This window comes from Diabrotica undecimpunctata, chromosome 1 (assembly GCF_040954645.1).
Source record: "Diabrotica undecimpunctata isolate CICGRU chromosome 1, icDiaUnde3, whole genome shotgun sequence".
Taxonomy (NCBI): Eukaryota; Metazoa; Arthropoda; class Insecta; order Coleoptera; family Chrysomelidae; genus Diabrotica; species Diabrotica undecimpunctata.
In genome coordinates this window covers 155,859,569-155,981,464 of record NC_092803.1, presented here as the reverse complement: position 1 = coordinate 155,981,464, position 121,896 = coordinate 155,859,569, and the positions used below count along the sequence as shown (strand labels likewise).

At 33.0% G+C, this 121,896-nt stretch overlaps 6 protein-coding genes across 13 annotated transcripts in view; 3 read left to right on the top strand and 3 right to left on the bottom strand.

The window, feature by feature from the left end:
• Positions 1 to 6,828: 6,828 nt before the first annotated feature.
• Positions 6,829 to 37,715, bottom strand: snz (sorting nexin snazarus). The gene is made up of 13 exons (XM_072520305.1): positions 37,358 to 37,715; positions 36,836 to 37,011; positions 36,399 to 36,533; positions 34,477 to 34,649; positions 34,145 to 34,322; positions 29,533 to 29,779; positions 22,880 to 23,123; positions 19,781 to 20,064; positions 16,280 to 16,453; positions 12,097 to 12,363; positions 11,693 to 11,826; positions 9,268 to 9,808; positions 6,829 to 7,151 (listed from the first exon to the last, which is right to left on the bottom strand). The coding sequence occupies exons 1-13, from the start codon at positions 37,586 to 37,588 to the stop codon at positions 7,104 to 7,106; spliced, it is 2,832 nt and encodes a 943-aa protein (XP_072376406.1). The 5' UTR covers positions 37,589 to 37,715; the 3' UTR covers positions 6,829 to 7,103.
• A 77-nt stretch (positions 37,716 to 37,792) lies between these two features.
• On the top strand, positions 37,793 to 52,467 carry ZnT49B (solute carrier family 30 member 9). The gene is made up of 11 exons (XM_072531367.1): positions 37,793 to 37,934; positions 38,218 to 38,553; positions 38,632 to 38,916; positions 39,090 to 39,216; positions 39,276 to 39,414; positions 39,557 to 39,712; positions 42,937 to 43,048; positions 45,451 to 45,661; positions 45,788 to 45,980; positions 48,866 to 48,979; positions 52,197 to 52,467. The coding sequence occupies exons 1-11, from the start codon at positions 37,847 to 37,849 to the stop codon at positions 52,239 to 52,241; spliced, it is 1,806 nt and encodes a 601-aa protein (XP_072387468.1). The 5' UTR covers positions 37,793 to 37,846; the 3' UTR covers positions 52,242 to 52,467.
• Positions 52,468 to 56,771: 4,304 nt separating this feature from the next.
• Positions 56,772 to 75,091, bottom strand: bsf (bicoid stability factor). Its single transcript, XM_072520304.1, has 6 exons — positions 74,886 to 75,091; positions 74,750 to 74,827; positions 74,373 to 74,608; positions 72,170 to 72,386; positions 66,296 to 69,195; positions 56,772 to 57,418 (listed from the first exon to the last, which is right to left on the bottom strand). Exons 1-6 carry the CDS (start codon positions 75,020 to 75,022, stop codon positions 56,952 to 56,954), a joined length of 4,035 nt encoding a protein of 1,344 aa, XP_072376405.1. The 5' UTR covers positions 75,023 to 75,091; the 3' UTR covers positions 56,772 to 56,951.
• Positions 75,092 to 76,887: 1,796 nt separating this feature from the next.
• Positions 76,888 to 77,590, top strand: Grx5 (Glutaredoxin 5). Its single transcript, XM_072531354.1, has 2 exons — positions 76,888 to 77,208; positions 77,344 to 77,590. Exons 1-2 carry the CDS (start codon positions 76,965 to 76,967, stop codon positions 77,520 to 77,522), a joined length of 423 nt encoding a protein of 140 aa, XP_072387455.1. The 5' UTR covers positions 76,888 to 76,964; the 3' UTR covers positions 77,523 to 77,590.
• A 7,976-nt stretch (positions 77,591 to 85,566) lies between these two features.
• Positions 85,567 to 117,516, bottom strand: LOC140432414 (transmembrane protein 272-like). Of its 2 annotated transcripts, XM_072520303.1 has the most exons (6): positions 117,195 to 117,516; positions 115,220 to 115,330; positions 111,840 to 111,962; positions 110,922 to 111,062; positions 109,313 to 109,363; positions 85,567 to 99,718 (listed from the first exon to the last, which is right to left on the bottom strand). In XM_072520303.1, the coding sequence occupies exons 1-6, from the start codon at positions 117,256 to 117,258 to the stop codon at positions 99,687 to 99,689; spliced, it is 522 nt and encodes a 173-aa protein (XP_072376404.1). In that variant the 5' UTR covers positions 117,259 to 117,516; the 3' UTR covers positions 85,567 to 99,686. The 2 variants fall into 2 exon arrangements, with proteins under 2 accessions (XP_072376404.1, XP_072376403.1); XM_072520302.1 differs by lacking the exon at positions 85,567 to 99,718 and having other exon boundaries at positions 108,017 to 109,363.
• Positions 117,517 to 117,685: 169 nt separating this feature from the next.
• Positions 117,686 to 121,896, top strand: part of LOC140432413 (uncharacterized) — a 66,797-nt gene continuing 62,586 nt past the window's right edge. For all 7 annotated transcript variants that reach the window (XM_072520297.1, XM_072520298.1, XM_072520301.1 and 4 more), the window contains exons 1-2: positions 117,686 to 117,825; positions 117,898 to 117,937. The gene's annotated coding sequence lies outside the window, so the exon portion shown is untranslated. The remainder of the gene's footprint in view (positions 117,826 to 117,897; positions 117,938 to 121,896) is intronic.

The window sequence follows — 121,896 nt, the reverse complement described above, 5'->3', positions numbered from 1 at the left end:
TTTTCTATTATTTTTTAATTGAGTAAAACAAAAATTTTATCCTTGGTGTGAATTGAACCTCAATATTCTTGTCGCTAGACCACGTCTCTAACTATTACACCAATTCCACATACAATAATTGTTTTCGGATAGAACATACCTACCTTTAGTTTAATCAAATATTTCAGTTAAGTTATTTTTATTATTAAATAAACTTAAAGATTTATAATTTAAAATCGCTAATAATTAATGTTTTTTACTATAATATATCTTAATTTATTCAATCATTTATTTTAACATCAGAAATTATTAAAATAAAATATTTTCAAGGTCATCCTTTCCGCTATTTTGCCGGGTGGTAAGACACTCATCACTGTATACATGCCGGATTTAGTTCATGGACCGCCGGGGGCTAAGTCATACTACACCGCCACTCTCCAGTAGGTATAGATGCGTCTTAGGTTAACAATTCATTAAAACTATTTTATTATTATTAGGTAATTTATTACAAATATACAAAAAAGCCACAAAGACACAAACTCACAACTTATATAGTAATTTAACATAATTATTTACAAACAAATTTTCCTGGACTTCCCACTTGCAAACAGGTCGATGATTTTATTAAAATCTAATTTTGTAAGCAGATCATTATTAATATTTAAAACAGCGAACGAATTTAATGTTTTTTCCGTCATCACATTTCTCAAATAATTTTTGACCCGTTTTAAAGTGGAAAATAATCTTTCACCAGTTGCGTTAGTAACCATCAACGATAAGAAGATTCTTAATGCTAAAAAAAATTATTAAAAATCCTTTATAAAAGGTATATAGTTAAAAAACCCAATCGGGCTATGTCATAAAGACAGAACGTTTTCGGAATCCATATTCCATCATTGGGTTTTTTAACTATATACCATTTATAATAGTGATTTAACCAACAAGTGTATTAATAAGGGCGATTAACAATTGAGATATATTAACGCGCGAGCGAAGCGAGTTCTTTAATGTTCGATATTGTTAATCGCCATTTTAATTCACGAGTTCGTTACAAAACTTTTCCGTCGACCATACTTTTCAGAAATAAAAATATCTTAGTTTAAATTTTTATTTACTTCACGATAAATAATGACATACAATGACAGACAGTACTTACAGCGGCTACTTCATTTTAAATAATTTTTTAGTGGGAATATAAATAGGTATGTTTGGTTGCCTACACCACAGGTAACTGCCAATCACAGAGCGTTAAATGTGGATAAATTAATTTATACAAGTAATGTATGTTGTATTGCCTATAATGAAATCGTTCATTAATAGAAAATCATTCATTAATAGGGGTCATTAATCAATGATTTTGAGGGTGTTAAAATTAATCATAAATGGACGGTCGACGGAAAAGGATTTTTAATAAATTGTTTGTGATACATGGTATACAGCCAGCTACAGGAATTTAGTTTTCGTGTGGATTCTTAATGCTATTTCTACGTTTGGGAAGGTTGCACTTATATTATTTTTATGCAAAAGCTTCATCACAAAAGTAGCACTGTGAGTTGTTAGATTGTTATACTCAACTTGGCGTAGTAGTGACATTATAAAATGTTTTAATTGAATACACTCACTTGCTAGAGATGTATCCAAGCCATTCGAATAAATATTCACTAATACCGACGCTTTGTCTGAAATCACGTTATCCTCTGAAAGAGGTAGAAAAAATAAAACTGAGAAAGTGATGACAAGACCTTCATAAGCTTTTCCTATAGATTTCAGATTATTTGCCAAATAATCAATTATTTTATACAGCTCTTGGGTTCTAATCTTATTTTGCGATGTAAGGATCTCTTCTGTATCTGCTTCTAAGAGCTGTCCCTTTTGTTCAAATAAATTACATTTATCACGAAGAGACTCGTAAAAATGTTGTAATAAGCTATACAAGGATGAACATGTATGTAAGTCCATATTTGCGCTTTGTAAAGATTTACTCGCTAGGTCAGTTATTTCCAGTACTTCGAACCAAAAGGCAACATAAATACCAAATTCTAATGTAGCCATCTTTTCGTGTAAATTGTTTACGAACTGGTATCTTCTCGTCGTCGTTAGAGGATAATTCTAAAAGTGCTTGATCTGCTTAAAAAAAACAAATCGTTTTTGATAAATAAGATACTGAACCACAGCGTTTTGAAGCATATTTTTTAATATGTTCTTTTAATAGAGGATCATACTCCGCCAACATATCTAGTAATCCAAGGTAGTTGCCATTGCTAGTTGAAACAAAGTTTTCGTCGGTCCCTCTAAAAGGTAGTCCTCTACTAGCTAAGAATTTTATGACACTAATGACTCTTTGTAATATGTTTCGTCAATATGTGGTCTCATGTTCAGTCTGTTGCCGAAGAGAATCATCGATATTTCTCATACTCAATGAATTTCTTGAAATTAAACTTTTAGATGTTCTAAATAAACGACTGGCCTTTCATGACTGTCACATTTTTCTTTGGCCTTTTTTCTGTCGTCAAATTCAGTAAAAAAGAAAAAAGTGCAATTTTCGCTTGAAAAGAGTCGTCAATATAAGCAAAATAAAGAGCCTGTGCTTTTGGAATAAACTAACCAGTCACGCCGAATTTTTTCACCATTCTTTAAAACTTCATAGAATAGTGATTTAGTGCAATACCTGTTTTGTTTTCCTATTTTTCTTTTTGAAGATTCAAAGTCTAAAGAATTAAGATACTGTGTTTTGAATTCTTTCAGCACTTCATCTACACAATTTCTTGACCAGAATTTTGGATCTTGTAAATCAACTTGATTAACACCACTTTCGACTAGAATTTGACGTTCAGGAGAACTCGTTTCAGGATGTAACTCGATATCACAAAGTGTGTCTGAATTTGCTGTGGATGAATCATCTCGACGTGATGAAGATCCTGCTGCAAATTTTATTTTATTAAAAAGGTAACTAAAACAGTCAAATAAACTCACCTTATAAAACATCTGAAACTGTTGCAATTGGATCGTCTTGAAAAGAAGTGCTCGTTGACATACTATCTTGCCTGGATTTGGTAAAAAAATCTGAATCTTGGGGGTTTTTTTAATACATTTAATTTTTGTTGTTTTTCTAACTTTTATCGTTTCCAAAATGCACCTCCTTCCTTTCCGCTCATTTTTTAGAAACGTCACGAAAACACTTCACTAATAAATAAGTAAAATTTGAGACTAGTCTCGAAAACTGCTCTAACACGACTGACGACATGGCATGTTGGAGCCGGACACGCTGCCGCCAGGCGCAGTGGTGCTGGCCGATTTCCCGGAAACATGAAACGTGTTTTTGTGCGACCTGCTACCGCAGACACGGATCTTATCTGTGACGAGACGAAGTTTTATTACCATGCTATTTCAGAAAATCAACCCCATAAATTTGAAATATCCACATATAGAATTAAGACGAGATGGGAGCGACGTACCACCTCTCAAAATTTACGGCCGGGGGCTAATAGTCCCATGGCCCCCCCTTAATCCGGCACTGTGTATATATAATAAAGAACCTACTACTTTGATATGAATTTATTTAATACAAGTATTTTATTAATAATTATAAAAAAATTACGAAGAAACTGAAATGTATTTAAACTTCATTCAGAATCCATATTATTGCACTCCATAATGCACTTGTTGATTATTGATACAAAGTTATTGAAAAATGCCCAATATTGTTGAGGAATTGCATTAGTCATAAATACATCTACTGGATCTTTCTTTTTTCATTAGATATCTTTGGACAGGTGGTGTATGCTTTTTTTATTTGAGGAAGAATGGTTCCACAACTAAATGGAACCTCTGCTATTATATCTGATATCAATATTCATAAATTCTTTACCAGCGTATGAGTTTTTATAAAAAACAGTAGAAGGTTCAGCTTTAGTAACTGTGACCATACAAACTTCGTTCCCGATGACTTTTTTATGGTATGTGTTTGTTGTAAAATTCTTATCTAACTCTGTTTGTAAAAGTTTTAGATCATAGAAACGGTCGAATTGTTGTTCGAATGAACTTTGTAAGGATTTCCTTTCTTTTTCGCTAGCTGTATTATAGGAATTAACTGTGCAGGGATATACAGAGGCCCACTTTTAAGGCACCTCTTCTGTTCCTTTTCAATTAAAGCATGCATTGCATCACCTTCATTTTGTGTGTGACCCACAACCAAGAATTTAAGAGTTATTTCTTCAATTGTCTCTACTGTTAAAATGCTGTGTAAAAGAACGGATACAACAAATTTATTATTTTGTCCTGCACAATTATCGCTGTAAAAGATAATTTTTTTCCAGTTACATGGTACTGAAGGTAATGTAGCAAACAGCTGCCGATTTCGTTAGCTCCCCTTTTTCCTTGTCCTTCATGCTATACATAAGAATAACCTTGTTTCTCAGATTGTGTAGATAGAGCAATTGTAACTAGACAAGCGCCTCTTATAAAAAAATGAACGGAGATCAGTTACTACGAACTGGCTAGGTTCATTCTTAGTCTTTTCTTTATGACTTGGTTTAGTTTGGATACATAATATATTGTCCATATTTGCAATTTGATCATTGTTGGTATAGGTAAAATGAACTGTAATATTATCTACCTTGTAGGAACCTAGTTTATCTGCCACTAATTTTTGCAAAGTCTGATTATATTGTAATTCGTCAGATAATATTTGAGTGTAATATATAGCATATTCAACAAACGTGCGTTCTGTATGAATTTTAGTCTTAGAGTTCATAAAGAAATTACTAGAAGTGTTGCTGTATGTATCTAGTAAAATACCGAAATGAGACATTATCGTAAGGAAAAATATATTTTTGTTAATGTAAAATTAATTATTTTTGACATTTTTCTATAGGGTATCGATAAAACAAGACGTAATGAACATTTCCTTATAATTAACTCGAAATACGAAATTTTGGAGTTGTTTCCCTATAGAACTGAGATATCGATATGAGGTTTTATGGGCCTAATTTTAAAGCTGTAAGCTTAGTGTAAGTACCTTTAGGGATTGGGTTTTTAAGGTAATAAAAATGTAAAGTCGTACCAGAGATCTAAGAGAGTCATTAATATTTATTATCGATAAGTGTCTACCGCAAGGCTGCCCTTTTGGACAGGATCGTACTTTTATTTTCGATTTGCGTTACCTATTCGATTGTTAAGTGTGTTTAAAAGCCGATCTTTATCATTGTCTACTAAAGTTATAATAGTTGCAAAAATATTTACATACAGTACATTCACATATTTACAAAACTTTATCATTTCCAAATAGAGTGCAAAACGAACAGAGGCAAAAATATTTTAGAGAATTATTTTCAAAATTGAGGTGTGTCCAAAAGCTGGTTTTATACCATTATTAACTAAATTTAAAAATATTTACATAAATTACGTATACACTTAAACGTACTTACATTTAAAAAAAAATACATGGACAAATCAGTTTCACTATCACTGTCGTTATCTAGATCTATAATAATTGTTTCTTTGAGCAAAGATCTTTCCATCTTAAGAACATGGGCAACACTATTTTTCCAGCTGTCATTGGCTATTTTCACCATTTCTAGCGAAACATTACTTCCCCTTACCGATGCTTTTAGCTTATGATCCATTTCTTTCGCAAAACTGTCGCAATAATTTTGTTCAAACCAAAGAAATTAAGACACGTATTGAAATAGCACGTGCATCATTCATTTGTATGTGATCGTCTCCTCCAAACGTCTACATAGTCTTTTACTCCCCCGAAGATCTTTCTTAAAACACTCCGTTCCCAGATTTTCAGCATATTTTCTTGATTTTTGTTCACAACCCATGTTTCGCTTCCGTACAGGACCGTGGGTTGGACCACTGTTCGGTATAGTCTCAATTTTGCCTCTCTTGGGATGTTTTTTGCGCTTAGTAGTTTGTTTATGGCTTCTACCACCTTCGTTCCTCTCGAAATCCGCTTCTCAGTATTTTGGCTTTCTTCCCCTTTAATTCCTAGATACTCAAACTCTGACACCTTTTTGAAGCAATAATCTTTACTCTAGTTGTTTGTGGAAGTCTTCAGTTGTCTGCCTTCATATACTTTGTTTTTTGCTCATTAATAAAATCAGTACATACTGTTAAGCCTTTGTTTCAAAGAGTTTGAAAATCCTCCTAACACCACATCGTCCGCAAAGGCCAGGACCTGGCTTTTGTTGTCATAAATCATAAAAAACTTTTTTATTACATGGTATACAGCCAACTACAGGAACTTAGTTTCCTTGTGGATTATAAATCATAACTTTCGTTCGTATTCCACTCTCTCTCTCTCTCTCATTATTGCCTCCAGCAAGAAATTAAAGAGTATTGTGGACAGCGGATCTCCCTGTTTTAGTCCCCTTCTTACTTCAAATTTTCCTGATGAGCTTCCTTCTATCCTTACTATATTGTCGGTCATTTTTATTAGTCTAATCATCTTTTCCATTACTCTTAGGGCATGGTACAAACGCCTTCTTATCACAGAATCGTAAGCTTGTTTGAAGAGGAGGTTTAGCTTTAACTGTTGCTCGTATGTACTGCTCTGAATCATTTTTAACTCGAATATTTGATCTGGATCTGCCCTTTTTAAATCCTCTATGGTATTCACCAACCTGCTCGTTTAAGTACCTTTCCGATGTGACCACAGAAGTACAAAAATATATGTTTACCGTTTCATTGTTCGTTACCTTAACAGAAGCTTAGGACCTTAATATATGTTAAGTCAGGAACGATGAAATCGATCGTGGTTGTACATAGTGACCAAGTTCGAGGAGGTTTACGTATTTTTATTGCTACGTTTAATGCCAATTATCCGTAAGAAATAAATAAATCAAACAAGTTTATATACATTTATTTAAAATATTTGTTTACTACATGAATAATAAAAGAATTTTAGACGGAATTTATAAAATACTGTTCAGTGGTAATAAATCATAGTAATTAATACTTATTGCATAAAATATAACCTGTCATAGACGCGCAAATGTAGAAAATAAAATATCACAGTTAAACATCAAGATACAATCATTAGAGACAAATATTTTTTTAGAACTTAATTCAAAGTATAGTAATTTGACTAGACCATTATTGAAAAAAGCTGTGTGTAAAATTCAGCCTAATTCTGGAAAGACCGCATCCAAGACAACCTCTATTACTTCCTGAAAAATAAAAATTCAAAAATTAAACAGTTTTTCTAAAATTGCTTAAAAAGTAACTTCTTTGCTATTGAAAAAGAAAGGTTTAATTTTACATTGAGTTGCGTAATAAAGACACAAAATACGCTTGAGTCCGTCCAAAGCTAAGATAAACGAAATGTAAACAAAAGCTAATAAAAATGAAAAATTAAGGAAAATTAAATAAAGAAGAATATAAGGAACTTTAAGAAGGCAAAATGGCAAGAACAAAATTAAAAAAAAAAAACTCAGAAAAATTTACAGAATCTACATAAAAAGGTAAAAAAAGAAAAGATATACACTACGTTAAGTTTTGGATTAGAAATTGCACACATAAAGCGCTAAAATCGGCAGTATTGCTTCGAACTACAACGTTCTCGTATCAGGTAATTGTAATTCTGCGATCCCCTCGGACACCACGACAGAAAATCATTTAGTAACTCACAACGCATATGATGTATATTTTTATCATTCGATGTTTAATTTCCTAAAGTAATTCCGAAAATAAAAAATAATTCCTAATAAAATAAGAAATCATTCTTTATGTTCTCCAGAATGTCTCCAATCTGTCATAAAAACTTCTGCGCACAGATGAAAGAGTTTCTGCTGTAACAGAATTGGATACTTCTCTTATTCGATTTTTTAATATGCTCAGGCCACTTAATATCGCCTGTTCCACTGATAACTGGACTCGGGATAGTATTGTTTAAATACTCCCTAAATATTCGAGCGATTTGAACTGAACAGTCCGTCTTGATGAAACCAAACATTCTCCAGATTTACATCAGGAAGATTGAAAATAGCGGGAAGAACATGATTCTGTAACAAATCGAGGAATACTCTACTATTCAAGTTGTCCTCAATAAAAAATGAACCTGTTATGTGATATCATAAAATGCCAGGTCGGACGTTAACATTTTGAGGGCGTTGAGTTCGGTAAACAACACTTCTGTGCCGGTTTTGCCACGTCCAATACCTCGTAATGGAAGGATTGTGTCTCCCTGATAAAGTAAGTGCTGAAATACTAAATTTTTTGGAAGAAAATGAGATTAAAACACGGTTTGGTCTCTTCAACAGAATTTATGACACTGAGATATTACTAACTATTAGCTTCAGTACAGGACATTAGAGGATAGAGTTAGTAATACTCAATTGGGATTTAGGAGTGACTTAAGTACGAGAGAGGTCTTGTTCAGTATTCAAATACTGATACAGAGATGCAGAGATACATATCAAAATGTATACAGCCGAGCAATTGATTTTAAAAAGGCTTTTGACAAGATCCGACATAAAAAAAATACTATGAGTTACCATAACGAACATCCCTTTTTCTTGTGGCTCCGGCAGTGGAAACCCCGAATTTAAAAATAAAGAAATATATAAGAAATTCTAGGTAAATATGTCTGTGCTCGTTTTCTTATTAAGTGGACGGTTTCACTACGCAGTTGGAGTGGAAAACATACAAATCAGCGGACAGCCGCACCACAAATAACTCTTCACATGGTAAGATTTATACTGCGTTACCTAGTTCCGAGGTATAAACACCATCGTGTCTAGGGGATGCATGCCACAGAGAAAAAGTATTGCCTAAACAATGCCTCAGCACTGGAGAACTCTGGCATGGTATGGGCATGGTCGTGCTTGGGAAAGAAGTGGTCGAGAAGAGGACTCATAAATGAAGATTTTTCTGAATTTATAAATAAAATGCATAGATATCGAACAAAGGGAATACCACTATCGTGGACACTGTACCTACACCAAATAGGTCTCGATGACCCCCGACGATCTCCAATAAGGGGATACAGTGTCCGAACAGAGGTCAATCTTCAGAGGGGTAAAGCAGCATTCGCAAAACACTACTGCTATGGTAGAATTCGATGCCGGCTTGATACAAGAGCCCTGTATACCAGGGACAAATAAAAAGTCCATCGGTTGTTGGCGGAGTACTTATATACAGTAGATCTGCCTAAGTCTCTGGAAGTGCATAATAGTTCATGAAAGATGTAAAATAAGTTAACTGTCGGAAGTACGACCGGTGTAGAAATGACGGTTTCCAGATAAAAAAAATTATGCGAGTAGACAAATAATGAAATAGACTTACGTAAATCAAGTGCTTATTCATATTTTTCTCCTGGAATGCGTCAAACACTTTTTTCGCCCCAAGTCTACCGGCATTATTTCCCACCAATGTCGTCAAAAGTTCCGGGACATTGTTGACAAACATTTCTTGGGCCTTCTGAGCAGTTTGCAGCTTCTCCTCCTTCGATCTGATGGGTCCCATCTCTGCCAAAGTACCACCGGGCCAGAAATTCTTCAGGATAACAGTCAAGTAGTAGTGAAGCATTTCTTCGGAAAACCACCACGAAATCGTATCATAAATCTGTCGGTTAATGTTGCGGCCATACGTAACTTGTACGAAACCTATAAGAGTTTTTCTGACGTACTTGAATACGCCTCTCATGTCAAATATTTCGCTTAGGAGCGCGTATAAAGGTTCAGCAATTGTATCATCAGCCATTTTTAAGGAATTTCCGTTACTTTTAGTAAAATCTACTGTGTCTACAGTGTCTAAACACTGAGATATGTCGTCCTCCTCGCTTTCTTTAAGAATTGAATACGTATCTTTACTTTGGTCGCTACCGCTAAAAAATAAATACAGAAGATTAGAAATTATAACAAAATTATACTCTATTATAAAATAAATAATTTGTTGCAAAATTTTGATTAACAAGATTCCTTAAAGGGAAATAATAAAAAAATTAAACTATAAAAAACTATTGGATTATTTTGATGGGACCATACTAGGCTAAAGCCAAAGCTAGAAAAAAGAATTCAGACGTTTAGAAAGAAAAATAATTTGAAAAATTGTCGGACCTCATCACGATGTATCTATAAACAAACCAATATAGAATGAGAAATAAAACAACTTTATAATAATAATAATATTGTACAAGAGATTAAATCTATGCATCTCATAAGCATATGGGATGGGCAGGACACGTACATAGACTTAATGATGAAAAGGCTATAAAACTAGATTGGGAGGAGGAGGTTTCTACAGGAAAAATACCAATTGGGCATCCCATAATACGATAGAGAGACGACATCCACTCAGATCTCCAAAAAATGAATAATTCGCTGGTCAACAGATTGATGTACGACCGAGGCGTTTGGAAAAAAGTAGTACAGTCAGTCAAGACCCACCCAGGGTTGTAGCGCTACATGATGATGATAATGATGATGAATTTGTTATTCCCAGAAAAATTTTCGTTATACAAACTGCATAATATCTCTGTTTTGGAAATTATACAGTTACAAATAATCATTTTACTACTACTACTACTAAGGATTTCCACAGTTTTCACTGTCTTCCTTCACTCAACCGTTTTCTCCAATTTTCCCTGTCATTCCAGTCTCCATCTCGCAGGGTTCTTTTCTCCATAGCCTCGTCGATTTCATCTCTGAATGACCTTCGGGGTCTTCCTCTCTTTCTTCTTCCAGTCGGGCTCCATTCTGTGATTTTGTTTATCCAGCGTCCTCTGTCCGCTCTTCTGACGTGGCCGTACCAGGATAGTCTCTTCTCCTCTATATAGTCGATTATGTCTGATTGCACTCCCATTCTCCGCTTAATCTCTGCGTTTTCAATTCTGTCTCTTTTTGTAAGTCTACAGCTTCTCCTCAGGAACTCCATTTCTACTGCTCTTATTCTACCTCTATTTCTCTTGTTTATTGTCCAGTTTTCGGACCCATATGTCAGGATACTTCTTGTCAGGGTATTATATATTCTCTTTTTTGTCTTTATCGTAATGTTCTTATCCCACAACACTGAGTTTAGTTGTCTTATACAGTTTCTTGTTTGTCTCAGTCTGTTGTTTATATCTTCTTCTGTTGTTCCCTGGTTCGATATTATGGTTCCTAAATACTTGAATTTATCTGTTCCATTTATTTGTCTTCCCTCGTCTATCTCTAGGTTTCTCATATCCTTGTTTTCTGTTGTTAGGTATTCGGTTTTCTCTAAGTTTATTTCCATTCCTTATATGCTTCTTCTAGTTTTCTGAGCATAAAGCTGAGATCTTCTTCATCTTGTGCGATGACTACTTGATCGTCGGCAAAACTTAAGGTGTATAGGTATTCGTCTCTTACTGGTATGCCCATTCCTTCGCACTTTCTCCTCCATGGTTTGAGTGTCTTTTCCAAGAATATTTTAAACAGAGTAGGGGACGTAGCACAGCCTTGTAGAAGTCCTTTTGTCGTCTTAAATGGATAGTAGGCTTTATTTCCACATTTAATAGCTACTTTGTTTTCTTTGTATAGTGCTTTAACTGCTTTTATTAGTGTTTGTAGGATTCCGAGATCATTCGTTGCTTCCCATAATTTGACTCTAGGTATTGAGTCATATGCTTTCTTTAGATCAACAAAGGCCAGATGGACCGGTCTACCTTTTGCCATTTTCTTCTCTATCAGTTGTTCTAATGTGTACGTATGATTAGAAATAATCATTTTCTACAAATAATAGCTGTACTTACCTCTTAAAAAGTGTTGAAAAAGAAAATCTTGACTTCTTGGTATTCGGTGTAGAATGCTTCAAATTTTCTGAGCTGGGGCTCAGAAATGCGTATATGGCTTCGCTTTGATTCAACCTGTCATCCTTTAAGACAAACTAAAAGCAAAGAAACAAAATTGCTCTGATAATTATTTATTTAAAACTACAATACCTATGCAAAAAAATAGCAACTAAATCTAAAATTAAGTTAGGTAATAAAACTACAATTACGTGTATGAAAAAAGAAAAACTAATAAAGTCAAGAAAAACTAAGAGAAATTAAGAAATATGAACAAACGAAAGAGCCGATAATATAAACTAAAACACCAGTAAAAGCTCAGAACATTTAAAAAAAAATTTAAAATTTAAGAAAAACTAATAACTTACATTCAAATACTTTTGTATTTGTTGTTTCGCCTTTTCCAGAGTTACTTTATCATTTTTTCCGAAAAGAAATTTGAAAGTATTCGTAGGCAAATCCAAATTACGGACATCTGAACACAGAGGGCGCAATTTTTTGTGTAACTCCTGAAATTGAGTTAGATTTCTACATACGACCCACCCTGTGCAAATCGCTTCTTCTCCTTCGGGAGAATCGTCTTCGGCCATCTGCACTACCAACACGAACTGAGGGGGTTCTTTTTCATCTGAGACCTAAAGCAGTTCATAATAAATATTAATATGCATATTATGTCGTCACTCGACACTGAGGAGTAGGCAGATTGAGACCTCAATGCCGTTTGACGGTTCTTGTATTTATACAGAACACGATACTGGTACGTCACGAGTAGGGGAAGAAGGCAGATTGAGACCCCGAACTCGAACGGAAACGTATCCATCTTGAAAATAGCTCCAAAATGGGTGCCGAAACGTCGAGCATTAAATTCTCAACGCGGTTCTTCCCAAGAACTTAGTTATTTTCATATATATATATATATATATATATATATATATATATATATATATATATATATATATATATATATATATATATATATATATATATATATATATATATACAAAAATTTAAATATATAATGTTTCTTATATTTTTTAAGACATCTAGCGAATATCAGTAGACTCTTCGAATATTAGTGCTGCGTGATTTTCAATAATTACTAATTAGTTAATTTATAATACAACTACAAGAATCATGAGTTCAAATCTGAGCAAAGAAAGCTTTTATTTATTTATTATACTACACCATTTCCAGGGAATAATTTAAAATAAATATTAAAGTAATTAATAAATATTTTATTTATGTGATAGTTGAAGATACGAAACAAAGTCAATATATCGAAGAGAATTACAAAAAAAATAATATGCATTAAAATCGAAGAGAAATGAGTTGAAAGACGAAAGGCAGGGCTAAATTAATTTGAAGAAATATTACTAGAAGACATAAGTCAAAAAAAAATACGGGGTGTCCGGAAGACGTGAAACATAGTCATGATGTTCGTTGAAAACGATATTGGTGTGAAGAAAGTTACTGTGTATAAAATCTACCAACCCGTCAATAATTATACTATAGTTAAATAAAAAGACACACACAGTACACACACTTGCACGGGAGATGAGGAGGCATTACGGATTAAAAGCGTTCAATTTCACGGCTTATAATTAAGTCTAATGTCCAAGACATCAAATTAGATGTTTTACGGCAAAAACAAAGGAAAAATCTACATAACGAGTCATATGAAAATAGATCTAGCGAAGATCTTAAAAATCATATAAGTGTGATGTTGGGAGACGGTGTAAGTTGGTGGAACTCCTCTTTACGTTTCTCAGAGACAAAGTTAACTCAATTTTTGCAAAAGACGTTAATGTTGACAATATTCTAACGTCAACAGACACCGACAATTCTAATAATAATCCTCGTGAATCAATGGTATCAAAGTTATATACAAGTACGTGTTTATTAAACTAACTCACGAACGGCGCGAGTTTTTACCTTGCAGTTTTAAATTATGTATTCCGGCCATTATCTATTGCGCGTGTATAAAAAAATTATTTTTGTAACAATGGGTTATTTAAAATTCCTTGTCCCGATTCAAGAGAGACACGTGGTGTTCCACTACATAAGGTTGCAAAATGGAACAAGGGCGGTATCATATCAAGGAATATACAGCCAGTATGGAGGTTTTAATGGGGTTGAGATGCATTTTACGTTTGTGAACCCTGATATCACAAACGAGTCTCTGACGGCCGAGTATCAGCGGAATAACTGTAACAACTGGAATCAAGAAAATTTAATGAGACCACTGATAGAGAGGGCAAAATGAGTACCAACTACCCGTATTTCTTACCTTCGTAGACTATGAAAAGGCATTTGATAATATCGAGATGTTTGTATAACAAGCTATTAATAATTGTAGAATAGATTCGAGATATAGGCATCTAATACATAATATACATATATATATATATATATATATATATATATATATATATATATATATATATATATATATATATATATATATATATATATATATATATATATATATATATATATATATATATGAAAACATAACTATGATAGTACAACTAGACGAAAATACAAATTATATCCCCATTAAGAAGAGATGAGTTAGACAAGGCGACGTAATATAATATCACCAAAGCTCTTTAATCTAGACCTAGAAGAGGTCTTCAAAACTACAAATTTTTGAAGAGAAAGAACAAGTCCAGGAATATATCTACCTAGGCCAAATTCTGAAACTTGACAAAAAGAACCAAAGTGTGGAAAGTGAAGAGGTCTTCAAAACTACAAATCGGTCAACATATGGCATCAACATTAATGACAACAAGTTAAACCACCTCAGATTCGCCGACATCGTGATTATAGCGAGCAAATTCGAGGAATTACAAATTATGATGAAGGAACTCGCAGACAGCTCCCAATGCGGCCTTAAACTGAATATGACAAAAACAAAAACAATGACAAACGTAAATCAAAAAACGTAATCCCAAACATGTAACTATAAATGGCAGTGAGAAAGAACAAGTCCAGGAATATATCTACCTAGGCCAAATTCTGAAACTTGACAAAAAGAACCAAAGTGTGGAAATTACTAGAAGAGCAAGATTGGCATGGGCAGGATTTGGAAAACTGAACTGTAACTATAAATGGCAGTGAGATAGAACAAGTCCAGGAATATATCTACCTATGCCAAATTCTGAAACTTGACAAAGATAACCAACTACTACTACTAAGGATTTCCACAGTTTTCACTGTCTTCCTTCACTCAACCGTTTTCTCCAATTTTCCCTGTCATTCCAGTCTCCATCTCGCAGGGTTCTTTTCTCCATAGCCTCGTCGATTTCATCTCTGAATGACCTTCGGGGTCTTCCTCTCTTTCTTCTTCCAATCGGGCTCCATTCTGTGATTTTGTTTATCCAGCGTCCTCTGTCCGCTCTTCTGACGTGGCCGTACCAGGATAGTCTCTTCTCCTCTATATAGTCTATACTATACAAAGATAACCAAAATGTGGAAATCACTAGAAGAGCAAGATTGGCATGGGCAGGATTTGGAAAACTGAATTAGATATTGAAGAACCACAAAATACCTCAATACTTGAGGAGCAAAGTGTTCAACCAATGCATCGCTTCTATCATGACATATGGATGTCAAACCTGGACCATAACCAAGGAAAATATGAATAAACTAGCCACAACCGAAAGGGCAATGGAAAGAGCAATTTTAGGTACATAACTGTCAGATAAAAAGAAGGACTGGGTAAGATTAAAAACAAAAGTTGGGGATATCACAAAAAAAATTGCCAAATTCAAATGGAGCTTCGGAGGTCACACTACTAGACAAAAAGACCAACGTTGGAACGCCACAATACAACATTGGAAACCTTACAAAGGTAGACGACCAAGAGGAAGACATAACAAGAATAACCGGAACAAATTGGAAGTATGTTGCTCAGGACAGAGATCGATGGAAGGAGTTGGGAGAGGCATATGTCCAAAAATGAACGGTAATGACGATAGTTTCGTAGTAAGAGCTGATAAGTTCATCGATATATTTGGCATCTGAAAATCAATTACGGCGCTGTTGCCAAGTTTAGAACAAAATTTTAAAAATGGTTATATATCATATTCCTTATTAAGAATGGTTACTAATATTGTTGTTTCTCTTAAATAAACAGTGCGTTCTCTTTATTTGTAATTTTTATACTTGTTAGGTTTAGTGGACAATCTTAGGAAGCATTGAAAGTCGTGCAACACAGCAATAAGCGCCAGTGGAAAATATTTTGTTTTGTTTTATAGGAACTCAATCGACAACTAGTTCAATTCTTAAATATGAAATTGGAGGTACGAGAGCGTGGTGTTGCCGCTGTTACAATTTGTTCGTATTAACCATACAGTTTTTAAATATAATATACACTAGTTATAACAAATCAAAAAAAAAATATCAGAAATTAGTCCTATATTTGTATATCTTTCAAGAATAAAATATTCAATAAAAATCATGTCTTTGTAGTTGCAAATAGTTTTATTATATTATAAATATTAAAAGTATTCTAAAAACAAAAAAATAGAAATTTTTTAGTATAAATACCTCTGCAGACTGTACATAAGCTCTCCATCTACCCAAATTATCCGCCCATATTTCTGTTCGAGATATATGAGCTTCCAGCTGCCTCTTTTCACCTTCTAACCATTCCACCTCTTTTTCCAGTTTACTTAAAACTTTAGATTCAGGTCTCATCGATGATTTCAGTGCAGCCAAAGCCTGGAAGGAGAATTAAAAAATAAAATATGCATTGCAGAATACTTTTTCCAATTATTATCTATATCATTCTTTCACTTTTTAATGTAACTTCATCTATTTCTATTTCTACCGCTATACTGAAAGATGTTGTAGTTTTTACTGTGTATCGGAAGCTTTCTAAAAATATTATTGTAATAACACAGTTGAAATCATCAATATTTACAAGTTCAATCATCACAATAATATCGTCAAATAAAATTGTCAACTAAAAACTGAATCTTGGCCGGTTATAAAGTCCACCTCCAAGATGGCGGGTAACTTATTTCATTTTAACATATGCACGTATGTATATACATAGCAAATCCAAAGGATGTATGTGCTAACTGCTGCATGTTAAACACAGTCACAAGAACTGGTATGTCGTCGGCAAATTGAATAACTTCATTTGAATTGCTAAGGACGACCAGAAAAGCGTATACATATAGAAGGAACATATGAGCCCTATTATCGATCCCTGCGAAACACCTTGCTTAATTAACTTCTGTTCTGATATGTAAGTTTAACCATTATGTGAAATATACACAGACTATCGTCAATTGTCCAAGTAGGATCTTTTCAAATTCAACGGTCCTCGAATTGTCCTCAGAAAACCAAAATCCTACAGCTTTTGAAAATCAATTTGTGATTGACTATTTCAAATGCTTCGAACTTCAAATGCTTTAAACAGTCAGTTTCTTGTTATCCAGGCTTGTTATTGCCAACTCAGTGAACCGACCTTTTCGAAAACCATACAGTTGATTCGTAAATAAATAATATTTTATCTGCAAATGAAATAATTCTATTATAAATAACTTTCTCAGAAATGTTTGAAATAGCTAGTAACAGTGCCTATATTTATATATAGGGCTTTAGTTGTTAACAACCATTGGAGACAGTGTAGAACCATATTGGAAGTGAGATATAAGATATAAGAAAAAATCAAGCATATATCAGACTTCATGGGTGAAGAACAAAACAAGTAGTGGTAGAGTATAGGCAGCTGAGACAACTGAAATAGCTAGAGAACTACAACACACAAATAGTAGAGCGAAAATTCTACAAAATGGTTAACCAGAACAGACAGGAATTCAAGATTAGATTATCAACCGTTAGAATCAAAACAGGATTGATCGTGGGTGATCAGGACCATATACTAGAAAGATAGGCAGGAATCTTTGAGAAGAGACTAAAGCTGGATTTATAGTTTGACGGACTGTAAACGTAGACGCACTGGAAAAAGATCAACATACAATTTTGTGTACTCTTATTTATAAATGAACGCAAACGCATGACGGAACGTAAGTGAAACGCACTGCAACGGAAGAGTTCGCCAACTTTCATCTTTTACAGTGCGTTACTTGCGTCTGGCCAATCAAAAGGAAGAATTTTGTGCTGTCAATCAAAGTGAACTGTCTGGCACGCCCACCATTTTGTAAAGTTGTTTATCAATATAATCGAATTTTGATTTTGTTGATTATTTGTTACAATGAACGTTAAGAATTGATAAAATAATAATAATAAATAATAAAAGGATATTATAGTATCATGGGCACCAACTCTAGCCACTGTTTCTACTCATGCGAAAAAATTCCACTCGGTCGATTTATAAATTGAAATAATCTTTACAGTCCGTTTGTTACGTCTGCAGTGCGTCTACGTCTACAGTCCGTCAAACTATAAATCCAGCTTTAATGTAAGAAGTGAGAAACGGTTGCAAAAAGCAGAAGTCCAGCTAGAGGAAGACGAAAGAGAGAAATATAACAGCCAATAGAAGAAAGCAGCAAAGCAATAAAAAAAATTGAAGAAAATGGAGCTGATGCCATTCCTTCTGAGCTTTAAAAACATGGTGCAAACAATCTGACGTTAGGTATATGTAAGTTGGTAGAACTGATTTGGAAGCAGGTAAAACTACCAGAAGACTGGAAAGTAGATACCTATTCACAAGAAAGGAGATCAAGCAATATGTGACAACTACAGACGAATTAACGTCCTAAACGTAACCTACAAAATATTGGTTTATATGCTTTATCGACTAGCGGGATATTGTGAAAACATAATAAGAAAATATCAGTTTTTGTTTCTTAAAGAAAAATCAACGATCCATGAAATATTCCTGTTAAGACAAATTTTTGGTTTTTGCTCACCATCTGTTTGTAGATTTTAGATGTGCCTATAATAGACTACAAATAAATGCACTGAAAAATGACATGGTAGCATTCAATATCCCAGTACACTTTGTAAAATTGGTGAAAGTAACCCATTTAACAGTCGAGTATAAGGTTAGAGTGCAAAACGGAGTATCAAGAATTTTCCATACACAGATAGGAGTTCGAGAAGGGGATAGCGTATCATGCCTTCTATTCAACATTGCTCTAGAAATAGATATTCGAGAATCTGGAATAAAAACAAGAGGAACCATTATTAATAGGAGTATAAATGGATATATTGCTATGAGTCCGAAATGAAGAACCAATCAACGGTGTGGATGCGTCACGACGAGCCAAAGACGACAAAAGTAGTCCGAGCTGGTATCAATAGCAAACAAATTGCCGCAAGTTTTTTTTTTGGAAAAAAACTTACACATTGCCACGATTTCGTTAGAAAATGGTAGAATCGTCAGTGCTGAATGGTATACAACCATTTGAAGCGATTGATGAACTCCACAAAAACAACGTCAAAAAATCGTCGCATTCTCTTGCATAAGGACAATGCGATCTGTCACACAGCTAGTACAACATCCTAGTATTTCAAGGCGAAAAAATATCAATTTGCAGGTCCATCCTGCAAACAGTTCTGACTTGGTACCGTGAAATTTCTTTTGAGTTCCCGTTTCCTACGCGGTAAACGTTTTAGGACGCCAGACGAGGCGGTCGAAGCATATAAAAATCTCATTTCTAAGATAGCTTATTGATCTTAAAGGCGAATACTTTCATAACCAATAAAGCTGATTTTCCCAAAAATATGTTTTTTTCTATTATTTGTGCAAAGTTGTTAGTGTACGTCTCGTAATAAGACTCTAATTGACATTGACATTGACATTGACAGTCTCTGACTGTCTTCTATATAACATATTTAATAATTATTATTATTTACACCTCTTTTTGGTGTATCAATTGTGCAAGCGTTCATCAAAACATGTTTCTTTGTTTAAATGTATACAATAACTATTATGTTTTTGTATAAACATAAATTCACATGTTATGTAAAAAAATGTATAGTATCTCGTCAGATATTAATAATGCAAGCATAAAGATGTATTATCGGTCCTGTAAGTAAATATCCTAACAACAACATTAAATAAATACTAACCTGTGTCTTGTTATTTAACTTCTCCTCCAACTGATCCAACTTCCTTCTAGCGTAGTTTGAATGATCTCCAACGTTTAAGGTGTTTTCGACACCCTCTGCAGAATCTGTCGAAATCTGGCGTTCTTCCATAGATCCACTTTCGTCAGTTATGCTTTCTTCGTTGTCAATTGCATTCACCATTTCTTTGTAGTAATCGCTGATCAAAAACGGTTGGTAGTACTTGTCTTCGATGGTTTGAACGACTTGGCTTTGGACTTCGTAGAAAACTTCAGGCCCTTTGTCTCCTATAAAACCGAATTTATTTTGTATATTTACAAATGGAAGAAACTTCTCTGTGGGACATACTCATAGACATAATATAATACTTAGACTGAGCGCTACAATTTAGACCTGTTCACCCAGTGCGACAGAGAAAAATGAGGTAAAGCAGTCCCTGCATCTCTTTTTAATGAGCGGAGTCCATGTGACCTTCCCACTATTAAACACAAGTGAGGTAGTAACTTAAATATAACTTCCATATTTTACGTAACAGGATAAACAGGGTTCGAATCTTTCACTGAAGAAATCCACATCTTCCACATTAATAAAAAGAAAACTAGAAACTCTACGTAGTTTGTTTTTATTTGTCAAAAATAAAGGCACTTATTCAAATCCAACGAATATATTTCTACTCACAGGTTGATTGGTCTAAATTTTAATCTCCCATATACAAGCTGGTAATATGAACTTAATACACGTTGTAACAAACCAACCCTGACGATACGTCTCTGGAAGGCGAGGCGTAATATTATTTTCAAACTACAACATGTCCTTTTCAGTGTCCTAAATTGTCTCGTTTTGTATAGATTTTAGTTTACAGATGTGAACAGAACACAAAAAGACAGTACTCGAATTATATTTAGGGAGTTAACGTTTAGCTTTTGTAAAAGAAACACGATTATACAGCTTTATAAAATCATGGTAATTTTCATTATAAAATAAACCCTGAGATCAATATTATTAATATAACAACGTATTATATGTTCGACTTCTCTATAACTTGTTCGCTTATTAAGAATTACGTTCGGTTCGAAAAACCAGCAGATCGTGTCTACCGCAAATTATTTGCCGAAGAGCAAGACGGAAAAACAACAGTGGACGTTTTCTTTTGCCGATGTAGGGCTGCTGTCGCTTAATTAGGATCAGGCAGCCTTACAGAAACAATCCAGCTAGATATGGTGTATGGTTTACTACATAAAGCGATTAGAGAAAAGATTTCTCGAGAAGCAGTTTCCAATTTTACGGAGCTACTTACAGAAGCAAGAAAAATGGAAGATGTGTTCTATAAACCTAGTTCGAAGGAAGATAAAGCCCCTCATAGTAGACAATCGTATGAAAAACGACCGCATTGTAATTATTATCGTATTCTCGGTCATTCTAAGGATGAATGTAGAAAATTACGTAATCAACAATCTAAAGATCGACCACCGACAGTAATTGCAAGTTCTTCGCGTACGGTTAGTGCTACCGTCGGAACAACTATTTGAAATTCGTCGCGCAATAGTCTAAACAACCCGTTAACTTGTTACGGTTGTGGTAAACCGGGTTTCATTCGAGCAAATTCAATAGATTTCTCTTCTGTAGATATACTTATTTCACCTCAACCTAGACCGGTTTTACGTATTAATATATTTGGGCACGAAGGTCAAGGGTTAATAGATACAAGTGCCAAACAAAGTGTAGCTGGTACAAGGTTGTACAACCTTTTAGAAAACAAAGGACAAACTTTTAAGTCCGAACAAATTTCTGTAAAATTCGCTGATCGTGTTGGTAGAAGCGAACGAGTGTTGACAACTTTAGTTGTTGTACACATAAGAGATAAAATGGTGCCCACAAAGTTTATAGTTTTTCCAGATGCACCTAACAAAACTCTTCTAGGTATTGATTTTTTGATAAATGCTCAAATAGCTCTAGATTTTCACAATAAGGAATTGTATTTTGCGAATGAAAGCACACGACAGCCGTAGCTTTTTAAAGAAAAAGGTACAGAACCTATTTAAATTCAATGTTGTGAAAATTTGAGACAAGATGAAGGAATGATGCTAGTCGATTATGAACGAGCTCGACTCGATGAATTTTTGAAAAGTAGGAAGAATACCTTCTCAGCAAAAAAAACCTCTCAGCCTACAGCCTATACAGAGGGTGTAGGCTAAGAGGTTTTTTGATCAAATAAAAGGCAGATATCGAGCAGAGTTTATTAATTAAATCTTGCCCAAGTACTTTCGCGTCCTAGAGCATCTTCAGGGGAATTTCGTCAATTTTGGCCTATCCAACAATCACTTCCTGATGCCAACTATATTGTAGCTTCGCCTATTTTTTTTTAATTTTAAACTATTTGTCCTTGTGTAGTGTAGTGTAATGTACAATTTTATGTTTATATCATTCTTTGACTGTTGAATAGGCCAAAATTATTAAAATTATTAAATTATTCCCATACTTTGGCAAGATTTAATTAATAAACTGTGTCGATATCTGCCTTTTATTTGATCAAAGTGCATTTATTCGAGCATTCAACCTTATATCAATTTAGAGAGGTTTTGTTTACTTTGGTTTAAAATGCCAGACCTTAGCAAATTTTTATCTGAACTTACAATTAAAGAAAGAAAGCTACAGTATCTCGGACATGTGATGCGGGGCGAGAAGTATGGCATCCTGCGACTCATAATGCAAGGAAAGATAGATGGCAGAAGAAGCATCGGAAGAAGACGAATTTGATGGCTTAAGAACGTGAGAGAATGGTTTGGATGCAGCTCAAAACAACTATTTAGAGCTACTGCCTTAAAAATTAAAATAGCTATGATGATTGCCAACCTCCGTAGCGGAGATGGCACCTGAAGAAGTGTCTGTAAAAGGTCTGTTGGGCATGGGCATTTTTTGATTAAAAAAATATGTTCTCGTGTTTATAGGAACGGCATAGCCAAGTTACTGCATTCGTTCCAATACAATAAACGACACTTTGTAAACACAATGCAGCCGACTTTACTTAGTAACATGGCATGTACTCAACAGACAATATACAAAATTATTACTCAGCTAATAGCCTTGAAACATCAAACTTACCTAATAAAAAAGCTTCCATACGCTTTTTCGTGTTCTTGTCAACTTTAATTTCAGAAACAGGATTTCGAATGAAGGTATAAAATATTTCAGCTCCGATTTGATGCCAATTTGTCTTCTGAGATGTGCGCAATTCTTCCACTGCTGACCAAAAACGGATCAGATCGTTACTGGCTACCGTTTGTAAGAACTGGGATAGATATTTTCTGCCTAATACGTGTTCCAAAATTGTTTGAAGTGATAAAACCTAAAAAAAAGTAAATTGAAAAGTGTTAATCTACACATATCTTCTTATTACGAATATATATTGTTGCATGGTCAAGAAACCTCTTCACATAATATGGCGTTTTAAAACTAAAACTTGTATTCTACACGGGTAGTAGTTTTAATGACCATTCCAATATCGTGAAAGCAAAATATCGAGTACAAATCAAAAAAGTCAATTTAGCTCAAAAGATCAATAATATATAATATTACACCGTTCAAATGTGGGATGCGGCTTCGTTGAGTGGAACGTATCCGAAATGTCCAATTTTCCATGACTCTGACGCATTAATCAGGCTGAATTTGACCGATGGCATGGGTTATGTTGCCTTTGAGGTTCGGTGTGGTTTGTGGCTTAATCGCATAGACTTGCTACTTAAGAAAACTCCACAAGAAAAAGTCTAAAGGTGGCCAGTTCACATCACCTTTACATAAGGTAACTATGCCCTCAAATCGCTCATGCAGAATTTCCAATGTGACATGAGCTTTGTGGCACGTAGCGCCGTCATGTTGAAATCACGTGTCGTTGCTGTCCATATAATCCAATTCAGAGCAAAAGAAGTTGGTGATCATCGACCTATAGCGCTCACCGTTGACGGTGATGGCCTGGTCAACGTCATTCTCAAAGAAAAATGGAAAGATGGCGTCGCCCAAAATTCACACCAAGCAGTGACTTTTTCGGATGCATTGGATGTTCTTGGATCTCATCTGGATTGGTATCATAACAAAATTTAACAATCCTGTTTGTTGAGGTGCCTATTCGTCTAAAAATGGGCATCATCGCTGAAGATGAAATTAGGGGCAGTTTCCAATTGCTCGAGAGCCTAGATTCATCGAGCACGTCGGTGTCTATGGTCGTTTATGTTCAGATCCTGGATTAGTTGAATTGTATACAGGTGTAGATCCATGTGACGACGCAAAATTTGCCAACTTGTGGAATGTGAAAGGACTAGTTCTTGTGAGCTACGTGAAATGCACTTCACATATGGACACACAGCAAATATTCCTCTTGTCTTGGTAGAACGATTATGGCACGTTTTGGGCAAGGAATGGTCTAGAGAAACTTACACAGGGAAAAGTCGAATATACAGGATACAATATGAAAAACATATTTTAACAGTTTTAGTAATATATCAGCTAATTAATACATTATAAGATTTTATATTTTGCGAAATAATGGAAAATTATCAAGTTAACGAATTAAACAATGGTTCAATAAAGTAATTCTATATCCACATGTTATATTGCTTAAATATTACTTATCGATGGCCTTAAATACTTTAGTTGCAATGTGTTGCAGATTCAGATGTAATGTACGAATATTTTTAAAGCAATGATGGCGACTTAACACAGGAACAAGGCGTCTTTACCAAACACAAAGTATTTCGATAGATCCAGGTAGAGAAAAGCTGCAATATAGCCTGACCACCTTATACTACAATCTGCTTACGACTTACACCAATATAGCTAGTTAGAGGAAATGGATTTTCTAAATGTAATAAAGTTAATTAAAGGAAATAAATTGTACTAATCATCCTAAAAGTTTCAGCCATTAAATTTCATTCTTTGGCAGTTCAGTGTTCAGGTTGTTTCTACTCCAAATATTTTAATAGTGCAGTAAAATTTGTTTCTTTTTTTTTAATTAATTATTATAGTTTTTAGTTTTAATTGGTAATTTAATGACTTTTATAGACAACAATTTTTGAAAATATTTTGTGTTGTGAAATAATTTATTAGAAAGTAAGATATGTATTTATTTTATTACATTTTTAATAAGTTACAATTTAATTTACTGTATTTTGTTAACTTTTATACAGGAGCGGACTAAGGCCTAGGCAATCTACGCACGTGCCTAGGGCCCTTAATTTTTGGGGTCCGAAAATTAGGTTTTTAATTTTAATTCTTATACTTCATTTTTGTTTTTATTTAACAAGAAAACGTAATATTCATAATTATTGATGAAAAACGTGTTCAAATTATACCGAATCGTTGATTGATAAAGTCGACAAGGTTGGACGAACGTTCCCGTGCTTATCCATCCATACCGGCGAGTGTCGATGCCTGTAAATACGATCCAGCTTCGCGAATATGGGGCTTTTACAATACACGTGTTTAAAAGTCAAAAGACTACATATTTAAAATCAGTGTCTCCTGAACGTTAAGTATTGCACCTTACGTCAGTTTTGATTGAAAATTGTGAAATTAAGACTGAAGTACCTAGACTTGATTGCATGTAAGTTTGGTATAAAAGTATTACATTATTTAATTAAAATAATATATACATCGAAGGAAAAAGCGGACCTTCGAAAACCAGATTATGCAAGAGCTTCAATCATTAAAGGGGCAAAATGAAACTAGAAAGTTCTATAATATCCTAAATAAGACAAGAAAAGAATTTAAACCACGGCTGACGATGTGTAGAGGCAAAACTGGACATATAGTCAGTACCGCTGACGCAGTACAAAGCAGATGGGTTGAGCACTTCAAAGAACTACTTGGTACCGAAGTGGAAAATGATGCGTCACCCCAAAAACCAAGAAATAACACTCACGTAGAACCTCCTTCAATATTTGAAGTGAAAGACGCAATCACACGACTCAAAAATAGCAAGTCCCCAGGAGTGGATTGTATCCCCGCAGAGCTCATCAAACATGGAGGTAACAGCATTATGCACCAAATTCACAACATAATAGTCAAAGTCTGGGAAGAAGAACAAATGCCAGAGGAATGGTGCACTGGAATCATATGTCCACTGCACAAAAAGGGAGATTTGTTGGAATGTAAAAATTATAGGGGTATAACTCTTCTGAATACAATGTACAAAATATTCTCCAACACCCTGTACAGCCGTTTAAGTACGTACGTGAAAGAAATCCTTGGTGAGTATCAAAGCGGTTTTAGGCCAGGTAGGTCAACAATTGACCAGATTTTTGTGCTACGTCAAATCTTAGAAAAAACCAATGAATTTAATATTGACACGTTCCATCTCTTTGTGGACTTTAAGTCAGCGTATGATAGCGTCCTAACAGGTAAATTATACGAAGCCATGAATGAACTTAACATTCCCCATAAATTAATAAGGCTCGTAAAAACAACTATGAGTAAAGTGATCTGCAGAGTGCAAATACAAGGCGATATGTCACAAGCGTTTGAAACATATGCAGGGTTAAGGCAGGGAGACGCGCTGGCGTGCCTTCTCTTTAATATAGCGTTAGAAAAGACTATAAGAGATGCTGAGTTACACAATAGGGGAACAATCTTTAATAAATCAACGCAGATTATGGCTTACGCTGACGATCTGGATTTGATCGCACGTACTACACGAGGACTTAAAGAGATGACTTCCACCTTCTTGACAGCCGCACAAAATATGGGCCTTAAAATAAACGAGGAAAAAACCAAAATGTTAGCATCTATTCCAAATAACAGAGATAGAGCTAGAAACGCCGAAGAAAACTTCAGTATAGACCAATATAATTTTGAGGTAGTAAATAAGTTTACATATTTGGGTTGTCTCATAACAAACGATAATGACACATCTGAAGAAGTAAAACGGAGGGTACTGCTAGCAAACAAATGTTATTTTGGACTAAGCAAGCAGCTAAAAAACAGAAACTTAAGCCAGAAAACCAAACTAATAATATATAGAACACTCATCCTACCAGTGCTGAAGCACTGGTAGGATGAGTGGGCTCAAGAAGCGCGCTTGACGTTCGCACCACGGAGTGTGCCGATACGTCCCGACACGACAGGTCACCGCGACTATAAATAGAGCGGTAGCGGAGTAATCGTCGGATTCACTCCCCGCCTCTCGACGCGTTAGTGTTCTGAGCTGTTGGACGTGAATCCCTGTCCTGGCATTTGGTTTTCACCTCTGGCTGCGTTAAGTAGTTGAGTTACTGTGACCATATGCCCATCTTGGTAGTTAGTATTCGCCTCTGGTTGCGTTGAGTAACTGAGTTACCGTTGCTAACTACCCATCTTTCTGTCTTTTGTTTTCTTTTTGTTCTCCTGAAGAAGCTACATACAATTGTAGCGAAACGTCGAGATGAACCCACTTTTGGGTCACTCACAAATGACACGGTCCAAACCCGGAAGACGAATAAACTATAATTCTGACTCTGGCCGTGGAAGCCTACGATCCCAAAAATTGATATGTTACATTTCATTCCCATTCCGTTTCAAAAACTTGGCAACTTGGGAATTTGTAAAGCATCGTAGCGGTAATACCACTGCCCCTGCCGAAGCAAAAAAACGTTCATTTACATAGGCGGTGCTGGCGGGAGTGCTTCTGTTGCCTTTTGTGATTATATTTTTTGCGGTTGAAGTTTGTGGTGATAATCCTAGTGTTATTGGAGTTTGTCGTTTTATAGTAAATTTTTAATTAAATTCTGTGATTATTAAAATATAATGGACGAACAACCGAGTTGTTCCTAAAGAAGACAGCAAAATGTTAACGTCAGAAGAGAAGGTAGTGATACGATATGAAGGAATTGCATGATGCAGAAAATGGCATCAAATATTAGCCAAGCGGTCGATATTTGTAGCAGTTTAACAAAAGTATCCATTAGCTGTATTTATCATGTGCCTAAAAATACATCGGAAAATAAAAAGCAAGTAAAACGTAAAACTAGAGGTAGAAAAAACATTGTTTTGGATGACGAGACAAAACATTTTATTTTCGGAGTAAAATTCCAACACTGAAAAAATTTCTCAAGGGCTCGAAAACAATTACTTTTTACCCAAGATATCTGGTAGAGTATTAATCAGAACTATGCACGAAATGGACTTTCGATATGTAAAAACAGAAAAAGTGTATTATTAGAAAAAAAAAAGAAATTATTGTGTGGAGAAGAAAATATTGTAAAGAAATACGCACACTTCGCAGCATTGAACGGACAACATATTATTTGTATGAAACCTGGATTAACGAAGTTGGAAAAGATTGGAAAAATTTAAACGTCAAAGGTAAACGCGAAGCATTTATAGAAGGCTGCTTTACAGGATTAAAACCTCTATCACGAAAGGGACGACGTTTAATCATTATCCATATAGGAAGTGATACAGGGTTCCTTGATGATGGTTTGTTTCAATATGAGTCAAGAAAAACAGGAGATTATCATGAAGAAATGACTTCCGAAGTATTTGAGCGCTGGTTTAAGAGAATCTTAACAAAATTAGAACCTGGTCAGGTCACGCCAATAGACGTTTTAGCGTGACTTCCACGACAGCCGGGTAGCATCAATAAGCTTTCTGCAAATTTATTTGTTTTTTATAGCTTTTTGTAGCAATAAAACACTGAAAACTTTTTTTTGGAAACTTCCACAAAATTTATTATAAAATCGTATCACTACATCTGTTTCGGCAGAGTACCTTTCTCAAGTGATCTATTTTTGGTATTCATTTACATTGTCAGAGTATGAAAACTCCAATGACAATTTAATGCAAGGACTACTTCGCAAACTTCAAATTGATAAGTTGTGTAATGCTTCATCTTATCTACATCATTTTAGCTGTGACATCGAAATCATATACAGTATACTCCCTCTATAACGAACACGGTTATTACGAGGTTTCGCTTATAACGAGATACATTAGATGTCCCGTCAAATTTCTATTGAACTATAACCGTCTATAGCGAGGCAAATTTGGTTATAACGAGAGAAAATAAGATCCGAAGTGTTTTTTACGTTTTTGGTCGGGTCGTGGCTATAAATAAATACCTTTTCAAACAGCCCCTCAATAAACTTAACTGCAGCCCGCAATAAACTTCTTTACAATGAATAAATACAAAAGCAATAGTTTATGTTATCCTTGAAAATACGCTTTATACATTATGTAGTTGGAAAAAAATATAAGTACAGATTTTTTGTTTTAACGTATCTCATTGATAATAAAAGTAAACAACTCTTTTATGTTTTAATATATTTCATTGACAATAAAAGTAAATAACTTTTTTTCAAAAACGCCATTCAAACAATATTTATTAGCATCTTATATTGCTCCGAATGGCTTCACTATAGAAAGTTAATGGTTTATAAAACTACAGATTCATATGTATGCACAGTATTATTATTGTCTGATATAACGAGATCGGTTTATAATGAGGTAATTAGTCTGTCATTTCAGTTCTCGTTATAAAGGGAATCTACTGTATAAAATAATTAAATATTTATTGTTAAGTATGGTTTATTTGAAACCCAAAAAATAGCTTATACTATTTTAAAAGACTTGTAAAAATTTAATTTCAAAATGTAATTTTTTTCTAAAAAATATTGAGCCACTAACACAAGCTAGATTTATTTAGTAGCTACTGCATCATTTAAGCTGTGAGTCATCGTATATGGTAATATGTATATGTAGATTGGAAGAAGGAAACATAGTTTACTTACTCTTTTCATCTCTTCGCCGTACTGGTACCCAGAATCCCAACCTAAACTGATTAATTTCTTCTCGCAATTCTTTTTCGCTAACGTTAACTGATTGATGTGTTTTTTAAGCTTCTTCGCTGCATTTATATCGGACTTCGGTATACCAGCTGATGATAATATGTTCTTATCATTGTCGAGATCAACGCCTTTGGCTCTGTTTAAGTTTTGCAGGGTGGTAGCTTGCATGAGTTTCGTGACAATGGTGTATCTACAGAAATAATTAGGATAATATGGAACTTTGAGTATTCAAGTTATGTAATTAAAATTTATAGTAAATATAATAATAAAAACGAATTTGTCTTATCGAATTAAGTATTCTGTATGTTTTATGCAATTATCCTGTAGCATTTTTATACCCTATGTATATCATCAAAATTTCATATTGGTTTTACTCAATACATTCATAAAAGCATTCACGATTTTAAACAAGAATAAACAAGATCTGAGTGTTTGTCTAAATAATGCCAGATGCCTATAACAAAAGAAAGCACTATCGTTTTTTATTCTGCACTTCCTTGTTCATCTCACGAAAATTTAAAACAGTATCTTAGTTATTCGACCAGAAGAACGCGTTAGTAAAATCGAAAATCGATGACTATTGCGCATCAAATAGATAAAACGAACGGGCTTTGGTCCCAGCCAATGCCGACTGACTGCCAAATATATACTGACAATGGATATAGTTATCAAGGTGACATGAAGGAGCTAGATTTAGTTGTGAGTTCTTAGTATTATCTTCTAATTGGCCATCAGAGATCCCAGTTAGAATATGCCGGTAAGAAGTGTTTGGCTGCAGTCTATTATAGTACGAGAGATCCACTGCAAGATCACTACGTTTATAACGTAATTAATCAAACTCGCATTTTTACATACATTTATGAATAGGTTAATTGATAACAGGTTGCCATTCAAAAAGTGGCCGCAAATAGTTTTAATTCAACTAATGGTAATTATATGCATGTTTTTATATCAAATTAAAGCTAATTTTTTATATTTGATAATATAAGGTTTTCTGAAAAAAATGGTCGCAAATTAGGATTGCCAGCTGTGAAAAACCCGAGGTATCAAAGATAAAGTAAGAGAGCTAGCGCCCAACGCCACTGGTTTGACATGGCTAGTGTCAGTTGTGTGAGTTTTTAAAGAATGCGTGGATAAATAGTGTTAATAATATTATCACTTGTCAAATCAGTGTCGTTGCGCGACTCTATTTTACATAGCTCGCGTTAAGAGCTGGCAATCCTAATTTGTGACTATTTGTTTTTCAGCATCCTTATTTCATCATATTAAGAGGTTGGCTGTAAACGTCCAGTATACTGGACGCAAGGGTTTCCACTTAACTGGACGCCCATTTAATGTTAAATATAAGTGTTCCTTTAAACGGTGTAATCTAGCACTGTATTACAGATTTCGAAACGGGCCCTGACTTACGATTTGCGCTAGAAATATTTTAGGTAACTGATATTTTCGGCCTTGAGTTTTCAATATGCACCGTCAAGTTTTTCAAGCACTTGAAAATTGCTTGCAGACTGTATTGTGCCGCATGTACATTATAAATCAATGAAAATCAGTATGAATTTTGTCGTTTGCGAGTAGTGATCTATTTTTTTGCGATAAGTGCTAACAGAGACGATTTGAACATACCAGGGTAAGTACTTTTATTCGGTTTATTAGGTTTTGAATTGGTTTCAGGGATTATGTAGATTAGAGGTGGTTTCGTGACTTTATCAGAGTACGACAAAATTTTATTTATAAGAGTAATTTGTAGCATATATTGTTTTAGGTGGAAATATTTATGAATTTAGTTCTAATGTTTCTTTTGGGTGTAAATTTGTGTGAAATGGAGTAAAATAGAAATATCTTTTTGTGTGCTTGTTTCTTTGCAGTAGTATTGTCCCACTAAGTAGATTCTATCAGTATATTATGTGATGTTGACAGATTATTCTATTTTTCTACAAATTCGCTTAGTCTGTTTTTTATCAAAAATATTATTTGTTTTCAGGCCAAGCTGTCTACTAAAAAAAAAGAAAGCGTGAAACTAGGGATGACAGAAAGAAACCTTTGACACAGGCAGAATTAAAAAATTATTGAGATAACTCTAGTGGAGGTGAATGGGATTTTTCTAGTAATGATGACGTAGCTAACAAGAACTACTGTCCCTCAAATGCATCCAGTAGAAGCAGTTGGAACTCGAACAATGCAGCAGAAAATGAACCTCTACCTTTATCTGACTCTGATACCTACCATGAAGATCTAGTAGCAGATAATTCTTTAAGAGTATCGCCTCCACCCAATAATGATAACAATGATGATTGGATGGATACGGAAGAAGACCCTGTTGATATGTTTCCCTTTTACTGGAAATCCTCGAATCAATGACAATTTGACGCCTGAAGCGCAACCTGTTGACTACTTCTATCAATTTTTTGATGACAACTTTTTTCAACTAATTACTAATGAAACACATAGAAGAGGTAATAAGGTAATTCGGTGTCGTCGTAATAGTAGGTCGCTAAGAGAAAAACAATGGAAAAGCATACCTATCGAGGAAATGAAAAACTTTATTGGACTTTGCTGTATCAGCGGCACAGTAGTTTTCCCACAACTCTCGAAATAGTGGAGTAAATGCAATCATCCAATTTTTGGACATATGATGTCCAGAAACACATTACAGATGATTCTAAAAATGTTTATTCTCTTGATCATACTGATAAAATTTTTAAAATTCGTCCAGTTTTAAACATGATATTGGCAAATATCAAAAAACTTTTCTATCCCGGACCACATTTATCAATAGATGAGTCTATGATAAACTGGCAGGGGCGCTTATCTTTTAAGCAGTATTTAGCCAACAAAAGCCATAAGTATGGTATAAAATTATATGTGCTAACTACTAGTGATGGGTTTATTATCAACATTCTTGTAGGGTACAATAAAAGAAAGTGGCATTTCCTATACTCATTCTGTAGTTATGACATTACTTTCTGACTATTTAGAAAATGGTCACACAGTATATATGGATAACTACTATAGCAGCATGAGTTTGGCTGAACAGTTATTCAAGAAAAAAACAAATTGTGTGGAAACAGTTAGGGAGAACAGAAAAGGAAATCCCAAAGAGGTGATGAAGAAAAAGCTAAAAAAAGGAGAGGTGGTCTGGAAAAGAAAAGGGCCAGTTTTAATTACAAATTGAAAAGATAAAAGAAAGGTTAGCATGATCAACACAAAACATAAACATGAAATTAAGGAAATTCAAGGTAAAAGAGGCACCAAAAAAATAAAACCATGTTAGCTTATTATTTACCCCCCGAAAAACAATACATTGGTATCGGAAAATATTTTTTCATTTAGTGGATTTGGCCATATGGAATGGATGTTACATAAATGAAAAAATTACAAATACAAATATCCCACTTCTAAAGTTTAGAGAAAAAGTTATAATGGCTTTGATTGGTGAAACCGAAATCAATCATGTAAAACAGCCCTATGTTTCGGAGAACTGCCATTATTTTGAAGCAAATCCTCTGACATCAAAGACAAAGACCTGATGTTGAGATATCTTCAGTGTAAAAAAAGAGAACAAGATATTTTTGTCCAGTATGCAGTGCACGACCGGGCTTTTGTGTCACTAAATGTTTTAAAGATTACCATCTGAATAAATAAAATAAATATGTTTTTATTTAGTGATACTTTATATATTTTTTACTCTATTTAGAATGTTATTTTTAATGTTTTTTTTTTTTAACTAATTTCCGTAGTTTGTTTTGTTTCTTGATTAGTTGAAGTTTTTTGCAAGTTCAAATAGTTGTTTTTACTTCTTGTTATATTCTAAATACTAATGAAAAAATCAGTTTTTCTGTGTGTCCAGTTAACTGGACGCTGGTAACTGGAATGAATATTGACAAAATATACTGACATCCAGTTAACTGGACAGTTGTCTAAAGCTGTCAGTTTGACAGATATCTTCCAAACATGTCAAAACTAAGTCAGAGGTGACTTATTTTATACATCTATTGCAATAATAACTATTGTGTTCTGGGTAGACATTTCTGTAACCAAGTTGGCAGCGAACCTGTTAAAAAAATTAGCTTTAATTTGATATAAAAAAGAACATATATGTGACGAGCAGCATATTTTATTTAAAAAATAAATGAACAAAATAAAATTTTAGTTCAAAAATTAATTAACATTAATTAAACTATTTGTGGCCACTTTTTGACTGGCAATCTGTTATTAATGGATTATGTTAATCTTAGATGTATATAAAAATGTCAGTTTGTATAACTAAATTATGAATGTAGTAATCTTGCAGTGGAATCTTAGACTATTAGGTTTAAGTTTGTGATGGGTAGGAGCAGAAAGATTAAACTACTAGAACTAGCTGTAAGTTAACTTATTATTTTGTTCCACTTTTTCTGATGAAATAAGCAAAAACTTACAAAATTGAAATATTGCTTTGAAAGTATGAGACATTATAATTGTTTGTATATTGAAATATTTTCAAAAAAACAAATTTACTATAATAAAAATCTAATTCTAATTGTGATAAAACAAAATAATTAATGTAGTGACTTACCTAATTGATCTTAAAACCTGTACATCATCAATTTTATCAATAAGTTCTTCAAAATTGTTTGCATTTTCCAAAACTTTCTTAGGTAAATTCACTTGCATCTGCGTGGCTTCAATATAATTAATAATATTTCTATTGAAGAAATCAGGGTCGGTTAGAGTGTCTATCAATGGTTTGAATACTACAATAAATATATAAATGCAAGTCACATATGCCAACTTTGAAAAAAAATCCCTATGTTTTACAAAACTTACAGATTACTTTCTGGACACACACAGTCATTCACATACAAAATTGTTTATAAAATCATTTAATAGTTATTAAAATGTACTTACCTTTACAGCATAATACTTCACGTAGAAAATATTTAGTAGGTGATAGGGAGTATGTTCTTGGTAATAGAAACATTATCATTAATTCACTAACTGTTCGCAAGTATTCTATTTCCTTTTCAGATGACATCACATGTGGAGATAAATGAAAAACTGGAGGTAGGTCAGAATCCTCTCTAAAAATATAGATATGAAATTAACTTCAATAAAGACATTGGGAAAAAATATTTTATACAAAATTTTAGGGCAAAAAAATATAGATAAATGAATAACTTGAGTAATGACAGTATAAAAATATTTTATATAAAACTGTTTAGTATCTTTATCTTTTCTGATTTCTGATTTTTTATAATTTACAGATATTTTTTTATTTGTCTTTCTTCCTTCTGAGGCAGTTCTTATTTAGTTTTTACTCTTTCTTACTGGTTGTTCACCTGTTGATCTATGTCAAGATATAATATAGACCAACTAAATTATTTTCTATTTTTAAAAGCCATTCATATTTTCTTTATTTGTTTGTCCACTTATACTTATATGAGCTGTCATAATTTGGTATGACAATAAGTCTGTTCCTTTTCTTTCTAGTGTAGCACTTTTGAGTGTAGTTGAGTGTATGTTAAACTCGCTACTGTTAAATGAAAATCATGGCTGTAACACTAAACAAAGAAACATTCTAGTGTAGTTAAATTAAAAAAAATATATAAAAATGTGTGATAAAATACAATTATCAACCCAATTTAAAAGACACAACAAAATAAAAAATTAAATTAAAATAAAATTTGAAGATATTTTAGTTTTTAAAATTACTAAAAGGTTTTTAAATTTAAATTAAACTGAAAAGAAAAAAATATTTTTTGTTAACAAACACATCTGGCAGCTAAGCAGTTGTCAAACACACCCTCTCAGAAGCAGGTGTAGATTTATCAACACTGGTGTTACTTTTTTTGTTATGCTTTTCAATTAAACAAAGTGGTGTAGCACTACAGCTTGCAAAGGAACAACTTAGTACAGCACTTCTATACTTGTTAGAACTAGGGCTACACTAGAAAACAAAGGAACAGACCTAATATGATGAAAGGTAATTGTTTGGGAAAGTATGTACTTACTATTTCTTTCTTATTTTTACATTTAATATTTTTCTGTTAAGGTACTGTAATGTAAGCTTATTCAATCCTGTATTCTAACGACTTTGTTAAAATATATTGTTTCCTGTTATTTCGTAAAATTGCTAAACTGTCTATCTCATCTATTATGTTTTAAGTACGGAGAATTTGACTTCCTTTGTATTCTGTGTCACAAATATGCACACAAGTGTACGGTTTAGTATTACGGTCTCAATTAACTTAAATTATCGCATTCAAAATCACAATACAATAGGGTGATTTATTGATGTACCCTCTTCCACCCAACGGCCAAAAGGTTCTTTTCTGACCTGCAATCTCAAGACACTTCATCCCCAGACAGCGATCCAAATGGACCTAGTGTGTTATAGGTTCTCGCCATCGAGCGTCGGCGGGCGCCCCGACGCGGTATCAACGAGATTTCCCTGGCTAAGAACACATCAATATTTCAAGGGGTAAGTCTATATTCTTTGTAGAAACATCAATAATGAGTAATACCAGTTATTTTCCTAATTTATTGACAGTTATATTTGCTATTTTTCGCTAACTGATTTACAAACAAAATATTACATTTTTATCTTTATAATTATTTATCTATTATCATTTAACCAGCGACCTCTTAAGTTTTATACAAAACAGTAATATACCTAACTGTAATCAGGGCTATACTGATATATTTTATCATATTTAAGGCAACTTGTTCAAAAACTCTTTCCAATCCATTAGAGTACATTGCTTAGTCATGGAAATAAATAAAAAATTTACTAAAGAATAAACGAAATATATTTAAAGATAGGTACTTACACAAGGGCCTTAGCTTCTCTTATTTTTTCAAAATGTGTTGTAACTTTTAGTACAATATCACTTGCTATTAATTTTGCCTGATCAACAGAAGATAACTTTTCGTGAAGATTATTTATGGCTCCCCAGAAATCATCCCTAAAACAGCGTAAGGGAAAAAGTGAAAAAATTAATAATTTTTTTATGTTGTGTACATAAGGTCATCACATTTTAAAATACCAATGCCTAATGGATATAACCGCTTTCAGATTGCAAAATTTTTAAAATAAATAATATTTTGACAAAACCTTCTAACCTGAAAGTCAAGGTGTGAAAAACATTTTATACACAATACCAATATATTTTTTTATCAAAGAATCATATATCTTATCACATTTTTATTATGAAAATTTCATTTTTACTGTGAAATCTTGATTATAAGTGAAAAAAGACCAACATACTTAATATTATTTCCTAAATTATCTGTTTCAAATGCATAATCCTTGATATAAACCAAAATATAATCCCTTAATACAAAGTCCAACAGTTGCTGGAGCAAACTGTCTACAGTTTTTCCAAAAATTTGGGGTAGCTGTGGATTCACATTCTTTACTGCAGGAGAGGACTCATAGTCCATCTAAAAAATATATAATAAAAACATTATTGAGTTGTCATTCTAATAAATGGTGAAATAAGGTCTGGTAGGACTTCATTTTAAATGTTAATACTTGAAAAATTAAATAGTGTAGGTGCAATCAGAAAAAATAACTTCAAGCAACTGCGTATAATAATAATAATAGATAATTTATTAATATTAGATTTATTTTGTGTTCATAGGAAAAACAGTTGTTAAAACAATGTTTTATATATTATAAGACCTGATATCTCAGGGAATAATATGGAAAATATATAAATGCTAAAAGAAGAAATGATTTCATAAAAACCAACCTCCTATAAAAGAAAATTAAAAGGAATATACTTACAACAATGCTGCTCCTAAAATTTTCTGCCTGCTTTAAATGGTGTTCAGCTCCTACAGTAGTCTTATGAGGTAGAGATAGATATACATTTAACCAAAAAGCTGTGAAAATTCCCAGAACAATACTGACAATAAGTAATAGACCAAATAAAATATATGAAAAACATGATGGACATGAAAATGTTATTCCTAGTAGGACAGATACTAGTACTCCTAAATAAAGCTTAGTATGCATAGTTCCACTGCTTGAGAACGTTTACTTTCACATAATATAGATATTTCCTCTTGAAAAGATAAAAATTGATCTCTGAGATATAAAAACTCCTGTTTGTGTTTGGTATAAAAACCATAAAAACACAAATATTTAACCTTAACCTCTCAAAACAATTCAGTTTTACGAATTGTCAATGTCAAAATCTTCTTTCAAAAGAATAGTTTTATTAAATATTGTCAACAAATGGATAACCTTAAAGTTTGATTAATTTTTTTTAATATGTTAAGCCGAAACTGTGTAATTCTTTCAAGACATGTTTTAAATCAGACGGTAAATTTATACGAAAAGAATTGTTTTCATCAAAATGGTAACTACTTTATTTTTTTTGTTAGTTGTGTCACAAAAGTTCTCCTTGTAAAGGGACTTTCATAGCGGGTCTATTCTTAATTGTTTTGGACTTACATTTATTTATAATCATTTGTTAGCTAATTACAATATATTTCATACATAAACTAGCAATATTATTAAATTTTTAACAATACCAATGTATATATTTGTATGACAAAAATTTCCAGTTTGATAGTTGTAAAGCTGTCTAATTCAGCCAGTATAAAGCACTATTTTGTTTTAATGACCTAAGATATTTTTAGCTAAGCATAGAATCTATCTTCACAAATTTGATGGTAAAAATGGTTGGCGTTCTATATCTTGGACAAAAGTATTTTTTGATGACCAATCTCCTAAGGACCTAAAAAGCAATATCAAAAACATTCAGAATAAAAGTGATAAGAAGGCAAAGCCAGTATTGGAAGTAATTTCATCTGAACTGAATGCAGTTAAAAAAGAAACAGCAGTTGTCCTGGAAAATGTCAAAGAAAAGAGTCTTCAACCTGAAAATGAAGAAAATCCCAAAATACTTTCTGCAGATTCAATTAAGAAGTTGAAAGATAAAATTATTGGGAAAGGGGAAAAAGAAACAGAGAAAGGTAAGTTTAAAATTGTGTTTTCCATAGTTTTGATTAGGAAACTCTATTTTAAAGGTATCATTTTTTTTGTATTTTTAGCAAAAACTCCACCTAAGAAAAGAAAGAGGATTGATCTATCGGCTCAATCGTTGGAAAGAAACTTCATAACACCTGTGAAGGCTATGTCTGATTTTCTCCTAAAGCCATCTGATCTAGAAGTATTACCAAAAACCAAAAGAAGATCCCCTTATGAGTCTGAACCTCCAATAACAGTCTATTGGAGAAAAGATGTGGAAGCCAAAGCATTAGAAATATGGGGAACACATGAAAATCTTCATAGGGAACTTTTAAAAAGGGATATTGAGAAGAAGAAATATCAGCAAAGTTAGTATTATACAGTTTCATTAGATAATTTAGAAGAATATATAAAAATTTTCTATGTAGGGTGTAGAAAACATAATTTTTGTATTTTACAGTGCTCCTATATACTAAAAACATTGAGAATCCATATCTAACTGACTGGTTGTTAACAACCATTAATAAACTTATTTTTGTAGATATTTTTACTGTTAAACGAAGACTTAGAGATTTCAGAAGAGAAATGGGCAAATCTGCAGATATAATAGAAGATGATGGTGGATTGATGGGAAGATCTGGAAAAGTTGTTCTTACAGCAGTAGTTATGTATGTTAGAAATACTCATTAAAATCAATTTTTATTGGTTGTCATTGTTATTTTTACAGAAATGGAACAAATTTTTTATTTAAGTTATGTGCATGGGTGTACACTGGTTCCCACAGTATGTTCTCAGAATGTATTCATTCTTTAGCAGATACAATCAACCAGCTTATTTTAGCATATGGAATTCACAAGTCTGTTCAGGTAAATATAGTTATTTTTTTAGATAGAATAAACCATTAGGACAATATTTAAATTTTAACATAAATGTCCATGTTCTTGTAATTTATTTTTTTTTAAGCTGAAACTTTATTTTAATTTTTTTTTTCTACTTTATCTTTATTAGATTGCAGATTCCTACCATCCATATGGCTACTCCAATATGAAGTATGTAGCATCACTGATTTCAGGTGTTGGAATCTTTTGTGTAGGCACAGGATTGTCAGTTTACCATGGCATATCTGGCCTGATTCATCCAACTCCATTGGAAGACTTCTTTTGGGTAATTATTTTTTAAGTTTACTTAATGAATTGTGTTAGAAGAGTCTACCAGGGCAAGATCAAAAGTTCCTGGCCTATTGGTGAAAAAATGTGTAAAATATTTCAATGGTTGCTACATAGTTACTTTCCTTGAGCTGTTGTTAGAACATTCCAGATCTACATCCTTCTTTTATAATTACTTGGCCAGCTTATATTAGGCATAATTTACATTAAGGCTGTTGTTCTCATTTCTGCATTCTGAACTACATTCACCAAGTATTTAGCAGCATTATTTATGCCAAAGTATTTAGCACAATTCTTTGGCACTATAATCATACTACAAAATTGGAAAGATATGTTTGCTGGCGCTCTAGATGCTTAGAATGATGACAGGGATATAATGGAAAGATAGAGAAAACATTTCGAATAAATGTTAAATGGGGAGCAAGATGTCTCTCTGTTTGATGCCAACTATAAGTCTCCATCCACCTATGAACTTTTTAGGAACATTATATTAATTTTATTTATAATTTCTAAATGTATGTCACCTTATACTAATAGTAAGAAAGTTGTATGTGTCATTAATTGTATAATTTGTTCTATAACATTGGACCTAATATTCCCTGCAGTATTCAGCTGAGAGTTTTGTTTTCTCTGAGTTTGTCACTGATGTCTGTCTGTCAGAGAGGTAATTTTTCAGTATCTCTATCATTTTATGTCTTATGTTGTTCCAAAAAATGACCTCTGGGATAAACAATTTGAATTACTTTTAAACCAATTAATGAACCGAACTGAAGTTTTGGAGGTTTTTTAAGCACTATAAGACTCCCTTTGTGAGCAATCACAAAAGTGTAAGTTAATTTTTACAAAAGTTATAAACCACTATTGATTGTGCCTTAGTTTACTGATTTGGAGCAACAAATTAATTTATAAAATTTTAGAATACACCATTTTGAAAGTTTTTTTATCTCTTAACATATAAGATGTTTATATTTAAGTATAAATAGATAATTTTTAATGGTAAGCGAAAATTCTAAAAAATCACATTTTTTACACTAAATTGGTAATAATTAAAAAACAATGCCGACACATTTCTGCAGAAAACTTATAGGTTTTTTTACTAGAGGTACATATTAGTAAATAGGCTGCAAGAGTTGTGCATATTTCTCCATGTAAAATCATATCAGAGAACGCTAAGGTTCATTCTACTCATTTTTCGATCTTTTTCTGCTGTCTCATCTGTGACATATGAAACCTGTTCTAGACCTGTTTCACACCGGTTCAATATCTATTGCAGACTAGTTTAAGACCTGTTCAGAGGCTATCAGTCATAATTAGAACAGCCTCTGATCAGGTCTAGAATAGATCTTGAACAGATTTTCAATTGGTCTAGGACAGGTCTAGAACAATTCTCGAACAACTCTTAAACGGGTCTGGAATAAGTATTAAACAGATCTCATATGGCACGATCAGACAACCCGTTGTACTCCCATCAAAAATAGATCAAAAGATAGGTACAATAAACCTTAGCATTTTTTATGGGATTTTACATGGAGAAATATGCAGAACTCTTGCAGCCTTTTTACTTATATTAACTGAAAAATTTATCAGATATTTGGCTATTATTAGTTCTGAGAAATGCCTATTTTTTCTAATACCCACCTAAAAATTTTTGATGGAAAAGCTCAGGGAAATTGTAGATTACCCAATAAATTGTGGTATCTGTCAGACTAAAATTTAATAAATTTCAAAAAAATCGTAGATTAGTAAAATTTGGAAAGAACAAATTAAAGACAAACAAGGCTTGCTCACAATATTTGGTACTGTACATAAACCTTACCAAAGAATCAATTGAATGTTGTTTTTGCATACAGTAGCCCATAATCCACGGTTAAACCCCAACAGTGCTTTTCAGAGACAATAATCCTGAATACCGTGAAGCTAACATTACTAGGCTCTAGCAGAACACTTAGTGGAACTATGGTTGGATGTCTGTCAGTGGGAAGACCAAGGAAGAGGTGGTTAGACGTAGTGTGCACCGATTTTAGAAAGATGTTGGTGGTTAACTGAAAACAGCAGCTGAATAAAGAAATGAATAAGAATAAAGAAATAGATTTAGCATTTATGTCACCAGCGGCTGTAAAATTATTTTCTACATGACATATATGGGTGACTGATTTAGTGTGATAAAGCACAGTAGATCCGCTATAATAATAGATAGCAATATAAGTTAGTAATAAAAGTTATATGCAATTTTGAGGTTCATATTACAAAATGATGGTACAGAGTGTTCAATAACTTAGTGGCAGACCAAACCTATGTTTTTTTTAAATAGAACACCCTGTATTTTAGTTAGAACCGTTATAACCAATTTTCTATGAAAATCTTAACATTTTCACCTCCCTGTATAATTAAAAAGAAGCACAATAACAATAATCCATTACTGCTAAATTTCAAATGAAATCGTAGGCTTCCACAGCCAGAGTCAGAATTATAGTTTATTCGTCTTCCGGGTTTGGACCGTGTCATTTGTGAGTGACCCAAAAGTGGGTTCATCTCGACGTTTCGCTACAATTGTATGTAGCTTCTTCAGGAGAACAAAAAAAGAAAAAGAAAACAAAAGACAGGAAGATGGGTAGTTAGCAACGGTAACTCAGTTACTCAACGCAACCAGAGGCGAATACTAACTACCAAGATGGGCGTTTGGTCACAGTAACTCAACTACTTAACGCAGCCAGAGGTGAAAACCAAATGCCAGGACAGGGATTCACGTGGCATTCCTGGCATTTAAAATTAAATTTTTAGAAGAATTTTTCACCAAGTAACAAAAAAACAAAATTTGTTTACTTTACTAATGTTTGTATTTTGAGAACGATTTCCGAAGTGGAAATTGAAACGTCAATAAACTTACTTCAACCTTTAATTGTGGCTTATTCCCATTTAAATAGTAATTACTCTAAGATGCCACAAGAACATAGCTTCAGAACAAAATATGTTTTTGGAATGTTGGCATTGTAGATGTTTTTGTTTAAGTTTTTATTTTTATTATCTGTTTCATGGTCATTACACACAAAGTATGCATAAAGATATTTTCTTTATGAATTTCATTAGAAAAGCTGACGTTCATTTGTTGATAACACAGTAGGTACTTGACGTTCATGATTTATATTGTTGAAAGTTGTATATTTTAATTGTTTTTCCTAGTACAGCTGCGATAATGGCTAAAGTTAATATTTATTATTTCAGGCCTACTTCATCTTAGGTGGTTCTCTAGTATCGGAGGGTGCCACTTGGTTAGTTGCATTTAATTCAATAAGAAAGGGTGCAAGGGAAGTCAATATGACTGTAAAGGAATACAGTAAGTATACTCGTTTTCATCCTTCTTGGCGTGTGCCTGAAATAAGCTACTACGGAATTTTTAATATTCGTCTCTCTCTGATACACAGATGCGTAATTCAATTGTGCGAGTCACGTTCGTCATGGTAAAGTGCGATGAGAATGAATGAAGAGACCACTCACGTCTCCCAGTATTGTAGCAATAACACCGATGCGTTTGGCCGATACGGCGTCGGTGATATGTTCGGCCTCTTTACGAATACAGATAGCTGGCAGTGACGTGTTTTTTTTTTATTATAACATGTTACCCTGATCTGTGCAGGTTTGAAGAAGCTGATGAAATAGTTTGTATAAGTAAACAGTTTTTAATTAATTAATAGTTTGAGCTCTTACTGTGTGGAATTCCATTACATAAAATAATACTCTCGACACCTTAAAAATTCCAGTTTATTATAAATTAACTCTCTCTCTCTTCCGATACCCATTGCAATAATGACTTGTGGCATTGTTCTTGAATGAGCTGGCTAATAGGTTTGCTATGGTAGCAATTACCATTGATATTTTATGTTGTTTTAGTCGATTTTAGTCAGTCATTGTTGGAATTTGTTCCGAACAGTTTTACTTATTATTTTTTGTTGTGAATAACTAATTGTTCTATTTAATAAAAAATGCCGGGAAAAACGATAACAGGATAAATGCATTCATTTATTGGAGTATTTTAAAAAAGAAAAAGAAAACAACGGACCTTTGCTTTCGTTATCATCGGTACATGAACTAGTAGCGGACGCTTTGAAAATCAGTCTTCGCACAGTGACAAGAATAAAGAGTGAATACAAGACAGGGGCAGCTCTTACTACACCAGGAGATTCACGTAATGTACAAAAAAAAAGACTAATGTCAGCGATACTATAAAAGGAGAGATTAGAAATCTACTATATGGCATGAAAGCAAAAGGAGAGCACGTTACAATTAAAGTTCTAAATACACAATTAAGAAACAAGCATCTCTATGACGGTTCTGATACAAGTTTGTGGCGTCTTATGAAAAATTGTGGGTTTTTATACAAACTAGAAAATAGTAGACGAGTGCTATGTGAGAAACCATGTATTGTCTTCAAAAGACTGTATTTTTTGAGGCATTATATGAGAAATTTTTTAAGTCCAAGCCCACTTCAGTTCGTTTTTTTAGATGAAACATGGATATTCCTAAAAGGGGCATATAAACGTACTTGGCAAGATGACTGTGTGAAAAGCATCAGAAAAGGACACGAAAATACAGGTAAACGCTTTGTTGTTTTACATGCCGGAAGTAGGCAAGGATTTGTTAAAGATGCTGGATTACTGTTTTCTACGAAATCGAAGAGTGCAGACTATCATGATTCTATGGATAAAGAGTCTTTTAAAAAGTGGGTCTCCGAAAAGCTGATACCAATGTTGGAGGAACCATCTCTAATTATTATGGATAATTCCTGATACCATAGCTCTTTAATAGAAAAGTTACCGAATGCCAGTTGGAAAAAATCGGACTTACAAGAATGGTTACGAGCGAAAAAAATAATTTTTGACGACGATTCGGGCAAGACAGAGCTATTGAGTCTTTGTCACCAGAATAAACCACAAAATACCAGGTACGTTATAGACGAGCTACTCCAAGAACATGGGCATCAGGTTTTGAGATTGCCTCCATATCACTGTCAATATAATCCAATTGAGTTGGTCTGGGGCATTTCTAAATAATACTATGATCGTCATATTGGAGAACATGGACGTGGAGATGAAACAGTGAAAAAAGTTTGGGGCGATGCATTAGCTGAGGCAACACCTGCAGTGTGGGTGAGTTGTGTTAACCATACTGAAAAATTAATTCAGGACGACTGGGCAAATATGGTCACATATGATGAAAATGAAAGTAGGATTATCATCGATTTGGCGGAAGATTCCAATGATGAAGACAGTTCCAGTGAAGACGCTGACTGATTAGCTAATTAATCAAGGTCAGTACGTTGTAACAGTTCAGAATTCGCTACAGTTCTTTAAAATTAAAAAAATCTGTATCATTTTTTAATTAAAGTGGGTTAAATAATTAACACTTTTTTGGGTATATTTCAAAATCCTTTTAAAATGTACTTTTCGGTCTATCCTGTCCTATTGTACTGCAAGCTAGAAAAATACTTCTTCGCAATTTATACGTATATTCCGTTATTAGAAATTTAATGAAAAATAATTTATAATTTTCTTTTATAACTATTATATCGTTTGACATGCTACATTTTGCTCCGCCACTGGAGGAGGTAAACGAATCGAGCTTAGACAAGGACAGACAGATGAAACAACTTATTGCAAGTGTTTTTACACGCACACGCCAAGAAAGATGAAAACGATTATAGATACATTTATTTTCATGCATCTGCTAACATTCTGTTAGTTTTTAGAGGCCAAGATCCTAGTGTAAATGTTGTCTTGTTAGAAGACTTTGCAGCTGTGATTGGAGTTATAGTGGCTGCTGGTTGTATGGGGGTGTCTTCTCTAACAAATAGTCCTGTACCTGATGCTCTAGGATCACTACTTGTTGGGTGTATTTTGGGCTCTGTAGCATCTTTTATAATATACACCAATGTTGCAGCACTTGTAGGCAGGTAAACAGTTTGTTTATGTATGTTTTTAACACATGCCACTCATTTACAAGTAATATTTGCATGAAAAGGTTATCCTCGTAATAAAAAAAAATATTAGAAAACTAGATTCAAATGTTTATGTTCCAGATCAATACCAGAAGAGAATTTAGAAAAAATAAATAACGAATTGGAGAAGGATATTATGATTAGAGCAATTCATGACGTAAAAGGAATTGATATGGGTAGTTACTTGGTGCGATACAAAGCAGAGCTAGATTTTGATGGAAGGGAATTGACAAGAGCGTACTTAGATAAGCTTGAACTAAATGAACTATTAGAGGTAAGTTTGTTACACAATCATAAAGACATGATAATTATGTTTCTCTTAGAGACAAGGAAAACTCGAGGATTCTAGATATTAAAGTATTGGTAAAAAAAATTTAAAATGTAAAAAAATAAATAGGTTTGGTCTTTATGTATATATATATATATATATATATATATATATATATATATATATACATATATATACATATATATACATATATATACCGGCAAAATTAACGGAACACCTTAAAAATGGGACATGTTAGATGTCTCGAATTTCCTAAACCTGTTGTCCGATTTTAGTGATTTTTAGTATGTTATAGTTATATTATTTAAGAATATCGATGTAATAATATTGTTGCTAGACAGGTCAATGTCATTTTATACCGGGTGTAACAATCATACTGTGTTTTTTCCTTAAAGTTCGGAACACCCTGTGGAATATTCTAGCATATATAAAATATTGAAATTAAAACTCAATTATAGCCTCAGGCTTTCTTAACAATTTCTTTTTTGATTCATTTGCTTGTATTTGATAATAAAAAAGTTAGGTACGTTAACAACTAGCCATGTTTTTCATCAATAAATTAATCAATTATTAAAGTAGGCTATGAGAAGTTAACAATTTAATATACACACCGGCAAATTTAAAGGAACAAGTTATTATTGCAATATTTCTTATCTTTGTATTTTATAGACTATATCTACATAGCTTTGAAAGCTCCTTGTCACAAGAAAGTCTTAAATGTCAAAATGTCAAATTAATTTGTTTATTTGTATTGTGTTTTACATTTTACAGTCGTCCTGTATGTTGATAACAAGTACAAACTTGTATTTAATTGATAAGTTAATTTGTTTGAGTTTGTTGGATGTGATTTTTCTTTTGATTTGTTCTAATCAGTGGTGTTCTTATTGCAAAGAGTAAGTAAAAATGGATGATTTAATACCGACTGATATTGCTAGGGCCATAACAATGGTCGAAAATGGTCGAACGTGCAGGGAAGTTGCTGGAATATTTGGTAAATCACCATCAACATCCATCGTTGTGTAAGTCGTTGGAGACAAACCGGGGAGTATGTATGAAGAAGGGGACAAGGTAGAAAACGTTTAACCACGGTTGTAGATGATCGATTTATAACGTTGCAAACATTACGTAGTAGACGTCAAACGGCAGTTCAAACCAAAAACCTGTTGCAAAATGTTCGTGGAACTACCATAAGTGAGCGCACAGCAAGAAGGAGACTTAAAGAAGCCGGTCTCAAGTCATATGTGCCATAAAAGCTCCCAGACTCCAGAGACACCATCGTTTAGCACGACTACAATTTGTTCGAGTACATCAAAATTGGAATGATAACCACTGGAGTCAAATTCTCTTTACGGGCGAGAGCCGTTTCTGTGTAAATGACATCGACGGTAGAGAAAGATTTTATCGACGCCAAGGAGAACGAAATGCCCCTTTCAATTTTACTACGTCCGTACCTTTTGGTGGAGGTTCAATTATGGTGTGGGGCGGTATATGTTTGGGAGCAAGAACAGAGTTAGTGGTGATTGATGATGGAGCATTAACAGCAGATAGGTATATCAGAGATATTCTCCAAGACCATGTGGTACCTTTTGCACCATATATTGGCGAAAATTTTATTGTAATGCAGGATAATGCGCGCCCACACGTCGCAGGCTGTGTAAGAGATTTCTTATTACAAGTGGATATAACAACGATGAATTGGCCAGCTTGTTCCCCAGACCTGAACCCGATAGAGCATGTGTGGGACATGCTATGCAGAAAACTTAGGGCACGGGTTCCTGCTATTCAAAACAGAGAGGAAGTCAGAATTGCTTTGATTGAGGAATGGGAGAAACTGCCTCAACAACTGATCGATAGCGTTATCAGAAGTATGAGAAGACGAATAACTGCAGTTGTAAGGGCTCGTGGGGGAAACACACGCTATTAAAGCCAAAAAAATGCATAAAAAAACCAATTTAAGTTCAAACTGTACACTAAAGTTAATGTGTTTAAAATCCGTATTTTGTTTGAGTCTGACATCTTTGTGTTTTATTTCTTCTTAAACAGGTTTCATATTGTACTACCATTGTAATATAAATTCAAAATACTTCACCAACATTCGTATTATGATATTATCTAAACAATATTAACAATATATAGACTAGAGAAAATACTCAGATTTTATGGTTGTTCCTTTAAATATGCCGGTGAAATTAAGCAGAAAATGAGCATTTATTGATGAAAAACATGGCTAGTTGTTAAAGTACCTAACTTTTTTATTATCCAACACAAGCAAATTAATCAAAAAAGAAAATGTTAAGAAAGCCTGAGACTATAATTGAGTTTTAATTTCAATATTTTATATATGCTAGAATATTCCACAGGGTGTTTCGAACTTTAAGGAAAAAACACAGTATGATTGTTACACCCGGTATAAAATGACACTGACCTGTCTAGTAACAATATTATTACATCGACATTCTTAAATAATATAACTATAACATACTAAAAAAATCACTCAAATCGGACAACAGGTTTAGGAAATTCGAGACATCTAACATGACCCATTCTAGGTTTAATATATATAAATATAAAGAAACCGAAACAGTCACACTTACCTTATATTATGGTCTTTAGTAAAAATTATTAATGTAAATAAACAATTATACGAATATTATTTTTATTCTCTTCAAAGATTTAAAGATGAAATTAGAAATGTTAAGTTCTTAGGAAATACAGGAGTATGCCCAAAAGTATTTCAGAAAAAAATACTTAACTAAGCCTAAGGGACGTGTATACAAAAAATTATTGTAATATATTCAGTATTACTGGGTGTTTTTTTTATGTCAGTATAAATATACAGTCTTGATAATTTTGTTGCATATTTTTTGCAGGAAATTAAAGCAATTGACAATATAGACAAACTAGAAGAATTTATGTTAAAACATGGTGAAAATATAGTAGATATGATGGGAGGTGAAATTGATCGAATAGAAATGAAACTGAGGGTAAGTTTATCGATATAGGAGTTATAAATTTAATGTCACAAAAACACCAAAACAAATATTTATATGTATATAAATATATATTCGTCATGGTTTTCTTTTGCGTGGTTATGGATTTCATGATGTTTTTCATAACGTGTGACCTATTTAGAAAGTTATTTTCATAGTGCAAAGTTTGTGAAGAGTCGATTGATGTTTTTAGCACCATGCGCCATGTGCGCAGCTGTACGATTGTTGTTTCCCTCGTTGGGTATTCCGTAGACAAAGCTTATTAGCTATCTTCATGTCGTGTCAGCATGATCTCGAATTTCAATGACTATGCGTCAGTGAGGATATTTTCAAAGTAATCTCATTGTCAATACTTTCTTTACTTTCTTACATCTTTAATAAGTGATCCGTCTTAGGGGGAATCGTTAAGATTGAGAATCGCGCCACACTGTGTACGTTACTGACTCATTCAGCATCTGCTACGTTTCTCCCCCATGAGACTAAGTGTCACTCCGTGCGTGACTGCGCCGTTATGTACGCACAGTTAGACACATTACTGGGCGTATTTTACTATAAATCTTTGATATGAAACAAATTAAACAGTTAGACATAAATAGAATAGAAATAGTTAGACAAAAGTTTCTGGTATTTATTTTTATTATAATTGGAACGTTTTTTTTTAAATCAAAAGATTAGTAACAAAAACTCCGTAAAATTGTAATTTTTGTCATTTTATTGCGCCAAATCTAGACAACTTACTAAACTAACATTCCTTCACACTTCTACGTCCGTTTCATGAACGTTTTATTTATATTAAATCATCGCACACTATATAGTTACTAAGAACTCAGAGGCGATTGTCAATGGTGTCAACAGCAATATCTATATAACTTCTAGTGTGGGAACGTAATAATTCTTACTCATTATAGTTCGCATTATTACGGCAATTATTTATGCAATATTTGTTTAAATCCATTTTCGTTATATTTTATACATAAATGGTGCTAAAAAACGTCTAATGTTTCCATATTGTGTGATAGTTGCTGTGGCTGTGATAGTTTCGCTTATCCTCTCCATAGTCATGCGCAGAGCGAATACGCTCCGTTAGCGGTTCCCAGTCTTCTAATGCTTCTAACTCTTTACGGTAGCTATACGATCTGTGTGCGAACTGACTAAGTTTTATGTATCACCATTGATTGTGTATCCTGTTTTCTCGAGGTAGTGAGTTGGAAGTTAAAAAATCTTTTTATGAACTCTACTTAAAACGCTGTCTTTTCACGGATGTTGGCAAATTGTGAGTTATTATTGTACGGGAACCACAGTTCTGTAAATACTTGCGGACATGTTTACAAGGGATCTGTATAGTAGATCCTCCAATCAATCAATCCAGAGTTTTGTTGTCGGCAAACTTACCTTTTCTTTTAAACGTTTCCTTAGATTATCAGGTATATATCATCATCAATCAGCCAATCCGTCCACTGCTGGACATAGGCCTCCCTCAGTTCTTTCCAGTGTTCTCTACACTGGGCCGCTTGTAGCCAGTTTCCCGCTACTCTTTTTATGTCGTCGGTCCATCTAGTCGGTGGTCGTCCTCGGCTTCTTTTATAATTTCTGGGCCTCCATTCCATAATTCGTCTTGTCCATCGTCCATCTTGTGTTCTGGCTAAGTGTCCTGCCCAGTTCCACTTAAGTCTCGTGGTTCTTTCGATGACGTCTTGAACTCCTGATCTTTGCCTGATTTGTCGGTTTGTTATGTGGTCTCGGAGGCTCACATTCAGCATTGCACGTTCCATGGCTCGTTGTGTAACTCTTAGTTTATTCGCAGATTTCTGCGTGAGTGTTAAAGTCTCTGCTCCATAAGTTTGTACAGGCAAAACACATTGGTTATAAACTTTTCGCTTGAGACACATGGGAATTGAACTTTTTAGAATATGGCCTAGTTTGCCAAATGCTGCCCATGTCAGGCCTATTCGCCTCTGTATTTCATTTGTTTGATTGTCTCTGTTTATTTTGATCTCGTGTCCCAGATATTTGTAAGTGTCTGTTTGTTGTATGGTATTATTGTCGATAGTTATATTTCAACTCATTACGAGATTTGTCATAAGTTTTGTTTTCTCAAAGTTTATCTTTAATCCTGCTCTTTCAGACAGACTTTTAAGCGAATGTAGCATAGAAACCGTATCCTGTAAGTTATCTGCGATTAATACGACATCATCTGCAAACCTCAGATGATTTAATCTTTCTCCATCTATATTGATGCCCATATCTTGCCATTGGGTGTTCTTAAATATTGACTCTAGAGCTGCCGTGAACAATTTTGGTGAAATATTGTCTCCTTGTCTTACTCCTCGACCTAAGCTGAATTTTTCTGTGTCTTCGTGTAGTCGTATACTTGATGTAGCGTTCTCGTAGATGTTTTTGATTAGTGACGTGTACCTGTAATCTATTCGGCTTTGATTTAGGGCTTCCAGTACGGTTTCAAACTCTACAGTATCAAAAGCCTTCTCGTAATCGACAAATGCAAGAACCAGTGGTATGTTGTACTCGATGCATTTTTCAATTAAGATCTTTATGGTGTGCAAATGGTCATTTGTGCCATATCCTCTCCTAAAGCCTGCCTGTAGGTAGGCATATATACGGTATATATACGGTATATTTATTATCTATTGAGTGAGAGTCCATCATGGACAGCAAGGATCACGAACAAGAAAGTTCTAGAAAAAATGAAGAAGGAACCAGAGATTGTGTTTACGATAAAACGCATAAAATTGCAATATCTGGGACACGTTATGAGAAATCAGCACCGTTACTCCCTGCTGCAGTCTATATTGCAAGGTAAAGTCAAAGGTAAGCGAGGACCCGGTAGAAGGAGAATATCATGGCTGCGGAATTTAAGAACATGGTTTAAGAAAACCTCAACGGAGCTGTTTCGAGCCGCAGCGAGCAAGGTCATGATTGCCAATATGATTTCCAACATCCGAAACGGATAGGAACCAGAAGAAGAAGAATTGAGTGAGAGTGAGATACAACGATAGCAACGCATCTAGAAAAGTATTTAAGGCTTACTGTTTGCGAAAAAATAGTGGCTTGACACTGTATTTAGTACACACAGTCTGTGAAAAGATAAAATTTACAGTGATTTTTAGAGATGAAAGATCACTGTGTAATGTAATTTTGGTCTTAGAGGTATATCAGAACCAATAAAGATTTTAATAGTTTTTTTTTGTTTCAGAAAAAGTATCCAGAAATTCGGCATTGTGATCTAGAAATACTTTAGTTAGAGCCAGGTTATAAACATCTTCATTTTACTACAGTATTTTTGAACTTACAATTTAAGCTTATGTCCTAACAGCTGTAGGTAGCTTCTATCCAAGCGTGTTTGTTCAATGTGGTAAAACTACAATGATTCTTTTCTGTAATATTTTTTTAAGTCATATTTATTGCTCTTTCGCCAATATTTAATAGATATTAAGAGAAAATATATGAATAAATTTTAAACACTTTTTTTTTGTTTTATTGCACTACTTACAGCATAAATTTACGTTTACGAAGTTTACTTTCCTTTTTCTTCTTCGAGTGCCTTCTCTTATCGAAGGTTGACAACAATTTGGACAAATTTTTCTCTGTCTTAGGTCTTCCTGAGCAAATCCTTTGAGCCCAAGCCCAGGAGCACCTTATACGTTCTGGACCGCATCTGCCACATTTGACGCTCTATTATTTATTTAAAACTGAATATATTTGATTTTAATTATATAGGAACTCATTTCGAACACCTACAATTAAAATAACAATTTCTATAATTAATTTTTTCTGTGTTGCTTTAAGATATTTGTAAATAGTAAAGTAAATAAAATTAAAAGAAAGGACAGTTAAGATTTGATTTCACGTATAGTACCTCTGTATATTCGCTTATACGTATTTCATCCTAGCAGGAATCATCAGAGCGACTGGTACAGAAGCTCTAAACGTGAAACAAATATTTTCCGTCAAAAGAAGCCACAATAAAATGGCTTTAATTTAGACACTATAGCGTGAAGCATGTTTAAAATTTCCTCAATTATTCCTCTCAGAAAATTACTTTCACGCCGCCTATGTCCACGAACTTTGCTAGATCCATTAGATATAACCCTTAAGCAACGAGCGATTTGTCACGCCTGCTCGCAACAACGAAACGTATCACAGTATGTGTTCCTTTCTCTTATCTTTCGTTAGCTAAATAGAAACTCTTCCTCTTAACAAAGAAGTTCGTTCCTATTATAGAACAACCCAGCTTATTTTCTAAGAAAAGCTGAAAAATAAGACCACACCGGACTTGTCAATTAAGTACCATTTTCGCTTGGCACTCTTCGGCAAATACTCCCACTCTTTTTTATCCCTAGCTGGTCTAAATATACAAAACCTAGTATTCATTCTATGTTAAAGTGGGATGGGTAATAAGCAATTTGGATTTAAAAACGGTCTAGGAACTAGAGAGGCACTGTTCTGTATGCGCGTTCTATTACAAACAAGTTGTGAATTCCGAAAGAATGTTTATGTTTGTTTCATCGACTTCGAGAAGGCGTTCGACAGAGTACAACACGATACACTTTTCGATTGCCTACGGGCAGCAGGACTTGACCACTATGATATAAGACTGCTGAAATACTTATATTACAATCAAGTAGCCTCTATCCAAATTGAAGACAGTCCGACTGAAAAAATATCCATCAAACGTGGAGTACGGCAGGGTTGTGTTTTGTCACCCACTCTTTTTAATCTGTACTCTGAAGAAATCTTTAGGGAGGCTTTGGATGACAGACAAGAGGGAGTAAGACTAGGTGGAGAAGTAATCAACAATATTAGATACGCTGACGATACAGCCATTCTTGCAGAAAATTTACAAGATCTCCAAACATTACTAAATCTAGTCAGTGAAGCAAGTTATCGGAGAGGCCTAAAAATCAACATTTCAAAGACAAAGTGGATGGCAGTTGGAAAGATCAATATAGATCAAGGTCTGATTTCTCTTAATGGAGAGGAGATCGAAAGGGTAAATCATTTCAAATACCTTGGCAGCTGGTTAAATGTAAATTGTGACTCTGATGAAGAGATAATAACCAGGATCGAAATATCACGTAAGGTTTTTATGACCTGGAAACCAGTTTTATGCAACAGAAACCTGTCGATGAATATTCGTAAGAAGGTCCTGAAATGTTATGTGTGGTCCATCCTATTGTATGGTTGTGAGACATGGACGTTAAAAAAAACCACAATGCTAAACAAGTTAGAAGCATTCGAATTGTGGTGCTATAGACGAATCCTAAAGATATCGTGGGTTTCGCACACTTCCAATGAAGATGTTCTTCAAATGATCAATTCAGAACGTCTGCTCATAAACACCATAAAGAGGAGAAAAACAGAATACTTCGGCCATATAATTAGAGGACCTAAATACCATCTACTTCGCCATATAATACAAGGAAAAGTGGAAGGTAAGAGATGGATTGGTCGAAAGAAACTTTCATGGCTGCGTAATATTAGACAATGGTGTGGTTCCACAGTAGAAGAATTATTTCGCGCAGCAGCCGACAGAGAAAGGTTTCAGGAAATTGTAAACATGATGACGGCCAACGTCTGAATACGGACACGGCACCCAAAGAAGATCTAAATATCGAAAATCGCATTCATTTTCGTTGTGGTTCCTGTTGCATGCGGTTGTGTTCATCAAACGGCGGTAAGTGTAATTTCAATTCACCATTATCCATCTATCTTACAGTGCTTCCTACAGTAAATTTTCTCTCTTGTCGTGCAGACGACCTCTAATTCGATGACACTGAGTCAATTCTGTTTGCTGTTCCTCCATCCATTCAGTTCAGTTTATTCTATTCCAGTCTAGTCTATTGTGAGGATTGATCTGATGTATTACCTGTACCTACATTGATTTGATGATTGATGTGCTGATTGAATCCACGGTAATTCGGTACTTTACACGCTGCTTGAGACGTCCCAATACACCTTTTGCGGGTGCAAGCTGTCAAGTGCCTTTGTCGACGACCGTTCTATGAAAGAACGTTATTACCTGTGACTACCTGACGCCGACTGTAAGTAGAATATCGTATTCTTCAATTGTGAGTAGCCGAGATTTTTATGATTCAACGATCATCTTTTCTCCGGTGCTACCTAAATCATTAGGAATTGATTTATGACTCGAGTTCAGTGCCTTTACTTTGACGTATGATCAGATTTGTTTTATATGTTCTTCTTCTGGTTCCTATCCGTTTCGGATGTTGGAAATCATATTGGCAATCATGACCTTGCTCGCTGCGGCTCGAAACAGCTCCGTTGAGGTTTTCTTAAACCATGTTCTTAAATTCCGCAGCCATGATATTCTCCTTCTACCGGGTCCTCGCTTACCTTTGACTTTACCTTGCAATATAGACTGCAGCAGGGAGTAACGGTGCTGATTTCTCATAACGTGTCCCAGATATTGCAATTTTATGCGTTTGATCGTAAACACAATCTCTGGTTCTGGATTTATTATAGATTTTACACACATAGTTGAGGTGATCACAATCAAACATTTCGTTAACTTCATGTTCACGTATTCTCAAGGCGTAAAAATCACTCATTTATTTTATTTCCAGTTATATCAAATATTGACGTAGATACAACTATAATATTCCTTGCCTTTTTCTTATTCTTGAGGATACTAAATTGCTCATAATTATTTTTCAGAAAATATTCGTTGTATTTAATAATTGTGCAGTAACTTATCTCGTGCTATTTAACTGTTCAATAAATTTTTTATAGAGCATTTACTTTAACTATAACTCAAAATAACCCTGTTGATGAACTATTTGCCTTTTATTTTTTTTATTATGTATATATTCATTTCATGTGCATGGTGTATCTCTTTCAAACATTGTTATTGATTGATATTACGATTTGATTTATTATATAAACAATGTATATGTGGCTAAATATTAAGTGTGTACCGCGTAACCATAATAACTTTTTTCTCAAGGTTTATTTTATTCTCGCGTGATTATCCTAACCGTACCTTACCTTTCTTGTTATCTTATTTTATATGTCGTAGGTTTCCCTGTTTCTTTAAAAATATGGTGGTACCCAATTAACTTCCCTTCTCTTTATCTTCTACTTCTCTTCTCTTTATCTTCACTACTCCACTAATTCTTTGTATTTGAGCTGCAAAGAACCCAGACCAAGAGACTAGTGCCGTTTCCTGGTAACCTCCACTCTGTCCATAAAGGAGGTACAAGCGACATCTGATAATAAATCTCGAAAGTAGAAATTCGAAGATTTCTATTGACGAAACCAAAATTCAGATTTTTGCTTTAATGTGTACCTTCTATAAATTTGCAAGGCCAAACAGACGATGCTAAAGATGTAAGAGAGATATGGAGGAACTAAAAATTGCATCCCACCCATGGGTTTATTGGATTGAATTTGTCTGTCAACAACAATTTTTTTCTTTAATGCTCACTGTGAATTCACACAATGAATTCCCTCCACCTCTTTGCTGAGGTGGAAGGAATTTCTCCTCTTGTATCCGCCACTGTTGGAAAATGGTAAAAATATACATCAAACTGGTCGAAACTATATGGACATTATTCTCAAACCATATTATACGACGAATTCTCTTTCTGATAAAAAATTGACTAGAAAACTCAGAAATATGTCTTTTTTGTTTATAGATATGGTTTTGTCCACTAAGATATCATATTTGCATAAAAACAAACTTGTACTTATTGACTGAAACGTACGGACCTTTCAGGAACATTTCAGGATAAAGGTAAATAAATCCACATTGTTGATAACAGTTTATTATAAAAAACAAATTGGCCTTTTCGAATTATCCAAAAGAAATTGATAAAACAACACCGAAAAAGAACAAATACTGCATCCGATAATGGAAAATACATCATTTTCTTTTGAAACATCCAAACTTAAAACTACATATATACATGTGAATAAAATATCTAACAATTTACGATAAATCCTCTATGGATACATTATTTTTATTTCTAGGTGGTATTTCATAATCAAAGGTTTTTCCTAATTTTTCAAAAGCTTCTTTGCTTCTAATAATCGCTGTCCTATTTAAGAAATTCAAAGATACGGCTTTTATCGCTTCTTCGAAGGTTTCGACGACATGTTTGTGGTTCTCTTTACTGAACAACACATCTAATAAGCAGCTGTACGCGTTGCCAAGAGCTCCTTCTGATACACTGCTGGCTTTTAAATGTTCAATCAGTTTTTTGGCTAAGTTTTCGTTTTGCTCTTCTCTAGCGGTATGTACTATCTTTTGGAACATTATTCTGTTTGAATCCTTTAAGTGTTCATTCCAGATTTGGTCGGCCTTTTCGTGGTTTTGGTTGATGAAGTATCGAGTCCAGAGAACGTTCAAGGGTCCTACTATTCCTCGCTTTGCGTATTTCAGGGCCAACTGTTCATCTAAAAAAAACATGCCATTTTTAGTCATTCATAAAAAAACTGAACCTGACGAACAAACTTTTGAAGAATGTTAATATTAATAGCTTTTTTTTGCAATAGGGCTTTTAAAACTGGAAGATATGTTTAATACAAAAGCATATTGAGAAATGATAAAAACTGTGTATACCAATGATCAACTCATTTACAAATATATAGGGTATTCCATAAAATGAAAGAACATTTGAAATTTTCTTTATGAAATATTTTTGTATATTACTGTAACTGAATTTTTCTCATTTTTTCATTTTAGTAATACATGATTTTATTGGAAGCATAGCTTTCTTATCGCAGGCTACAGACGGAATGCATTGATCGGTGCGGTGGATCGCGCAGAAGTATTGTAACGAAATAGCCTATCTCCGATGCGTGGTACGTGTCACAATTCTTAGAAGGATAAATCTAGAATATTCAAGAGTTAGCATTTCAATAGCGCTCGTCTTCGATGCGCGTTCGACGAGAAAAATAGAGGTGGACTATTCCAGAACATTCTAGTACATAATAACTTGTACATATAAGTAGCTCCGATATTAGCTAAGTTAGTGGATAAGATATTTTCGTGCTGTAAACTTATAAAAAAATATATTTATATAAATTAAGAACCGCTCGTTTTATTGAAAAACGGTACAGTATGATAAAATAAAAACGACTAAAACACAATAAAATTACTGTAACAAAAGATCCCGAGACCACATACTGCGAGGAGTAGTAAACGCAGTTCCATGTGTGTTTCTCAATAAAATAAAATAATTTAAATAAATTTAATTAAGGTTCTATTACTATTACGGTTTAGAATGCTAAAAAATGCCACATTTCAACAATTTTTTTTTGTATCTTATTTAATATGTATGGCATTTAAACTTCTTTTATATTATTATACAACTTTTGAAAACAATAAAATAATGTTCTTCTATTTTTTTTATTGTTCGTGTATTTTAAACATGGCGCCAAAAATTTTTCGTCCAAAAATTACTGCTCCGTAGCGTACAGTTAATCTGTGGAACGGCAAATCTAAATCATAAAATTCGAGAAGAGCTTTAAAAAAAAAGTGTCCTTACGTGATAATTTACCAGAAAACAAATTCTTAAAATAAAACAAAATCGCGGACATTTGCAAAAAACTGACCATTTTTTCGACTTTTTTCAGTCACAAAAATTTTAGTATATTTTTTTGCTCAAATAGTAACCTGTCATAGACAAAACCAAAACAAACAAAATGCATCGAGGTTTTTAAAATCGACCGACTAGATTCGGGTATTAAAGATTTTGAGAAAAGCTACGTTTTTAAAACTGGCGGAAGTTAATCTCCGGATCTTGTCGGAATCTTGATGCATTTTGTTTGTTTTGGTTTACTCTATGATAGTTTACCACAATTTGAGCAAAAAAAATAATAAAATTTTTCGTGACAGGAAAAAGTCGAAAAAAGGGTCAATTTTTTAAACATTTTTTAAATGTCCGCCATTTTGTTTCTTTTTAAAAAATTTTAATTTTTCTGATAAATTATCACGTTAGGGCACTTCTTTTTTAAAACCCTTCACGGATTTGATATTTCAGATTTGCCGTTCTAGAGCCGTGCTCTTGCCGTCATGAAGCAGTAATTTTTGGACGAACAATTTTTGGCGCCATCTTTAAATAATGGAACAATGGACAGCCGGAGTGTGACGTGACGGCGGCCATATTGTTATTATTACTTTCCAAACAAAAGTTGAAAAGTCAGGGTTTGTCCAATCTCAAGACTTTTTATTTTTTATAAAGTTAAAATTTTGCTTCCTCTGCTGCTTTTTCTTCTTAAGTATAGTGTTTTTACGATAATAGCATCATAATTCGGTGTTATATTTCTATGAAATATAGTTTAAATTCTAACCTCACTTTATTGATACATGCATTTTATTGCTATTTTTTATAAAACAACATGCTTTATTATTTACACAACCTTGTAAAATTGTTGTACTAACTATTAGAATACTTAGATATTGCAAGAAGCGAAAAGATTCTGTAAAAAATATGAAAAAATAACGAAAAATACAAATTATCCACAGTAAACAAGGTTTGTTTGGAAAGTGAAACTGACAGATGTCAATAAAAATACGTCATCACTCCGGCAGTCTATAGAAATTTGTAATCTCCAAAAGTTGCATAATAATATAAAAAAAGTTTGATCGCCGTATATAATAGATAAGATACAAAAAAAGTGGAACAGTAGGCGGTACTGTAGACTAGCGCAGAGCTTCATATTTTTCTGTATTTTTAAAATTTAAATAATATATTTAGCGAATCCTGTGGCGCTAGTTCCGTGACGCTCGCCTTAGCATTTTACCAAAGAATATAGACACATATAGAAGAACAGTACAAATGGGCGATTTGGTTACGGTTATTATACTTCAAAACAATCCTTAAGAGGGCGACTGCATAAACTCAAACCGTGGCCGTCGGCTTAAAATCATCATGAAAGATATAGTTAGGGGGAAGTGGGAAAATACGAACGGAACTATTTATTTAACTTATGCATCCACGTTAATCAAATTTCGACGCCATTGATTTGCAAACTGTCTTTTTTGTTTTTTACATAATAAAATCTTTATTTTTAATACATTAAATTGTTAAAGTTTTAATTTTAAAACTTAAACAGGTATGAAATTTACAATATTCAAAGTATTTATTTTTTTTTATTACATGTAAATAAAATTTTATAACTTTGAATTAAAAATAGGTTCGTTCAAATACTACGAAAAACCGCCACGTAACTTCTTATTATACTGTTTTCCTCTCCAAAAATTTGCGAAACATTTTAAAAAATTTAGCCTCTTTAGACGGATCCTGATGGTTTCTTCATCAAGTTCTTTCTCTGGGACGTGAGTGAGGACCATGGGGCGCTTGGGCATATTATTTGGATCAATTATATTTAAGTTTGTTCGACCTCCGATAGGAGCCTCATTAAGTGCCTGCTCCAGTTTGTTAATGATCAAATTTGCTTGAGCACGATCTAGTTGAGTATCAGGATGGTGTCTGTGTGCTACCACCATTCTGAATACTTTTGTCACGAAGCTTTGTGACCTAGTCTCCTCGTTAGAGCCCCTTGGTTGCTTAGCAACTGTTACGAGGGGGTTGATGGTATTCTCCCGAAGTCTCTTTTTATCCTAGGGTGTTGCTGATTTGGTTTTCTTCGGATTTGCTATAGTCCAAGTTCCACAGTATTTGGAATGGCACAAAACGAACTCCGCAGATGCAGTAAGGTCTATTTATCAAAGGGTCGTCCGTTGTAGAACTGGTTGTCTATTTTCGTAAATAAATAATCTCAAATATAACCTATTATTTTTTACAATACCTTGTGGGTATTACCTAATTTTATTTAATTTTTGTGATATAAGATTTAATGCTCGAATAAATGAATTTTAATCAAATAAAAGGCAGATATCGAGCATAGTTTATTTATTAAATCTTGCCCAAGTACTTTTGCTCCTAGAGCATCTTTAGGGGCATCTGAAATAAGCCAAGAAACGTTTTTTCAGCTGAAGAAAATTAATTAACTTCGAAAAAAGTCGAAGTTGATGGTTGATAAAAATTTTATGTAATATAACGTTTTAGACTTACTTCGTCAAATTTGGGCTATCCAACAATGTATGGAGAATGTCATAAACATTAAATTATACATTAACACAACACGACACAAGGACAAACAGTTTAATTTTTTTTTTTTAAAACGACGAAGCTACATATTGATTGGCATCAGGAGAGAGAATGGCTCCTGGTCTCAACAGAAATGTTAAAGTGACATCTGACATATGATTCATATGTCGAAGATAGTTTTTTTTAATTAAACCTGTAATAGAACATTTCAACAATGTGATGAAGAAAGTTTACTATCCTAGTAAACAACTTTCGTTAGATGAGTCAATGATCTTGTGGAAAAGAAGACTTAAGGCGCGTTTTCACGGGTCGATCTGGATTGAACGATTTAGGTCGATTACGAAATCGAAAGCAAATTGAATATGTAAACCATAAATCGACTTGGCCGTTCGGCGGAGTGAGTCGATTCGACGGAAGTAGAAAGACTGTCTACTTTTGATGGGCGATTGTCGCCGAATCGATGACAAACGACTGAAATCGAATGTGTAAACATCTCGTCGAACGAAAACACAACGTGCAGAAAGCCGAGTAGAGTACTTCTAACGTGTATACAGTTGTTGTTTTTAGTGCGACAAGCTGTAATTTTGGGAAAAAATGAGTGAAAATGGTCAGATGCAGACATGGCAAGATTTTTGGATGCTTAATAAAACTATGATGTATTATGGAATCCACAAACTGAGCTTTATAGCAATCTACAAGCGAGGCGAGCAGCATTGCAAGCAATTCTACAACATATGAATAAACCGAATATGTCTGAAAATTACTTGAAAAATAAAATAAAAAATATCACAACATACAAATTGCGCAACAAATTAATTGCACACCTACATTAATAATTTCAAGTGATGCCGTTTTATACCACAATTAATTCAACATTTATCGCCTATCGTGTAAACCTTTTTGCTTTCCATACAGATCGAATTATGGTCGAACGATCCAAATCGTTCAACCTAGATCGACCCGTGAAAACGCGCCTTTATCTTCAAACAATGTCCTCCAAATAAAGGCGCGTTTTCACGGGTCGATTTGGATTGAACGATTTAGGTCGATTATAAAATCGAAAGCAAATTGAATATGTAAACCTTAAATCGACTTGGCCGTTCGGCGGAGTGAGTCGATTCGACGGAAGTAGAAAGACTGTCTACTTTTGACTGGCGATTGCCGCCGAATCGATGTCGAACGACTGGAATCGAATGTGTAAACACCTGGTCGAACGGAAACACAACGTACCGAAAGCCGAGTAGAGTACTTCTAGCGTGTATAAAGTTGTTGTTTTTAGTACGAAAAGCTGTAATTTTCGGAAAAAATGACTGAAAAATGATCAGATGCAGACATGGCAAGATTTTTGGATGCTTAATAAAACTATGATGTATTATGGAATCCACAAACTGAGCTTTATAGCAATCTACAAGCGAGGCGAGCAGCATTGCAAGCAATTCTACAACATATAAATAAACCGAATATGTCTGAAAATTATTTGAAAAATAAAATAAAAAATATTACAACATACAAATTGCAAATTAATTGCACACCTACATTAATCATTTCAAGTGATGCCGTTTTGTACCACAATTAATTCAACATTTATCGCCTATCGTGTAAACCTTTTTGCTTTCCACGCAGATCGAATTATGGTCGAACGATCCAAATCGTTCAACCTAGATCGACCCGTGAAAACGCGCCTTAAGCGACACAAATATGAAAACAAACTCTATATGTTGACATAACCCAGTGGATTTATTTTGAAATTTGTTGTTTACGATGGCGAACGTGACGTGTTAGAAGGTAAAGACCATATAAAAAACTAGTAATGCATTTACTGAGCGATTACTTAGACAAAAGCCATTCAGTTTTTATGGATAAGACCCATTCGCTTAGCTCGGGCATATTATGACAGATTCATAGTCGGAAACCTACAACACAAAAATTCCTACTTCTCAGTATTAATAGCTCAAATATACTACTAGTGCAGACTTCTTTCTTTGAAAAAAAAAAAAGAAGAATTATTCTAAATAGAGGAAGTGTATACTAAACCCATAAATTTTTTCCTGTATATTTAAAATATAATATTTGATTTGTTACAATTTAACACATTGTAGTAGGTAAATATTTGTATTATTCGCGTTGTTTATTTTATTTAATATTGTTTTATTATTTTTATTTCTTTTGTTAGTTTTATTTAGTTAATTAGTTAGTTCTATTTTGAATTTTATTATTATGGATATTCAAAGTTTTCCATTTGTTCCCTCAGCTAATGCGTTGGTAAGTTTTTCTTTAATAAATATGATAAAATGTTCTTTAAAAGTTAATATTTTTAGATTAGTAAGGATGCTGGTAAATTACAAGATAATGAAACTGCACAAAGGTTTATTCAAAATGCCTACCATTTTTTTTTTAATTATTTGCCGAATGAAAACCCTGTTGAGGTAAGTTGATGATTAAAATGTATTTATCGAATTATGTAGAGGTTAAAAATGTTTTTAATAATAGAAACATTTCAGTTAACATCCAAATTAACGACTGACTTAAATGAAAGCGTCAAAAATCAAATTCACTTAGAAATTTATCGCATGTATGAAGAAAGTAAGTTTCTATTATATATAAAAAAAATATTTTATAAAAAAGTTAGGCCAATTTAGTTTATATCGTTAAATTGCGCCAAATGTAGGCAACCAACTTAAAGTTGTTGGTAGCATTTAGCTTGAGTTTCGTGAGAATAGTTTCAATAAACGAATAAAGTTGAATATTATCGTTTTATAATCGTTATTTTATCGTTGTATTAAAGTTTTACAGTATTAAAGTTATGATAATAATGCTGAATAGGCAATATTTTAAATGATATATAATCACCAAACGTACTGTACAAACGTACATTGTGTTATATAAACCACATAATAAAGTACGTTAGATAAAAAAGGTAAAATCCCGGGTCGTCCAAAACTAGTTTCTGATAGGAATAATAGAATATTAGTATAAGTTTGCAAAAAAGGTCGACGAAATACCCCAATGATATACGCTATGAACACGTGTGCTTGGTTGTATAGTAATTTCCAGCCACTTCTAGTCTGTCAAAAAGTAAATAACTTCGCAAAAAAATAATTACTAAATTCGCTAGACAGTCCGGACTGGGATTAGCGAACCGACTATAACTATTATGATAGTTTCCAGTTGGCAAAAGTGTTACTAGATAGAAAAGACTTACTGCACGCGAACGCTACGTAAAGATAATAAAAAGGGATCACCAAACGAAGTTATTCGCGCGAAATTAAAGAGGGGTGAAAGCCAGGCCATGTATCTCGATAACATTATGATTGGTAAGTGGCGTGACAAGAGGGATGTAATATACATATCTTTAGAATTTGAAAATCATATGACGATAGTGACGTATCGAAGAGGAGCTGTAAAGGAAAAACCACAACCTATCGTCGAATATAATAAGTATATGGGTGGCGTAGAACATCAGGATCAACAAATGGCCTACTATCCAGTAATGCGAAAGACTTTACGGTGGTACAAGAAATTAGGAATACATATTTTTCAATTGATGATGAATAATTCACATATACTATATAATAAGTATCACGTTAAAGAAATGAGTCGGTAACTTTAGAACGTTAGTTTTAGAAAGGTTGTTACCAGAACCCCAATTAGTAAATATGAGTAACGTGAAAAGTGACCGACATATGCGTAGTAAAATTACTATAACTAATGAAAAAGATCACACCATGCGTAAAAAATGTATCTGCACAAGAAAAAAGCACCGAAAAGACACTTTGTTTGCATGCTTGTTGAGTATCATAAAGAAAATTAGTTTAATTTTACTTATTACTTACTTTTTCTATATAATTTGATAGAAATTTCTGTTTTTTTTGTATTTTTTTATAAAAAATAAGTTTGCATTTTTTTTAGTATTATTTACTTAACCTAGACAAAACATTTTTTGAGCTACAAAATGAATGCGGTGAAGCATAATTAGTTTTTTTATTAACTTTTATTGGGACGCGAATTCGCGCTTTCCACAGTTTATGCCAAATTTTCAAAAATGTGCGGAGGACGCGAATTCGCGTCTAACAAAAAGTACAATGACGACCAGCAGCAGGTTCTCAACATATTTGTTTCACATAGCTCATATTTGAATATACGTAAAAAAATACTTCCGCACAGGTCTACACTCCTATACGATTACCGCAGTTAAAGGGCTAGACGGTAATAGTACCGTCAGTTTAATTTAATTAAATTAAAATTAATCAAAAACCATCGCTCCGTGTGTACACGATAAGAAAGCTATGCTTCTCCTCCTCGATTACTCGCGGAGTGCCACATCCCGTTTTTTTTTATATATAGGATCTTTTCAAAGGCATCCTCACTTTTATTTGCAAGACTTGTTTGTTATGAATATCTAAGCTCTGTGCAATAAATAAAGTGATTTTAATCGTTCATTGGAAAAAATGAAATATGTTGTCATGTATATCAAATATGTCGTATCTCATGTAAGAGAGGTCATTGCCAGGGCACAAGCCAATAAAGATCCAACTATACTCCATTCGCTTAGCTCGGGCATATTTTGACAGATTCATTGTCGGATACCTACAACACAACAATTCCTACTTCTCAGTATTAATAGCTCAAGTATTCGACTATTGCAGACTTCTTTCTTTAAAAAAAGAAGAATTATTCTAAATAGTGGAAGTGTATACTACACTCATCAAATTTTCTGAAGTATATATTTAAAAAATATATTTTAGTTGTTATAATTTAACATAACTATTTATTATATGGTGCAGATAAATAAATATTGATCGTCGGTAATTCGCAAAGTTCTATTTTATTTACTATTTAGGTTGTTTACTATTATTATTGGCTATAAGTACGTGTACTTGGTTGTATAGTAATTTCCAGCCACTTTTAGTCTGTCAAAAAGTAACTAACTTCGCAAAAAAATTATTACTAAATTCACTAGACAGTTCGGACTGAGAATAGCGAACCGAGTATAAAACGTTTGTTTTGTGTTAATGCCAATAGAGATTGCAAAATGAAGCCTTTACTGATCTATTATTCTGAACACTCGAAAGCACAAGAAAACAAGATCCAGAAATGCCAACTGTCTTACGTGGGTATCGCCCCAATAGTGTAGAGAATTTGACCATGTTTTTAAAATACTTCCCAGTTCACCATGTGGCTGAAATTATATCGATAAAAAATAATATTTACTTACATTGTTCAGTCAAATCGGGATGTTTCTCCAAAATACCATATGCTCCTCCTCTGGGAAACTGTTCGCTAAGTAGACTCAAATCTTCATCTTTGGCGATATCTATGTCATTGTTGAGCTTCTTTAAGTAAGCTTCTGCATTACCAGCTACCAAATTTGCATGGCACATTCTGTTATCGAAAGATACAATTCTCTTCACGTCGGAATTTATTTTTTGTCCTATTTTACTTAAAGTGTCAACATCGCCAGCTGTGGCCAGTTTATTTAATAAGAATCTGAATACTCTGTTTACAGGAATGTTACCACGATCGAGTATTTCAAACGTTACCTTGGACGCTTCCTTTAAACGGTTCTGTTGCAACAATTTTTCTATTAGTATTGTTAAATCTACTACATTAAGAGCTTCCTTGCTGTTATTTTTTACTTTTAAGGCTTCGTCGACATTTCCCAACTTAAGTTTTTGTCTAAATAGAACTGGAGCTGGAGTAACTTGAGGTGTAGTGGGTTGTGGAACTTCAGCAGCTTGGACTGTTGTTTGTGGTACAACAAAAGGAACTTGCCTTCCTTTATTTTGTAAAAAGTCTCCCAATTTTAATAAGAACTGATCTGATGGAGCCATATCTTCTTCTTGCATTTGAGTCCACAATCCTAGAGCTTTGTCAATGTCGTCCTGCTTGATGTAGCTCAGCAACAATTGATAATAGATATCTGAACGGTCAATATGGTTGAGGTCTTTTGTAGCATCTTTCAATCCTTCTAGCGGTTTAATAAGACCCTCTTGTTGGTATCTTTCACAAGCAGTATTTATTCTTTGGGGCCGTACCTGTAAACCAGGAGTTTCCAAAATTCTTCTAGCTTGTCTAACGCGACCACACTCAACAAACGCAAATACTAAATCATACAGACTGTTAACTTCACCGTGTATTGATGTACTTAAATCCGTGAGTTTTTGAAGCTTCTCAGCGTCTTCATTTTGAATTAGCTGACAGGCGAGTTCATTTTTCCACGGCGTGGCCTTGAAATGATTAACGCACCATTCGAATTTTTCCAAAGCACTTTCCAAATCTTTTTTTATCAGACGTACTTTTATTAAAGGTCCCAGAAGTACATTACTGACTTCAATGAACTCTTTTTTGACTAGTGTATTAAACAATGTATCCAATTCTTCTACTTTTCCTTCCTCTGCAAGACTATTCAATAATCTCCAAACCAGAGAAGTGTATGAGAATCCCTTGTCGTCGTCTTTTTTATCTTGTGGGGTATTTTCCAACAGCTTAATACACTCATCGAACTGGCCTGATTTGATATATAAGTGTGCGAATCTCAGAATTTTGCTGCTATCTAAGGCAAATTCAGAGCCTTGCTTCTCTTTAACCAAATTATAGTATTCCAGGGCCTTTTCTAAATTACCGTGATAAGCGTAGAGGTCAAACAGTTGGGCATATAAACCAGGTGTGAATACAAAATCTATTTGATTCAAATCTTGCACAAGCTTTTCGGTTTTCTCTAGATCCTTGGCTCTATAATACAAAGTGAACAGCTGTCTCTTCAGTCCTTTGGTTTCTTGATTCTTGGCTGTTAGATTTTGTATCAATCTTTCTAGTTGAGGAATATTCATTTGGTGTGATGGAACATAGCTTGGAGGTTGCCGTTGTATTGGTACAGGCGTCAGTTCCCCAGAACTTAGTCTTCCTAATAACTGTGAAATCTGATCAGTCATCTTCTCTCCTAACTTGTCTTCTATTTTTTCGGCTGTTGGCGTGGATATACTAAGACCTTGTTCACACAACGCTTGCAATACACTTTCAATTTTCTCCACAAATGCCCTGCTTTTTGAAGATAAATCGAGGACGAAGTTTCCCACCAGTTCCGCTTTGTTAACTCCTTCATTCACTTCTTCTTCGTCATCTTCGTTTTTCTGTGCATTTTTCTTACGATCTACGTTTTCAAACACGGTTCTCAATATAGCAATATAAGACTTTAGATCGTTCGTTTTATAAAATGCATTAGTAAGAGCCCTCTTAGTCATATCGGGATTGTAGTAAGCTTGTATCGTGGTAGCAATAGTTGCGGCTTCTTTAATCTCATTACGAAGTAATAAGGAAATAACTAAACTAGACGCTGCACTACCAACTGAAATGTTTCCATCTCGGAGTAGAGCTAAAATTTCACTGCTATTTCCTTTTAGATTTGGTATAACGTATTCCCTGATAGTTTCATTGTTTGGAAAAACGTTGAAATCATGCATTTTCTGTAAAATATCTACAATAGCTTTATTATCGTTGGCTTTGGATATCAATAGTGGCCAGAAGAAGTGTTGCCTGACTGTAACACCTCGTTTTTGAACCTCTTCGAGCAGTGGATATGCTAGTTTTTCATTTCCCAGCTGAAGACTCATTTCAGCTGCAAGCAGAAAAGCTCGATCATACATGTGCTCTTTTTCCATTATATCGCAGTACTTCAAGAGAACGTTTAAAGGACGATTGGCTTTAACTAGTTGTCTAATAAAGAAATGTCCCGTTGGAACGGGTGAACCATCTTCGCGAGTAATTCGAGGCATTGATTTTAGTACTTCAAACCCAGCTTCTTCTTCACCTTTGTTGATCAACCTTAAAGTGATATTAACAGCATCTTGGTTGTAAGCAATTGCTTTGCGCACCTTTCCTAGAATCGCAGGAACATGTTGTTTATGTCCATTGACAGCTAAAGCGTAGACGATGTCCAAATAATCTTTATCTAATAGGAATATTTCTTTTGATTCGCATTCTTCAAGCAATTTCAAAATGGTCTCGATATCTCCTTTGGCCGCATATCCACTTACTAAAGTGGTGTAACTGTCCGCACTTGGTTCCAAACCAGCTTGAGTCATAACATTTATTATGCCTTGAGCCGAATCCATGTCTCTATAAAATAAATAAATAATAATAAATAGGAAATCTAAAAGTATGCCTTTCTTTGTTATTTTGTCCCATCAAAACATGTTTATGTGGAGTGTTAATAAAAAATGTACAGTTCACTTCAGTGTTCTTAATGTGTTCGGAAACTATTTATTTTAGTGTTTGTTCAGTACTTCAGTATGAAATGAATAAATAACGTGAAAACAGTCATAACTTTGAGAATACTACATAAACAGCAGATTTAAAGATATAGGATTTAATATCTCGAGAAACATTCCACTTCCAAATGAAAAACCAAAAAACATGTTTAATATATTTTCAAAAATCTATCGATGGCATCAAACACGACCCCGCACATCCAACCCCTGCGGGTGTGGCGGAGCGAAACTTTAAATCTCAAATGAAAAACCTTATTTTTAATTTCAGGTTAGGATTCTAGCTGAAAAAATAAACAAGTTTCATCTGATTTTTTTTAGATTCGCAACAGATGGCGCCGTGATTACAGAAAAATATATATAGATTAGAAGTCGGCAAGCTAATTTTTCTGGTACTGAATGCAGTTTTTTAAGAATGTTTTTTAGAATCAGAATCTGCAATTAAAAATGGGGTCCCTATTTAAGATTTCAAAGTTGCATCCCGCCAATCAGGAAATGGGGTGCGAGATCGTGTTTGGTACCATTCGATGAATTTTTAAAAAATATTAAACGCGTATTTTTGGTTTTTCATTTTGAAGGGTATTTCTCGATATATTAAACCGTTTCCATAATTTTCCTAGGGTATCATGATAAATCTTTTTTTCTGCCATCTATATATAACGCCATCTATCAACAATTCAAAAAAATGTCTCAAATAAAAGTTACTTATTTTTTTATGAGGAATCCGAATCTGTAACACAAATGGGGGTTTCCATTTAAGATTTTAAAGTTGCCCCACTCCCCGCTTTAGGAGCTGTGGCTGGGGGTTCGTGCAAGATATTGAACACATGTATTTCAGTTTTTCGATCCGATGTTTATAATTCGCGAAATATTCGACCGTCTCGTTTCTTTTAACACATCCTATATACAGTGCGTCCTAAAAGTAACGCATAAATTCATTATTAGCTAAATAAACAACATTATTAGAAATTCCCAAAACAGGTCGGCTTTTGATTTTAATTTACTATTTTTTCAAATTATATTCAAATATACAGGGTGAACCACCTTCGTACGATAACGTCATCGCCTTTTTTTTAATGGAACCCCCTTTTTTTCAATTTATAGATTTCCCTTGCTAAGCTAATTCCAAAAATACATAACATGTTGCTTCAAATTGGTATAGGGTGGCAAAAATGCAAAAATTCCAAGTTACTTACAAAATAATAAATGAAGAATAAACATATTAAACATATTAAATGAAATTTCATATTGTTATACAACTACTTTAATAAACTATTAAAAACACCTTGCATTAGTGGTAACAGTGTATGTAACAGCTTTTATTACTGATCCAGTGATTTTTTTTTTCATCTAACGTTAAAAACTGTCAGAAATATTAAAGTACAAATCTGTATTGTTAAAGCTTTACAGAAGGTACGTTTACGTGAAAACTATTCAAGCAATTTATCATTTGCAACTTTTATTATAAAATGTCTTTAACAAAAAGTGATAGGATTGAAATATTAATGATTATTGGCGATAAGATGCGGATTCAACAAGAAGTATGCCGATTTTTTAATAAAAGGCCCTCTGACCGTGAACCTATTTCACAATCTACAGTAAGCAGAATAAAGCGAAAATACAAAGAATTAGGCCATGTAAGGGATGCAGCTGTCGGAGATCTTCACAGTCGAAAAAGGAGTTAGACAGGGTTGCATATTGTCACCGGCATTATTTAACAGATAAGTACATACTCTGAAAAACATTTTTAGAGGGGCCTTGGACGAAGTGGGATTGCTGTAAATGGCCAACTTATAAACAATATTAGATATGCAGATGATACAGTGCTGCTGGCAGATAGTGCGCAGGGCCTTCAAATGATGATTGATAACATTGTAGAAGAATGTAAGAAATACGGCCTAAAACTAAATTGCAAAAAGACAAAAATAATGATCATTAGTAAGAATACCAACATAAATGCCCAAATTACAATAGGCGATACACCGTTAGAAAGAGTTGAAAAAATATGCTATTTGGGCTGCAATATGTAATATGGGTAAGGCTATCAAAAACTCACACTTCCTGCTATTTGCTGATGATCTTAAGTTATTTCGTTGTATATATAATAAATCGAATAGAGATCTCCTGCAAGATGATGTAGATAATATATGTTTATGGTCAAAACAAAATGATTTGGGTGTATTATTGGATTGTGCATTTACATTTAAAGCCATTTTCTTAAAATTAAGGAAACAGGATTTCGTAATCTTGGTTTTATATATCGTAACAGTCATGATCTCTCACCTATTGTATTCAAATTGTTGTATTGCTCTCTGGCACGCTCAGGTCTTAAATACTGCTAATAACTCCTTTATCTTTGATACCTCGGGTTTTTAACAGCTGTCAACCCTAATTTTCGACAATTTTTTCTCAGGCAAACTTATCTCATCATATTAAGACAAGAATTAGCTTTAATTTGATATTAAACACATGCATATACGTAATGAGCAGCATATTTTATTTAAAAAATAAATTAATGAAATAAAATTTTTGTTCAAAATAATTATTACTATTAATTGAATTAAAAATATTTGCAGTCACTTTTTGACTGGCAACCTATTATCAATGTAATTCTCCTAATTTTAAATGTATGTAAAAATGTGGGTTTGATTAACTATGTTATGAACATAGTGATCCTGCAGTGCGATCTTAGGCTATATGTACAAGATACACAGTAATCTAAAGGTAATTTATGTAGTGTTATATAACTAAGATGAGAACACCCTAACATACTATATACAAGGATTCTTTAAATGATTATCAGCTTTATATGATTAAATACTCACCCAGCTTTAGAGTGTCCAACAATAAGTGCATTAAAGACATTCTCATTGACTGACATTTGTTTTTCTCTCATGAACTCCAGTATTTTTGTTGCTCCTTCTATATCACCATCTTGACAATATCTCGCTATAAGTCTCTGGTATGTAACCCTATTTGGCTCAATACCTTTATTTTCTAGTTCACTCAAAAACTCAGTGGGTGAAAATGGATGTTCATTTTCTAAAATAACAACAACAATGCTTTAGAAGTAGCAGAACTGTTAGATTTAACAGTAAATCGAGGTTATTTAATCTACACCCAGCTACAGCCTTTTAATCAATATTTTAATTCCATATATTTTATCTGTTGATATAGTACAAATAAGAAATATAGTAGAACAGTCAGATTTGTAGATTTTGACAGTTCTGCTTTAAGCTGTAGTGTGGCGACTGGTTTTTTCTGATAATTAAATATGTGATTAAAAATATTTATTTTTTACTTATACTGTTAAGGTAGGGCATGTAGTATGTGCTAAAATTAATTTTGACCATTTTTTTTATTTGCAGTTAACCTTATAGAGACCCTCTCTTACTGCATGCTTACATTGATAACTGATGTAGAATAGCTTTTGTAATTACTCTTATTATTGTTAGAATTATTGATACCAAAAGAACTTTATAAAAACATAGTTAAATCTAAAATTTACGTAAGTATGCCATTTAAAATTTTTAAAAAAATACAAGAATGTCCTGCTCTTTTTTTATATTTCAGTAATTATATAATGATTTATAATTATAATCTGTAAACTACAGTATTTACTTAAAATTTATAATTTATAATCATATATCCATGATTTTATTTTGGAAAGATGAAGATTTTCTGTAAAATTAAGATGAAGCAATATAGATAACTTCTTTAGTGCTCTATTTTCAAGCACTAAAAGAGGCAACTATTGTTCCATAAAAGTGTAAGGTCACCTAAGGTTGTGATTTAAGAAAAGTAAATTTTTACTCTAGTTTCTAGATGACAGTTTGTATATAACTATAGCTGGGGATATTGCATTATAAAATATATGTGCTGTTCCACATTAAGATTTTTCATAATTGAAATGTGATATGATCTATTTTTTAGTATTATTACACATTCAGATTTACTTGTGTTTAGTCTTAGCTTATTGTGATATATTCAGGCTTGGATGTTATGGATATTAACAATTATTGCCTTCGTCCCTATTCTTGGAAAAATATATGAGGTAATTATAATTAACCTAGCAATTGTAGTATGTTTATCAAGGATTGAGCCTTGTTAACTAGAGCATAAAAGTATTATACTGATGCAGTAATTGGAGTACATGATTTAAATTAGTCCTGGAATGTTTCAGGATGTTGTACATTAAAACATGCTTCAGTGAATCAAATGCCATTTTCAAATCTAAAAAGATTAGTACATATAGGTCTCCTTACCTACACAATGGTTACAACCTTGCCTTAAACCATGTCTTCTTCTTCTTCTTCCTATGCCGTCCCCATTAACGGAGGTTGGCGACCACATTTTTAAAAGTTTCTCTGTCTTTTGCAACATGGAATAATTCGTCTACAGTCATGTTTGTCCAGTCTCGAATATTTCGCACCCATAACATCCTCTTTCTACCTATTCCCTTTTTGCCATCAACTGCATGATGACCTGCAGAAGACTATACTTATCATTCCTCAGTATGTGTCCAAGGTATGCAGTCTTGCGTACTTTTATTGTTCTCAACAATTTTTTGTCTCAACCCATCCTTCTCAGCACTTCCTCATTGGTGACCCTGGCAGTCCACGGAATTCTCAACATTCTCCAGTATATCCAAAATTCAAAGGCTTCAAGCTTTTTAACTATTTGCGCTTTTAATGTCCATGTTTCTACCCCGACAATAGTTGCGACCAGATGTAAAATTCAACTGCTTGAATTTTAAGAACGCTGCCCTTGCCATTTCTATGTACCCTGATCTCTTGGTCTGGATCTAATTCTGTGTTGATGTAAGCTCCCATTACTAATTAAACCATGTATTTGGAATGAATATTTGTTCTGATTTAAATATTCAACAAGTCTGATGTTAAAACAAGTTTCCACAATTTTGAATATAGAGGACAAGAGTTAGACTGATCTGTAATTATCCACTGATAATGTTTCTTATACTCAGACACTAGAATAGCTTTTGCAATTTTTAGATTGTTTATTACTTACCTAAGTAAACTCTTAAAAGAGCATTATAATGTGATATATCCATTGGTACATTTAGTTTATTCAATGTATTCCATATTTCTTGAACTAGCTTTGTCCTTATTTCTGGCAATTCATCAGGTACTAGGTTACCACAACATCGTATGACCAACAAAGATTGTGAGCTGGTAGCAGATCTAGTCTGTCTAATCTCTTCAAGAACATCTTCAATGTCTCTTCTAGATATGCGGCCTGATTTTCTGATAAAAATAATCAATCAAAAAATAGAATTAGATACTCAAAGATACCAAAAATACTGCTTACACTAATAATTTAAAAGATACAAAGAAATAAGTTCAGATAAAGAAAGAGAAATGAAGACAGAATAAAATATAAAATACCTGACATCTTGATCAATTCTTCGTAAACTTGTTTCTAAATTTTGATCTTGTAATGTGGAAGCTTGTGTAGCGAAGTTACTAAAAAAAATAGAGTGTATTATTGTTGCATCACTTATGTAGGTACACAACTACTTACCTCGGTAGAACACCACACAGACACTGAGAAGTATTTACAAAATTTCCGTCAAATTCTCTAGGTGTGTTAATTACGACATTTCTAGCGAATCCAGCAATGTACCTCACAAATTTCGAAGATCTTAGAATCGACGCCATTTCGGACTTTTCGAGACTTTTTTTTTTATTGAATTGAGGTTATGGAAGAAAGAAAACCCGCATGACTGATCAATGCGTGATAACTAAATCTAGAGGAGGAAGAGTACATTTTAGCAGTTATTGTTCCGTAATAACCGAAGTTTGTTACAAAGGATTTTTTCGTAAACATATTGATGAAATTAACCAAAGTATTATTTTCACTATTTACTATCTGTCATGGGAAGTAACCACAATTTTAGTTGAAAATAATTTATTTTTACGATGATGATTCCAGTGATATAACTCAGATAACTTTCCATATTAAACCAAAAATATACAAAATATCATTACATATAAATTTACATACATGTACCTAATTACAATCATAAAAGATTAATGTTAAAACCTTCAATATACATTAAGATCCCAATAAAAAATGGAGTGATTATATACCATTAGTTAGATATTGCTGCATCAATTAGAATACTACGATTTTACTATTTTGAAGTAAATTTTATACTAATATGTATGTTACTTTAATTTGAATTTAACACTCAAATTTTGTATTTACATATAAAATACAGGTAAGATTTGGTTTCACTTATAGTGCCTCTACAATTCGCTTATACGTAGTTCATTCTTTCAGGACTCAGAGCGACTCAGGAAGCCTAACGTTTATTATATTCGATTGGTGTCTTGAGTCTAAAATATAAGATCGTCTGGTGATTTCCAAGGACCTTGTGTATATCTTTTCGAGCGAAGTTAAAATTATACAATCAATTCCAAAAAAAAACTACTATGAAAAAGAAATCATTTTTGAAATCAGAGCATTAGAAATATTTAAAATTCGTTATTTCTCAAGCACCAATTTTTTTCACTTTGTTGGGCTATGTTATAATGTTATATATATATATATATATATATATATATGTTTTAGTTATCATTCCCGTTTCATACCATCTAAGTTAAACATTTAATTTGTATTCCAGTTTTTTCTTTAACAGAATTTTTAGTTTTTTATTGCTGCTTATAAAATAAAAGTATTTGCTTCGCAACTTCGTTGTATAGTTGCAGCAATCTGCCGATTCATCTGTGGTTTCTTTATTTTGCTGTGTAAACAAATTTCGACATAATATCAGGACACTGATTAATTTCATTATTAAATAGACTTCTCGGTCATTTGACCCTCAAGAGAATTTAATTTTTCTTAGAAATAAACTTCAAATCTTGATAATTGAGTTTCGTTATGTTTACTGAAATTAATGTTATACATATAATCAATTGTGGGGAGTATTACATAACCTCTTGTCGATGTATAACATAAGACGATGTAAGACATTATGTACATACAGACCAAACAAGTATCTCCAGTGGCTAGTACTCTTTCTTTTGACGGACTAAGTAATTTCATATCCTTCTGAAATAAAAATAATATACTAATTTGAGTATTTTACATCTTTAGGTATATTGTCGACTTCCGCTCATCCACTCAGTCGACACATTATTAATGTGAATGAATCAATATTTTATAAACTGGATCTAAGGTGTTATTTTCATTATTATAAGCAGAAATATAATATGTTAGTATTACAATGTAAAGTGACCAGCAAGGAAACATACTTTCTTACGCGCCGCGAATGATTGAATTCAAATTTCGTAGAATTCATAATGTGCACGTGATTTCGGCTAGATTTAACCTCCTAGATGCTAGACGCGTGATCTTGGATGACTAATTTCATTTAATATTTGCCAGACCATCTATACTATGCCCAGACTATATAATACAATTTAATGTGACAAGAAATCCATAAAATAAAATTTCGTTTTTAAATTTAGTTCTCAACTCTATTGTTATCTTTCTACTGATGTTTGACATACAGAAATATTTGACATCTGTCAAATTTTAAATTCCCATTCCCATAAATTCACATGGGTGATAGAAAATTGTAAATACAAATACAAAATGAATATTATAAATCGCACGATATCTATTAGACCAAATCTAAAATTAATTTCTAGGTTCTATTGTGCGAAGTCAAAGGATGAAATTGACAAACTAGTGAAGAATAATAAAGTGGTAGTGTTTATGAAAGGGGTACCAGAGCAGCCCCAGTGCGGCTTCAGTAATGCAGTTGTACAAATATTAAGAATGCATGGTGTTACTTACGATGCCCACAATGTTTTAGCAGATACTAATCTTAGACAGGGTGAGAAAGATTTTTATTTGAGGAAAATACTTAAAGTTCTATTAATATATACTACATTTACATATTTCTATTCCTATACATATTTGATATTTAGTGCTATTTTACGCATCTCCGCTACAATTTTTTTGATTTCAGGTATTAAAGACTATTCAAACTGGCCCACTATACCGCAAATCTTCATAAATGGAGAATTTGTAGGTGGATGTGATATAATGCTTCAAATGCACCAGTCTGGTGATTTAATTGAAGAATTAAAAAAGGCTGGTATAAAAAGCGTGCTACTTGACAAACCCAAGGAAGAGAGTGGAAAATGATCATAATTATTGTATATAAGAATTGACTGTTATGTTTAGTTTAGATGATAATAAATAATGAAGTTTTACAGTTTTTTTTTGTACAAATAATTCTTTTGTGTGGGTGTTGGAATGTACATAATACAGATAAATAAAGGACTTCATATCAAGGCAATACTTTAGCATTGATTCGTCTCTGTAACGGTTTCAATTGTGTTTTATATGTTATATATAACGTTATATTTTTTATATATCATATTTGGATGTTTTTTTTGTGAAAAGTGGAAATGGTCCAGGAGCAAGTGGTATGTACAACTTTGATTTACAACCACAAAATGCAACAAATGTATTCAATCTAACCAAAGCAAGGAATTATCCAATCAAACCAGAGAATTATGAACAATCTACCATTCCAATGTCAATGATAAGTCCAGCAGTGACAGAGGTCACTGCCGGTAGAAGTTATACTTCTATATACGCGTTCACCGTTACAAATTTATATGGGAGTCAATCTGCACAATCATTACATATTGTAATGCTATAGGTAAGAGAGAGCAGAAATAGAAACAGAATTAGGTATATAGGATGCATCATTTGCTGTATATAAACATTTGACCTGTAATAGGAGTGTAGTAAATTAAGGATTGAATCAATATTTTAATGAAAATGTATATTTTTATTTTCATATATGTATGAAAGGAGTTGAATGCAAAAAAAATTTTTTACACATATTCTGCAGTAAAATTCATTGTTTATTTTGTTATTAATATAAAAATACAATACAGATTAAAATGCAATACATAACTTACTTACGCATATGTTTAATTTACCATGATAATAATATTAATAAAATAATAATAATAATAAATATTAAATTATTATATAAATAATTTAAATTTTGTAAATAATATTAAAATATTATTTACAAAAGGAACATTTTTATTTTCGAGAGAGAAAATATATCTTCTGACTCTCTCTTACCTATGTAATGATTGAATCCAATTCACTCCTGTACAAATTTCCAACGTCGAACGCGCGTATAGAAGTATAACTCATCAAATTCTACCAACTGAAAACAAACTTATAAAAATAAAGAAGATTCAATTCACTCTCCCAATACATACACCAGTGATGACCTGATGGATGATGATATACCTACAACCAAAGAATAATCCTGGCAAGCCTTTACTAAAAAAAGAAAATGTAGTAAAGAAACAATATGCATTCCAAACAAATATCAATCAAACACAAAAACAAAGGACTCTAAACAACCTCCAATTTTTATATATATAATTACTAAATACCAGGCCATGATTGATAATCTCACACAATTAACAAAAGAAGGAACTTACCATACAAAGGCGTTATCTGTAAATACCGTTAAAATAAACCCTAGCACCTGTAGTACCTGTTGAAAGTATAGTTCATCATATATAGCAATTAAAAGAAGAAAGCATATAAAGTACTCATACCAGGTCTCCATCGTGACTCTGTTACAGCCAAAGTAGTTAAACTTGAATTGGAGAAGGCAGATCACAAGCTACAAAATGTTATGAATATTAGACTAGAGTGTCTAAAGAACCTCTGCCTCTATTTTCTTGTACCTAAATTTTTTTATTGAACCAATTGAAGACAATAGAAAGATTTTATATTGAATTTGTAAATGACATGTGAATTTTGGTTGAACCGTTTGGGAAAAATATCAACATAATGCAGTCTACTTCTTTCCAAGATTACAGGTACTCCAAGAACTACTATTTAAATATGGTAAATATCACGACTCCAAACCTTGCACAAATCCAATAACACTGGCCAGCTACCTTGCTTTGTCCATAGAAATCACCCTTCTAACTACAAAGGATGTACAGTATACAAAGATCTGTCCTGGAGACCTTTAATGGGCTAACTAACCATGTGCAAGAAATAAAGTTGTCACAAAGTCAAGGCACTAATAAAACAATTGTAAAAACCCCACAATACACTATACAAACCACCCAGATCAAGGTGCTCATGCTGGGACAGCAAATATCATCAGGCAACCTATTGAAGACTGCAGTTGAATCTTATGCTACAGATAAAATACAAAGTACTGCTGTAAGTGTAAAACTAAATCACTGACAGTAACAGTGACAGCAATCTATGATCCACCAAGGCATATATACCATTTCATTTGAAGACTAAGAAGAATATCTTCCTTTGCTGGGGTCACAATTCCTAGTAGTAGGAGATTGGAATTCTAAAAACATAGCTTGGTGTTCAATACATACCAGCCCTTAAGGGCGACATCTTCTGTACAATAGTATATGAATTATATTTAACAGGTGAACCAACTTAAAATACCTGATTGGTTAGATTTTGCCTTTACTAGGGAAATATCTGACATCTAGTGTGAAATAGAATTAAATCTCGATTTGTTGTCAGATTACAGCCACATTACAGATTACAACTAGGGCGGCTCTCGGCCCAACACACTGCGACCTTTACAGATCTATTGTGCTTCCTTTTGTCACTTAAAGCTATTCCTAAGATCCTATTCTGTTAACGAGTTTCTACAGCCTTAAGAGGGGTCCTTTCATATAGAGATACTTTTGGTTTTTCCTCTATGAGTTCTAGATACCACAGCCTTGTGAGACAGAATCGACAAGTATCCTATTCCTCAAGCCCATATGACTCAAATGTTTTTGGAACCTAAAGCTCCGGTTTCACTATCACAGTCTCTTGATTATGGCTCAGTAAGTCGACTGTGAATTTGTCTGATTGTCCCTTAATGATTTCTTTAGCCTGTCTTTCTCCTGGTGCATTTTTCCACCATTCCAAAGAATTTTTTTACTAATGTATCAATGGCTGCTGCTTTGCGTGTACTCGCAACTCCCAAGGCAAGGATCTGAGCAAATTAATGACCCATTATAAATATGTACATTAATTTCCAGCTCAAAATTGTATATTTTTTAAGTATTACATTTATATTACGACATTGTTTACTGTAATTGAAGTCAATTATTTGTTTGTCAACCGAATCTTGTGAATAAAGATATTTCTATTCTATTCATTTTCTTCGATCTTCCCATTGTCCATCCTCCAAGTCCTTCACACTCATGGCTTTACGAATTCTCTTGTTCCAAGTTCTTTTTGGACGTCCCTTTTTTTGATAGAGGAAAGGCACCGAATTCGAGACAGGCGCCTAATTTGAAACACCGTCGTATATTTGTGTACGATAGGGTGACATCTAGTGAAAATATTGAAAACTGATCATTCTGTGCAGTAGTGGTAGATCTGGTAAGATGATTACATTTACTCCAATTATTTTTTTTTGTTAGTTTAATATTCGTTAATACATTTTATGCAAATTAAACGGTAATTGTGTGGCATACATAACCAACAAAAATGCATTTTATTTTTAACGGAAAAATCCTAATTTGAGATACCTGTAGGTTCCAAATTTGAGAGTGTCTCAAATTAGGACCCCGTGTAAAATTTTTATTTTTATGTGTTTTTTTGTTTGTAGATGCCACCAAAAAATAAAAAATGGAACGCAAATGATATGATACGGGCTTTAAATACAGTAAGAAATAGAGAGATGGGCTATTTGAAGGCCTCAAAAGTTTTTGGAGTACCAAAAGGTACCTTAGAACGATGTGTAAAATCAGACAAGACTCCAGAAGAACTCGTCGGGATATCAATTGGCCGCCGACCTATTCTTCCTTTGAAATTAGAAAATGAGTTGGTTGAGTATGCCCTAACTATGAAGCAACGTTATTTCAGGCTAAGAGCGCGTGATATAAAACGACTGGGATTTCAACTTGCAATACGAAACTCAATACCACATCCATTTAGCGGAGTCAAAAAATCAGCCGGAAAGAAATGGTTGAGGCTCTTTCTGAAAAGGCATCCTACGCTTTCAATGCGTACTCCTCAGGGAATGTCATGTGCTCGAGTAAAATCTTTTACTCCTGAAAATGTATGCAAGTTCTTTGACCTGTATGAACCAGAATATCTTAAGCTTACTAACCCTGCACAACGTATATTCAATGTAGACGAAACGGGCCTTACAATTGTTCAACATAAACATAGCAAAGTAATTTCCATGAAAGGGAAGAAGCAGGTTTCGTCCCTTACTTCAGCAGAAAGAGGCAAGCTGATTACTGCTATTACATGTATGACTGCTGCAGGAGTTTTCGTACCACCATTATTAATCTTCCCTAGAAAAAATATGAAAACAGAGTTGATGCTAGGAGCTCCTACGGGAGCAGTCGCAGAATGCCATGTGTCAGGTTGGGTACAGGCTGATATTTTCACTAGATGGCTTCAACACTTCATAAAATTCACTAAACCTTCAGCTGCAGACCCTGTTCTTCTCGTCCTTGATGGTCACTATTCTCATACGAGAAACGTTGCTCTAATAGATTTGGCCAAACAAAATCATGTGACGATTATTTGCCTCCCACCACATTCTACACATAAAATGCAACCGTTGGATATTGCTTTCATGGCACCGCTGAAAACTTACTACGCACAAGAAATAGAAAACTGGCTTAGAGAAAATCAGTTAAGTGTTGTGTGGTATTATGCCGTTGCCAGTATTTTTTGTAGAGCGTATAACAAAGCTGCGACGATGGAAATATCTTGCAATGGTTTCCGAAAAACTGGACTGGTCCCTATTTGTCGCCATATTTTTAGGGACTTTGAATTTGGAATTCAAGAGCACTTAGAAACACAAAACGAAAGGGACGAACAAATAATAGAACCAAACCATGAACAACCAAATCATCCAATGCGAGAACATAGAACTCCTAGTCCACCACTACCTCATCAACAACTTGTTTCTCCGAAAGACATCTGTCCAATCCCTACATATAAGAGAGATACCACTAAAAAACCACATGCCAGATCAGGAAAGGCTTCAGTAATTACTCTAACACCCTACAAAGAAGAATTAGAGCAAAGTTTGCAGAAGAAAAAAGCAAAAAAACTAGTACCTCAGCTAAACTTGGATTGTGTATTTGCTCCAGAAAAAAACATTTCAACAAAAGGTGTTAGATCAAAAAAAACAGCAACGCCCGAAGAAGAAAGAGCAGATGAAGACGTAGGTCAACCTTCTACATCAAAAGGCAAAACATCAAGAAGGAAGCGGAAAGTTTCTTCGAGTTCAAGCTCAGATAGCAGTGAAGACTTTCCATTAGCTGATTCATCGTCCAACGAAAGTGGAGAAGACGACGCGGAATGTTTATTTTGCACCGGCAAATTTTCCGACGATAGATATGGCGAACGATGGGCAAAGTGTTACCAATGTGGCAGGTGGGCACATGAAGACTGTGGAGAAATAAAGTCCAGCACATTTATTTGCCTTTTCTGCGAAGGAAAGGGCTTTTTTGAATAGTATCTCAAATTAAGGTACCTGCCTCAAGTTTAGATACCTGGCTATCCCAAATTAGGACACCTTTTATTTTTAATGTTAAATGTCGCAAAAAAATTAAATGTATTTTTTTGCAAAAATATATGTTTTATTCGCTTAATTTTTTTTGTTGTGTTCTAGAAACATTAAATTTAAGTTTTTGAAATGTTTTAAAAACTTTTGAATATTCTGTATTATATTTGTTTTTCAAAAAACGTGTCTCAAATTTGGTGCCTTTCCCCTAATGTGGTGATGATATAGTTAAGTGATTGTTTAGGTAGATAATGTGTTCCCGTTCATTCTCTGTACGTTTCCGTACTTAACCTTGACAAGTTGGGGAACCTCCATAAACTACGACGTAAAAAATTTGGACTTTTCAATATCTTCCACCCTCCTCGTCGCAAAGCTTCGTTTTACAGTCGAGACACTCATGTCGACGTCGCAATTGCAACTCATGACCCCCATTTTCATTGATTTTTTAGAAAATTCAATGTTAATTCTGGATTTTCTAATATATATATATATATATATATATATATATATATATATATATATATATATATATATATATATATATATAATGTAATGTATCTATATATACATATATAAGAAAAATGTGATATATGTGATCCTTTCCCAAGTTAATATGCTCGTTTTCTAACTTGGCTGCACCGTACTGACGACGACCAATAGTCAGAAATACGTATATACGGTTATACGTATACACATATTTTATTATATTTTTTTCCTTTGTTGCGAGCTATGCCGATACCTTTTACCTTTATTTTATATATATCTAGATATATATATATATATATATATATATATATATATATATATATATATATATATATATATATATATATATATATATATATATATATATAGGTCTATATATATATATATAAAATAAAGTTTTATTTTATTTTTGATATATATATATATATATATACTTAATATTCTTATTTTATAAATATTTAAACTTTACAATTTTATATGATTATCTGATACTTTCAATAATGTTGTCTTCTGGTAGAAGCTAGTAAAAAATTATATTTAGAGAGATAATTGAAATACACCAAACGACGTAGGTTGTGTACTCATGCCCCCCACACTCCTGTCGTATACCGTCGTAATAAGTAAGTCCCCCGCTGCCTCTTCTCTACGACGTAGTTTACGGATTGCGATAACGATTGTGTCCTGAAATCCCATTTGTTATTTATTATATTGGTATTTTCAATTTTAACTCTCTCCATTCTTGATATCTCGATCCAATCTTCTAAATGCATCCATTTCGGTCGCTTGAATTATTCTTTTAGGTTTTTCCACCAATCTCTCAAGTTTCTGAATCGTATAAGAGAGTACTTATTCTGCTTTTTTATAGCCTTCCTGGTCATCTGCAAACTGTAGGCTAAATACTGTTGCATATGTTAAAAGTATTCCTATTCCTGAACATATATGTATGTTTTCATTTTAGTAAAGCTTCTTTAATATAGATTTTAAGAAGACTTTATGAAGTATCTCCACTTACAGGATGTGATCTGTAAGTGAAAATACTTCACAAAATAAACAGGAATTAGAAGGCTGGTTTTTGTATTATTACTGTTGGTCGCAGTTGTTGATTATGTTAAATCGATCCACTTGAGGAATGTGGTCTAATTATTTTAGGGGTCGTGAACGTGCCAGTAGAAGTAGGTTGGTTATTGTTATCTATGGCTGGTTGTGCAACATCAAACTGAGATAAAGTGGATTACACAACAGTTACTGTTGCTCCACGTTCCCCTGTCGTAATTTGACCAACCTCTTTTTCACCTTAGCATGCAATGACCTTCTTTGATTTATTGACAGTTGAAAGTCCAGTTTCGTTCACGTCCCAAATTGCTTTCCAATACCATTGTTTTCAAGAACTGTCTTTAAATTTCCGAAAAATTTTAATATTTTCTGTTGAAGCTAGTTGCTCTAGAGAGACCGGTTGCTTCCGGAGAGCGTAATGATAAGGTCTTCATCCTCTTCAGAAATCCGTATAGCCAGTCGTAACTGGCTTGCTTATGTTTATTCCACGAAGCAGGTTTTTTTTTTATTATTCCTTACGGTAAACTCGAACGTCAGTTCTTTTGCTTTGGTTGTAAGGCCATGGTGTAATTTGCTGGCAACATATAAAAATATTTAAACATATTTTCCTCTGCATTTGTAAATATTTGAGCCTTCTTGTAATCATAAGAGAAGGTTATTTCAACATTTTCGGATCGTGGTCGGCGAACGTATCTTTTTAATGTCATAACATTTATTTGATAACGACTTGATGTTCCCTTGAGAGACGTACCGTTATGCCGTTCTCTTTTAACCTCTGGCTGTCGACTGGTGTTCTTTGCTTGGCTCCTTTCCTCCTTTTGTATTGACGTGGCATATCTACAAAATAAAAAAACACTCATATATAAGGAGATTCTGGGTGACTTGATCCCGGTATCATATCTCGCAGATAAGAGAGAATCAAATCATCCCCCAAGGGGCCATTTTAATATACAATAATATGACAACAAACTGGAACTCATTGCAAACTATGCAAAACGTAAACTGAATGATAATGGTGTTAAATAAAATTTACCTGGCATAGTATTTATTATATTATCTATTTTTCAGTGACAGGTTTAAATGAAATAAAATTATATTCTGATAAACATTTATTCAATAATATTTCAATTGAAACAGTCTTCAAAAATTTAAAACAAATTATGCAGGCAATATAATGGTTTTAAGTAAATTGTAAGGGTGTATGAATGTTTAAATTCTAAATCATAAAAATATGTACATATCCCACCTATTTTATATTATTTGAACTCATACATGGGATATTTAATTTTTGTATTTTGGTTGGTACTTAGACAAAGTATATAACTTAATATCTATTATACAGTGATGGGCAAAATGTAATACCAGATCATTAGATAAAGTAAATATCTTTTTTGCAATTGTTGCATATAACACACATGTCAAAGAAGAAGAAGTTTGGTATTGGCCACATAAATGATAATCTTGATCACATCCTGTGACAAAGTGTAACAACATATACAGGGTGGTCCTTAAGTAATTGTACAAACAGAAACCGTAGATTCTGCACTTTAAAATATTACGATTTAAGCCAACTTGCTTTGATACAATGTTGATATTAAGAGTGGAAATGTTAAAGTGGAAATTTAAAATTTTATTTTTCGCTATAACTTTTACGTTTGTGAATATTTTTGGACAAAAATTTAAAGTTGGATGCCTTAAAGTAGGATAAATTATAATTTTATACATACTTTAATGTAACTAATAGAGATCGCCGCATATGCCACATGTGTAGCATAAATTTGCGCTTAACTTTTTTGCTCTTTAAGTTAGCTCTATTTGTGTTAACAAATATTAAAGATACATTATTTTTACAAAGAAAATGTATACTTGTTAGTAACCTGAAAATTCAACCGTTTTCGAGATAATCGCATTTTATAAGTCAGCTGCATAATGATTCTTAGTTTGACATTTGTGCGGTAAAGCACTGACACTGAATACCTGTAGATAAGCATAATTCATAGTTTATTCTTATTAAAACAACTCAAAGATGATAAGGTAACATCACAAAATGCTTTGTTATGGGTGCTAAATGTCTTATTGGAGAAAAGATTCTTCATCTTCCTCTTTAGGTGCCGTGTCCGTAGTCAGACGGTGGCCTTCATTATGTTTACAATTTCCCTTTTCTATCGCTCCTTAAGTTTCTATAATGGCGTTGTATTACTTTTTCTCTATTGTAAAATTGTGAAAACCCAAAATATGTGGTTTATGCAAGATGGTACACCACCACATTCTAGAGAGACATAGTTAAATACAACTTTTCTGAATGTTGGATTGGTCGTGGTAGTCATATTCCTTGGCAATGTGGTGAGATATTGATATAATTATTTAATTCATAAAAAATCCGAAAATAATACATATTATTTATTACGTAAATTGTTTAACCATTTTCATTTGGACAAATAGAAACTAGAGCACAGGTATTGAATAACACATACCTATGTGTCTTGTTTCGTTATAATTTTGCTACAAATCTAACCTTAAAGCCTCAGCATTTTTACAAAAACATCATCGTTGGCCTAATCACCGATATTGTTATAAATATAGTAAACACACAGGCAATTTAGTTCAGCATAATATTAGTTCGTTAGTAAATCATAATGTTCTCCATTTGTTCGAGATGTGATTATAGCTACTCGTAAGCTGTAACGTAATCATATAAATAAGTAATGTCATCGATAGGTTATTCCGTGTGTATTATAAGTAACCAATGAACGAGATAAATCACAGTTTAATACATTATTTAACCTCTGCAACAAATAAGAAGTAATTCCATAATATACCATAAGATTTGGATATGTATCCAAAAGAATATATCCATCCATTATACATTATAGCCACCACGTAACCCAGAATTTAATCCACTAGATTTTGGTGTATGGGGCGCATTAAAACAACTTGTCTATAAGAATCCCATAAACATTCGCAACCAACTATGGGAAGAAATAAATACTGCAGCAGTTTCTTTAGAACCAATGATGCTATTTAATATGAGACGATCTTTTATGGAATATATTGACAAATGAATTAAACAAAATGGTGGACATATCGAACACTTACTTTGACAAAAAGTTATGTTATTTAGTTTAACTATTTCTTAATTTGGTTTGTAAAAAAATGTTTTGATTATGACTTTAATTTAACATAAAACGTAAAATGGTTGATGTAAAATCCTATTATTCCGTTATTTTGCCAAATCCTATTATTAATTATCCTGCTGATATATTTATTTTATTTAATATTTCGTTAACTATTAACTTTAGTTAAAGGTATTTTATATCAAAATTCAGAAGTATTAATGATTTTGTCTATTTTTTCTTCGTTGCCTGGAGTAATTGCCTTAAATCAGAATTATGCAGCTGATTTGTAAAATGCGATTATCTCGAAAACTGTTAAGTTTTGAAGTTATTAACAGGTATACCTTTTTTTTGTTAAAATAACGTATCTTTAACAATTTTTGTCCCAAATATAGATAACATAAAGAGCATAGAAGGTAAGTGCAAATTTATACCACATATGTGGCGCCCTCTATCAGTTACATCAAAGTGTGCATCAAATTATAATTTCTCATATTTAAAAGTACCCAGTTGTAAATTTTTATACATAAATGTTTACAAACATCAAAGTTATAGCGAAAAATAAAATTTTAAATTTGCACTTTAACACCCTGTATCTTTCTTAATATCAACATTTTATTAAAGCAATTTGGCTTAAATCTACTGTTTCTTTTTGTACAATTACTTAAGGACCACCCTGTATAATATGAAAATTATTCACTAATGATCATGAAATATCTCCTTTTTTTTAAAGGAGATATATTTGGATGCTTTAATCACAGAGGAATTACCCTTATAAATGCAGCGTATAAAATATTTTCCACAGTACTATGTCACCGTATTGCATCATATACAGAACGGATAGTAGGAAACAACCAGGCTGGTTTCAGAGGTGGTAAATGGACAATACATCAGATTGCAATCCTGAGACAAATTTTAGAAGTAACACTGGAATATGGCATAGATACTGATCACATACTTATAGATTACAAAGCAGGCTACGACTATGTAAATAGAAGAGAACTGTTCAAAGCAATGACAGAGTTAGGAATACCAAATCAGTTGGTAAATTTAACAAAACTAACTTTTCTTGAAAATGTTGAATGTAGAGTACGAATCCAGCGGGAATTATCTGAACCTTTTAAAACAAATAACGGGCTGCGCCAGGAAGAACCTCTCTCCTATATACTATTCAATCTAGCTATGGAAAAAGTAATACGTATGTCCCAAATCACAACCACAGGTTGAATATAATAAATCAGTGATGATATCAATATTATTGGGAGAATGGAAAACGCTGTACTTGAGGCGTATATATAGCACTAAAAGAAACAGCTACAAAAATGGGTTCAATAATAAACACCAACAAAACGAAGTATATGAAAATGATCACGCAACCACAAATCCTACGACCACTTGTAATATAAAACGACGTCATCGAAGAGCTCCTTAACACTGAAAATAACACTACCGCAATTAAATTATCGTCAATTAAACCTTTGTAGAAATTCGTGATACAATAAATTCTATAATTTATAAAGTAGTAACTCTGACTCAGCGTAATGGACAGATCCGTGATTTGCCGAACTTGTGGTCAGATAGAGATTTTTCTATTAAAGACTTTTTTTATATCGGATCGGTATTTTGCGCTGCAAACGTTAGATTCTTTGTAAAGACAAAAAAAAACAATTTTACTTAAGGCATTTACTAAAAAAAAACTACATAAAAAGGGTTAGGTGTTTAATCCAAACTTTAGTTTAACAGACTAAAACCATTCAAGAAAAATAACGGTTATTTCAATAATTACCTACCAGATTTTGTTTTACAACATCTACACAAACTAAAAATATTTATGTACCTGTTTTTACATTGTTACCTATCACTGCAAGTATAACAATATGTACACTAATATTTTGACTATATGGAATGACTCACTACGTTTAAAACATAAATATACACTACATCTTTAAAGTCCCACTTAATATCTTATAATTGTAAACAGACTAAAAATTAATCGTCACAGAAATTGAACATTAGCCGCTTCCACAGAATGATATTTTTATTATGATGATTAGTTCCAGACTGGAACTTTAATCGTGAACTCACACGTTTGCAGCAAATTTTTGAAAATTAATATGACCACAGTGGTGCCATTTTAAAATTAATGGAACTAACGTCCGATCATGATGACGACTAACAAGATAGGATCTTCCCGTAGCACAAAATCGGTCGTGTTCGCGCATGCCGTCATTGGAGAGTAAAATTTGAATTCTTGTTAAAGTTAAATGGGATTTTTATGCATTCTGTGATGAAATTATTCAATTAGCAAAATAATAATATTAAATAAAGATTTAATAATTACAATAATCGTACACAAAAGGATATCTCCAAACTATTTATTAAAGATTATCTATTGACATACAAAAAACTGAGATTACGAACGTGCAACTCTCCAATTACGTCACGACTTATGCGCAATATCTTATCTTCTTAATCATAGTATCATGCGTCCGATCACAATCATGTGATAAGTTCATACTTTGCAAAATTTGTATATTTTGCACCTCTGCAATTTGCAGTCCGTACGTTCAACAAATTCTGTAATGTTATTTAATATTCAAATCCTATTTTGTAATTATAAGGTTCTAAACATTGTTACGACGTCAAAAAATTCGTTCTGTGGCAGTTGTTAAAGTACTAAAGGGAGTTTTGATGACTAATGAAATAACTGATGTGACATTTGATAACTAAGTAAAATATAATCTATAAAACGTCAACCTGTGGTTTGAAAAACTTTTGTGGTTAAGAGCGTAGGCGCAAAATTTCGGGGAATGCTTTTTAAATGCATTCATTTTTTTCGAATCCTGAGAAAACTAACAAATATTTTGGAAAAATTTAAACGCAGAATAAAAGATTACATTATTACCGAGGGCCGAAAGTCCCTTAGAATAAACAAAAAGTTTTTTCAATGAGATATTTGAAATTAAAAATCACACTAAATTTTCTCTTCTCTTTCACTTAAAATAAACATTATAGAAGTTTTCAGGGACTTTCGGCCCTCGGTAATAATGTATTCTTTCATTCTGCGTTTAAATTTTTCAAAAATACTTATTAGTTTACTCAGGATTCGAAAAAAATTAATGCATTTAAAAAGCATTGGCCCGAAATTTTGGCCTGCGCTCTTAACCTATGTATGTAAAATATTAATTTTAAAATTTATTTGTATTTATCAAGTATTTAAATCATTACTCGAATAAAAATATGGTGAAAAAAAGGTGTAGATTTTTATCAAAATGGTAAGTTAAATCTTCTGTTTTTCCGGTCTAAATGATTAACTGAACATCAAAAGTTTGACTGGTTTGAAAAGTTTATTCCTATATATTGGCAGTTAAAAAACTGACCAGAAACAAATCACCCGCAATAGATAATCTCCCAGCTAAATTATATAAAGAAGGTGGCCATGATACCATAATGGCATTACAGCAGCTTATAAAAGAAATATGGACACAGAAATCCCTCCCCAATGATTGGAATACTTTGCACCTTACACAAAAAAGGAGATATCTTTGAATGCTTTGAAAATACCAGGCTGGTTTCAGAGGTCGTAAATCTACAATTCATCAGATTGCAACCCTCAAACAAATTTTGGAAAAAACATTGGAATATGGCATTGATACTCATCACATATTTATAGACTACAAAGCAGCCTACGATCCTGTGAATAGAAGAGAAATATTCAAAGCAGTGAAAGAGCTAGGAATACCAAATCAGTTAGTACATTTAACAAAACTAACTCGTGAAAAAGTTGAATGTAAAGTACGAATTCAGGGGGAACTCTCTGAACCTTTTAAAACAAATAACGGGCTGCTCCAGGGAGAGCCTCTCTTCTGTATACTGTTCAATCTGGCTCTGGAAAAAGTAATACGTATGTCACTAATCACAAGCCCTTATTCAATATATAATAAATCAGTGCAAATCGTGGTTATTGTTGGGAGAACGGTAAACGCTGTACGAGAGGCGTATGTAGCATTATAAGAATCAGCTACAAAAATGGGTTTAATAATAAACACCAGCAAAACGAAGTATATGAAAATAAGCACGCAACCACAAATACTACGACCACTCTTTATAGAAAACGACTCATCGAAGCAGTGAACGAATTTGTACACCTGGGAGCGCTCCTTAACACTGAAAATAATACTACCGCAGAGATAAACCGCAGAATTTGCACGGCCAACAGATGCTATTTTTTGCTCAATCTCCTCCTTGAATCCACAATTATATCGAGAAATACAAAAATATAAAAATAAAACTCTACAAAACAGTAATACACCCAGTCCTAACATATGGTTCACAGACCTGGACTCTAACAAAAAATAATGAAAACATGTTAGGATGTTTTGAAAGAAAAGTACTAAGGCAAATCTATGGAGCAGTGAATGACAATGGAGTGTGGAGAAGACGATACAACTTAGAACTTTATAGAATATACCAGGAACCTGATATCGTAAAACATATTAGGACGTCTGAGGTGCATAGGACATGTAATGCGGATGGAACAAAATGACCCAGCTAGAAAAACGCTCCTTGATAGACCCATTGATTCGAGAATAAGAGGAAGGCTCAGAACAAGGTTCCTTGATAACATCGATAAAGACATGAGAAATATGAGAATACGTGCTTGGCGGAGAAAGGTGATGGATAGGGACGACTGGAGAGAAATTTTTGAGGAGACTAGGACAGACGCAGGGTTGTAAAGCCAGAATGATGATGATGATTCCTATATATTATAGAATTGAAATTGTTCCATTGGTCGAATTGGTCTTTATCAGGTTTAGGCTTTCGGATATCTTTGTTGAGTCATCTTCATTACTTGGTTTTGGTCTGGGGCCTTCATATCATATGATTTGCTGTGGTGATTTACGTCCACATTATATGATTTCCCTGAAATCATATTTTGTTTTTTGGTTTTTTTCTATAATTGAACATTTTTTCTTCTAGATCTTGGTATACACATAGTCTCCAATGTTCGAGACCTTCCTCACTTATTACGTCGGTTAATAAATTTCAGTACCCCACATGGCATTTCGGTAGTGGCAACTTTCAAAAGCATAGTCTCAAAATTTCATGTGATTCGGATTATTGAGTTAAAGTGCTTGAAGTGAAGCTACTTTTTAAAGTGAAGTAATTTTTATAAACAATTGATTCAAAGCAATCTGCTTTGAAGCAACCATTAAACTATGGTTTGCTGAATGCAGACGCGGTCGTACAGACACCAACGATGCAGGGCGCTCTGGAAGACCAAACCAGACAGTTATTCCCGAAAAATCGAAATCCTCGAAAAATACTAAAAATTATGGCAAAACCACAAAGTGAAGTTGCAACAGATACCTGACACTCTAAAGATATCAAAGGGGAACATTTTGTCGTATAAAGGAACATTTGGGTATAAGAAAGCTCTTTTCCAAATGGGTGCTGCATTTTCTTATACCAGAGCAAAAACAACAAGGCATTGATAAATCTCGGCGCTGTTTGGACATGTTTAATCGGAATGACTTCGAGTTTTTACATCGATATGTCATAATGGATAAAACATGAATCTATCACTTCATTTCGGAACCAAATCGGCGTTCATCTCAGAGGACAGCACCCGGAAAAAGCCGTCGAAAGTGATCAAAGACGCAACAAACCGCCGGGAAGGTTATGGCCCCTGTATTTTGTAACCAGCAAGGAATTATTGCCATCGACTATTTGAAACATGAGGAAACAATCAACAGCGACTACTACATTGGTTTATTGGAACATTTGAATAGCGAAATCGCAAAGGAAAGGTGTCGTTTGTTAAAAAAATTGTTGTTTCACCAAGACAATGTGCCCTGTCACAAGTTGATAAAAACGATAACAAAAGTGGACGAATTGGGTTTTGAATTGCTTCGGCACCCACCCTATAGTCCAGATCTGGTCGCTAGTGACTACCACGTTTTTTTTATCTAAAAATGCTCCGTGGCAAGAGATCACTCTGATGAGAAAATAATCGCTGAATTTGAAGCCTATTTTGAAGGCAAAGATAAATAGTTTTATAGTATTTTTGCTCAGTTTGGGAATATTTTGACAGATTCATTGTCGGAAATATACAACAGCGGCGGCTCGTGGCCTAAAAAAGTGGTGAAGATGAGGAAAGCTTGCCGGACCAAAAGGAGGTTTGGTACCTACGTCGCGCCCAAAACTCATTAAAAATTTATTAAAAAAATGTATAGAGTTTAGGGCCCTAATAACTTGAAAACAGTTTTTTAGGGCACTTATACTAGATACGATTCGTTCTGCTTGCCTGGGGTATTTTAGTTCTGAACCTTGACATTTCATTGAGAGTTTTTTGGCGATTAAATCACCACGCCTGCTTAAACGGGTTGGTGAGTTTCTATTCAGCCGCCCACTCTGAGTCAGATGCTGATTGCAGCCGACCACTCTGGATCAGACGCAGATGTTTAAAATACTGGTTGGTCGACCATGTAAAAGAACATCCCTTTTATCTTCATTTTTCCAATGCCTAAACGGAGTCTCTAATATATTACACACCAAGTCATTAATTTAGCCACCATTTAATATAGTCTTCTGCAGGTCATTATGCAAGATAGAGTCGATGGCAAAAAGGGAATAAGTAGAAAGAGGAAATCATGGCTGCGAAATATTCGAGACTGGACAAACATGACTGTAGACGAATTATTCCACGTTGCAAAAGACAGAGAAACTTTTAGAAACGTGGTCGCCAACCTCCGTTAATCTAGACGGCATAGGAAGAAGAAGAAGAAGTCATTAATTGGATTTATGTCTGTCTAAAATTATTTTTGTTCAAACGAAATCCACGAGAACACTTTATATCCGAAATCCGAAACAAACCACAGAGAAATGTATTAATAAAGTGCACTAAACAAATAAATACTATACTATACACTATACTATATAAAAAATATCTATATAATAGAATAAATTTCAAAATATTGTCGCTGAGAGAAATTTCCGAAAAATAGGAATACCAAATACACATCCAACAGTGGGTGAAGACGAATAATATATTTATAGTCGGAACTGCACGTACCAGTTTTCTCAGCTATCACTAAGGATAGGTTGACGTCACGTTGCCATGGCAACCGTGAACGCTCATGCAGATGCATTCCGAATTTCAAAAATTATATTCACCTATTCCTCAATACTAGGATTCAGTACACGGCTAGTGACACAGGTCAGGACTTGACCGTCAAGTACGTACCGCTAATAAAGCTTAAAATTTTTAGATTAATTAAAAGAGAATAAATAATTGATTTCAGAATTTAGATATATTAATGTTGCTTTCATTTTTTATTTATTTGTCTCAATTTAATTATATTTTTTGGTGAACCTCACCTTCACCTACTTCACCTGACCGGCCGCCACTGATATACAACACAAAATATTAACTCAAATAACTTCTTCAGACTTCTTTCATTGAAAAATGAAGACTAAGGATGAATAATGGGAGTGTATGTTCATTAAAACTTTCCATTTGTAAATAATAATGTATAAATGACTATATAATTTCAAAACTGCACTTTTGATTGAAATGATGCAGTTTTATCTTGTTAATAAACTGCATGCGAATATTTTTTTATTGAAACATTGGCTATGAGCACGTATGCTTGGTTGCACAGTAATTTCCAGCCACTGCCAGTCGGTCAAAATTTAGCCAACGTAGTTTACAAAAATGTTTACGCTAATTATATCTGAAAACGCGAGTGCGCCAGTGGGGCTCATCTGTTTTTTAACTACTCTCTCCTTTCTTAGGGACTATATTGAAATAGTTAACAAAAGCAGGCATTCGAGTTCAAACTTTCAAACGTAATACACATACATATAACCTTTTTATTTTCTTTCAACCGCTGTTAATTTTTAGTTAATTTGTAGTCAATAAAAAACGTTTAAATTCAAAAATATTTACAAGTGTGTAGTGATTAGATACACCTCACATCTGTTCTAAAACATCTAGTGCTACACAAAACATACAACAAAAAATGATTACTTAATTTACTACAGTTGGGACTGGGATCAGCGGTCAAGTATACAAGAGAGCCATCGAAAAATTAGAAAAGCATTGGAATGATTGTAACGCCGCTAAAAAAGATTATTTTGATGAATAAAAAACAATTTTTGCAAAAAAATGTTTTACTAGTTAGGCGCGGGACTTCTTTACCGCTATCTGCAATTCCCCTTTGCGGCTATTTTTTTGCCTCAGTTGATTTCTCAAAGCCTTCCAAAACAAAACAATTTCTGTATTCCAACTGTACAAATTTTTATTCATTTTATTTGTCATGTCATCAGTTTCACATCCAGAAGTAACAGTGTAGATCTCAATATATATTTTTAGAATCTTCTGGACAGATGTCTAACAATATTTTTTCACCAATGCCAAAATGGGCTATTTTTTAAGTTTTTTATTGAGAATTAAACACAATTTAAAAACATATATATTTTTTTAATTATAAAGTATTTACAATTTTTACAGTTTGGTTAATTCCCAATAAAAAAAGTTGGTAAAACTTTTTATTAGCAAAGATCGTCGGATTAGTCTGATATTTGAATATTGGATTGTGGTTTACTTACTATTCATTTTAGAATGCATATTTTTCCACAGCCAATCCTAGTTTTTCTATAGTTTTTATCCAAAAACTGATATTTTGACAACTTTAAGGTACGTCCACCATGAAGACTGGTAGTCAGATTCAAATTCTTGATTTGACTGTTTGACTCCGAGCGGCGGATAGGATATGGCCGTTATGAACGCTGGTTTTCTGTGCTGACAGTGTAGAGAGTTGACTGATCAGTGTAGCATGGAACATACAAGAAAACAGGCTTCAGCTCTATTGCTGCTTAGTGACAATGTTTTAACGAAGTTAAAACCAATCAGAAGGGAAACACATCCAATTAATAAGTTTACGCGGAGTACAAACATTTCATCGGCGTCAGGTGCCCAGAATTAAACGTTCATTCCGGTAAACGTCTGAGCGCACAGGTTCGTTTTGACGAGGTCCGCCTAAATATGAACAATTATTCGCACACCGACTCGACGACGATCGGCGTTGGCTGTCCGACTCCGAAAACCAGCGTTCATCTTGGACGTACCCTTGATGCCCTTAAAGTGCATCCTCCATGATAGCTGATAGCTGCTGTCAACGACATACCTACGCGTACTGCATAGTTTTTTGAACCAAAGTTGCCACAGTTTTAAAAAAATATTGTTTCTTGTGAAAATACCAAATCTTGAGCACCATTAAAAGGAAATAAGGAGTATCAGTTTGTATTTCATTGGTTATTTAACTTGTTATATTAATTTAAATTTTTACATTTGATTGGATTAGATAAGTTTCATTTTGTTATTAAATAGTCAATAACGAGACTCGTTAGGAATTATTGAGGAGTAAATTCTTCCGGGGACAATCATTTATAGTGCTTGTTGGAAATCTTATAATCCTATTATAAAGTCAGTTTTTACTCGAAACAACTATATAGATGGATTTGACAGTTGAAATGTGTAATATGAGATATTACAAAAAGACTCTCATCTAAGGATTCATCAATTTTTAAGTGGAACTATTTTTAAATATATCATCAAAACGTCAAACTCATTATTTTGTTTATAACTTAAAAATTTGTCTATTTAGAGAATTGAAGCCAATAAACAACTTTTTCAAAAGAAAAAGATACACAAAATCAGATATGCTGAATTAAAATCGATTAATAAACAAAAAAGTTATTGCAAAATTAACAACAACAAAATCGCTGTTTTGAATATTGTTAAGAACTTTTTTATTATTTATTAAAATTTGTTTAAATGTACCTGCACATGAGGGCTTTATCGTCTTTATTGGTTAAATATTTTTTACAAGATTTAATTTTTTTATAAGAAAAAAGTTTAAAAAAATTACAGCTATGTGCACAAAACGATTTAATAATAAATAGCACTTTTTAAGCTTGTAAATATTTACAATAGCTATGTAGAATTTAGATCAAATTAAATTGCAAAAAAAATATTCGGAAAGCTGGTTAAAAAACAAAACTTTTGGAAAAAAAGAGGTCCTACTACCTATCCAGAGAAGCCATACGTTGTTTACCTATTACAAACCTGTCAAATCCAGACCAAATATAAATAAATATAATTTGATAGTAAATTTAATTATTATATAAACTAAATATGTTTAAAAATAATAAGTGTATTTAGGTATATGTAATTATTTTAAAATGAGAATTATAAAAATTTAAACATACGATTCAATGTTGTTTTTAATCAGATAACATTTATGACATTTATTAAATTTTGACAATCGTTACGAATCAAATCTTTTAGATATTCGTTTATTTTTTATTTTACTTCTCATGCAATGTAAGTATATATTTTGTTAGTCATTTTTTTGCCGTTTTTAATTTAAACCTGTTTAAAGTAAATATATGATGACTAATAGACATGAATTGATCGAGAGTAGTGAATCGATATCAAGGAGCGCTATTGTATCATGCTACCCGTGACGACGCCCTCTTGTGACGCCAGTTCCGTGACGCTCATCAGTACTTTACTGTAGAGAAAAAAGTAATACAACCCTTCGCTTCAAAAAATCACTGTTACGTTAATCAAAAACAATAAGAGCTGAACTTAAACAATTTTTTATGAGAAAAGTCAAAGTTTCTAACAAAACTTTTAGCAAACGAAATTATTGAAACTTGATTAAACAGGAGTGTTGTAAACAAAGAGTAATTTTCGTTCCAACTAGAGTAATAGGAGTGGGGGTAGCCGAATGAAGAGCCAGCAGCGCTCTTAAAAAAATCCAACACGGTTTCAAATTAGAGGGCTCGAATAAAAATGACATACCTCGGGTTCTACTGGACTAAATTTGCTCTTTCTTATTTTTTAAACTGGGGTACAACGTTAAAATAATAACATCGTATTTTCATTGCAAAATTACCCAAAACAAAGCAGCTAATAACTACGGGATATACAAACCTTTTTTTATTTTCTGTAGTAGTAGGTTATCTGACCGAATTTTAATTTAAGAAGAAATTTCGCGACCACACCGAACGAACGCACCACTTCTTTCTTGTTGTCGCGAAATTATATCCACTGGCATTTTAAAGTAAGTAGTAACTCATATTTAAAATTTAAATTAAACATATTTCGCAAAAAACAATTGTATACGCGGCAACATTGTCCTACATGTGCAGAATATTTTATTTAGGTAGAATGAATTTTTGGCTATTTTAGAATATTATATATTTTTGCACGATTTAATAACAAAAATGGTTGGTGTTAATAATTGGTTTATTAAATTGTATATAACTAAGGTTATTTCGTATTTTGATAACATTTTTTCAATTGTTTTAAAACATTTTCCACTTTCATATATTACGTAATAAAAAAACATGAAACATTTGCCTTTCTTCCATTTTTCAGGTTTTTAGAAATCACCGCAAATAAAAAGTTTTACCAATATGTTAATAAAACAAAGATGGGACTTTAAATATGTACTACAATATAGTTCAGATAATATCATACTTAAACCTAAAGTTTTAAAAGTATGTGGTCTTATAAAATATAAAAACTACAAAAATGAAGATATCACAGATTCTTAAGCATGGCCGTTTTGACACTTAAACCATACAAATAAAAAAGTGCTCAGTATTAAAGCAGTACATTTTGCTTAAGTAAAAAATCACCGTACAAAGTATTAAGGAAATTGTATAATTTCATAAAATTGTAACAACAGATTATGTACCAGTAAGAAATTTGTATGACAGTTTATGGCCTATACAATTAGAAATATACAGTCAAATAAATCCTAATAAATTAAAAGTTATATTTTATGGCTATTTTCCAGCTAGAGGGGCCAAAAAATATCATAAAATTTCATTTTTACTATAGCTGCCTTGCTAAAATTAATAAATAACGATTAAAATCAGACTCAAATTTTAAATACGGGCACAACCCACTAAATTTTGCAGAAAAAAAAACAATTTACAATAGCCAGTTTGTAGATAATATCTATATTGACAAAGATCATACAAAAAGATCAGACTGTCTCTGATAAAGCACTCTTTTTTTATCATTTCTTAACACTTTGACCAGCATACAAAATTTATATCTACAAAACAAAAAAGAAACAAATATATTTGCATAATATTGGACATCAAGTTCTTATGTTAAGTAGAAAAAATATAGTATTAATATCAGATCTGTTTGTCATTCGAGGATCTAAGGTTATGTTATTTTAGCTAAAGCCCTGTTTCTAAGCCTTGACCAATTTCAATTTTGATTCGTACAAGTAAAGGATATTTCCATAGCCTCAATTAAGAAAGTCTAGAAAGTATATATTTTCCCCCTAAGTCCGCTGCACGTCATTAATCAGATTTCTACGTTGTTGTAGTACAACCAACTGTCTAGAATTAAAACCTACTCAAACATTCAGCAATATTCATATACATACAAATATTACCAAATAACGAAAAAATCCATTCATTCTAAAATGCAATAAGCTTATATTTCAAAATGATAAAGTCAACATGGATGAAGTGCAACGGATTTACAAGAAAGCCATCAATAATTTACGAGATTGATATTTCATTCATTAAATCAAAACTGAAATTTTTTAGCAGTATATCTAAATATTACTTTCCTCAAGGTTTTATGAATACATAGTGGTGATAAGTATGGAACCAAATAATTATCTTTGAAACAAACGAGACGATATTCATGAAACTTTGCATGTAAGTATGTACAATAACACATAACGCAACTTACAGAACATTCTGGACTCTTACAACACTGATTGCAATGTACTGGAGCAGTTCAGCAATTATATTTATTATAAATAAAGCATTGCAAAACCACCTTTCTTTCAGTCTGAATATTGCATTTTAATTTGTAACTAAAATCTTTGCTAGTGTAAATAAAAGTTTTTTTTTGTGTGTTTCTACTTTAAAAAAAAAGTGTTTTTTAAAATAACATTCAATTAGCATCTGATGCCATATTTTTTTGTTACTGTTTTGTTATTTTATTTCCGGTTTCACCGGAAATACCCTCAACTTATTTAATTTAAATGGTACATCTTATACATTTTGAAGGATTTAAAAGAACTTCTTCTTCTTTTTATGTAGACATGACTCTGTCTGTTTTTCAATGTGCCTCCAGTAAGTTGTCGTTTCATCGTTTTCGTGGTCTTCCTACTGATTGTCTTCCTATTGGGGAACCGTCTCTTGCCGTTTTTATTACTCTATTTGTTGTCATTCGGCTTATATGATCGTTCCATTCTACTCTTCTATTTCTTACCCCGTTCTTGATGTTCTCCGCCTTGCATCGACCTCGTATATCTGTGTCTTACCATCAATTTTTCTAAGTGTTTTCATCTCTGCTGTTTCTAACATCCTTTTTGTCCTCTCCGTGTCAGGTCGTGTTTCTGCCGCGTATGTCTTTATTGATCTGATGACTGTTTTGTAAATTCTGCCTTTCGTTTCTTTCCCGATATTTTTAATTCTCCATATTGTTTCATTCAGGCAGACTCTGTTTGCTCTATTCCACTTCAGTTTCGAGCTTTCCGTAGCTAGATAATGTGATGCCTAGATATTGAAACTCCATCACTTGTTCTATTGTCTGACCTTCCAGCTCCAATTTACATCTTAGTAAATTTGCTGTTGTAACCATGCATTTTGTCTTTTTTGGGGAAATTAACATATTAAATTTTCTGGCGGTTATATTAAATTGGTGCACCATACGTTGTTTTTCTCCCATTTGGTATCCTTTTTTAGTTCTTACTTTTTTTTATTAGTTCATCCATAATTAGGTTGAACAGTAGAGGACTCAGGGAATCTAACTGTCTTAAAAGAACTTGTTATTCCTAATTCAGGGTATCTCTCTGTCGTAAAAGAACTTGTTATTCCTAATTCATACATACACAAGTTTGGTAGGAAAACATTGTTAAAATAAGAAATAAATCATTTTCAAAGGTTCAAGGTTCAAAAATAGGTAAATTTATTTACCAATACCAATGAGAATAATAATTTCAAAAAAAATTTGAACAGTAGGCGGTACTGTTCCACATTTGTAAACTCATGTCTCAAGCTGTTTTTGTTTCTATTAAAACAATGTATTAAGAAATATACGAGTACTATCTAGTTGTAATTTTTGCCAAACCAATTAACGGAAATAAGTTGTACATTAAAAATGGTTCATTTGAGTGAAAAATATTATATTGAAATATTAATGATGATGTAATTACTATTTAAATGGGAATAAGCCACAATTAAAAGTTAAAGTACGTTTATTGACGTTTCAATTTCCACTTCGGAAATCTCATTTAAATAGTAATTACTTTAAGGCTGTTTTATCGGTGCACCAAAACATAGGGACAGTGTTTTCTCTGTTATTTACCGACCAAATGTCTCGAAATTTGGACACGTTATTCGAAATTATGTTGCCTTTAAAATGATGGTTTTACTTTTTTTATTTTTTTGAAACTTCTGTTGAAAAATTAGATTATACTGTTTAACGTTCTATTATAACCAAACTTTTTACGCCCATTACTTGAAAGAGTTTTTTTTCTGTAATCGTTGATTTTTGTTTCACCTTTCTGTGTCCAGTACTAATCGAGAAAAGCGTGTTCCAACTTTGAAGAAAATTGCTAAAAAATACTGAAATCTAATAGTGAAACGTGTTACTCATCATTGGCACTTAGTTTCATCGTTATCGCCTTCGTGACGTCAAATCTCATGAACGTACGGTCAGTTAGTTCGTGTTAAAACTAATTTGAATGGAGAATAATGTATTTGTTGTCATTAAACTACCCGTCGGCCGGCGGCACTGAGTAAAGATGGTCTGGCGTAAGCAGTGTAGAAAAGTAAGTGATACGCCCATTTCAAATCGCAGTGTGGTTGAACTGCTAAAACAGCCTTAACATGCCACAAGAAAATAGCTTCAGAACAATATTAATGATGATGGTGTTAAAACTCACAAAGAAGTGCATAATATTTTTAATGCAACTGGGATGGTTAAAAATTTTCCAAGAACTGGAAGACCGCGAACCGCAACGACCGAATATATTAGACAAAATAATGCAATTAATTTAGAGAAATTACCTCAAACTTTATGGTTTATTATTAAAAATGATTCATTTAAGTGAAAAAGATTGTATTGAAATATTAATGATGAGGGTGTTACACTCACGAAGAAGTGTATAATATCTTTAATGCAAATGGAATGGTCAAAAATTTGCCAAAAACTGGAACACCGCGAACCGCAACGAACGAATACATTAGGCGAAATAATGCAATTAATTTAGAGGAATTACCTCAAACTTTTACAACAAAAATGGGGCTAAACTATGGTATAAGTCGACATTATATAAGGAAAATATTCTTCTTCTTCTTCCTCTTTATAAGCAATTCTGCTTGTTCATTGGCGGATTAATACCTCTATGGAAAGTTGTCACTCCGATTGGTGACTTATTTCTTGCTATTTTGACGACACATGTCTCCCCCATTCTGCCTATGTAGTTATTCCATTCTTTTTTTCTATTTTGTGTCTATTCATTTATACACTGTACGTTACATTTTCTTCTAATGTCTTCACTTCTCCTTCGACCTCTCAGCGTATTTCCTGTAATTCTTCTCAGTACTCTCATCTCTGCCGTTCCCAGTAGCCTTTGCGTTGTGGCTGTGTCGGGTCTTGTTTCTGAGGCATATGTCATTATTGGTCTTACACTGGCTTTATAAATTCTTGATTTCATCTCAGTGTTATTGTATCTGTTTAGCCATATAGTGTTATTAAGGCATCCTGCCAGTCTATTTGCTTTTTGTACTTGATATCTCACTTCTTTGTCCAGGTCTCAGGTAGCTAGGCAGTGTAATTCCCAGGTATTTTATTTCCATTACTTGTTCAATACTAATGTTATCAATTTCTATTTTACATAACGTATGGTCCTAAAGTTTTGGGAAAAATTTTCCCTGGTCTGATTGAGAAGCAAAATGCATTTAACAAAGAAAGCCATGGAATTGAAATGTCATCAGTTATTGACATTTAATAAACAAAGCAGAATATTTTGGTTTGTGCTCTGCCAAATGTCTTATAAAATTGATATTTGTTGAGGTGTTTATAATATGGTTGGGCGAATGTCGAAACGAGATATTGTTAATATTTATCGAGATCAAAACATAAGCAAATCGACAATTTATCGCACAATCAGAGAATGTGAAGAAGGGATACCATGTGTTAACTTGCGTAAAAGTGGCCGACCGCGGATTTTGAACCATATAAGAGAGGCAAGACTGATTGAAGCAGCTAAGAACAAAATTGGGGTCTCACAGCGAAAATTGGCCAGAAGATTTCATGTTGGAAAGACTACAGTATACAGGACCCTATCGAGTAACAATATTATCTACCGGAAAAGAAGGAAAGCTCCAAAATACAAAGAGGATCAATTAGAGAGAATTCCGAGATGTTGCCGCGCGTTAAGGTGAGTGCATTTCGTCAAAAAGTTGATCGTGATGGACGATGAAAAATATTTTACTTTGTCCAACTCTGAGATGAAGGGTAACGATGGGTTTAACACGAACGAATACGAAAATTTACCTGATGAAATAAAATTCAAAAGTAAGAAAAAATTTGAGGACAAAATTTTGGTATGGTGTGCAATTTCTGAGGCTGGCTTTATCTCATAGCCCTACATTGGTGTTGTTCGAGGCGAAACCTTAAACGCAAATATTTATATTCAAAGATGTCTCTCTAAATTGCTTCAGTTTGTGAACACACATCATGCAAATGATCAAATAGTCTTTTGGCCAGATCTTGCTTCATGTCATTACGCGAGGATTAAAAGGGACTGGTACGAAACTAACAACATTACCTTTGTACCGAAAGCAGACAATCCCCCCAACCTACCTCAGGCTCGTCCAATTGAAGAGTTCTGGGCAATGTTAAGTCGGAAAGTCTATAATAACGGATAGGAAGCACAAAATCAAGAATAGTTAAGACGCCGCATATATACAAAAATTAGAGAAATTGACGCCAAAGTCGTCCAAAGGATGATGCAACGTGCCAGGGAAATTATTAGGCAAATCGAAAATAATGGTCCCTCGTCTGTCATTTGAATTTTGATTTATAATAAGGATAGTTAACTTATCTTGTTGAATAATTAAATAAAAATATAAGATTATTGTGGTCAGAGTTATATGCTTTTGAAATTTTTCCCAAAACTTTAGGACCATACGTTACAAGGAAAATATTGAAAATGGAAAGTATCATCCGTATATTGGTCAATTGGTTCAAGAATTGACAGACGGTGATTTTGACCAATGAATAGAGTTTTGTTTGCGACTGATAGATATTTGAAATGACAATGAACATTTTGCAGCTTTTGTAGTGTTTTTCGATGAGGCAACATATGAATCAGCATTGGATTCATGAAGCACCGACCCAGCATCTAAAAAAGTTTAAAGTTTGAATAGGAATTGTCTAAAAATGGTTATAGGCACATTTTTCATAGACGGAAACTTGACGTTTCGAGTATTTAGATTTACTAAATATTTAAATTAATCCTGCATTTCAACAGAATGGCCAGTTACCACAAAATTTTTGGTATAGTGCCTCCCATCCCAATTTTTGATGAAAATTTGGGTGAGAACTGTAGAGCTAAGATTAAGGAGGAAGACAAAGTTAGAAAAACAGTTTGGGTTTATGCTGGGAAGGAGGACAACGGATGTCTTGTTTGCTTTGAGACAGTTTATAGATAAATACCGCGAGAAGAAAAGAGCTACATTTGATATTTATAAATCTTGAAAAGGCATACGACACAGTTCATAGACAAGAGGCCTATGGCAAAGGATTTGCCACACAGTCCTTTTAGTATTTAGAGAAAGGTTTAAATGAAAAAGACACCATCGACAGAAATGAGTGATGAAAAAGAGTTAGAAACAGCGACCTGAAAAGGAAATCTGAGGAAGAAAAGATTTTTTGTTTTTTTCACCAAAATTATTGCCGATTTTCGATAGCAGAAAGCATTCGACAAAGAGATTTTTGAATGCGAATTTTCCAAATCGATGGATTGGACGCAGAGGATTCATAGAGTGGCCTGCTCGTTCTCGGGACCTTAACCCGTTAAATTTTTTTTCTTTGGAGTTATCTAAAATCAGGTTGGTTGCTTGCAGGATTAGAGATAAAGAATTATTGATGAATATAAATTAATACGTGGAAAAGTTTTGGAAAGAGCGCCTCAAGGATTTATTAATAGGCTTATATGTATATTGTCAGGATGTGAACTGCAAGCATTTTGAACATAGGAAGTTATTTTTTTAAATAACTATTCTCACTGGTCTTAGTAAATAAATTTAGCTATTTTTTAACAATAAAGTGACTTATTTTTCGTTCTAGCAACCTTGATGTATATGAATTAGAAATAACAAGTTCTTTTAAAACCTGCAAAATTCCAGAGTGTTCCATTTAAATTAAAAAAATTGAGGGTATTTCCGGTGAAACCGGAAATGGAGTATTAACAAAAAAAAATGGCATCACATGCATTGTACTTGCATGCAAAGTTTCATGCAATATGCCTTTTTTGGTTTCAAAGATATTTACTCGGTTCCTTCCATTAGTTATCCCAACTCTGTATGTATGAAAAGAAAATTGTAATAAATTTGGGAGGCATACACACATTTGCCATTTTTCGTACACACCTTCTTCCTAAAAGACGATTCTAAGTTCGTATACATAAATTACTATTGTTTATAACCAAAAATCCAATTCTTTTAGTACGAAGAGGACAACCTATACCAATATGGTTCTGAAATTCTTTTCTTGTGTTATTTCTGTATCAGGTATTTACTTTATTTAATAAGAAAAAGCCACATATTTAATTAAAAATATGTTATAACTGACATTGTATTTTCAATTATAACTGTGGTTTATTTCTAATAAAAAGAGTAGATAATCTTTACCAATATTTTAACAGTTAAGAATAAACTCTTTTTTTTAATTATCGATTATTGTACTGAAAAAATATATTAAATATAATAGTTTATCTTGCCTTCATATATTACTACAGTAGAATCTCAATAATCAGACACTTCAATAAACCGACACGTTCAAAAATCCAGCACTCTCCGCTCGCGCTTCCCACGGTCGTTCCTAAACCAAACACCGCGTATGCTCTCCGTCGCGTCAAACCCACAGAGTTCTATTAACCCTTAACTGGTCGCTGCGGCGTAAAAAGTACTCCAAACAACGGTGATCGCCTATGTAACCTCCCACCATAGTGTCTTCTATGCACAAGAAAACGTGACAATCCCACAGTAGTAGTTTCCAGCATTGAAGCAGGGAGCACCAGGGAGTTGGTACTAATTATCGTACAAAGTACGCCAGGCGAACGATCATGATTTTTATTTTTTATTATTATTTTCTCCTAAATTTTGATTCTTGTTTGATGACGGTTTTCTTCTTCATCATCTCTCTTGTTAAGTCAGTATTATAGCCAGTTTAGAGGGTGATAGGATGTCATTTTATTTCAATATTAAAGATGGTAGGCAGGATTTAATAATAGGCTTTAATATTCTCCAAAATACATGTTCTGTCTTGGAATTTCAACCCAATGCAATGCATTGGGCAAAAACTATGTCTTATCTAATTATGAATTAAAAATACACTCGTATAAGTAAAAATAATTATTTTTTGGACAGGAGAGCATCTTACTGTAAACTTAAAAAGACTCACAAAATTCCATGTAAATATCACGGGAAACAAGCACGTGAAATTTCAAACATTGTTTACATTTTTTTGTCCCCTTTTTTGTTTCACTTAGCGGACAACACGCGCACTAAACTTTGGCTTTACTTATTTTCCCCGAGTTGTACTCTATCTATCTATCGATCTAATTTTGTACTAAATATATGGTCTAACCTCAAATCTTGTTAGGTACAAAGTAGAAGCATTGGGTCTTCTTCCTGAAAAAATTTATAATGCAGATGAAAGTGGTTTGTTTTGGAGACTGTTGCCACAAAACGTTCATATCCTCTAAATTGGTGAAGCTAAAAATTCCACAGCTTTCGAAAACATTTGTCTATCAATCTGGTACAACAACCAATTTAAAAGTTGGGTCACGAGAGAGCTATTGAGTGAATGGTTCCATAATGGTCTTATCCCAGAAGTGAAAAAGTTTATAAAGAGATCCAACTTTCCCATAAAAGATGTACTCATACTTGACAATACTTCAGACCACTCAAATGAACAAGAATTAGATCAGGTGATGGGAATATCCAAACGAACTTGCTACAACCAAACTGCAAACCTTCATTGCAACCGATAAATCGAAATATTATCCAATCATCATGGAAAAAGGTATGGACTAAAATGACTGCTGCATCACAAAAAACGGAAAAATGTGATCCTGAAGATAGTCTACCTATTGCCGATCGGTTTCAAAATTTATCAGAAAGAGGATTCAATAAAAGTGAAGATTTAAACTATTGGTTTGAAGGGACCGAAGAAACAGAGCAAATTATGACAGATAAGAAATATGTGAATCAGTATAACAAGAAAAAGAAAGCCTAGTAGCCTACAACTACAAGTTGTACAACAACAAACCTCAATTAAGGATTATTTTAAACCATGCAATTAGTTAAATGTGAAAGTTATAAAAAAAAAGCGTGTAGAACATGAACAAAAATAAAAACGTTGTACCTATTCCCTTTTTGAAATATTTTATTTGATTTATTATGAATTTTTGTACACATCCAGTAATCCGAACATTCCAATAATTTGACACCTTCTCGTTTTTAATAGTGCCATATTAGTGAGATTCTACTGTACCTTCTTTTTAATTCTTTACATGATCTATCAGACACAAATTGTCAATTTATAAGTCAAATATTGTATTTAATATAATAGCACAACAAATACTTAATAATTTTTAATAGACAAAAAATGTTCGCGACACACTTGTGAGTCACGATTTACTTATGGGTCAAAACACACAAATATGTCGCCGTAACTTTTTTGGGAAACCTTTGCATATGATTTATATAATTCTTATTATTGACTAAATATTGGCATGCAAAACATTACAAAACCTTGTTCACGTTACAAAAGTCATGGCTCTATTCTCACAGTTGTCCGACTATATTTAAGAATAGCCACATTTCGAGTAATCAATAATCTCAAGAGGCTACAACATTATATCGACGATATACTCATAACTTATAGAATAGAATGTTCTAGAAATAAAAGTATACTTCCAGTATATAATCTTCCTGGTTATTACTATACATTCTTTATTTAGAGAATATCCTAGTATTAAGTTATTTGTGATTTATTCGTTCGATATCTGAGATCGTTTATACCAAATTTTGGATGTAGTAAATATATGTCCATAACCAAATTTTTGTTATATTCCTTATTTGACCTTTGAGAGAAGGCAGATATTGACTCGTCTTCCTTAATATTTCAATAAAAAAATGCAAGCTTCTGTACATCATAAGCCATCATAACATACACGGTACTTTTTTGATACAATTATGATTTTCCACGAGTCTTTACCAAAATCTATCATTAACTTCATTGTCGTCCCTTTGGTCTGTGTGAAAAATTATCGTGACTAGGCTAATTGAACACAAACAAACTGTTATAACACCTAGAAGTATGTATACAGAAGTTATTAACCAAAACGCAAATAGATATAGGTTTTGGTTGCAATATTTACCCCGTGAGGAATCGTAGTTTGGTTCGTATTCTTTATACACCCAAACAGAACCTACAAAAAAGGTAAAAATGAGTGATAAAGGTTTACTCACTTTAAAATCATATAGAACAAAAATAATTTGTTAGAATTACAGTAAAATCTTTTGTACATCTTATGTCGTTTGCATAATTTCAAGCTTTCCTTCTACATCTCATAAAATGAATTAACTGAAAAATGTATACAAGCGTTAACTCTCCCACTGTAAGGTTCAAACATTATACCATGAGTTCTCTCGTCTTTCCATCTATTTTTTCACATTTATATAAAATATACAAACAAGATGTTCTATAAAGAAAACAAATATTGGCGAGAGTCGATTCAATTCCTCAATAACCTTTTTTTAACCAATATTTAAAGATTGAAAAAATACCAATTAGAGCATGCTATGATGTTGAAAGATTAGTCACTTACAGACATACAAAATTGCTTTTTACAATTTTTTCTGATTTCTTAAAACTCAAATGTAAAGAAATAAGATAATCTAAAATATATTAAGCTCCTTTTGATCACTTTTATAACGTTTACAGGGGAGTTTAAATGTAAATGAACAGTCATTTAAAGGAGGTGAAGGAATAGATTCATCTGTCTATCTTTAAAATTTGAATGTCAATACATAATTGCAGTGTTAGATTTAAATTAGAATGACATAATCCTACTATAAAAAACTTTTCGATGGGATTATGGTTAGGCACGTTACCCGGTCATTCCAATACGTTGATATTGTGATCATTCAAGAACTTTGTCATTGTCTTAGCCTTGTGAGCATCGTGTATAAAGAAGTCACATTCGTGAATTTCCCAAAAGTTCAACAAATATTGTTCTAGAACATTCACATAGTTAGTTGCCCTCACTGGGCACTGCTATACTTGCATGATGTTTGCCCGTTTTAACTGTGAACTTTGGATCGTATCTTTCACTGTTCAGGTGTCTAGTGCCGATAATTTTTACAAAAAGCTTATCTTTTTTTCTTCATTGCTTTTGTAAGCAAGGGCTTCTTTGCAGCATGTCGACTTGGCAATGCTAGATCTTTCTGAAGCCGGTGACGAATCGTTCTTATTGAAACGTTCTAAAGGAGATCAAGATATTATTTATTTTTGAGTTCCCTGGCAGATATGGAAAGGTTCAACATTATTGCACGCCTGATGATGGTGTCAGTCCTAAGTAGATGATTTTCTTTCATGAAAATGGTGATGACGTTTTCTTTCCGGAACAGTTCCTGAAGGCAACGGCGCAGCCGACTGTTACAAATTAATAAATTGCCCCTCTTGAAACACCAATATCACAATATCTAAGAACCTCCTTCGATGCTGGAAGTAAGGGACGCGATCAAATATCTCAAGAATATTAAATCCATAGGACAAAGGAACGGCATTTCTGACTAGCTTTCATACACAGAAGTAATATCCTTATGTGACATTATTTCCTTTTACAAATTTAGAAAATAATGAAACGAAGAATAATGGAGTAGTGAACTTATCTACCCACTTCCAAAAAAAGGTGATTTATGGGAGTATAAAAATTATAGGTACCCACCCAGGACCCAAAAGTGTTTCTACATAAAATAACTTACCAATTATAAACCAACCTAACATAAAACAATTTAGTAACGTCTGTGTTGGTGATTGTCGCAAATTTTCCTCTTGTCTCTCTTCTTCTGTTTGCCTCACCCTCGCTGATAAATGCAAAAGTTGTTTAACAACACCAAATATACCTACAATGTTACACAAAATGTACAGGAAAAGCTTTGTCAACAGTGAAAGTGTAATTTAAATGTTAGTAATATAAAGACATGTCAGAAATAAGCGAATAAATGCCAATGAAAGCAACAGAAGATACTGAGCAGAAACCAACAATGAAGTTTTAGCCGTCTGATGATAAATTCAGAGGGTTGGCATTCCATGTAGATTGTTTAGTATTCCTTCTTTATGTGTCATATCAAAATTATTTGACGTTGGCGATCAATATAGCAAAGGCTTCACTTTCTTCTGTCATACGAAAAAGTTTCCTGCGTTTAGTATTTTGCTTAAAATCTCCAATTCTCTATGCTTGCTGACTCTTCTCAATACTTATTATTATTCATGTGAGCCGTCCAAGGAATCTTAAATACTCGTCTATGAATCCATCTACTTCTAAAATGAGTTACAAAAAATTTTCCCATTTAAAATAAAAACGTGGCTTTATTTACTGAAATTTTGAGTTTTTTCTATGATCTATGTCTGTTCAAAATCGAGTTGTGAATTTAGATGGTTTATGGCTGCAAAAAAAAAATTTGGTTTTATTTTCTTTTATTTTGATGCTAATTTCCTCTGCTACTTTTGTTCAATACTTATGGTTGATAAATAATTTTTTGTCATAATATTAAGCAAATAAATTGCAATTGACAAGAAACAGACAGCTCAAAATCATAACTATTATTAATTGGCAAATATTAGCTTATTTTGTACAATGTTTATTAATAAATATGCTAGATATTAGGAAAAAATTGTACCTCCTACTAATAGATAAACAGGAATGTATTCTCCTTGTGGACAATCATGCAAATATATGGATCCCATGACAATCATACATATTGGAATAACTATTGTAACACCTAATATTATTGTACAGCCCACTGAAAAATACAAGATAATTGTAAATAATCCACTATTAATAAAATAAGGTTTGTTTTAAGTTGTATAATACATGTCAGTGGCATATTATACAGAGTGCGGCAAAAGTCAGTTCCCCGATTTGCACAATCGAAAAATATCGGAAAATGAAAATGCAAAACGTTTAATTAAGTCGCAAATTAAACGGAAAAAAATAATAATAAAAATATCGGAAAATGAAAATGCAAAACGTTTAATTAAGTTGCAAATTTGGGTTACAAAGGTGCATATAAAAATCTAAGCTTTATGTTCGAACTGGTGTCCATCTTCCTCGATACAACGTTCACAACGGCTCGCAACGCTACGGCATGTTCGGTTGAGGATTGCCTTGTTCTGACGGAGGTGTTCAAATTCTTCCTCAATAATTGTCTTCAACTGTGGGAGAGTTTGCGGTCGCCTAGCATACACACTATTCTTCAGCAGACCCCATAAAAAGAAATCGCAGGGCGTGAGGTCGCAGAATCGTGCCGGCCAATCGATTTTCCCGCGTCTGCCAATCCAGTCACCAAAGTGCCCATCAAGAAACTCACGCACGATCAGCGCGTAGTGGGCTAGGGCGGGATCTGCTTCCATCGTACCGCGTAATTCTTCGAGCATCTCGAGGTAGGTTTGGCCTGTTACCGTGTCTTCGAAGAAATATGGCCCCACTAACCCACCGGCGTAGATTCCAGCCCACACACAAATGCCTGGTACATTCAATTCTTGTGCGAGGGTAACATGAGGATTTTCTGTACTCCAATAGACGCAATTATGCCGATTTATTATGCCATTCAGTTTAAATGTTGCCTCGTCCGTCCATAAAATTTTACGATAAAAATGTGGGTCATCCGCAACACAACCACGATACCACTCACAAAATTCTAAGCGACGTTCAGGGTCATCTTCGTGTAACGCGTGAATAAGACGAGGTCGATACACAACATAATTCATGCGTTTTAGCATTCGGCGAAGCGATCTATCGGAAATAGTTAATTCTTTGGATAGCCTACGACTCGATTGGTTTGCGTTTTCGACCAAAGATAGCGCCACGGTCTCCATATTCTCAGTCGTCGTCACTGTTACTGGCCGACCAGGCAGCGGCGCGTCTGCAACGGAACCCGTCGTTAAAAACTTACGGTACAGTTTAGTGACATTACAACGCGATGGTACTGGACGATTCGGAAAAAATAGTCCCATAGTCCGCTGACAATCGCAGATACGAAGTTAGTAAAAAAACGCGTTCTTCTTTCGTGTACTTGCCGCCCGCCTGCATGTTTAACTCGTTACTAACAACGCACCGCAAAACCCCACCGACACTCACAACGAACAGCAACACGCGAAAGACAACACAGGTAGGGAACACCTGTTATGCGAAACTACATAGAGGGAACTGACTTTTGCCGCACTCCGTATATAAACTTGACCGTAGAAGTTTTGCACCATCAAAAATTATGCTTATTTTAATAGTTGATTTTCTCGTGAACAAATTCCACTATTTTTTTTATTATTTTAGCTTTTTTCTTTGGTAGTTACACTGTTGGCAAAGGTTTACTCAAAAATTCTCTTTTGGGCTTTTTTCGGGTGGAAGAAAGTAAATGTTTTTCTTATGATAAGTTTGAGACACTCTGTAGGCAAAACAAGGTAGAAGGATGGGTAGTCATCGAAATCACGTTGTAGTCTCATGTTCTGCGAACATTTGGTTTTATAATTTCCCTAATATTTTTAAAAATAAAGAAAATAGACTGTTTTATTTTTTAACATGTGTTTTAACTGGAACAATATTAAATTAACAATAAAAAATAACAACAGTCAATAAAAATTTAAAAACAGAAACATAACGTAGACTAATATCACCTGTTTCCCCCTCTACTTCTAATAACAGCTTCACATCGCTTAGGCATGCTGGATATTAAGCGGGCTATTTGATTTTACTCAACGGTGTTTCAGATATCAATAACCATACTTTCTATATATTGAAGGGAAGCAAGGAGGGACTGACGAAGTCTTAATTGTCTAACGACAATATCCCATAAGTGTTCAATAGGATTCCTGTCGGGACTGTGAGGAGGCCAATTTAATGTCTAAATATTTACTTCACTTAAATTTTCATATTGTTCTGAAGCTAGTTTCTTGTGACATTTTAAAGTAATTACTATTTAAATGGGAATAAGCCACAATTAAAGGTTAAAGTATGTTTATTGATGTTTCAATTTCCACTTCGGAAATCATTCTCAAAATACAAACATTGTATTATTATCATGTTGCTAGTTTTATGTTGTCATTCCCTTTGCTGGATTGTCGTTGTAAGGTCCATCCAGTTTTCTCCTCATTAGATGATGTAACAGAACATTTTAAGGATGAAGGTAATTAGTCTGTAAATATAGACTCTTATAGTGCAACCTCTTTATCAAAGGATAATTTCTTCAGCTCTTGTTAGAGCAACAATAGAACTTTTAGATCAAATGGAAGCTAACCTCTGCTCTTATTAGCCTCAACTCTGCTTTCCACGGGGGTTGATGTTACTTTATCTGTTAATAAGTCAGTTCTTCTGCCCCAATCACGATGCATTTATTTTCAGCTAGAATCATTTGAGCAAACAAGACTTTAGCTCTGTTTGAGTTACTTTTTTTATTTTATAGAACTTTGTCAAAAACAAATTTGTAACAAAGTGATTTGGCATAATTTTTTTATTAACTTTAAACTCTTCTAGAAAGTATCATTTTTAAAGTGGTAATGCCTTCTTAAGTTCAATTAATATCTCATATCTCCCATCCCTCTTCTTCTTCCACGATTTTTATTTTCAGCATACATATAATCTGTCTACCAGGGACGTAACAATAATACCCATTTAATTTTCGCAATACACTCTATTTCCCTTTTTATGCATGGACATAGTGTTGGTTAATTGCTACTCATTACTACAGTTGCTAGCTAAATATATTCATTAAATAGTTCCTTCAGTTTGTCAATAACTGTCTTGGAAAGCTTAAATTGTGAGGAAAATTAAGCATGGTCCTAGTTGAAACATATTTCTAAATTATAGTTACAGAAGCGAATTTTAAAAGGCAATGCTGTATCAAAAGAGTATTTAACATTTAATTTTGTGACTTCAGTTTTCTGTTTTCGTCAGGTTACCTACCAGTTTATTTAGTGTAAAATGTTACAGTAAACAATAAGTGAATTCAGTAATCAAAAACTAATGAAAACATATGACATTTAGATCCAATATGTAATTACTTACATGTTCCTAAAACAATTATAATAATATTCTTAAGAAAATCTAAAATCCCTTTACTTGTTTTTTGAGCTTCTCTGACTCTTCCAAATAGTGAGTCATATGAGGGAGGGGGAGCTGAAACGAAAAAAAAAACATTAAATATATTAATTACAGTGTGAACATTTGTGATGGAAACATCAAAATATCTTCAAAAAAGTACATGCTTTGACAAGAAGTTAGATACTTAAGCTGTATTGTATCTGGTAATGATGTAAAAGCAGACACTGAGAAAGTTAAAGTTATTTGAGAATAGACAGCACCAAAAAATGCAGCAAAAAAAACGGATAAAGTTTATTCGTTTACCAAATTCCCATCAGTAAACATGAGCACGTGTTGATATTTGCCGTCTCATTCGTCAAGAGGCTATAAAATATAATTTATTACCGTAAGCGAAACAGATTCTCATGTTACAGATCCCAACTTGCCATCATTTTAAATTCAAATTGTATCGTGTTGATTTTTAAGTTAATACAGTAGACTCCCTCTATAACGAGAACTGAAATGACAGACTAATTACCTCGTTATAAGCCGATCTCGTTATATCAGACAATCATAATACTGTGCATACATATGAATCTGTAGTTTTCTAAACCATTAACTTCCTATAGTGAAGCCATTCGGAGCAATATTAGATGCTAATAAATATTGTTTGAATGGAGTTTATGAAAAAAAGTTATTTACTTTTATTGTCAATGAAATATATTAAAACATAAAAGAGTTGTTTACTTTTATTATCAATGATATGCGTTAAAACAAAAAAGCTGTACTTATATTTTTTTCCAACTAAATAATGTATAAATCGTATTTTCAAGGATAACATAAACTATTGCTTCTGCAATTTTAAGAACTCTGTTATTTTTAACTGCTTTAAATGGTCCAGTATCATTCTATCATACTCGTATATTTTCTAAAGATTCTGTTTGAAAAGGTATTTATTTATAGCCACGACAGGACTAAAAATGTAAAAAACACGTTTTTGGATCTTATTTTCTCTCGTTATAACCAAATTTGCCTCGCTTTAGACGGTTATAGTTCAATAGAAATTTCACGGCACATCTAATGTATCTCGTTATAAGCGAAACCTCGTAATAACCGTGTTCGTTATAGAGGGAGTATACTGTATATTGTGTTATATTTATGTTATAGTTACTGTTAAGTTATTTACTGGTCGTGTTATTTTTTAGAGTTTAGTTTAATTGTGATATAATGATTAAATTTCAAGACATTCTTACACTAACAGTTTCAAAAGTAAATATTTTTAAAAATTATATGATACATAGGTCGTACATCAGTACGACCCTGTTTGGCTTCCACATGGTTCTATTGACGATTGGGAATTTGTAGAATGAATAGGGTTTAGTGTACCAAGCCAGACCTGACCTATGACTCATGTACTTGAATGTCACTGTGACAAGTAGATATGGAGAAAGAAATCTCGAGTTAAGTAGCATTGACAAGAACTTAATAGAAAAAAATGGCGCATATCTGGCAAATGTGGTTATATCACATCTTCAATATACTGGAACATTCTATGGGTCTGTTTGAACTAAGTAATGAGGAAAGAAGAATAAAGCCAACTCTAATCAACTTTTAAGTCATATAATAAGCAAAATAATTCCCAAAATAGTAATTTGGAAAAACATGGAATGTTAAATGTAAGCACTCACTACCATATATTTAAATTAAATAGTAACAGAGACTAAAACACACATCAAGGATGATTACTGTCCAGATGGGCAACACATTAACAAAGTATCAAAAACTGGACAGGCACAAACCTGCTACTACCTAAAATAGAAGTAATTAGAAGATATTGAAGAAAGAAAGCAGATATACAGATATAAACTCAATTTGCTAAGAAATGTTCACTGTTCTGTTAATCAAATTATAATTTATATGAACATATTTGTTAGTTAATTATATTGAAAATAAATATTACCATTTGGATTTATAGCTTCTTCATATGAAGGAGGAGCTCCTTGTTCTGGGAAAGATCCAGACATATCTCCTAAGAATTTTGTTTTGAATAATATATTCCCCTTTTGACAAACTACAAACCTTACTTCTATATGTGAGCTACATGAAATTCTAGTAAATATATAAAATATTTGGTAAATATGATCTCATTATTACGTCCTTATTAAATTAAGTTTTTCCTAAAATTAAAAAACTAAATAATTCTACCAGTCTTCAAAATGTCAAAGTCGACAATATTTTGACAACATTTGGATCTGGTTTGTTTTTCTCTTCTTGGTGTAATCCATTTATTTTCTAATAAATACAACATTGATAAAAAATTAACCAATGGTATTCGATATATTTTGTGCAAATTCAGTATTTCAACCAATCAGGGCAAAACATAGACAAAATGTAAAACTCTGCGTTTTATGTGAATAGGGCCTATGTCAAATGTCAAATAATTGATTTTTACTACTTCAAGCCCTCCCTGCTCCCTGTCAATCGAAGAACATGGCGGTTAGAATAATTCATGGTTAATATTTAGTGATTTTACATTTTATCACCAAGTGAAGATTGTGAATTGTATCTTTAATATTTTAAGTTATAAATTGGTAAGCATATTAGAGCTTTACAATATATTTAAGGATTTCTCCGATAAAAATTTTGATTTTCAATTTTTCTAGATGTTGAATTCGCCCGGTGTTGATAAGCAGTCGTAAAAAGGTATGTTATATGTTATTTTAATGCTCATAATTATTATGTTTTAATGAACAAATTTTTGATAAATCAATTAATTCAAGGCTGCTTGTAGAATCGCACTACTATATTGGAATTGCTTTTAAGCATCTTCTATGATAATTTTTTTCAATGAAAACATCTATATTATATTACTAATAATACAATTTAAGTACATTTCGGTTTTATTAAATTAACTACAATTCTACGGTAACCATAAAGGTGGGATTTCAGTATAAAGTTTTTAGTCTATATTTGACAAGGATATAACAATTTTAAGACAAATTATTTTGATAAAATGTCCACAAAATACTAGTAGCAATTGTTTCTAGTATTGATTTTTGGATAGTGTACACAATTTAATAAAACAACAATGTTTAATATTTATTTATTTATTGCATAGCATAAGTGGGCTTAAAAGCAGAAAAATTTGCTTTTTTGTCCCTATATTTTAGGCTAAATTGATGAATTGTGGGTGATAATGCCCTTCTAATTCCTCTATGGAATGGAACTTTGTGTATATAGAGTTAAATTAATATATAATTTTTCGAGGTGTGAATATGCTGAAAAGTTCTTTATTTTTCATATTTATGGTATCATTTAGAGAAATTTGAATTTTTAAAATTGTTTTATGAAAATCCATATTCTTGAGAAATCACAATTTTAATAAATTTGATGTTTATTGAACATTATTTATAATCTGAAAGGAGGCTTTCAGCCTCCTTTCAAAGCATTAAGTATATATAATTTGAAAAAGGCCACAATAAAATAAAACTTTCAGAACAATAAGAAAATAACTGCATTGTTTTCATTACTAAAATTAAAACATGAGAAGTCCCTTTCAAAGAATTCATATAATTTAGATTTTTTTATTTCCTCAATCTTATGTGTTGACTTACAATTTCACATTTAATGCCAACAAAAGCTACTAAATTAAACAACACCAATTTCTTTGTGAAAACTAAGAGAATATTGTAGTTGGCACATATATTTCTTTAATATATTATTAGAAACAGCTTGAAAAAAGCTGTGATTTAAGAAATTCCTACAGTGTGATACTATACATAATGGAAATCTTATTTAAAACAATTATAATTTAAATATTTTTGTATCATTGGGATATATTTATTCTATTCTGTAGTTCTACAATGCTTATATGAGCTTTTTATTTCGAAAAAATCTAAGTTCATGAAAAAAGTGGTGTCCTTATCACTGGAAATGTTTTACTTAAATATAATCTTTACTTACATATTTATATTAGTAAAATTCAAAGATTCTAGGCTTTCATGGTCATTGTTTTGGATAAGAACAATGTGTTTTTTTACACATTGTTTCTAATGAGTTGTTTGCAACTTTGGCAGATTGCAGAAAAAATATCAAGAACAAATAATCCCAGCCTATAAGCACAAAAACAATGTTGTACCATTATGTTAGTTAATTTGCTTAGAACTTTGTTATTCAGAGGTATTAGTCCAGTAGATGTTGAAGGTTTTTGAAGCTATACTTCAATATGCGCGCTCCACGTTGGAAATTTGTATGGGAGTGAATCTGTGAAATCATTACATATGTAAGATAATGAGTAAGAGAGAGACAGAAGATATATTTTCTCTCTCGAATACAAAAATGTTCCTTTTGTATATATGTTTAATATTATATATATTATATATATATATATATATATATATATATATATATATATATATATATATATACATATAATATTATATATATAATAAAATATTTATTAATATTATTATTTATGTGATATGTTTTGTATTATTTATTAAATGTTCATAATTATATTAGTCTTTTGTATTTCAAAATAATAATCTCAATAAATCACTGTATAACCCAGAACTGTCAATTTTGAAATTTGTTTGTGTCATGTCCTCGGTAGTATAGTAGTCAGTATCCCCGCCTGTCACGCGGGAGACCGGGGTTCGATTCCCAGTCGAGGAGGACTTTTTTAATAATATTATTACATAGTAAATTAAATGTATGCGTAAGTAGAAAAGTTAAGTATATTATTGTCATTTTTAAATACTTATAAATATTGCATTTTAATTTGTATTGTATTTTTATATTAATAAGAAAATAAACAATGAATTTTACTGCAGAGTATGTGTAAAAAAAATTTTGCGTTCAACTCCTTTCATACATATATGAAAATAAAAATATACATTTTCATCAAAATATTGATTCAACCCTTCATTTACTATAATCCTATTACAGGTCAAATGTTGTTTATTAATTGTTAGTAAGTTGTTATTAATTCTGTTTCTCTTTCTGCTATGTCTTACCTATAGCATTACATATGTAATGATTGTGCAGATTGACTCCCAAATAAATTTGTAACGGCGAATGCGTGTATAGAAGTGTAACTTCAACCGGCAGTCCCACTGGACTGCCACACTGGTTTTTTATGACTAGAATTGTACTATGCTCCCATTAAGTAAATTGTGAAAAATTCAGATAAATTTTAGAACTAATAATCAGTTTTACAGACCTCATATGACAAAAATGGATAAAGCTAAAATTGTTCATAATTAAATTTCCCTTCAAAAGTTATTTGTGCTTTACTAAAAAAAAATGCAGTGCACTGAAATGAAAATTTACAAAAAAAAAATAAAGTATCATTTTGGAAATTTGCTTGTACTCAAATTTCCGAAAATTTGGTATAAAAAATTGATCTCCAAAACAATGATGTAAAGAACAATGCAAAAATATGATTTAAAAAGAGAAAAATGGCATCGCATTGTTCTTTACACCATTGTTTTCGAGATAAATTCAAATGAGTCATATGTAATTTTAGGAAACTTTTTTGACTTTTCAAAGCAAATTTTTGAACCTTATTTTTACAATTTTTTTCATAAATTTCCCTTGCTACATGCTGGAAATTCTTTGTACTAATTGGATAAGCAACTTTTTATCATAAATTTAATTGTGAACAATTTTACTTGTAACCATTTTTTGTTGAAGATTTGACACTTTCACGAAATTCTGAATAAATGGTTGAAAAATATAGGTTTGTAATATCAATTTTTCATTCTAAAATGTTTGCCTGAATTTTCCAAAACTTTTTAAGCGGATCATATTCAAATTACACTTTAAATAACCTTTCTGGAACATCTTAACAAAAATTCACCTACATGTGAGAGACTTTATATTAAGCTTTCTTGTATTTTGTCTACTTTGAAGATTTTTATTGAGTTAAACATTTCGGAATCAGTAAAAATATTTCAAATGTCTAATGGTTGCTCTAAGCAAAAATAACCAACTACCCAACTGAGTGCTAAATACTGTGCAAAAATGTACATGGAAATAAACAATAATTCTCAATTATATTGAACCACAATATAGGAATAATTGAGTTATATTCGGCAAACCAAATTAACGTTTTTAAAACCTTTGTTATAGGTTGTTAACATGTTATGCATGTTGATTCTTATCAAAGTAACAATGATCATTAATATAATTCAAGGTCCAGTTGCATTTCCAGATTAATTTGAATTGTAAATTTTAATACTTACAGTGGATTTTTATAGCAGATTAAGATTTATTTAATAATTTTGTAATCTTAACTTTAATTATTTAATTTATTTTATAAGGAAATAAATATGGTTAACACTCTAAAGTGATAACATATTTTAATCTTTTTTATTTGCGGCTAATTTTGATAATGTTTTGAACACACACAAGGTAAATCATCCCAATATAATTCACATTATTCAAATTTCTTAATAGGGTCTGGTCTACACAATATCTGAAGTAAAACACAATTGTTTTTATCATCAATCTAATACAGGCAGTAGCTATTCATCCTATAACCTTTTGAAAATGACCATCATTCCAATTAACATGCTGACAAATAAATGTTAATATTGTCACCTGGTCACATCTAGGCAACTTTGTACCATTAGTTAGCCTGCAAGCCATTATCCCATCCT

Excerpts from the sequence above, each read along its gene's own strand:
- snz (XM_072520305.1), bottom strand. The coding sequence starts at position 37,588 with ATGCATACTAAGCTTTATTTAGGAGTACTAGTATCTGTCCTACTAGGA. Across the intron at positions 34,323-34,476 it reads TGAAGTATTATGCTGTAAAG|TATTCAAACCATTGATAGAC; the intron begins GTAAGTACATTT and ends TATTTATTGTAG. Across the intron at positions 20,065-22,879 it reads TATGGAAGCTTTTTTATTAG|GAGACAAAGGGCCTGAAGTT; the intron begins GTAAGTTTGATG and ends TCGGTTTTATAG.
- ZnT49B (XM_072531367.1), top strand. The coding sequence starts at position 37,847 with ATGTTAAGCCGAAACTGTGTAATTCTTTCAAGACATGTTTTAAATCAG. Across the intron at positions 37,935-38,217 it reads GAATTGTTTTCATCAAAATG|CTAAGCATAGAATCTATCTT; the intron begins GTAACTACTTTA and ends AGATATTTTTAG. Across the intron at positions 48,980-52,196 it reads GAATAGAAATGAAACTGAGG|AAAAAGTATCCAGAAATTCG; the intron begins GTAAGTTTATCG and ends TTTTTGTTTCAG.
- bsf (XM_072520304.1), bottom strand. The coding sequence starts at position 75,022 with ATGGCGTCGATTCTAAGATCTTCGAAATTTGTGAGGTACATTGCTGGA. Across the intron at positions 74,828-74,885 it reads CTGTGTGGTGTTCTACCGAG|TAACTTCGCTACACAAGCTT; the intron begins GTAAGTAGTTGT and ends TATTTTTTTTAG. Across the intron at positions 72,387-74,372 it reads TCTTTTAAGAGTTTACTTAG|AAAATGAACATCCATTTTCA; the intron begins GTAAGTAATAAA and ends TTGTTATTTTAG.
- Grx5 (XM_072531354.1), top strand. The coding sequence starts at position 76,965 with ATGAATATTATAAATCGCACGATATCTATTAGACCAAATCTAAAATTA. Across the intron at positions 77,209-77,343 it reads AGATACTAATCTTAGACAGG|GTATTAAAGACTATTCAAAC; the intron begins GTGAGAAAGATT and ends TTTTGATTTCAG.
- LOC140432414 (XM_072520302.1), bottom strand. The coding sequence starts at position 117,258 with ATGTCTGGATCTTTCCCAGAACAAGGAGCTCCTCCTTCATATGAAGAA. Across the intron at positions 115,331-117,194 it reads AGAAGCTATAAATCCAAATG|CTCCCCCTCCCTCATATGAC; the intron begins GTAATATTTATT and ends TTTTCGTTTCAG. Across the intron at positions 111,963-115,219 it reads TATAATTGTTTTAGGAACAT|TGGGCTGTACAATAATATTA; the intron begins GTAAGTAATTAC and ends TGTATTTTTCAG.